Source organism: Schistocerca cancellata, chromosome 8, assembly GCF_023864275.1.
Source record: "Schistocerca cancellata isolate TAMUIC-IGC-003103 chromosome 8, iqSchCanc2.1, whole genome shotgun sequence".
Classification (NCBI taxonomy): domain Eukaryota; kingdom Metazoa; phylum Arthropoda; class Insecta; order Orthoptera; family Acrididae; genus Schistocerca; species Schistocerca cancellata.
This window is the reverse complement of record NC_064633.1, coordinates 576,146,320-576,251,938: the sequence shown is the minus strand read 5'-3', so window position 1 is coordinate 576,251,938 and position 105,619 is coordinate 576,146,320. Positions and strand designations below refer to the sequence as shown.

The following is a 105,619-nucleotide window of genomic DNA, read 5'->3' as shown; positions in this document are numbered from 1 at the left end:
GGTGGATTGGCGAAGACCAGTTGCTGTCTGAAGGTTGCAGAACACCTGCCGCCAAAAGACCAGTTGCTGTCTGAAGGTTGCAGAACACCTGCCGCCAAAAGTTCATTAATCTACTGCCGGGCCGCAATGCTACTTGATAGGGTTGAGGTGTCAGACCTTATGCCTAATAGGTGGGCTGGCAGTGATAACTATCTTGTGTGTCATTCCATCAGTGATGGAAGAAACAGAGAACTGCACATAAGATTAGTTAACGTCCTGGCACCGAGTCTTCGGACGAGTAGGGCGCGATGAGGTGTACCTGTTAGTGCGAGTGGGGAAAGGTAGCACGAAAGTCACATGTCTCTTATGGGAGCACAGCGTGTGCTTGTATGGAGGGGGTGGGTGGACATGCAATGCCGAGCGAAGGGGAATGGATGGCGACTGTCCGCTGTTAACCTTCCACTGGACAACCAGCACTGGCGAGAACAGCACTGGCGTCACACGTGGAGCCACCACGGCCATTGGGTCATGCGGCCGGTGAGTGAGAGAGGAGGAATGTTTATCAACATGCACGGTAGCAGTCCGAGAGGTGGGCATGGTTGCAACGCACTAGCTACTGCCATTAGCAGCACTGTGCGAAACACACGACACTGGATGAGGCGAGCACGATGGGGGGGTTGGAACATCACACGCAAGTAAAGTTTGTGGACTAACCTGGTGAGAGTTCGAGCTAGGCTCAGCTGAGCAATCTTGTTTAGGTGGCGGTGTTTTGGACTGCAGTTGCAGAAGCGCGGTGCGAGAACAGATGGATCTATAGATGGCAGGTAGTTTCGCAGACCACACAGCCCATAGCGTGGCGTTGGGTATGATATGCTCGTTCATGAGCAATCAGAGGTGGCGCCAAAGTTGTGAAGGGGTGCGTTCCCTCAGGTGCTCCTCGTAGAGAATCTTGATTATTAACTCTTGTGGTGAGCAGGCAAGTCGTTCCATTATAGTCTTCTTTGCAAACTTGTATTTTGGTGCAGGTGGCGGCGAAAGGAGCAGGTCACAAATCAAATACGAGTGGTCGTGGAGGTGTGTGATGAGGCAGAGAAACTTTGAATTGTCATCAGACACATGATGTAACTCGAACAGACACTCGATGAGCACGAACCACGATGCCAGGTTGTCCTCGTATAAGGGCAGTATCTTTGGCAGGCGGCCAGGAGGGGGTGACGATGGTGGCTTTGGTGTCTCCTGGGGTAACGGCTGAACTGAGGTTAAGTCAGTGTCCGGCGCAGTAGGCCCAGATTTAAACCAGGTGAGTGAATCTGTAGTAGCGGCAGCTGGCATAGTTTACTGTGTGTCACAAAAACATGGCGCGGCAGGCACGGTCGGTACCGTGGAAAAGGGCAGATGGACAGCACACGAGGGGGGCCCAGAAACTCGACCGTGAGTGATGAGTGCTGGACGGAAACGACCCGGTTCTGGAACAGGGCGAGAGACCGGCGTGGCAGACATAGGTAGTGCTGTGGGAGCAGAGAACCCCACAAGCGAGGGGGGCGGGGGGTTGAGAACGGCACCCGCATGGAAACTATCTGATGCATAACATAGCTGTAGTGCATGCGGTGGGCCACTGAGGCGAGGTAAGGAGTCCATGTTACGCGAAACACTGAATTGTGCATGTAAATTGGACACAACTGGAACACCACATGCGTGGAACGGATCCGGCACAGTTTGTAGTAATGGTGGCATTGCATGCGGCCCGACAGTAACTGATGTAGCATGCTGATGGGTGGCTAAACATGTGTTTGAATGGAGATCACTTTGTTCTTGAAACACTCGATTTAAAGAGACACAATTCAAAATATTGTTCAGTTCACATTTCACTGTCATATGGGCATAATTCGGTGATGCGAAGTCTGAGTCCATTGTTCACTCTAACGGCATAGTTGTCGACCATTTAAAACTAATGAGTTTAGCAGACGGCATTGGTTGAGAATGCAAATCACTGTGCGTAAATGATGAATACGCCATTGGCGAAGAAACGATGAAACTCGGTGAGCGGAATTGTGCTTCCACATCTTTGAACAAGGCATTGTTTGGCGTGGTCATTGCATAGTGCATATAATCTGTTGCATAAACACTGGCATGGAAGACGTGAAACGCGAACGAACTGTGGGGTCACCACTATGAGAACGGGATTGGTAATTGGGATATAGAAAACTTAATTCCCATATATGTTGTAGCTCATATATATTTACACTTGACACTGTGTCCATACAGAATGAAGTATAACAAAGAACTGTCTAAAGTAAAGTTAAGATGGAGGCTCGACAGAGCGCTTAGAGTTCACAGATATTAAGTTTCATGGTCGATACGAACTATCGATGCCACAACATCTACTTATCCAATTACTGTAAAATTGGGTAAAATTTCAATGGACAGCATAGTGTTGAACCTTGTTTGATAGGCTGAGGATGTGACATTGATCCAGTATTGATCTTTCCAGATTATGAGAAGAAGTTTGTACTGTCATGTGGCGCTTCCAACCAGGCATTGGGATATATTTTGAATCAGGTAAAACATGGCGAAGAACATACTGTAGCTCATGCCTCATGACAACTGAATAATGCTGAGAGGAATTTCTGCACAGTAGAGAATACAATATTGAACCTGATGTATGGGGTTACATATCTTAGATGTTATCTGTATGGTAAACAATTCAAGGTGGTAACTGGTCACTGGCATTAAAGTGATTGTTAGGGCTGAAGGCTCCATCAAGCAGACTCACGAAGTGGGTGTTGAGACTAAGCGAGTTTGAGTTTGAAGTATTCCATAAACTAGGCAGGAAGCATGGAAATATAGATGGATTGAGCAGGAATGCTACAGTAGGATGGTCACTAGGTCACAGTTTAGTAGAGTGACAGGCAGCACAGGCTGCTGATGCAGACTGCAAGACGTTTATAACACAGACACACTTCATTGTGCATGATGGGTTGTTACGTAGGCCAGTGAGACTGGAACCGTGCACCATGCTACCTGCTAAGCTAAAGGAAGAGTATTGCAGAAAGCCTGGGGGACATATGATGATGGGTCAAGAGTGGCAGAACGTTTCAGATGGAGGACAAGGTAAAGGGATGTAGACCAGTATGTGTAGAACTGAGTACCATATTCAAAGTGAGCGTATCAGAGCCATTAAGCCCCTATTACATGATGCATCTAAACTGTGCACCTATGCACCAGCACCCCAGTCGTGCGAATCTGTAACTGGTTTCCGTCGACCTATTACACCGTCCACGTGGAATATACCTGACACATATGCACCGTAGACAGTAGTAATGTGCAAAACACAAATAGAACAGTCTGATCTCTTGTAAAGTCATTCGTTCTACCACACGAAACACTACGGGAACATGTGATATATTGTAACGTCTTTTGTTCAAATTATTTATGTAAGCTCAAGGTTCCCATTTAATAAGAAGTTGTTTTTATTATTATTTATTAAGTAACTGTTATTCTCTTATGTAGGTTACTACTGTTCTGAATTACAGACTCGACAGTTAGTTTTATACTACGACACTTGGTTACAGGGGTATGTGTATATCTAAATTATATGTATACAGCGTTTTGCACATGGAGGACCCACTTGTTTTTGGAGCTATTGACCCGGTAGCGACAGTAAATCTTTGGATTAGGGCAGAACAATGACAAAAATGAAAAGCCAGATGTTGTTGGGTTCTAACCTGGCTGAAAAGAAAGGATGAGGGCTGGGGCATATATTCATCAATGGTGAAAGAACTAAGGCCCAAAGATCAGCAAGGATTTCAGAATTTTGAGAGGATGTACAGGGCCTGTTTCAAGAAGCTGCTGTCTATGATAAAAGATATAATTAGCAAGTGTGACATAGTCATGAGTGAGGCTTTCTTGCCTTCTCGAAAGTAAGAATTAAATCATATGTTTATATGTGTTGTGATCATACCAGCCTAGATCACTGATAAAATACTGGTAAACACCCTGTTATCCTGGTGACTGGGGAATCTTTTACGAGACTGGCTTTTAGCCACAGAATAGCACAGCCCACCATTTCAAAAGCTTTTGTGGATGTATGCATTGCAATTTTCAACACTTTAAACGACCAGTACTCATTACAGGTGCTATTTTTCCGAGTTTGGAATATACAGGGGATAGGCAAAGTAATGTGAACAGTGGTATTAAGGGGATGGTTGTGTTTGATGGTCAACAACACAGGTAAGGCACGTGTTGCACTGGACTGTGCGTGTTCAGTAGAGACTAGGCATCATTACAGATTGTTTATGAGTAGAGTACACTTCGTATTTGCATTCAGAGGCCAAGGTTGGCATGCAATGAAAGACCTAAACGAGTTACAAAGAGAGCAGATTGTGGGGGCCTGATAAGCTGGAGAATCAGTAACCAAGACAGTCAATTTACTGAATATTACAAAAGCAACTGTTTTGACAGTTGTGACAGCCTACACAAAGCATGGAAAGACATCATTATGTAAATGTAATAGTGGGTGCATATCAAAACTAAATGACAGACATTGTTGTACACTAACACGAATTGTGTCAAAACAACACAAAACTATGGCAGCTAAAGTGACTTCAGAGCTCAATAGCTATCTTCAAGACCCCATATCTATCGACACTGTCCACTGAGAACTCCATAAAGCAAATATTCTTGGACAAGCTGCTATAATGAAACCATTAGTGATGACAACCAATGCAAAGCAGTGTAAAACATGGTGTCAGGAGCATAAATCCTTGATGACTGATCAGTGGAAACACATCATAGGTCCGACGAGTCAACGTTTTTGTTATTTCCAACATTGGGCTGGGCTTATGTCTGGAGAACGCCAAAAGAAGCCTACAATCCTGACTGCCTTATTCCAACTGTGAAGCATGGAGATGAAAGTGTGATGGTGTGGGCAGCCATATCATGGTATTCTGCTGGTCCTATCATTACTCTCTATGGCCATGTTGCAGGCAATGATTATGTGAACTTTTTAGGGATCAGGTGCACTCTATGATTCAAATGTTGTTCCCCAACAATGATGCCACATTTCAGTACGATTATGCACACAGCCATGACAGTATAATCATGGTGTGAAGAGCATGCAACTGAACTGCAGAATCTTCCCTGGCGAGCACAGTCCCCGGACTTCAACATTATTGAACCCATGTGGGCGGTTTTGGCGTACAGACAAAAACAACGTTTATGCATCATTCTATGAAGCAGAGCATCAATAGCTATTCTCTCATACCTGAGTGAATGCGCTAGACAGAACAGTGTGCTATGAATAGCATCAGTCCTGGCGCACGCTGCACATGTGGACTACTCGGCTCCGCGTAATCACATAAAAAAAAAAAAAACAAGCAACAAACTGGTTTGATTTTACTTGATTTTCGCATCAAAAAGCGAAAATTACCATAAGATTAACATTGGAGAAACTTGATTTTCCAGCAACACGGGTCAAGTAAATATACTGGACGATCAAAATTTAAAGTCCAACAATAGCAACAATTTTTATAAGCTTGAATGGTAATTGAGAGCATCCCAGAGTCACCCAGAGAGCAACCCAGAGTGCCCCTGAGAGCTACAACACTAAGAAGAATCGCTTCTCGGCTTTTGGCAAGATCAATGTGTAGTTGTTATTTAATAATAATAAACAATATTCTATTGAGGCTATACTCCTATAACCTAAATCAGTAACTTTAAGTCAAATTAAAAAAAAAACTCTCACGGAGCGGTCTGGCGTGACCACTAACCACCTCTACCAATAACCACCTAACACAATGCATTAATAGATAGAGAACAAGAACATTAAGCCAGCGCCTACTCTAAAGTTATAAAACTTGACTCTAAGCAGCACAGAAGACCACAGCTGCACCTAATTAAATACAGGAAGTGCGCCGAGCGGAAGTGCTATCAACCGCTATCAGACCTGTTTGAATAGGTATGAGGGAATAGCTATTGATGCTCTGCTTCATAGAATGATGCGTAAACGTTGTTTTCGTCGTCGCCGGCGAATGCTGGTTTACACCTTACTTGTGAATGTGGACGGCACCCTTGGTACTTCTCTTTTGGCGCGCTATTCAAACTGGTCTGGAGGCAACACGCTTCAAGGTCACCCGCCTAGCGAGCAACCAAGAGAGGCACAGCCTTCTACTTTCAAATGAATAGTGTTTTTGGTCTTTTTTAAAAAAAAAATCTCACGGAGATAGGTAAGGATGGTTCTCGGGTAGGTGGATCAATCTTTATTGTCTATAATACAACATACAATCACCATTTATTTTTATTTTACAATTTCCATTGCCAACTTTAGCCCATATAAACAGGTACTCGTCAGCATTCGATTTCTTCTTTCTTCTGGTAGTCAATACAAATGGCATACTCGGAACAAGCGTGCCATATGGAACCTTAGCTAAAAGTCCTGTTGTCTCTGCTATACTCCATGTTTTCCAGGCTAAAATATTAGCATCTGGAAATGCTTCAAGGCCACCGTAGTCACAGTGATTGCCCCACACTACAGCAAGTGTGAGCCACGTACTACCTCCAAAAAGAGCCTGTACATCACACGTGTATTGCAATCGGAGGCCTCGAAACACATTCGGACCTCCTATAAGCTGTTGTTTATTGAACTGTCCAGACAAATCAATGTCTATAGCCTTCAGTGCACGATACACTGGAACGCTGTGCCGCAAGCGACGTCGCCAAGCACGTCGCCGAGGCATTGCTGTGGCACGTTAATACAAGTGAGAAGCAGTGCCTCAGTGGCTATTCACTCAAACCGAGTGAATGCGCTAGACAGAACAGTGTGCTATTTATAGCATCAGTCCTGGCGCACGCAGCGGATGTGGGCTCTTATCAGCTCCCGCTATTACACAATCTTGATTTTCGAGCAACACACTCCTAGTAATACTAGAGAGCGTGTTGCTCAAATCATGGCGGACCAGCGCGCAATTCAAATGCGCGCGGGAATTCAAATGCTGGCAACACGGGCCTTGATTTTTCTTGATTGTTGCGACAACAAGAGAAAACTACCATAAGAATAACATTACACAAACTTGATTTTCGAGCAACACGGATCAAGTAAATATACTGGACGATCAAAACTTATTGTGGCCCTGAAAAGGGCCGTTTGTTGAGAACACTACTTTCAATGATTATATAACGTACACACACACACCTACCTTTCCCGCTGTATGCCTGAATTAGATGCTTGACACCTCTTTGTTCCATCCATTTTTTTATAGAATATGAAGCAATCAGTAGAAAAAATGCTTTCACAAACAGTTTCTATAACAGAAAGTCTACTGGCAAAAAAATATTGCTTTTCTCACTACTTTTATGAAAATCTACTTACTGAAGAAATTCGGAAAATCCCCAACCCAAAAATCTGAAATTAGCCATTAGTCACCTAACAATAAGCAAATAACAAGAAGAAAGCACTGTGGTACCCTCTTCTGTGCATGTGCAGATTATTGCTGCCTAGTGCAGATTGACAGCAGTTTAGAACTGCTGTCTATTCTGGTGCATGGATAATGTGTGTGCTAATTTTCATAGTTTCACACGTTCAAGCGCTAGATGGCTGTTGCGCTAGACCAATATTGTCCTCGTGGATTATTGTGTAATACCCCCTTTAGGAAGCACTGCTACAGAGGTTACCAGAGGCAGCCAAGCCTTTTGAGACAATAGGGATGGATATTTTATGATCTTTTTTGCCAGACACTAGTGGGAAATTGTAACACTCTAACTGCTATTGATCATTTCTTATGATACACTGCTATGACTGACATTTCAAATCAACAAGCAACAACAGTGGCAGAGCCATGGTGAATAATTAGTTGTTGAAGTATGGTGTCCCTGAAATGGTAATCACAGACCGAGGTATTAAATTCATGCCACACTTGATGAAGCGATTATGTCATTTCCTATGAGTTCAGAAACTAAGTAATGGCTCATTGCAATCACAAGCTAATGGTAGAATGGAATATGTGCACTGTACTATTCATAGGGTATTGGGTTACTATGTCAGCAACAACCTTAATGACTGGGATGTTTACTCACCACTTGTTGTTGCAACATATAATTCCAAAACGCACACTAGCACTGGGCTTTCTCCATTTGAGGCAGTGTATGGGGGAAGATGCCTTCACAATTCAGTATAACCAAACCAAAGATCAGACTGTTTGGAATTTCATAAAGATATTAAGGGACGTATGGAAACGTGTAGAGAGCAAAAGTCAGAGCCCTGGAATCTTAGGAAGAAGTGGGGAAACATACAGGAAAGTTAGCAAGTATAGAGTATGACAATGGGTGATGCTATCAAGTCCATATACCCCAAAGGGTAATATCAAGAAGTTTATTTCGTGGTACCAGGGGCCATACCAAGTGGCTGAGGTTATGCACTAGTAAATATCTAGTTACATTTGCCAACTTGAATGTTTCAAGGCCTCCAGAATCATTGCCACAGGAGACAGTGCCAATAGCTAAGAAAGAGCAAGAAAACATAGGGAGAATGAAAACCAAAAGATCTTGCACCATCTACTAGTGTGATACTGTAAGGATTGATATCTCAGAAGTAAGAAAGAGAGATGTGGAGTGCCATGAAATTTAGTTTAACGTAAGTAGTGAGTAAGATTATTTTGGGCTGAAACATTAATTAAGGTGCACTTATGGAAGAGTTGGGAAGGACAGCAAGTAATGGTTGCACAGCATGGTTCCTTTGTTAGAAAGACTATGGAGGAAATCAGTAAAAATTGTTGATTTGCATCAGGGGTTCCGGCCTTGCCCCCCCCCCCCCCCCCTCCATGCAAGAAGTGGTGTGGAGGATGTCAGGTCTTCTCAAGGGGGGGGGGGGGGGGGGGGATAAGAATGGCTTATTTTTCCCAGGTTGCTGCATGCTAGAGGTTGGATCTCATGGGCATCCTAATCCCAACAGTGCTACACCTTTTCACGGAGGGTGGAGTAGGAGCACTGCAAAACCAGCATTAGAAAGTGGAGCGCTGTTCACCAGGCAAAAGTATATCCTCTTATTATACTCACCAGTCACTGATGGGCTCTTAGGGTGACATACGGGAAATGAGGAATGAGGTGTAGAAGTTGGAGGAAATATTTTTTAAATTATAATGGGAAGCAAAGATAAAGGAATATTTGGAGAAATATAGGGGGAATATAGCAGGGTGTGCATGTCCTATGAGTGGTTACAGGGGCAATTGCAGCAAGTAATACATGTAGTACCACAAAACTTGCAACGGTGCAAAACGAGATGTTTGGAAGGTGTTGAGAAAATATTAAAAACAGTAATTGGGTGTGCAAACAACAATGATGTCAGAGTACTGAATGGCACCATGAAAGAATAAGAGAAGTGGCATATAGTATCAAAGCGCTACTAGAATACATAACTGATTGGTCAATTCATACTGTATAACAGTGTGTACCTACAGCTTTAAACTATTAAAGTTTGTCAGTACCCCGATGGCAGCCATTTCACGTGCTGTAATAACACACTGAACACCTCGTAGCTTTAGTTGCCTTATGCTATGTTTATGATTATGTTGGTGACCAATATACATAAGCTGTCAGCTTCCAGACTCAATATTTTCGTGGGTAACATTTATGAGGGGCATTGTCTGTTGCTTGACACAGTCTTGCAGGAACATATTTTAATCAGTAAACTGATGGCAGTTCATGACTGTAACACAGACTGGACATTCATCATTGATGATGGTTTTTATCAATTGAAGAATGCTGAGAACTTTGCCTAGCCACATCAAGTGTTACTCGTGGTGTTCTGTAACAACACCCTCTACAAATGACATGGCATTTATCCATGCCAGAACATGTAACTTAAAAGTTATGAAGCTGGTTGTGTGGATCTTTTTTTTGCCTTAAATAAATATAGCTACAGTGGACTATTGCATTTTTCATTCAGTTTTATATTTCAATAGTTTTAACACTTATGTGTAAATACCTGTTATACTGTATGAACTGGTCAGTCAATTATGTATAACTACTTTAACTGTGGGTGCCATAGTTTTAAAATTATCAGTAATACTAGAAGGGCACATTATGCAACTGTTGAACTTGAAGCAGGTTGTGGTAAACAACATACACACTTTGTGAAAGCTGACCATAGAGCTAACGGAATATGTAAGACAACTGTAGATATGGTGAACAAGGATACTGGGGTTATACAGACATGATTTTATTTATATGGGGGTAATGGCTGCAAGGTTTTCCAGTTACTAACTGACAACATAAGGGCTGCTCATATGAAATTGATGAAATTATTGGAAGCCATACACCATGTCAAGCACAGACAGTTGACTCTGGTGCTACTGGCACTGGAACAGTACCTGGCTGGCTTAAGAAAGGTTCAGAGGGCATTACTTCCAGAAATGGAGCTCTTCATCAAGACAAGCAAACAGTATCTACTGTATACTACCATGTGGCAACAGTGGAAATCAGGACAAACCGAACACAGCTCTATGTGCTGGTTCAGTTCCTGGCAGCAGATGTCCACACATGGTATAAGTATTTTACCATCGACCCTTACTCAGTGAAGTGGAGAGCTCTAGTGAAGTATGTGCAATTAAAGACCAGGGAGGTAATGCTAATCTCAGAGGGTAGGGGAAGGCATGTTGTAATGTCAAAGGAAGAATTCTGAACAGACAGAAGGAACAAGTGGTCCCTTTGTTCCAGACTGGCAACAAAACATGCGAAAGTCAGTTATTCTTAGGCAAGACAGTCAAATAGGGATGCAAATGGGATGTTCTGGAACTGCAATTCTATTTTCAGTGAGCAGGCTTGCACTGGATCTACTCCACGAACATGCCATAGTAGCAGTAGCATGAATTGTTATGAGCAAGGAAGACTTAGAGGGGTGATGCAATTGGATCTGCATGGCAGCAGGTCACTGAGCGATGAAACAGGACAGCTTGTGCCATAGTGGAGCTGATGTACCCACTCCTGGCCACTTTTACAAGAACCACCAGGATGAACAAAAATCTGCCACTGTTGTACTGGCTGGATAAACTGTTACGGGTATTCCCAGCACAAAACCTGACCTGTCACTATAGTACTCTAGAACCTAAAATCATGCTCACACTGAACCAACTCATAGCAACCCAGGAGTGGCATATTTGTGCAGAACAGATGCCACAACACTTATAGCAATACTGTGTAACCAATATCATGTGGTTGTGTCCTTGAGCGTCATGATATCCGGTACATTAATAGCTTTGGCTCTGTGCTGTGCAGCCTTTATTTACTTTAGGCAAAGAGCCACACCCATGTACACCAGATACCAGTAGGTTGGACTAACTGACAAGTGCAGGATGCAATTAAGTGAGAAACACAAGAGATTGTTCAGAGGGAAAAACTTATTCCAGTGTTCTACTCATTTGTTCTATATTTATTGCTGCACAATCATTTCATTTCATTTTTGTGATGAATGATAGGAATATTTGATCCATGATTAACAATATTTTACAGATGATGTTGGAGATTTTTTGACTGTTTTGTGTGATTGGATCTTGAGCTATAATGCACTAAGGAGACTGATGACATGATGCTTTAAGAATTTTTTATATTATGGGTAGTAAGAGATGTAAGCAGTTAATGACATGTTGAAGAATTACCAGTGCTATGTGTATTAGAGCGAATTAGTGTAACTATTGTACTTTGTTTTGTGTAATTTTGCAAGGGATCTATTAAGCCGATTCTCTGTTAAACCGATATTAAGGGATATCCAATGGGGGAGAAGAATTTGTTAACATTACTCTGTTAGTTGATAAGTAATCACCTAAAGAAATTGCAGAACACATGTTAATAAAATGGCAGTGAGCTAGTGTAGTAGGCTTAATATACACTTGATGAACTTGTGAGTCAAACTATCCACACTTACGAAAATGTATGGTATACTATTATTAGTGTGGAAATGTATGTTGAGTCTTTGCAGAATGACCCTGAGCTAAGAACAAGAGACTGGATTTACTGGGGTGAGGAGGGGGGGGGGGCGATTTATGTAGTGCTGCCACTATTTTTCAGCACTATGGTGTTAAGTAGCAATGCTGCCACTGCTGTTGGAAATGGAGGATGGAAACAAGTGAGAGCAAAGCTGACCACAACACCATTACATCAGATGCAGCAATACCATTACCCTGTTAACACTTTGTGAGCCAGAGCCATCGGCCACAATACCAATGACACTGTAGAAAGGTAGGGTGACCAAGGCAACAGCAGCAAAGTCACTTGCTACACCTTCTGGCTGCCACCTTGTTTTGGTGTACATGGTTGGATGCCATGCCTTGGCGCAACAAGTAGGTACAGAGCCTTTGTAAATACCCATCATTTTTAGCCAAAGGCATCTCATTCTGGCAGCACCATCTATGAAGGAAGAAATATGCCAGGCAATATGGTGACATGATTCTGGAAGCAGCCACTATGAGACACGGGCTCCATCACTGATGAGCCTACTACTAGTTCAAGTCAACTCCTATGGACCTGGTACCTTCCAGCTGGTGGGCCATCTGAGTGATCATCCATTAGCAGCCATCCTTCTGCCCATGAGGGCCTCCATTTGTGACTGGGGCAGTGAGGACATTCCACCACTTGAACTTTTGCAGGCAAATTGATGCTGTACGCCTTGCTCACAAGGGTGGACAACAGTGCTGGAGGCTGCAATCCTCTACAAGAATCACGGCAGGCTTCTGCATCTGCTGGTGTGCCCTTCCCTGAGGTGCAGAGTAGCACCAAGATGGTGCACTTGCTGCCATAGACATCATGTGTCAGCGTTCCAGCCTAGCCACCAGCAGGGTGCTGGCTGCCTGCTGCACCAATACGCTGCTGTCAGCACAATCCAAGTGGGTGTTGCCACTGCTGAACAATGCTACAAGTGCTGTAGCTTGCTTTCTAATTTTTTAAAAAAAATGTGACTTGCTTGCTTTCTAATTTTAAAAAAATGTGACTGTTAATGATGTTTTATTAGGCCATGATCTGTCAACATCCTGTGTCCGACCCCGGTAGCTGAGTGGTCAGCGTGACAGACTGTCAATCCTAAGGTCCCGGGTTCGATTCCCGGCTGGGTCGGAGATTTTCTCCACTCAGGGACTGGGTGTTGTGTTGTCCTAATCATCATCATTTCATCCCCATCGACACGCAGGTTGCCGAAGTGGCGTCAACTCGAAAGACCTGCACCAGGCGAATGGTCTACATGACGGGAGGCCCTAGCCACACGACATTTCAGTCAACATCCTCATGACAACCCACCATCTCAACTCATCCCAGACTTCTACAGTTAACACATTGGAGTTTTCTCTAGATTGAGGACATTTTACTCTTAAATTTATCTATTATACCAGTGGTGGACAGTAGCAGCACTGTATAAGGTACATAGTTATCTATAGTGTGTGTTGTGATTTGGGAAGCTTTTCTTACAGTTTGATTGCTATATTACTAAAGTAATTGTTTACAAAGTTGACCAGGTCCTTAGGGTTACCTATTAAACTGTCTGTATTTCTGATTTTTATGTTTATCGTTTTTTGGTTTGTGCGACCAGTTAATTGTTTTACTATATTACAAATTGCTTTTCTTGTATTGTTTGAGTTCTGTATGGTTAGATCATTTTAGATTCTTTTTGCCTACTGCAGCAGTCTCTTACGCACACGTTTGTACCTGAGAAAAAACTGTAAGATGGCTGTCAGCCCCATGATCTTTGATAGAGTTGAGATATTTGAGCATTTCAGAGGATTTTCTGACACCTTTTGTTGCCAAGTTCTTTGTATAGATTCTCAAACAAAATGTACTCTTTTTAGGAAATGTCTCCCCAAATTTTAATTTTAATGTAGTCATGAATTTGTTAATTTTTTCATTTAAATGTTCCTGGATATACTTCTGACCATATCTGGCTGGTCATCTGCACCGCAAGTTCACTGCTTTTTGATATGGAGTACACCTTTCTGTAGCTACACACATTTGTCTTTCCTTTGCAGATATTTTAAGTTTTGCAATTCGAAAAAAATGGTCTGACAACGCAAGGTTTTTAATGGCAACCTCACAGTATTTTTTGTTGATAACTATTAGGATGTGATCAATAACTGATAATGAGTGTTTGGTTATTCTTGTTGCACTTGTTACCCATTGTGAGATAGCTACAATAACTGTACAAGATATTCAAAAACCTGTTGGTGACTTAATCCACTTTAATCATATTGCAATTACAGGTTCAACTGATTTACAATCCCTCTTTGCAGTTAGTCTACAGGTAAACATGAATGGAGACAAAGGTTTTAATTAAGTCACATTTGGCTCTGTCATGCTTAAAGACTTTTAAAGCTGAATTTTATGGGAGTTGGTATTCAGCACAAATGCTATGCATAAACAGATGCGAGTGCAAGAATTTTAAAAATGGATAAAATAAGAGAGACAAATTGTCATTATTTTAGTGGTTAATCGTAAAGTATGTTCAGAACTACAAATATCTTTTATGTAGTTGTTTACTATGGTTGCAATGACATAAAGGTGGAGATATGTGTTGTGATATATAACTTTTTTGGTAAAGTGATTTGTTACCCAATGTTTACATTGCCAATGAATGATAATCACCACAGCGAAAACATTTATTATTAGTTCATTTGTTTACAATTGTAAACTGTCTGGAAGTTGTGTTGTATTTTCATGTACACTGGCCCTGATGGATGCTATATGTCTCCAAGGCAGGGCTTAGCAGTTTTTCAGTGTGTTCTGGTACTTACTGGATGGAAAGTTATTCCATCTATGATGTCCCAGCTCAGAAAAGCAGGGCACACGATTGAGAAAACTGACATCGCATGACAGCTGTGTGTATGCCAGACAAGGAAAAGGAAAGAAAATTCATTATATTGTGAAGAATGTATAAAACTGTACTTCATGAACATTATAAGGGGTTAATGTCAGATCAATATGTGCTCACGAATTGTAAATGAAATGTTACCTTACTTATGATATCATAACAGCAGATGCAATACAACTGTATTGAATGGAAGAGCTTTCTATTATTTTGATAGAGAAGATTGAGAATAGATTGGAGCTTCCAGATTCCAGCATGGGAACAGTTGCAACAGTTAAGAAATTTGTATCAAGAATAGCTACGCAGTTGTCTGAACAGTATTTCAGGAGGCTACAGTTCAGTTTTTAAGAATAACAGCACTCACAGTGTGAACATATGCACTATTTCAGACATACGGAACCCTTCAGAAACTTCAGTACACCTTTCACAACCACATTTAAATTTATTAGGTTTGGAGAAATCGTCACTGAAATATCCAAATACACAATTATCTTTCTTGAAGGAGTTGAAATTTTCTAATAGTTCTTCAATATAACTATAAAAATTATTTTTAGATGTAGCAGAGGCACCTTCTGGATGATAGGTAAACTACAAGAACATCACGGTTCATATACAATTGAGGAGTGAGTTCGGGTTGGTTACACCAAACAACACCCATATAGCAGTAGTTCATTTATTCACCTAAAAACATGCAAGGCTCACAAAGAACTGACATGGCGGAAAAAAACCCAAAGACAATGCTCAGAGTCCAAAGATGATGCTCAGAGTTCAAAGACGAATGCATATCGATGCTGGTGTCGATCTCATCGGTGCCACATAGCACCCCTCCCCCCCCCCCCTCTTGAGAGGCCGGAGGGGCGGCGGGGGGGGGTCCACGGGAGCCGGACCACGGTCAGCTCTACAGTGTCGTTGGGGAGCTGTGTGGGTAGATGTCCGAAGGAAGGTTCGGCCACCGAACCTGGAAGTCGTTGAAGTGAGCTGGGCGTCGTACTGGGCATGCAGTGACAGGTAGGCTGGTGGTTTGCGGGTGGAATGGAGCGACGACGATGATGTCTCCGGTGGGCGTGGCGAACACACGAAGCATGTCCATGTCAACGTCAGGCAGGAGGGGAACGCATTTCACCAGGTGGCAGGGAATGGCGGAGGTTGTGTCACAAGCACTGAATGAAGAGAAACACATGGCGAGCAGTGTATAATCACACAGTATTATTGAGATGTCGTGGACTTCATCCGGGGGCACAGGCACAAACACCTCGAGCGAGGGCACATTCAAGATTGGGGGGGGGGGCGTGAGAAACCTCGACAGGGCAGGCAATGGTGGAGAGGTCGAAGGGACCGGCAAAGGGCCTGGCAGCGAGGGCATGATCATAGGTAAGCTCAACGTGGGAAGCGTGTGGTCACTCGACAGAGTGCGTGAGCCCGGTGTAGAGGGTGAGGTCGGAGGAGAGCTCGACGATTGGAGCTGGAAGTCACTCGATTGTGTGTGTAAGTCCGATGTGGAGGGAGTGGTCGGAGTGTTGTGAGCCACGACAGTGAGTGGTATGGTCGTGGCCTGAAGGGGGGTAGAAGAAGGCTCGACATGGGCAGGCTTAAGTCTGTTGAGAGAGACTGTAACAGCTGAATCTTTCATCTGGATGTCATAGGTGTTGGCTGAGTGCCGGAGAACTCGGTACGGGCTGGTATATGGAGGCCGGAGGGGAGCACGGACAGTGTCATCTCAGAGCATCACATACTTGCAATTGTCCAGAGATTTCGGGACGTGAACCTTAAGGATGGGAATGGCTGGTGGGTGGGGGGATATGGAGGTTGATGAAGTGGCGTTTGACGCGGTCCACGAAGGAAGGTAAGTCAGACTGAGGGAGAGAAGTGGAAGGGCTCACAAGTACGCCAGGGAGAACAATGTTCTGGCCATATACGAACTCAGCTATTGTGCCTTTGAGGTCTTCCTTATAGATCGCATGAATGCCGAGTAGCACAAGGGGAAGGGCCTCAGTCCATAGAGTGTCTTGGCATCCAAGAGCCGCCTTGAAAGTGCGGTGCCAGCACTCGACTAGCCCGTTACTTTGTGGGTGTTATGCTGTGGTATGGATGCGCCGGATGCCGCAAATGTTACAAATCCCGTTGAACAGGGCCGACTCAAATTGACTGCCCTGGTCAGTCGTGATGATAGCTGGACATCCAAAACACGATACCCATGACTCGACGAAAGCTCGAGCAACAGTTTCTGCTGTAATATTGGGGAGGGGGACACCCTCGACCCAGCGAGTTGTTCGGTCGATAGACGAGAGAACATAACGAAAGCCATTAGAGGGGGAGAGAGGGCCGACAATGTCAATATGAATATGCTGGAAATGCCCAGTAGGGATCAAAAAGGTGCCAAGCAGGGAGTGACTGTGTACTTTGCAGCGTTGGCACACGACACAGGAGCGTGCCCATTGCTGGCAGTCCTTGTCGACATTTCTCCACACAAAGCACTCCATTACGAGGCGGGCGGGCAGACGCACAAACGCCGGGGTGGGCTAAATTATGCAATGCGTTGAAGACAGTTTGACGGAGTGTGGTTGGGATGAGTGGGTGTAACGTGCCTGTACTGTCGTCGCACCAGATCTCACCAGAAATGCCAAGGAAGGTTGTGTGGATGAAGTGTAGTGAAGAAGTAGAGTCTGAAATCAGGTTTTGTGTTTCCTAGTCGGTGGGTTGGAGGTTAGGTAGTTCAGAGAGGTCTAACAGCGAATGGACGGCATCGACTCGTGAAAGGAAATCAGCAACTATATTGTCAGCACCCTTTATGTGTCTGACATCGGTGGTGAACTGAGATATGAAGTCCATGTATCTGAAGCGACGAAGAGGCAGGTCAGCTGGCAGGTTTGTAATGGCGGCAGCCAGAATTTGTGGTCCGTTAAAACATAGAAAGGGCATCCCTCAACGTCAGTCTTAAAATGCTTGATCGCTTCGTAGAATGCGAGTAGCTCCCTGTCAAACGCGGAATATTTCCGTTGTGCATTGGTGAGCTTGCGCGAGAACTGCACAGGCAAAGTTTGGCCATTGATTGTCTGGCTAAGGACAGCGCCGATGGCAGTATTGCTTGCATCTGTGGTGATGAAAAGCTGTGCATTGGGATGAGGATGCGCGATGGTGCAGGCCTCGGCAAGAAGATTTCTGAGGGCAGTGAAAGAGTTAGCCATAGCAGGGGTCCATGGAACGGGCCGAGATCCAGAAGTGTTGGTGCCTGCCAAGGTGTCCGTTAGTGGAGCCTGAATCTCTGCAGCCCGAGGTAGATGTCAGCAATAATAATTAACCGTCCCCAGAAAGCGCCAGAGCTCTTTGAATGATGAAAGGTCTGGGTAAGTTTAGTATTGTTTGTACTTTCTCGGGGGGCGGTGAAATGCCGTCGGCAGAGACCCGAAAACCAAGAAAAGTGACTGCGGGTTGATGTAGCTGCAATTTGTCCTGGTTGGTTTCGATGCCTACTGCCGCGAGAGTGTTCATAACAGTTTGCACATGTCGAATGTTGTCCTCGACGGAGGAGCTGAACACAAGAATGTCATCAAGATATGCCAAGCAGAATTTTAGGCCGAATAGCACTTCGTTGATGAAGCATTGCCAGGTCTGGGTTGCGTTTTTCAGACTGAAGGGCATGAATCGAAACTGAAATAACCCAATCGGGGTGGTGATTGCTGTCTTCTCGATGTCTTCAGGTGCCATGGGGATCTGGTGGTAGGCCCGTTTGCAATCAATGACAGAGAACCTGGTCGCACCTGCAAGGAACCTGGTCAGCAATGTTGGGTATGGAGTAGGTGTCTATAATTGTTCATGCATTTAGTCGACGGTAGTCCCCGCACATGCGCCACGACCCGTCTTTCTTGGGTGTCATGTGTATGGGCAGAGACCAGCTACTGGCAGAGGGTTCAATGACGCCTGAGCTTAGTAGTTCAGAAATCTGATTTTTAACGTCGGAGATGTGCTCGGGACAAAGTCGACGTGGTTTACTGGAGATCGGGGGACCTGGCATGAGGCGAAACTTGTGAACCGTGCCGTTGGTGATGATGGAAATGTTGCCGGCGGCATGGGAGGCGGTTTGTTTACAATGTGTGGCTGGCGGGGCAGGCGAGGCATGGTCGTGGTGTTTGGAGCCACTCGGCGGATCCGACGGGAGCCAAGGTGGCGAAGTGTACCAGGAGTCAACGCGACAAGAAGCCAGCCCGAAGCAGTGGCATCATGGTTGGGTGAGCTCGGTAGAGCTCGTGAGCCATTAGTGAGTCCATTGCCCGAGGGTGCGGCCTGTGGCAGCACGGTCACGGGCGAAACACTTGGCGCGAGTGCACTGTTTGTGTTGTCAGTGGTGGTTGCACGGCGGCACACAGGAGCCAAAGTTGCATAGTTTGAGGTGCTGTCCGCGAGGGGCGGGGTAGGAGCCGTCAGTTCAGGAACACGTGACGCTCATCACGCATGCGCACTTGTGTGTGTGTCAAATGCTGCCGTGTTAGGAGGGTGTGGCCCTGCGGAACTGTCAGTACATGTTATGGCAGTCTTTACAGTCTTTATAGCACAGTCGTGAGGGGTAACGGGAGGTAAACACATGGGGGCTCGATTGCTGGGATTGCAACCAGATTCGGCGCACTTACTGACCTTGCTGTAGTGTCTGTAATTCCTTTGCTGCGTTGGAGAGCTGGAGCTGTGTTTCGTGGAGCTGGAGGGAGAGCTTGAAGTTTTCCTTGTGTAGGCGAGCGACATGTTCAAGCCCAACAAGGCAATTGTGTGTGGTTTCTTGTAACGTCGTCGACAGAGACGAGCATGTACGGATGAGATGATCCCGGACCAATGTGTCACAGGGGGGTTTGCTCGATGGAGCACAGGGGAAGTGAATCTTGGACAGATGATGAAACACGGTGTTTCGCACTAGGTCCGGCGAAAGTTTGTGGTGTCGCAAGAAGTCAATGCCTATTATAGGTTCATCAATTTCGCACACTAAAGAAGTCCGCTCAAGTTTGCGGAGAGATAGACGACGTGGGAAGTTGAACCCGAGCATTGTAGTTTAGTTGAATTCACGGCTTGCAGTGAAGTATGATGAGGGTGGATGTTCGACAACGCTAAGGACGTAGGCAGCAGCGTTACATCGGCGCCTGTGTCCACTAGGAAATGGTATCCCGACAAAATGTCTTTAATGTAAAGTTGTCCACAATTATCCGGTCGTTTCCGGACAGAATGGAGCATTGGGGGGTTCCTGTCATGTTGTGCACAGGAGGCAGCACCTGGACCTACCTGCGATTGGCATTTGGGAAGTAGCAGGGTGGTCTGCAGTTTGGTGCTGCCTCACCAAACCGTGTGTGGAAGTAACAGTACAGGTAGTGCGGTTGCATTTCCTGTGGAAGGTTCATTGCCAGTTGTGGTGGCCGAGGTTTGGTGGCCGCAGCAGGTTCGGTTGCAGGAAGGGGCGTGACCGTGGGCGGAGCCGGTGACATCCCAGTTGCTTGTTTACTGCTTCCCGGAGCGAGCGGAATGGTCGGCACAGTACGGCCCCGGCCGCGTCCGGACATAGTGCGATGAGCCTGAACCTGAGACTTGTCAGGTAAGCAGTGGCTGGCGAAATAGAGCAGTGATGCATCGTGTAGCTTGTCAGCAATTTCATTCTTTGCTCGAGAGGTTCAGGAGACCTTTGAGCCAGAGCAAAGCAGATGTGAGGAGATAGTTTATCTGACCAGATGGCGAGGAGAGCTGTGTCAGAGAGTACATCGGCACTGACCAGGGCGCGTAGCCGTCTCCAGAGCTGGTAAGGTTTGTTGTTGCCTAGTTGCTCAACATGGAGCACTTGCTGTATTACTGCCTCAGATGAGCGTGCAAGCTGACGTAGAACTGTCTTTTTGGCTAGAGTGTACCGGGTAGATGAGTCTGGGGTGACGACCAGGTCAGCAATCAAGTCCTCCTGGTCATGCAGGTGGGTGATGAGGCACAGAAACCTGGTTGACTCATTGAGTTTGTAATGGTCGAACACTTTGTCCACAATTTTGAACCAGGTTGTTGCTCTGTCGGGATTAAATGGCGGCAGCGTCGGTAAGCGTTGTAGAATGTTTGGAAGAACAGATTGAGTTGAGTTTGTCGGGGCACTGCCTGAATCGAGCTGTTGTTGCTGTAGTATTCCAGGAGAGTGTGCTTCCAGGGGATGTGGCAACGATGGCTGTTCGGGTGGCAGCATGAAGGTGACACGTTGTGGTTGAGCGCGATCTGTCGTGACGCGGAAGGCCGACGTGGGTGAGACACCGTAATGTGTCGATTGTGGTTGCGGAAGCTCAACACATTGCGGGTGTGTTCAGATTGATGCGTCGCAGAAGACCGACGCAGATGAGGCACTGATATGTGCTGAGAACCGTAGTGGAAGCTCAACTTGAGCCGGCGCGGGGGCGACAGGTGAGAAAAAGTTCAAAGTTTGAGAACGCATGTTAGTCCGCGGAAAGCTCGACATATGATCAGAGCCATGGCCACCTGTGTTGCAGGGAGGCTGCGGAGGTGCCGGCTGTCCAGAAGCACAGTATGGGAAATGATGTCGAACGTGGAACGGAATGTGTGAATGTTCACTGTTCATAGTCACTCCATTCAGAACGTTGTGCGGATAAGGTGAATGTCGTGGCACAAAACATTGAGGCGTAGCAGTGGGACGAAGGTGGAGGTCGGACACAGATAACAAGTTATTGTTCCTGTTGCAGGCCGAGGTATCGAAGTCGGAAGGCATGTGCTGATGCTGAACCGAGGCAGGCGCGGGCGTGGTCGGATGCTGAGGAGGTTGACCTGTAAACGAAGCAGTTCCGGCCACGTGGCAGGTATGCGTGTGGTACTGCACAGATTTTGGCGTGGCAAGTCGTTGTCCTGGCGGTAGTAGGTTGTCCGACGAAGCAGTTGCAGAAATCGGCATTGGTCCCGCACTGCACGGAGATCCGTAAGAGGTAACTGCACTGTCAATGAGGGAGGGCACATGTGGCGGGAACAAAGGCGTGTGATAGCCAGAGCCATGCACACTCCTAACCTCACTTATTGTTGCAGGCTCGAAAACGTCCAGCGAAATCGGCGGAATCATCGAGTGAGAGGCATCGTGTTGCAATCCTGGCAGGTGTACATCGCCCACAACACGATGCATGTCGATCACAAAATCTGGCGTTAGGCGCTGGGCCGAAGTCATTGTTCGAATGCTGTGTCGATGTAATGCACGCGAAAATAACCGACGCGGAGGTCGCGGACACAGTAAAACAGCGAAAACGCAAGACGTTACAACTCAGGTTCACCAGTGAGGAGTGAGTTCAGGTTGATTACACCAAACAACACCCATTTAGCAGTAGTTCATTTATTCACCCAAGGCTCACAAAGAACTGACATCGTGGAAAAATCCCAAAGACAATGCTCAGACCAAAGACAATGCTCAGAGTCCAAAGACGAATGCATATTGATGCTGGTGTCGACCTCATCGGCGCCACACAATTTTGTAACCATACCTTCATCACTGCCCACAAAGACCAGATGACCCTATATCAAAATGCACAGTGCTACAGCCACTATTTCATTTCAGCTTTGTGTGATTTTAAGGAAACATCCTGTATATTTCTGTATATAGTCAATGCCATAGTCATATATTACTGGCCAGAGGCATCAAGGGGCATTTTCAGCAACTTAGTTGGAAATTATTTGGCAAACTGAGGGGAGTTGCCTCTTATCCATATACAATGATCTTCCACAACTTTATGACCACCAAATGCTATCAATATAAATTCGTCCAGTTAGATAAATACATGGTGCATGTAGTATCAGTGAGCATGCTGTCCGTGTGCTGAATGGGGAAAGTATGCAATCAATCTGAGTTTGACCATGGGCAAATTGTGTTGCTCGGAGGTAGGGCATGAGCATTTCAGAAACTGCATGACTTGCAGGGCGTTCAAGGAGTGTTGTGGTGAGTGTCTTAATTATGTGGTGAAACCAAGGTGAAACCACATCCAGACATCGACAATTTGGGCTGCCACCCCTCATTACAGGTGTTGGACATCATAGGCTGGGCAGACCGATAAAACAGGACAGGTGGAACTAACATCAGACTTTAATGCTGGGCAGAGTACAAGTGTTTCTGAACACATAGTGCTCCGAACACTCCTAGCAATAGCTCTCCGCAGCCGATGACCCATGTATGTTGCAGTGGTAAAACCACGACATCGGCAACTACGACTGAAATGGGCACCTGACCATCGGCACTGGATTTTGGCGTAGTGTGCAAAGGACTGCATGGTCTGATGGATCTCAATACCTTCATCATCATGCCATTGGAAGGGCATGAATCAATAATCTTCCCAGGGAACAGCTCCTTGAAGCCTGTACTGCAGGAAGGAGACAAACTGGTGGCTGCTCCATTATGCACTGGGAAATATTCACTTGAACATCTGTGTGTCCAGTGGAGCTCATGCAAGGCAAGGAGTATCATACACCCTTTCATGACGATTTTCCCCAACAGCAGTGTCTCTTTCTACAAGATAGTGCACCATGTCACAAGGCCAGGAGTATGACGGAGTGGTTCAAAGAACACAGTGACAATTCCAGTTGATGTGCTGGCCCACCAACTCTCAAGATCTGAACCTGATCGAACACATCTGGGATCTGATAGAACATGCGCCAGACCTGATCGCCCCCTCCCCAGAATTTACAGGAATTCGGTAACTACACCGGCTATTACGTAGGAGGTCATCATTTTTGGCTGATCAGTGTATTCCGTATGTGTTTACAGCAGGTGGCTGAAATGAGTGCATGTGGAGTTATAGTGTCATGTTTGTTTTGGTACTCATTGTTTAACAGAAGGGAATCCTGCTGCTGGCACATAGCATACTTCTGTTGAACAGAAGTAATGGAGCCAATGAGCTCAACATCCCCTTCTGACAAATCACATAAACTCTCACTGTGAGAAATTGAACACAGTTGTAGGATTTAAACCAGGACATAATGTCTAGTGCCCAGGAACTTCACTTCTCAGCCTCACCTCCCTTGGCCAGCCATGTAGGCCTGCTGCAGAGGAAAACTGTTTCAACCTCTGATTCCGAGAATTTACACAGCAAATCACAATAAGAATTAGCAGCTGTCAGTGACAATTTTTATTAACACCACTATCACCAATTTATGTTTATTCCTGTTCTTTATCTCTTCAAATTTTAAAAAGGCAATTTGTTACAAGCAGTTGCACTTATATTTTTTCAAGAAATCTTTTTTTTCTCAATTCTAAATATGAATTTGCTGTGACGGAAAATATTTCTAGCATTTTCTACCCGAATTTTTAAAAAAGTAATGTTCAACCCAAATGGATGATTGTAATTTTTTTTATTTTTTACACGTCACTTCCCCCTAGTTCAGTTATCCCACATATATTTACTTGAAACAGATGTTTTTTAATTCTTTACCGAATACGTTACATTTTATCATTTTTTCTTACGCTAATTTTTATTCGTGTCTCCAAATTTTTATGCCGTATTTAACCTAAGTTCTTTCCACAAAACCTAGTCTGTGCAAATCTGATTCTGGTTTCTTTAATAATTATTATTGCGATACACACTAAACTCTTCGCGATGCGTTGTCAGATATAAAACATAAAAGTAAAAAATTTATTTACACTTTTACAGTTTACACGCCCATATCAACCACTCTCCAGATTGTGTTTTGTTAAACGTAAGCAGAAACAAGTGACAGCTGCGGCTGTACATTTTTTTGGGAATAGACTGCAAGTATGGCTGCTGTTAATTTGAGGGGCGTGAAATGGAAAAAGTAATTGAGAGAACGTTACCGCGAAATGAATCGTCTTATTTCGCCAGTGCACTATGAATCTCGATTTGGCTGTGCCTTGCTTTTATAAGGAAATCAAACTATCCGTGACATTCCTATTATGAAATGCTGTTTCCCTAAATGTTTTGGTTTCTTTGTGTAATACTGTCGCGTAAAAAATGGTTTGATACATCTAGATTTTATAAATGCAGCTTTTTAGAAATAGTTTCATAGTTAGAGTTTGGCGAGAGTGCTAGTCCCCGAATTCTGCTATAAAGGGGCGCGTTAAAACAATGTTTTCGAGGGGACGAAAGCAGGGAAACGATACGATTGACGTTGCAAATAAGAGCTGTTTTATATACTTCGACACGTTAGCATGCGTTCGTACATGCCTTTTAGTGATATTTGCCATACTTACTTTGCTGTTGATACTCCTGAAACTTATAAAGTACCATGTACTCAGACATCCTCAAATTCACCACTTTGCAATATTCTATATATCAGCAGGAGAAATCGTATTATGGTGAGTTTTTACGCCGTATTTTTCTCTTCACTGCACTGGGAAGGTCTTTGCGTCAGAAATACCATGTTAATACAAATTATTTTCCATATAATTTACTGTACACTATGTAAACATGCATGTTTTCACAGTATTTGGGGAACAGGATGCAGTGTCATTAATTTTAGTAAAGACAAATGTAATTGCTCGGTTTGTCTGCAGTGTAACATAGATGTAGATGTAGAAAGTAACAACCAATGTGTTAAGCAGAGCAGGCTAACTATGTTACTTACGTAAGTTAAGAATAATTAGGCTATTTATTTATTCATTCATTCCTACATACATAATATCCATCTATCCATCCATTGATCACTTCTTAGAGCGGTATTTCACTAAAATATATGTACAGTTACAGTGAAAAATACAATTTGAGCACTTCTAATATTTGACAAAACCACACAATAAATGAGAATAAAGAAAAAAAACTTTATTATTAATTTAACTTACTAGATACAGACACCCAATATCACTTTCTGCTGAAAGCCTGAGTGTTTATCAAACATAAAAAAATGGAATATATGCACTGCTCACTGACACAGTTTCGGTGTAGGCTAGTCTCGGAATATTCCTTATCACTGTAGGGACATGCTGTGTTCAAGTACTCTCTTGTTTTGAAGACTGGTAGTGTGTTTACTTTTTTTAAAAAGACTGCGTTGTAGTCTGTTCTATGTTAAGCAACCACCTTTAGTAGGATATTTTACAGTGAGAAACTGTTGAGGCAATATCATCTCTAACTCTTGTGCTGTAATTGTGTAGTTCTCTGTTTAGTATTAGTGCACAGTTTATTTGAAATATGACCTGTCACAATTTTTGAATTTTACGTTGCAAGATAGTTTTTGTGATAGTACTGCAGTACATCTGATGGCTTCCCTTTTTTAGCTTCACCAGTCTGCTTATCTGTTCATTTGCTACCTTACCTCATATTATTACACAGTATGTTAAATGTGGATGACTTCTGTCAATTGGGCTTAACATGTAGTCACTTTTAACTTTTTTTATATTAGTGTTCTAAGATCATGACATGGACACCTATGACCTCAGACTACTTAGTATTATTTTGGTGATATTTCAATTCCCGAAACAGTCAGTTCTGAATTATTCATCATTATAGTCTCATGGAAGTGTTAGCTCCAATACATTTTTCAGTATACCTAATACAGGTTGAATTAATGCCTTGTTTTGCATAGATTGTTAGTATAGATTTTGTTAAAATTGAGACAAAGGGTTTCTCCAAATCTACAAGGGATGGTCATAAACTTTTAATTATCATCTTATAAACTAAAGTTACATACTAATTTGTTTATTTGAAAGTACAACCTGCAGTCCATGTGTACATTGAAATACCCGTGCAGCAGCAGTGTAACACACAGCTAGAGTAGCCAAAACAGTATGCTGCAACTTATTGATAAAATGGAGTGTCATGTGATAATTTGTGTTAAGCAGCAGCAGAAATGTTGCAGCTATGTCAGGCCAACTTATTCATCATTGAAGTCAACTAGATAGGTCTGACACATCTGTAATATTTCTGCTGCTGCTGAAAACAAATTATGCCACAATACTCAGGTCAACAGGACTGTCAACACCAGTTGTAAGATTCACCCTGAAATTTAATGATGATGTGACATGTGACTTCATACATGCACAAACAGAAAGAGAACGGAATCTTGACATAAGTTGTGGTGACAGACTGGTCAGTAGGATAGCGCGAGGTCTAGTTAGGTTTGTGAGCTGCTGTATTTACTGAATGTGAATACAAAATTTTAGTTGTGGTGACATACTGATCTATAGTGCAGCTCGAAGTCTAAGTTAGATTGAGATTTGACTGTTTTATTGTGGGTTATTAACCTTATCTCGAGTGCTTTGGGTGATCCACATACTCCATTTTATTATATGATCTGCAACATTTGGTTTTGGCTCCTCTAGTTGTGTGCAGTAGTACTGTGGCATGGTGTTGTCCTTCACCCAGCCTTTTCATATTTGAGCTTGTTCTCTGTCTGCAAAGACTTGTTAGTGCAGTGTTAAAAATTGATTTTCTTTCCTTCCTTCCTTCCTTCCTTCCATGTAGCTGATGCCATGTTATAGACTTGCATTTCAGATTTCTTTAATTGTAACTGTCCTGGTAGGTAGGTGACTGTGATGAGAGTGTATGGAGTATAATTGTTCGTTTGTGTTCTTGATGAGGGAGAGCAGCATGTGATCTATACAGTTGTGAAATATCATCAAACAGCCAAGCTTAACATCCATCCCTAACAGATAGAGAATTATCAATATTGTAACTTACCTTCACTCTGTCAGAAAGTACAGAGAGGTTTAGAAATTAATACAGGATATTGGTGCAAACATAGAATTTCATCTCCTTAGTCTGCCCACCATCAGTTTGTCTCACTGTATTAGTTTTGTAACATTCAGTATTACTTCCTCAATTCCTGTCTTTTCTTTTATTCAGTTATTTTTCTTACTGCCCACTCTTGTCATTCCTTAAGTGCTGTTTTCAATTTTTATTTGTCAACCCTTATTTTTTATATCTTGCACCTTTAATGTCTTTGGTTTTCACTTCCATAAGTTAGTACTGGCAGCATAAAGGTTTTCCCTTTTAAGAAACGTAGGGAATTTATTTCTAAATTCAGCTTTCTGTTTCCCACATGAACTCCAATGCATTTTTACACCACTGTTTCTTTCTTTAAGTGTCCAAAGGCTTGTTGTTTTTATGTATCATAAGTATACAAATTTGTTAACTGTTTGTTTAATTTAATCATTAATTTTTGGTATATAATTATCAGAACATTGACTGTACATTACACTATCTTATCAAAGCATCTGGATACGTATTAGTGGACATTAGTATTGCAGTTGTCCACCCTTTGATGGCTTGAACTTTGCTGGAGACACATTCAGTGAGTTGTCTGAATTATCTGCTGTAGAATGGCAGCCCATTCTTCCTCAAGAGCTGAAACTAGTGAACATTGGATGCAGCGGTCTGGGGCAGAGTCAAGTTACTAACTTATCCTAAAGATGTTCCACTGGATTCAGACATGGACTCTGGGTAGGTCAGTCAATTATGGAAATGATATTGTCCACAAACCATTGCCTCACAAATGCTGCATTGTGACATGATGCATTGTGTTGCTATGCAGTCAGTTATCATCTCTGAAATGGTCTCTACTGCACTCAGTACATAGTGCCGTAAAATGTCTTCATATCCTTCTTCATTTAGCATTTTCTTAAGCACCATAAAGAGACTACACCCTAACTATGAGAAACATCTCAATACTGAACATGACCTCCTCTGTCCTTAACTGTTGTCACTATACATGAGTGGCAGGTAACATTCTCCAGCCAAGTTCAATCCTTTCCATCAGATTGCCACAGGTGTAGCACAATTCATCACTTTAAATCAATCCTTTCCAATCACCCACTTTCCACATCACTCTTTACTCCACATTAAGCATCACTTAGCATTGACTACAGAAATGTGTGGCTTATGAGGAGCTGCTTGATAATTATATCCCATTCTTTCTAACTCTCTATACACAGTTATATGCTAGTTGGACTGCTGGTATTGCTTAGGAACTCACAAGTGATTCCACTGATTTAATGAGATTTTTTACAACCCCTTTCACATTGCTCAACAGTCCCCGTCTGTCAGTACATGAGGTCTGCCTGACTTTGATTTAGCTGTGGTTGTTCCTTCGGTTTCCAGTTCACAATCACATCACCAACAGTCCCTGATGGATTTGTTGCTCTGATGGCATCCAATGACTAGTTCATGTTTGATGTCACTGAGCTCCCCTGACTGACTCATTCTGCTGTTTCTGATTTTCTACTGAGAGCATGATACTCTTTGTCCTCTTTTACAGTTGCGGGTGTGCCTCTCATGACAACTAGTGGACAGTTGCATTTTACAAAGGGATGTCTGGATAGTTATGATCAGATAATGTGTTTTGGTCTTACTGTAATTAATTTTCAGTTCCATTGTCGTTCTTGCGCTGTTCAGTTCCTCTGTCCTTTGTTGCTGGATTTGAAACCAACAAAACAGTGGTGGTTTAGGTAAGATTAATTTGCATGTATTCCTCCTCCATTGCAGCTTAATCATTTGAAAACCTCTTTCTCAGGTGGGAGAAAGTAGTTTCGGTGAATTGCAATCAACTTACCTAATTCCTCTCCCAGTTCAGAAAATTTCCTCTGTTGATTCAGTTGAATGGCACCTGAAGCATTGTTGTACATGTTCCTCAGCGAACTTATGTTGCTTCTCAAGTGATGTCAGCACTGATGTTATTGCGACAAAGTCAAATGCTTTCCAGTCGTCTGTAAATATCTTACAAATCCATATTCAGTTATTCTTGTCTGTCTCCCTTATAATATTCTCTCACCACACATGACTCCTGAGAAATCCTTGTCTGATTCTGACCTGCAGACCCACCCAAACCATATACTTTTACCTCTCATTCAATAACTTCTCATCTCTGGCATCAATATAGCTTTCAGTATCCTGAGTTTACTGCTCCTACATTACAATTTGATCAAATTTCTGGCTGATGTTACTAACTCCAGATGGACTATCCCTTGAATGAGGGACTGATGACATCACTATTTAGCATAATGGGTGTGAGACTGGTCTGAGTGGTGTATAAGAACAGTCAGGTGCACTGACACAATCCACAGGCACATGAAGAGGCGTTCTCTTCATATCAAAGTAATAGACTTTCCCCTGATCAATGTAAGAATTTTGTATTCTGTGTGTAGGCCATCATGTCTTGTATGAGCTATTCCTGTTTCCCCGTGCCAAAGCTCCTTTCATGGTCTTGAAAGATTTTTTTTTTCTGTTAGCAGTGAAGCTTCTTCTCCCATATTTTTAATCTAGTTCATCCAGAAGATTTGTGCCAAACAATGGAAAATCCAGGATGGAATGTTAACAACATTATGAAAAGGATAGTTGCTACTCACCATATAGTGGAGATTCTGAGTGGCAGGTAGCCACTACAAAAAGCCTGTTGGAAAGTGAGCTTTTGGCCAATGTGACCTTTGTTGAAAATAGGTAAAGTGCTGCTAGTGGGAGCATGAAGGGACAAGGTGGAGAGAGGGTAGAGCAGTTGGGTGTAGTTGGGAGGTTAGATAGAGGGTGGGAGGGGGGAGAGGGTGGGGTAGCGGAAAAGGAGAGAAGTAAAAAGACCGGGTGTGTTGGTGGAATAGAGGACTTGAGTAATGCTGGAATGGGAACAGGGAAGGGGCTAGATGGGTAAGGACAGTGACTAACGAAGGTTGAGGCCAGAAGGGTTACGGGAACATAGGGTATATTGCAGGGAGAGTTCCCACTTGCACAGTTCAGAAAATCTGGTTTTGATGGGAAGGATCCAGATGGCACAGGTTTGAACCAGTCATTGAAATGAATAACTTCATATTGGGTGGCGTGCTCAGCAACAGGGTGCTCCAGTAGTCTCTTGGCCACAATTTGTTGGTGGCCATTCTTGCGGACAGACAGCTTGTTGGTTGTCATGTCTACATAAAATGTAGCACAGTCGTTGCAGCTTAGTTTGTGGATCACATGACTGGTTTCACAAGTACACCTACCTTTGATGGGATAAGTGATGTTTGTGACTGGACTGGGGTAGGTGGTGGTGTGAGGATGTATAGAACAGGTCTTGCATCTACATCTATTAAAGGGATATGAGCACTGAGGCTTGTGTGGGGATTGGTGAGGACATTGTGTAGGTTTGGCGGGCAGGGGAATTCCACGGTGGGAGGGATGGAAAGAATAGTGGGTAGGACATTTCTCATTTCAGGACACAATGAGAGGTAGTTGAAACCCTGTCAGAGAATGTAGTTCAGTTGCTCCAGTCCTGGGTGGTATTGAGTCATGAGGGGAATGCTCTCTGTGGCCAAATGGTGGGAGTTTGGGAAGTGGTAAGTGACTCGAAAGATAAGACACAGGAGATCTGTTATTTTACAAGGTAGGGAGGGTAATTACAGTCTGTGAAGGCCTCAGTGAGACCCTCGGTATATTTCAAGAGGGACTACTCATCACTGCAGACGTTAAAGCTACGGATGGCTTGGCTATGTGGGAGTGACTTCTTGGTATGGAATGGGTGGCAGCTGTCTTGGAGAAATTGCTGGTGGTTGGTAGGTTTGATGTGGACAGAAGTACTGATGTAGCCAGTATTCATGACCTACTGTTATCCTTTGTGAGCTAGTCAAAGAGGATAATTCCTTTTGCATTACAGAAAACATTGGCCATGTTTTCTGTATGATAAATAGACTTTGTGTGATTTATCATGTGTTTGTAAACTTCCACCACTGTTTTGGTTGTTGTTTAATTTATGATGTGAAGTAGTGGATCCGTATCTCTTGAGACATCGACCAATAGGCACATAATCAATTGCATTATTCTTAAAAGTAGTGTAGAAATTTGCTTTTATATTTTGTCAACCTTTTGTAAATATGGAATCCGTTTTGCAAAAAGCTTTCTTATACTTCACTCACCTGGTGTTTGGTTACGCATGCTGCCATCTCTTACATCTCATTAGTGAAGCTTTTCATTCTACCCAAACCCCAGCTTGCAGTCCTCAGGCTTCCAAGGCTCCTTGTACATTTTTACTACATTTCAATCAAGGCTGTCTTCTTTTTATCCGCTGGGGATGTCAATTCTATTTTTCTCTTGGGCTACAGTTAATCCTTCATGTATTGTTCTGTTCCTTCCGACACATCTGCAGTGTTCGCTTGTAATTGCTGATTGTCAGATATTGTACATTCTGACTGTTTTTTATTTGTGGTTCCAGCTTTGTGATGTCTTTCATAAGTCTTCTACAAGAGAAGTATGGTCTCATTGATTTCAGTTTTCTCATTTTTAACTGTTGAAAATGAAGCCGCAGTGTAGCTGTAAACCATCACATATTTAGAAGTATTTCTTTTGGTAATAAATTGTCCTAAACAGAGAATTATGTCACATGATTGTATTTCAGATTAACATTTTTAAGAAATATGCATTGGATTACGATTTTTAAAAGTCGCATATCCCTATTTTTCAGGTCAAGTTGACACATCATGTTATAGCACAACTTGTACCACGACACAGAATAATTTGTGGGAATGAGTTAGCCAGTCAGTGTCCTGTGCCTACGTGTGCCTTTATATCATGGCTGAGATGGTCCACAACATGTCGGGGGGGGGGGGGGGGGGGGCTGTCCATGATGGAAAATAAATTGTATCAGTAAAGTGGACTATAAGAGTGTGTGCATCTCCTTCCACCAATTAGAAGTATGAAATCTGCTTATCATGTCTTTGAATAGGACACAGCCTCCTAAAACATGGCTTCCTTCTCAGACATGAAGAACCACACATTTGTGATGCTTATCATGTAATGGATTGGGGTGGGGTTTGTGTTGGTTGAGGTGAAGTAGAGAGAGAAAGAGGCGGCAACAGGAGGAGAGATTGGAGACAGGTAGCTAGTGTCTCGAAGGGCAGGGTGGCAGGTGCACAGGCTGAGCTTGTGACACTTAGGTACCATATCCAGTGAGGTGCAGCATACCATGAATGCAACATGGAGGTGTGGATTGGGAGGTGTGACAGACAGAGAAAGGGGAAACTGTTGTTTAGAGGGTGTGAGGACAGTGAGTGAGTGGAGATTGAGGTCAGGAGAATTATGCGAGCGAAGGGTGTGTTGCAAGAATAACTCCAGTCTACATAGGTCAGAAAAGCTAATGCTGGAGAGAAGGATCCAGAGAGTACAGTTTGTGAAGCAGCCACTAAACTTGAGCAAACTGTGTTCAGCAGTGTGTTGTGCCACTGGGTGTCAACCCCACATGAGGCTCGCTGCTTTCTGGTGGGTTCGTGCTTGGCTACCACGAGGCCCCAGCTTTTGTGGCATCTTTTCCCTTTCGTGCTTCGTGTCTATCCTCTTGCTATTACTTTTCCCCTCCCTTGGGGAACATGTCTGGGCTGTTTTTGGGAATGTGTTCTGCATTTTCCATAGCTGACATTAGAACAGTCTCACCACTGTTTTTCCCACCTTTTTTCTTTCTTCGTTCACCTCCTTCTACCCTTACTCTGCTTCGGAGTTTGAGTTTCCTCTTTTTCTTCTTCCTCCCTGTGCACTCCTGAAGGCCAGCCCGTGCATCTGACGCATAACAGGTGACTGGGTAATGCCTAACTAACAGTCCTAGGTCAACAGCTAGGGATTGCCAAGCCCAGGGAGGGGTGATTGCCTGAGCTGCTACCTTTCCAAATTGCTGATTATTCCCCGTCAGGTGTTCAGGAGGTGTGACCTAAGGCAGGTGCGCTCTCTTTTGAAGGGGATCACCAGTTGGAAGGAGCACGCCGTTGGAGATGCTGGCAATCGTGGGGATTTTCTCGCAATGCACCAGTCATCATCTTCATAGTCAATGTCTACCAAACATAAATGGAATGAAGCTCCCAATTCAAACACCCTCCCAGCTGCACCACAGTTCCTCATGGCTTCACATACTGAAGACGGTCAGTCTTTTGCAATGGTAAATCTGTTTCTTATTCAGAAAGGTGTTGATGCAATGGCAGCCCTTGTGAAATCCTGCTGTCATTTACACAATGCCACTTTGCTTTCAGAAACTACTTCTGATTCTCAAACACAACAACAGCTTGCCACTTCGCTTCTCCGTGGCTATTCTGTATGTGTTGAGGTCCAAAGAACTCTGAATTCTTCCTGTGGTGTTATTTACACTAGGCTGCTTGATGGTCTGACGGAGGCAGAAATCCAAATGTAACTCTCTGATCAGATTGTCATTGTTGTCCATTGGATGATGAGAAAGGTAGATGCATCCTCAGTGCCCACACACATACTTTTTCTCGCTTTTGGTAGAGTGGTGCCACCATCCAAGATCCAAGAAGATTATGAAGTTATCGCAGTCCTACAGTACATTCTGAACCCAATGCGCTGCTACCTGTGTTATTGTTTCAACCACACTTGAATGTCCTGTCTACACCCAGCCAAATGTGTAACCTGTGATACGGATGCTCACGATGGTGATTGTCTGCCTCCTTCTTCTTGCTGTATCATCTAAAATGGCAACCATGCTGCCTCCTCTTGAGATTGTTCCATGTATCTCGCTAAGCAGGCTGTCCCGGAGATCTGGGTAAAGGAAAAAGTGCCTCATCTGGTCGCTCACAAGTTATTGGCTAGTTGCAAACTCTGTGTTCTACCATCTGGCACTTACAGTACTATTCTCGCCACATCTTGCTCCATGAAGGACGTGGCCACACAGACATGCGACCTCAAATTCAGCACTGTGGTTGTGAAATCACCCAGTGTCATGGTAACATCATCGTCTCCTCGTTCAGCTGTGCAACAATCCACCAAACTTTCGCTCACGGGGGAAAATCACCTGCTACACAAATGGCAGGCTGGAAAAGAGACAAGGACTACTCCCACAAAGACTTCCTATGTTCATCCAGCCAACAAACATCTTAGTCTTCTGCTGCCAACCGTAAAGGCTCCAAGAAGTCAAAGGCAAATGGTCGTCTCCTTCACTGACTTGGGGAGCCTCTTTGACAATTTTGCCATGTGATACCCTCGCCTGGCTGACCTCTATGTTGCTGATGTGCATTGCTAACCGATTTTTTGTCCTGGACTCCACAGATCAACAGAGAGAGAGAATGCCGATGGCTCTGTAGATCTCATGGGGCAGGATCCTCCAGCTGCTGCACCCTGTAGTAGTGTGCTTTTGAAGGCTGGCACTAGGCAGCTGCCAAGGTGACAACCCTTTTTTTCCCTTCTCCCCTTTCCTCGTTATAATTCTTCTTCAATGAAATGTTTATGGCCTTCAATCAAACAAAGAGGATTTACGGCTGCTCTTAGAATAGCAGTGTCCTTGTTCTCTGCCTCCAGGAAACAATATTGCATCCTCACCACTGCTTTCCGCTCTCGCATTTCTTCCTGGTCTGTTTTGACCTTCCTCCCAAGGAAGGCATTCTGTGTCATGGGGGAGTCATGCTGCTCGTACAAAATGACGTTCATAGTCACACCTTCTCCCTCTTTACCAGTACATCCGTCCATCATTCAATGTCACCAGGGCAGACTTCCTCCAGCTTATTGAGCAGTTATGTCTCCCCTTTCTGCTTCCCTTAATGTGCACCATCCCCTTTGGCTGACCTTAACACAGGAGCACCCACTTTCCTTTCAGACTCCACACACACCTATTCCCATTTGGACCTTTCCTTCTGCATTGCCCATTGTCTCGAGTGGTCCGTTCTCTCCGACACATATATGAGCGACCATTTCCCGTGTGCCATCCATTTGCTGACTCCTACCCCACCTATGTGCACATCCAAATGGCAATTTTCCAAGGCCAACTGGAGGCTATACCCCTCCCTGGCGACCTTCAACAAACAGCACTTCCCCAATTGTGATGACCATTTAGAATATCTTAAAACATAATCCTTACTGCTACAGAATGTTTTGTTTCCCGCACTTCCTCTCCACCATGCTGTGTCCATATCCCTTGGTGGACTGAGGCATTCCACGTCGTAGTTTGTACGCGGGTACGTGCTATCTGCATTTTTAGTTGTCATCCTACTATAGTAAACTGAATTCTTTATAAACATGCACAATGTCATCGTGTTCTTCAGGATAGCAAACAAGCTGGCAGGATTTCATTCACTCGTTCTTTTAACAGCTGCGCTCCCTCTTCTGTCATGTGGGCAAACCTCCGTCGGCTCTCTGGGACCAATATCCATTCCCCAATTTCCGGCCTGACAGTAGCAGACGATGTCATAGTGGACTCTATTGCTATCTCTGACATCTTGGATCACCGTTTAGCGGAGATTTTGAGCCTCTCCCACTATCACCCTGCCTTCCTCCCTCAGAAACAAGCAGAAGGGGCTTGGTTGATACCCTTGTCTTCTCTGAATCATGAGTGCTAAAATGCCACCTTTACTATGAGGGAGCTGGAGCATGCTCTCAATTCATCCTGATCCGCTGCCCCAGAGCCAGATAAAGTTCAAATTCTGATGTTGCAGTGCCTTTCTCTTGCAGGCAAGCACTTTCTGCTTCATACGTACAACCGCATCTGGGCGGAGGGCACATTTCCCAGATGCTGGCGTAAAGCCACAGTCTTACCCATACCCAAGCCCGGCAAGGACAAATACCTTCCTTCTAGCTGCTGCCCCAGTTCTCTTACCAGCTGTGTTTGCAGGGTGATCGGACATATGATTCATGCCCGGCTGATATGGTGGCTCAAGTCTCACAATTTACCAACCACTGCACAGTGTGGATTTTGAGCACGCTGTTCTGCAGTTGACCATCTTGTCACTTTGTCCACCCATGTCATGAATGGTTGTCTGCGGAAATTCCAGATTGTGGCCATGTTTTTCAATTTGGCGAAAGCCTAAACCACCTGCTGGAGAACTGGGATGTACATGTGGGGCTTCTGTGGCCGCATGCCCTGTTTCCTTCAGATATTTTTAAAAGATCGAGGTTTCAAGGTACATGTGGGTTCTGTCTTATCAGTGACCTTTATCCAAGAAAACGGTGTACCTCAGAGCTCCGTCTGAGCATCGTCCTCATTGCTATTGCCCATAACTGTATAATGGTCTGTCTCCCACTGGGCATCTCCGGCTCCCTTGTTTTGCAATCTATTTAAGTTCTCCAAGGACTTGTCTCATAGGTGGCGTGTTCAGTGATATCTTGATTGTCTTTACTCATGGAGCATTGACAATGGTTTTCATTTTTTTCGCTGACAAAAACGTTTGTATGAATTTCTGGTAGTACAGTTGATTTCATCCACCGTCTTTACATCTTGGGCCTGTTGCTCTTCTGTTCATTGAAACTACGAAAGTCTTGGGGCTCATGCTCGATAAGAAATTTTCTTGGTCCTCCCACATGTCTTACCTGGCACTCCCTGCTGTAAGAGGTCGCTCAATGTCCTGTGTGCCCGCAGTGGTACTTCCTGGGGAGCAGATCGAACTACTCTCCTTCGTTTGTCCCGGTCCCTTGTCTGTTCAAAACTAGACTATGGGTGTTTGGTTTATGCATCCACATATCCATCCCTCTTATGCCGTCTTAATACTATCCACTATCATGGCCGTGGCATCCGTTTGACCACTGGCGCCTTTTGCACCATCTCAGTTGAGACTCTGTATGCAGAAGCTGCCAAACTACTGCTGTCCTACGGCCGTGACTTTCTCCTCAGCAGCAGATATGCATGTCGTTTGTCTGCCATGCTTGGCCATGCGTCCCGTACCTCCTTCTTCGATGAGTCATTTGATTGCCAGTATGAGGTGCGTTATTCTTCTCCATTACGTCCTGGAGTTAGTTTTTGGCTCTTGCTCCTGCAGCTTCACTTCACACTTGTTCGCCTTTGCCTTCATTCGCTTCCTAAGACACTACTTCAGCCTCACTCTATTGCCTTCAGTTTCACAATCTTCCCACGGAACTTTGCGATAATACCTTTGTGTACGCTGATGGCTCTCAGTCGGACCATGGTGTCAGGTGTGCCTTCGTCATTGACACCGACATTTTTTCAGTATCGGCTTCCGGAACACTGCTCAGTATTTACAACAGAGCTCTTCACCTTCTATCAGGCCATGCAGTGCATCCTGCGTCACAGGCTCTTCAATTGCATTGTCTGCTCCGACTCTCAGTGCCCTCTGAAGCCTCTGTGTGCTGTACACCATCCATCCCTTAGTGCAATGGGTCCTGGAAAGCTGTCATTTGCTCACTTTTTATGGAGCCATGCTGATGTTTATGTGGGTTCTTGGTCACATCAGTCTGACAGGAAACGAGGCCACTGATGCTGTCAAGGCTGCAGTCCTTACACCTCTGATGATCTTTGTGTTGCCGTCTGTCAGCAGGTGTTGTCACTTTGGCATCACCACTGGTCCTCCATTCATGGGAACCAACTACGGGTTAGTAAGCCTCTCCTGGACAACCTCCTCTCAGCCCTCTCACCCTGAGGAGATCATTTTAGTTAGGCTTTGTATTGGGCACTGTCTTTTTAGCCATCGCCATTTGCAAAGTAGTGCTCCCTCACCACTTTGTGCTCAACCTTTGACAGTCCACCATTTCTTGACAGAATGTCCTTTATGTAACCACTTACATTCTTGTTTGTGTTTGCCATCTGAGTTATCGGCCGTTCTAGCGAACGACGCGTGGGTTGTCAACTGCATTTTACTTCTTATCTGTCGTAGCAATATGGCAAAGGACATTTAATTTTTAGTTCAGGACCTCCGTTTCTCTATGGCATATTTTGTAGCTCTTTCTCTCCATGTCCCTGTTTTCAGCTGTCTTCTCTTCTGTCGATTGGGATTAACGTGTAGTTGTTTTTAACTCCTCTCTTTGCCTTCTTGTTATACAGTTCTGACATAGTCGTGTGTGACCCTAGTTGTTTTTGTGCCATAAAATAAAACAAAACAAAACTGGATGGTTAACTTTGTTAGTCACAGTTTGGTGGTGGCCAGAATGGCGGCTTTAACTCTGGTGGACAGTTTGTTTGTGGTCCTTGCCACATAAAATCCTGCACATTAATTGCAGCTCAGTTACCTAAATTGTTAGGCAGGCTATGATAACAACAGTGCTGAGTACCCTGCACAAAAAACAACAACATTACAGAACAAAATTTTGTGGATGTTGACCCAGTTTCTGACCCAGGCCAAGAACTTTCATGTATGGCCCTAGTGGTGTTACAAGGTAATTCGTTCCTACTTCACATAACTACCATTAATATTTTACCCTGATTACTAAACTACTAGCACTACTATTGGTAAATCTGCCACAACCGTATGTGGATTTATGCCTCTTAAACACTAGATGATGTGGACACATCATGCTGCACTAACGTATTAGTTTCTCAAATGCCTTATCCAGAACATTTAAGAGACAAATGGAGTCATCATGCTCTTTACTGGTGATAGTTACCAAAGCTTTCATCCGAGGTACTGAAATCCTCCCTTGTAGGGAGCACTCATTTTACAGTTAATATATCTACAGCTACATCATACTCCACAAGCCACCTAATGGTATGTGGCGGAGGGTACTTTCGGTACCACTAGCTGATCCCTCCAACCCTGTTCCACTCATGAGTAGTACGTGGGAAGAATGATTGTCGGGATGTGTCTTATTTGTTGTGTTTCAGTTGGCATCCCTTCCTGCTATGGAGGTTTCTTACCTTTAAAACTATCTTCTGAATTTTCCATGTGCAAACAAATACAAACTTATTAGTTCTGTCGTTTCCCATAGTTTTTAGGGTTCTGTAACAATGGAACACTTATAGGATCACTTTGTTGTATGTCTGTCTGACTGTGAAGATGCCTTTTTGTCAGGAACGGGACGAGGTATAAAGCTGAAGTTTGTCAGATAGTAAGATCTACGGTTCTTGGCAAAGTAAATGATTTAAGCTTCTAAGGCAATGCAATTAAAAGGTGCGGCCATCTGTAAAGACTCCTTTTAAGCAGGAATGGGTTTATGTATAAATTTGAAATTTATGGCAGATGCTAAGAAGATCTGTAAGTGATTTTGGTCCCTTGCCAGTGTAAGTGATTTAAACTCCTAACTCAGTGCAATCAAAAGATATGACCATGCATGTCACATTTTGATACTTGCAAACTCATAGAAAGACTTGCACCAGGCCATTGGGCTACACGACACTATTATTATTATTATTATCATTATTGTCTACATACATAATTAAGTCTATATGGAACCCTAACAGTGTGAGTTCTGGCTGCACTTGCCCTTTTTTTCTTTTGCTCAGTAGATAAGTGCCAGGCTACAAGTCCAAAAAGTCAGAAATTCAATCTCCAGTAAGTCCTAGAATTTTTTTCCTGGCACTTAAGGATTATTTCACATCTGGCTATAATTTATCCATGTGGAATATGGCAAGTTGCATCACAGTTGGGAGTCCGCACTAACTTTGGACCCCCTTATATCTGATGTAGTAAGTTAGTTCAAAGATTTGAGGAAGGCAAGGACACACCATCTCCAATAAGAGCATGAGTAGTAAAGCACTGTGGTATTTAATCCAACCTTTCTATCCGAACACAGCTTTGCTTTATTTTTTTGTGTGGTTGTAGTATGTTCAGTTCTTTATTGGCAGCCACACACAGATATGAACATTGGTGGTCAACCAAGCACTGGAAATATGCAAGCATGAGAGAAAATTAACCAAAAGTGTAGGTCAAGTCAGATTGCACGCAATGTTTGCCCAAAAACACCACAGAACTGTTTTAAGTCTGTGAGTGGAACATCTACGTAGCACTGCTGAAGCACAAGAGAATGAGGCTTTGCTTGCTGTGTGCCACTGGGAACACATGTCCAGCAGTGGCACTGCCATCAAATGAAGCAGGCACCCTCATATTACCTTCTTGTGGGTGATGCTGAATATAAATGTTGTGGTCGTTGTGGCAGCATATGTGAGCACACTACCACACCTCTTCCCTCCTCTGGGGAGGTAACACGGCAGGCATATAAGTGAACAAAGGCAGAGAACAAAACGTGCAGAGCCACCAGCAAAATCCAGGCATAGCCAAGGAGGCCATGGGGTCTGCCAAGGTGACCCGCTGGTGGTGGCCAGAGGTGCACCAATTACGCCTGCCCCTGAGGTGGGGTAGCACTCACAGGTGAGCTGGCGTATGTGGACGAGGTGGTTCAGGACCCCACCGAGTGCGCAGCTGGTTCTGATGGCGGTAGAGGGTCACCCTGCTGGCATCCACCATGGACATCCACTGATTGCGCCTGGAGCCGACTCAGACCACAATCAGAAAGTGCCCATCCAAACAGTATCACACAGATTGTAAAGTGAAGGACACAAACACACCTCAGGTTGTGGTGCACAGTAGAGCAGATGAAGCAGAGTTCAGGGCTGATAACCATGGAAGATTTCTGCCAGGAGGCCTAGTTCAGTGGAGTGGTCCTGTACATGCTGAGAAACGGACAACGCTGAGTCTGCTGACAAATCTGCCAAGCACTGTTTTAACTCATTCTTAAATATGTGCACCAAATGCTCTGCCACCTCATTTGACTGCGTGTGAAATGGAGCAGAAGTGAGGTGGGTAAAGCGTGGTAGGTGCAAAAAAGTCTGGAACAAAGCCGAAGCAAACTATGGGCCATTATCAGAGACGATTGTCCAGGGCACACCTTTGTTTGTGAAAACCTGGGTTAGTGCCTACATAGTAGCTTCTACTGTGGTACACATGCATATAGCATATGGATGATCAGACAGTGCATCAGTTACTATCAACTATTACAAGGAATTACAGAAGGGGCCTGCAAGTTGATGTGGACGTGGTATCATGGCCGATTGGGAGTGGGTCATGGAACATAAGTCTATGGTGGAGCCCTCTGCTGCTCGACTCACTGTTTGCACTCACTGAAGACCTTTTCAGTATCTTGAGTCAATGCCATGTCAGTAGACAAAGCACTGTGCCAGTACCTGAATGTAGGTTGTGCCCCACTGGCCACATTGAAGGAGAACAGTATGTGAGCTCTCGGGACTGGAGGGATGATGACGTGGGTGTCATCTGAAATGGTGCTAAGCAGGAGTGCACCGTTCAGACTCCTTGGTGAGCAAACACTTGGGCCTACCATTGCACAAAAACTGAACTGCTTGATGCAACACAGGATCCTGACAGGTGGTGTGGGCTGTATGATGGGCTGTTAACTGGAAGTCAATCCAGTGTTTGCTGTAAATGATCATTGATCTGAAAACAAACAATCTGAGCATTGTCAATATCTGGGTCAGGTGCCATGGGCAAGTGTTAACAGTGCGTCCATATTTGCATGCTATGATTTCAATCTGTGGTGAATCTCATAGTGATAAACACTTGAATACAAAGCACAAAGGTTCTGTGGAGAAGTTGCGAACAAGGGCTGAGGAGTGCTACAAGCAGCTTATGATTGGTGAAGAGATGGCATTTGTTGCGGTCGTCTTGACACCACATGTGAGTTTGCTGGCACACACCTCCTTTTTGATTTGAGAATAATTGTATTGCTATCCATATCTTGGAGGCATAAGCGATAGGCTGTTTAGAACCTCAGCAGTTTTGTGAGCCAAGACTGCTCTAACCTAGCACACTGGACTCGCATTTGGGAGGACGACGGTTCAATCCTGTCTCCGGCCATCCTGATTTAGGTTTTCCGTGATTTCCCTAAATCGCTTCAGGCAAATGCCGGGATGGTTCCTTTGAAAGGGCACAGCCGATTTCCTTCCCCATCCTTCCCTCACCCGAGCTTGCGCTCCGTCTCTAATGACCTCATTGTCGACGGGACGTTAAAACACTAATCTCCTCCTCCTCCTGCTCTAACCGTGTGGGGGGAAGCATCTGTGGGAAGGAGTTCCTTCAGTTTCTGTGGTGGAGGTAGGTTGGGAATCATTGTCACATGCTGTTCCATAGGTTTGACACCATACTTCAAAAGCAGGTGGCTCAGATACCCTATTTACATCTGGAAAACTTTGACTTTTGCAAATTGCACTTAAGACCCACCTCTTGCAGTTTAGTGAACAGGATATGAAGGTTAGTGAGATGTTCCTGTTGTGAAGGACTAGTGACAATGATATCATCAGGATAGTTGGTGCAGCACAGTACATCCTGCAATAACTATTCTAAAAATCTCTGAAAAACTGTGAAAGCACTCACGATGTTGAATGGCATGCATGTATATATATTGTTATGACCAGAAGGGAGTTTTAATGACCTGCAGGTACATATCTGCCAATTCAATTTTTGAAAAACACTCACTGACTTCCACTTCCTGAGAATTTTTTCAGTGCATGGAATGCGATAGCAAATGACTATTGACACATTAATGGTGGACTTAAAATTCCTGCACAAATGAAGTGCCCCCTGAGGCTTACACATAACCATCAGAGGCATAACTTACTGGGAAGAGTGAACTGGTTCAATAATGCTCAGGTTCTGCAACCTAAGTCATCCTTGACAGCTGGTCACAGAGCAAAAAGAATAGTTTGAGCGTATTAAAACTTGGTAATGGCCATAGGGTTAATGGTGATGGAAGCTTCATAATCCATCGTGGCACTCAGGCCACATGAAAACAGATACCTGAATGCCTGACAGTGGCTGGAACAGAATGCAGTTGGAAACAAGATGCGCTGAATCCTGAACATGAAATTAAAAAATTGTGAATGTGTCAAGACTGAAAATGTTTTCTGAAATTGCAATGTTGATTGCCAAAAAATGTGATTGCCCTTGTGACGTTGTTGTGGTCTTCAGTCAGAGACTGGTTTGATGCAGCTCTCCATGCTACTCTGTCCTGTGCAGAACTTTTCATCTCCAGATAGCTACTGCAGCCTACATCTTTCTGAATCTACTTAATGCATTCATCTCTTGGTCTCCCTCTACAATTTTTATCCTCCACGGTCCCCTCCAATACTAAATTGGTGATTCCTTGATGCCTCAGAATGTGTCCTTCCAACCAATCCCCTCTTTTAGTCAGGTTGTACCACAAATATCTCTTCTCCTCAATTCTATTCAGTACCTCCTTATTAGTTATGTGATCTATCCATCTAATCTTCATCATTCTTCAGTAGCACCACATTTCAAAAACTTCAATTCTCTTCTTGTCTAAACTGTTTATAATCCATGTGTCATTTCCATGCATAGCTACACTCCACGCACATATATTCAGAAAAGACTTCCTGACCTTTCATGTATACTCAATATTAATTTCTCTTCTTCAAAAACGCTTTTCATGCAATTGCCTGTCTACATTTTATATCCTCTCTACTTCGACCATCATCATTTCTTTTGCTCCCCAAATAGCAAAACCCATCTACAACTTTAAATGTCTCATTTTCTAATATAATTCCCTCAGCATCACTTGAATTAATTTGACTACATTCCATTACCCTCATTTTGCTTTTGTTGATGTTCATTTTATATCCTCTTTTCCATTCAGCTGCTCTTGCAGATCCCTTGCTATCTCTGACAGAATTACAGTGTCGTCGACAAACCTCAAAGTTTTTATTTCTTCTTCTTGGATTTTAGTTCCCACTCCAAATTTTCTTTCATTTCCTTTACTGCTTGCTCAATATACAGATTGAATAACATCAGGGATAGGCTGCAGTCCTGTTTCACCCCCTTCTCAACCACTGCTTCCCTTTCATGCCCATCAGTTCTCAAGAGTGCCATCTGGTATCTGTACAAATTGTAAATGGTCTTTTGCTCCTTGTGTTTTACTGCTGCCACTTTCAGAATTTGAGAGTATTCCAATCAACTTTGTCAAAAGCCTTCTTTAAGTCCACAAAAGCAATAAATGTAGTTTCCCTTTCCTTAACCGATCTTCCAAAATAAGTTGTAAGTTCAGTATTGCCTAGTGTGTTTCAACATTCTATGGAATCCAAACTGATCTTCCCCAAGGTCAGCTTCTCCCAGTTTTACCATTAATCTGTAAAGAATTCGTGTTAGTATTTGGCACCCATGACTTATTAATCTGATAGTTTGTAATTTTCTCTCTAAAACCTCTGAATGTTTCAGTTTATCAAAGTCCCATCTACTTGAATTCCCACCTCTTTGCAGTTTCTTCAGTTTTACTCTGCAGTTCATAACCAATAGATTGTGGTCAGAGTCCACATCTGCCCCTGGAAATGTCTTACAATTTAATACCTGGTTCCTAAATCTCTGTGTTACCATTATATAAACTGTCTGAAACCTTCCAGTGTCTCCAGGCCTCTTCCTCGTATTCAACCTTCTTTCATGATTCTTAAACCAAGTATTAGCTATGATTAAGTAATGCTCTGTGCAAAATTCTACCAGGTGGCTTCCTCTTTCATTCCTTACCCCCATTCCATGTTCACCTTCTACATTTCCTTCTCTTCCTTTTCTTACTATCAAATTCCAGTCCCACATGTCTGTTACATTTTTGTCTCCCTTAACTGTCTGAATAATTTCTTTTACCATATCATACATTTCTTCAACCTCTTCATCGTTTGAGGAGCTAGTTGGCTTATAAACTTGTGCTGCTGTGGTACTTGTGGGCTTCGTGTCTACCTTGGCTACAATAATGTGTTCACTATGCTGTTCATAGTATCTTATCTGCGTTCCTATTTTTTTTATTCATTTTTAAGCCTACACCTGCATTACCCTTATTTGTTTTTGTATTTATAACCCTGTATTCATCTAACCAGAAGTCTTGCTCCTCCTGCCAGCAAAATTCACAAATTCTCCCTATATCTAACTTTAACCTATCCATTTCCCTTCTTAAATTTTCTAACCTACGTGCTCGATTAAGGAATCTGACATTCCACGCTCCAGTCCTTAGAATGCCAGTTTTGTTTCTCGTGATAACTAAGTCGTCCTGAGTAGTCCCTGCCCAGAGATCTGAATGGGGGCTATATTATCTCTGGAATATTTGGTGATAGGTAATGTCAATTGTAAACTAGCCATGATCAGGAATTTGCTGCTCACCATAACTGACCAAACGACAATCTGTTGACGAAGAGTGGGGCGACCCAAGTGATAACAGGTTTCAAGATTCATGAGAGATGTAGTGGCCCTCAATATTGACCTGGAGATGGAATTACTGTAGCTGAATGTGCAGCGTAATATAGATCTTACTGCACTGAGCTCCTGTAAGGGCACTGTGATAACACTGTGGACTCCATGTCTGTGACCAGGATTGGCTGTTCGGGGAGCCACAGCAAATAGCTGCTGTGTGCCCTTGTTTATGACAAGGCATGCACGATGCCTACTGGTGCGGGCAGCATATTCATTTGTCAGGAGGGAGCACCATCCGTCAGCAAACAGCATCGCAGACCCAATGAGCATGACGAGGGTGTCAGTGATCAACACCTTTGCTGTGGAAATGCATGCACCAACATGACTTCCAAGATGTTCTCAAATGGTTACATCACAGCCCAGGGCACCTCAAATGCCTGTGTAATAGTCAGAATCACCTCTACTGTAGGATCTTCTTAACGCAAAGCCTTGCGACATACTTCCCTGCCCAGATCACAGTGGATGGCAATGTCACGTATCAAAGAGTTAGCATAGGACTGAGTGCAATGAGTACAAACAAATATGCACTTCCTAGTTAAGTTAAACCACGAAGGTAGAGCAATCATTATGGGAAGCACTGAGTGGGTTTCTTTAAGATAGTACGCACTGAGCAACTCGCACAGTTCAACAATAAAAAAAGCCTCTAGATCGTTCAATGGAGCAAGTTTTGGGAACAAATTGAAATGTTTTGGACTCAGTCCAAGACAAGTCCTCTACCTGAAACAATGTGAAATGTTGCTGCACACATTGCACGTATTAATCTCAATCTTTATTCGCTTGGAGGAGTGGTTGGACATGTAGAGGATGATGTCTGATGGGCATCAGCACTGCGAGAACTGATAACTGACTGACAGAGCAAATCTGACTGCTGCTGTTGCTGCCCAAACTGCTGCTGCTGTCACCCAAAGTCCTGTTGCTGTCACTCAAACTGCTGTTGTTGCTGATATTGCTGTTGCAGCAGATGCTGCTGTTCTTGTAATTACTGAACCAACATTGAATCCATCATAATTGTGGAACGAATGCGGAAACAAAACCACCTCATCATCAAAATACTGTAGTATCTACAGTTCTTTATTGAGAACCACAACACACAAATACACTATGTGATCGAAAGTATCCAGACATCCCCAAAAACATTTTTTTCATATTAGGTTTATTGTCCTGCCACCTACTGCCAGGTCCTCCATATCAGTGACCTCAGAAGTCATTAGAAATTGTGAGAGAGCAGAATGGGGTGCTCCGCGGAACTCACGGACTTCCAATGTGGTCAGGTGATTGGGTGTCACTTGTGTCATACATCTGTATGTGAGATTTCCACACTCCTAAACATCCCTAGGTCTGATAGTAAAGTGTTAATGTGAAGGGACACGTACAGCACAAAAGTGTACAGGCCGACCTTGTTTGTTGACTGACAGAGACCGCAAGCAGTTGAAGAGGGCCGTAATGTGTAACAGGCAGATATCTATCCAGACCATCACACAGGAATTCCAAACTAAATCAGGATCCACTGCAATCACTATGACAGTTAGGTGGGAGGTTAGAAAACTTGGATTTCATGGTTGAGCAGCTGGTCTTAAGCCACACATCGTGCTGGTAAATGCCAAACGACACTTCGCTTGGTGTAAGAAACATGAACATTGGACGATTGAACAGTGGAAAAACATTGGGTGGAGTGACGAATCACGGTGCACAATGTGGCGATCCGATGGCAGGGTGTGGGTATGGCGAATGCCCGGTGAACATCATCTGCCAGCAGGTGTAGTACCAACAGTAAAATTTGGAGGCGGTGGTGTTATGTTGTGGTCATGGTTTTCATGGAGGAGGCTTACTCCCCTTGTTGTTTTGCATGGCACTATCACAGCACAGACCTACATTGATGTTTTAAGCACCTTCTTGTTTCCAACTGTTGAAGAGCAATTTGGGGATGACGATTGCATGTTTCAACATGATCAGCACCTGTTCATAATGCACTTCCTGTGATGGCGTGGTTACACGACAATAACATCCCTATAATGCACTGGTCTGTACAGAGTCCTGACCTGAATCCTATAGAACACCTTTGGGATGTTTTGAAATGGCAACTTTGTGCCAGGCCTCATCAACTGACATCGATACCTCTCCTCAGTGTGGCACTCCGTGAAGAATGGGCTGCCATTCCGCAAAAAACCTTCTAGCACCTGATTGAATATATGCCTGCGAGAGTGGAAGCTGTCATCGAGGCTAAGGGTGTCCCAACACCATATTGAATTCCAGCATTACCGATGGGGGGCACCACAAACTTGTAAGTTATTTTCAGTCAGGTGTCCGGATACTTTTGATCACATAGTTTATATACAATGATCTTGTCTTGCATATCAGTGTGTTGTTGTATGCTACATGATATTACCATCACTTGATGCTATTTTGCTATCAACCTGTTGCAGTCAGTTGCTTGACTTACGAATTTAATATGTATACTGAGTTTTAATACAGTGGGGATGGATATGAAATGTAGTGCAGTATCTTGAGATGGTGTTTTATTCAGAACAGTCATGCATGTTCATGTGTAGAACAATTATAACAGATCACAGAGAAACTGTTGCGTAACTAGTTAACATACAAGCACATACCATCAGGTTTATTCGTTAACCAAGTGAGAATTAAAACACAGCAATTAATATTCGCAGAACTTCACACTGTGGCAAGGAGGAACCATTCACAGCATTCCTGGCAGTTCGTGTGTGACCCTGTTGACAGCTCCTCAATCCACTGTCCATCTGAAGCCTTTGTGTGTCACTACACTAGCCCTCTTGGGGAAAGCGGAGAATCGTTCTTTATTTGCATTAGGAGTGTCATCCAAGAACTACACTGTAAAGAGTATGTACTGCTTGGAACACGTGTGGCATGGTTGTTGAGCAGATTATCATTCTGATGGAGGTTATTGAATTTCGGGTGTAAGCTGGGACTGGTTGCGTTGAGCAGCATTTGGTTATGATGGTTCTTGCAAATGGAGTAACCCTATCAATTGAGACAGAGTTGGGCTTGGTACTGATGGGAATGTCTAGGTTTTACACCATCTTTGTGCAACATTACATATCCATAGGATTGCAGCTCTTGATGCACAAAGGTTTGTGGACTTCCATGGCCGGTTTTGTGACATTCATTGTCTTTAAGTGAGTAATGAAATGTAATTCATTTAAGGTATTGATTTTGGCTGCACATGGGTCAACAAATTCATCAAGTAGCCATAGAACTCCATATACTAACTCAGCCAGTGAAGAGTCCAGGTTAGGCTTGCATATGTTATGTAAGCCAAATAAGACTGACAGTAAAGCAGATGTCCATTTTGACTCGTGGCACATTAGTGTGGCTTTTAACGACCGATAGCAGTGTTCAACCCTACCATTACCTGCAGGGTGGTAGCTTGTTATTTTTGTAGAAAGAGCTGATTGGTTCTGGTAGCCATCTCTAAGTAGGAGTTTGACGCTCACAGGCCACCGCAGCATATTGCATGAAGCTGCTGCTTGTAGCTGGAAAGTTGCATATCCAGATGTCGTTTGCTGACAGTCGCTTATGTCGCTTATGTAGGACATGGCCTTATGGAAACACCACCTAGCATACCAATCACAAAGTAGTTAACTGATCTGTTTACTCAGTGCATTGACCTTGTTTGTGAAGCTGTTGTAATCTTCATGAGTCACTATTGGTGTGCTGTGACCTGTCGTCAGGTTTCCAGTGCAGGAGGCCGGCACAATTGCATGCTGAATCCTGTCTGTCAAGTAAGTTACAATGTGTAGCAACATTTCCATTTGGTAAGCTATAATGGCTTCTACCTGTGATGTGAGTTGGTAACTCCATAATGTGCATAACAATGTATCTGGCACCATGCATGCGTCAACTTTGCTTCATAAATGGACTAGTTACTGGAATGGTTTTCTCTGTCCAGTGGCCTCCTGCTTCAGTACCTGTCTCACTCATTCTTCTTGCGAAGCAGACACTCTACAAATTAACTCAACCTTGAGTTTTGCATGTGCTTCTGTATCTGGAGGCAAGGTTATCATGCCTTACACCTCTTCTGCTTAACGATGCTGTGATTGGCTTACTGTCAGCACGAATTTGGTGGAGTCCATGGTGACTCCAGCGTGGAGAAAACTTGCCTCTGCCTGCACGATCCATAACTCTGGGTTTTGCGGCCAAAACGGAGTTATTGCTCCTGATAAACCTTTCGGGGTATAAGGTCGTGGTCCATAAAACTCTTCTGTTCATAATGTTTCATCCAGAACTGCACTGGACTTCTTCAGAGGCATTGCTCCTCCATTGAGTCTTGCCATCTGACAGGTGTATTCACACTTCTCTTCGTTGTTCAGCATGTATGTGGTATGTTATATATGCCACATGCCGACAGAGGAAGACATTTATCCTTCACAGATTAGAGTGCTTGACATATTTTCTTTGTTGGTCTAAAAACCGTTCTAATGTGATGTTTCTGTAAAATCTTTACAATCTGATCTTTTACCTTGTTTATTAAAAGGAATAAAAACTGTAATCTCCCATCATTGTTTTTCATGGTTGTCCTTTGGCCTTTCATTGTTTGGTCTTAGAATTCTGTTTATGTCTTTCCTTGAAAGCATGCTTTAGATGTTTTAATTTGGCATGCAGGTATTCCGGTGTGCAAATCCTTCTGGCTCTATCGGCAAGGATTGTACTGACACCTCAATTTTGTTGTGGATGGTGATTCAGAGTTCTTTGTACTGTCATCAACATGGGGGTAGCCGGATATTACTGGTGCGCTTTCTGTCTGGAAGTTCCCTGTTTGTTGAAAATTTGGTGTGATGCTTCTGTATTGCTGACTTTATTTCCTGTAGTTGTATCACATTAGGATCATCACTGTCACAGTCTGTTGATAGACTTATGAACTTAATACGTATGCTGAGTTGTAATACAGTGAGGACACACATATTAAATGTAATGCGGTATCTTGAGACAGTGTTTTATTCAGAACAGTCATGCATGTTCATGTGTAGAACAATTGGAACAGTTCACAGAGAAGCTGTTGTATAACTAATTTAACATACAAATGAATAGCATCAGATTTGTGTGGTTACCAAATGAGAATTAAAACACAGAAATAAATAGTCACAGAACTTCACACTGTGGCAAGGAGAAACTCTAGTGAATCAGCTTTCCACCTGACACCACTGTGGTGTGCTGCATTCCCTACAAACCTTTCTGCCCATTAAATGGCCTGTCACTGCCATATTAACTGGAGCGAAGTCTGTATTTAATATTACTTTAATTGTCCTATCATTGGTTGACAGTTTCTTAGGTTTATGAGTTATTTACACAGCCATAATACTCTTTTAACTGCTTCTTAAAGATGCTGACAGAAGAAATTTTAAAGTAAAACAAATCTAGAACTAAATGAGTATAAAATATATAAGTACAATGAACTTTTGTATTTGATCTTCATGCAACTGTATATTTGCTGAAAATATGTGTATTACAATAAATCAATCGACAAATTTGAAGTTTGCAAGTCTATAGTTTGTGGAATGCGTAAATAACTAAACTACTAACATTTTAGTAAGCTGGAGGATACAGTCAACAACTGGGCAATATGTAGTCCTTCTGTACTCTTTCTTCAAGTCACATCTTGTCATTTTGATACACAATAGAGCTAATGCAACAAGTGCATGTGTTGAAGAGTATGTTCGCATTTGTATGTTATTTGCAGTGCTGCTGCAGCTGCTGCCAACCTTCTTGTCCCACAACTGGAATTTGCCGCCTACTTTTTACGGTTGCTGCAGCTAGCTGCAGTCTGTCATCTCCACTGGTCACTGTATGCAAGGACTCCTGTGCTAGTGCAGAATGTTGTCAATCCAGTCCTTTGCCTATATATTCTTTACTGCACTACAGTTGCACTCATGGGTATGGTTGACATATCTGACACATGGACACAATGCATGCGTAAGTATTTTTACAGATTTCTCTGTACATGAGCTTGACAAATATGCTTTTAATTAAGTTAAATTTGCCATAAATTGCTGGAGACCCTTGAGTCATCATGGCAACAGAAGACATTGTGTACTCTGTACTGTTTTAGAAAATAATACTGTATCTGCATAAGAAATTAAATGCCACAAGAAATGTTTGCTCCCATCTAAAGATAGACTTAAATTAGAAAAAAAGCTATCAGTAAATAAATAGTTCCATTAAAGAAATCATGCTTGTTGCACTACTTTCTTTCTATTAAAGAAATTGTGCTTGTTGCACTATTTCTCTCATTTATATATATGTAAATGGTGAAAAGATCAATCATGGACCAAACTGCTAATGCAAAAAGAATATCCCGTTTAGTTCTTCAAGAGGAATGTTTAGAGGGTAGAGTGATAGGTTTGGAAAATTTTAATGAAGAAATGGGAATTGTTATTAAACTGCCATCTCATAGAAAACATTAATTTAATAACATTTTTGATGAAATTTTCAAGTGGATATGATGTGCATTTGGTAGTTGGCAGACATCTGCAGTGTGATGTATAGATTCAAATATTAAAAAAGTGAATTGTCCATTGTTATTAAACATAGAAAACCATCTAGTTAATACTGTAGATGTCTCAATTGAATGAGCACATTGCATTCATCATGAAAAGTGAACAGGAGAGAATCCTGTGTTGGGTACCTAACTAGCAGACTTTTGACCAGAAAGAGATGCAGAGAAACATTTATGTGCAGAATTTAGCAATTTTTAGGTCCATTCATTGAGACTTCATTCATGCAACAGTGGCAGCAATTAAAGTTTGGACCTACCATTGTATTTTTTGGATGAAACAGAAACCAAAATTGTGAACAAAGTCTTGTGAGATTTCATCAAAGCAATTGGAAACTATTTCGTCAGTGATGGACATTGTATTTTTGAATTCCCAGTGTGCAATGCTGTTAGCTTACTCAGTGATAGGCAAGACTATAATTTGATCCTGCTGTGCTTCATTATTCAGATGTTTGAAACTGAAGTTAACTGAAAACCTCCGAGATTGGCGCACTAGAAAAATGCTCATGTCAGCATAACAGTAATGAAGAAGCATAAGTTGGAATTTGAATTGGTTTTTCACATATCTTGTTCTTCTGATTTGGCCTGAAGTGATTTATTCATATTCCCTGTTTTGGAAAATGTATGAATTAGTGGAAATAAATTTTCATAAAGTAAGAAAATGAATGTGTTCTTAACATAGTATTTAGTGTGACAGACCCCACTTACACAGTTGGTCCAGTAACCAGGTAATGTATTGAGAATAATAGAAGAATTCTAAACTATTGTTTTGGGCAACATTTAGTGGGGTACTTTCCTGTCCTCTTTGTATGGCCTGTTGGAAAATGTCAAGTGTGTTATCTGTCTTGGGCTGCACTGTGATGAGTGCTTGTGCAGTACAGTATTATTTCTGTGTTCTTATGGATGAGTACACAATCAAAGGATGGACCAGGGTGAAATTATCAGCCAGCAAACACTGTGCATCTCATTTAGTGTCAGATAAGGCACTAAGATCACTCTCTCACTGAAAAAAAGTTGCCACCAACAGTCTCATTTTTTTCACACCTTGAAACACTGCATGGAGATTTGAAATTTAATCTAGAACCTTGGTGTGATGTTTGATGATTAGGAGCTTTGAGGTTTGATAATTAGGAGCTTTCTGCTACCAGTTCTCCTTTTGCTACTGCAAATGTTGGTGACAGGAAGTTTCTTCCACTACCAGGATTCAAATTAGCTACCTCTGTGTTGAGTTCCATCTTGGTAGTGTATATTTGTGTCCTCAGCTATGGATTCAGGTACTTCTTCAATGAGGTGAAAAGTAAAGCGATTTTATATTGGCTTTTTACGAGGCTTGTTAATACACTCTTGTAAACTCTTTGTCACTCGGCCCACACTTCATAAGGGCTCTCACTTCTGAGAGAAATAAGTCATTGCTGTATGTGACGGTAGTGAAATTTTACCTCACCTGTTTTAGTCACCACAGATTTGCAAGCAGTAACAGTCACTGTCATTCATTTGCACATCAGGTTCCATAAATATGTCATGATGGAGAGCCTTTAGGTATGTGGAACAAATCTTGTTATATGTCAGCTGGCAGAAGCATCATTACTGGCTTACAACTGTAAAGTAGACAATGAGCCAGTTACAACTAGTGGTAATGTAGTCACATAGATACATGGTCCAATCACATTGTACATTAATGTGACCACTGTCTATGTTCAGCATCAGTGTACAGCAACCACTCACAGCTGGCAGGTGGCAGCACTATGAGTGGAGGGTGTATAAAGCGTGCCAGGAGGACACTGGAAACAGTGCAGTTGTTGTATTGCAGAAATGGAGCAATTTATCTGACATCCAAAAGGGCATGATCATTGGCTTTTGGCCCAAGGGTGGAAGCATTTCGGAAACAGCTATGTTTGTATACTGTTCACATGCCACCGTGATTAAAGTATACCTTGCATGGCAAAATGGCACTATCCAAAACTAGTGCCAAGGCAACTGTGGCGCAGCATGTGCCATAGATATGAGAGGTGACAGTTAAGATGATGTGTATAGGCGAATAGACATGCAGCTGTTGAGCAACTGACTGCCCAGATGAACCAAGGCTTTACCAACAGTGTCTCTTCAACAACCGTTTAGTGAACATTGCTGCGTATAGGCCTCCACAACAGTTACCTGGTTCATGCACCCATGTTGACTGCTGTTCATCAGTGATGGAAGGCTGGAATTTGTATGCCAGTACCGCAACTGGGTGTCCACCAAGTGGCAACAGGTGGCCTATTCAGATGAATCCCTTTCTGTGCTCCATCTGACAATGGATGTCTGAAGGCAAAAGTTGTGCAGCAATCATTGGAAGGGCTCAGGATGGAGGGGAGGAGGGAGTGTTATGGTCTGGGGAATGTTTTGTGGCATTCCCTGGGCGATTTCATTATTCTGGTGTGCACAGTGGATCAATATAAGTTTGCACCTATCCTTGGGGACTATGTCCACCCCTACATGCAGTTTTTTTTTCCCTTGGCATGATGGCATCTACCAGCAGAACAGTGCAATGTGTCACACTGTTTACAATGTATGTGTGTGGTTTGAAGAGCGCCAGGATGAATTTACTGTACTTGCTGGACCACCAAACTCCCCAGATTTAAACACAGTTGACAAACTGTGGGACCACCTTGGGTGCCACGGATCCTCAGCTGAGAAATCTAGCATAGCTGGCCACTGCACTGGGGTTGGCTCCACATCCCTATCGGTATCTTTCAGGACAGAAAAGGTGGTTATTCTGGATTTTGACAGGTGGTCACATTAATGTGACTGGATAGCACAGTTATGGTATACTTTTAGATTACTTTTATAGATGTATATTGACAGAATCATAACAGATTTAGAAGAAAAAAATTGTCCGTACACTATTCAGTGATGTTTATGTATAATAATTCAAATTATGTTTTTATATAAATGCTCCACATAAAATTATCAGCTCTCTGTGCACTGGGGCATTTGTTGTTGTTGTTGTTGTTGTTGTTGTTGTTGTCTTCAGTCCTGAGACTGGTTTGATGCAGCTCTCCATGCTACTCTATCCTGTGCAAGCTGCTTCATCTCCCAGTAACTACTGCAACCTACATCCTTCTGAATCTGCTTAGTGTATTCATCTCTTGGTCTCCCTCTACGATTTTTACCCTCCACGCTGACCTCCAATACTAAATTGGCGATCCCTCGATGTCTCAGAACATGTCCTACCAACTGATCCCTTCTTCTAGTCAAGTTGTACCACAAGCTCCTCTTCTCCCCAATTCTATTCAATACCTCCTCATTAGTTATGTGATCTACCCATCTAATCTTCGGCATTCTTCTGCAGCACCACATTTCAAAAGCTTCTATTCTCTTCTTGTCCAAACTAATTATCGTCCATGTTTCACTTCCATACATGGCTACACTCCATACAAATACTTTCATAAACGACTTCCTGACACGTAAATCTATTCTTGATGTTAACAAATTTCTTTTCTTTAGAAATGCATTCCTTGCCATTGCCAGTCCACATTTTATGTCCTCTCTACTTCGACCATCATCAGTTATTTTGCTCTCCGAATAGCAAAACTCCTTTACTACTTTAAGTGTCTCATTTCCTAATCTAATTCCCTCAGCATCACCCAACTTAATTCGATTACATTCCATTATCCTCATTTTGCTTTTGTTGATGTTCATCTTATATCCTCCTTTCAAGACACTATCCATTCCGTTCAACTGCTCTTCCAAGTCCTTTGCTGTCTCTGACAGAATTACAATGTCATCGGCAAACCTCAAAGTTTTTAGTTCTTCTCCATGGATTTTAATACCTACTCCGAATTTTTCTTTTGTTTCCTTCACTGCTTGCTCAATATACAGATTGAATAACATCGGGGAGAGGCTACAACCCTATCTCACTCCCTTCCCAACCACTGCTTCCCTTTCATACCCCTCGACTCTAATAAATGCCATCTGGTTTTTGTACAAATTGTAAATAGCCTTTCGCTCCCTGTATTTTACCGCTGCCACCTTCAGAATTTGAAAGAGAGTATTCCAGTCAACATTGTAGAAAGCTTTCTCTAAGTCCACAAATGCTAGAAACGTAGGTTTGCCTTTCCTCAATTAGCTTCTAAGATAAGTCGTAGGGTCAGTATTGCCTCACGTGTTCCAATATTTCTACAGAATCCAAACTGATCTTCCCCCAGGTCGGCTTCTACTAGCTTTTCCATTCATCTGTGAAGAATTCGCGTTAGTATTTTGTAGCCGTGACTTATTAAACTGATAGTTCGGTAATTTTCACATCTGTCAACACCTGCTTTCTTTGGGATTGGAATTATTATATTCTTCTTGAAGTCTGAGGGTATTTCACCTGTCCCATATATCTTGCTCACCAGATGGTAGAGTTTTGTCAGGACTGGGGTATTTAAGGCCTGTTTAATGTGGGCATCGGTGTTGACCCTAGTCTATATATTCTGATAAACCATAGAGAGAATGACTCATTGATATTTGATGGCAACCTGTTAGACTTTTCACAAGAATATAAAACTCATCTCTGAACTCTAGATAGGGATATTCTGTATGGAAATTAATTTTACTTCTTCTATCGTGATCGTGGCCAATGGCCTTGCCACAGTGGTAACACTGGTTCCCGTCAGGTTAATCACTGTCGGGCTGGGCTAGTACTTGAATGGATGACCATCCGTTCTGCCGAGCGCTGTTGGCAAGCGGGGTGCATTCAGCCCTTGTGAGGCAAACTGAGGAGCTACTTGATTGAAAAGTAGTGGCTCCGGTCTCGGAAACTAATATGTGGCCGGGAGAGTTGTGTGCTGACCACATGCCCCTCCATATCCGCATCCATTGATGCCTATGGGCTGAGGGTTGTTTGGCGGCCGATCAGTACTGTTGGGCCTTCGTGGCCTGTTTGTGAGGAGTTTAATTTATTGTGATCCTGAATTTTTTCGGTTCATACTAAATTCATTTTTATTATTAACCACAAACCCGATTAGGGAGTAATTGTATTGGTATGTGTGTGCAAGAATCTCAAGCTTCTTGAGGAGGCTTCTCAAAGATGTTCATTTAACAATTTTAAAGAATATTCTTTCTGCATGTGTCTGTAGAATAAAGGCTTTATTGACCTTACCTGCCATACAGCAGAAGATTATGACAGAGAACATTAGTGACTGGAAATATACAAAGTAGTGATGATCGTGGAGTGGTTTTTCATGCCATTTTAGTTGGAACCTACAGGTTGATCTAGTTCAGTAGGACAAAGGACTTTCAAACAGCTAGCCTCCATGATTGTATGTTAACCAGGCTTCATTGAATCGTGTATACAAGGTGTTGTTGGAGGAATAGGAAGTGTTTTAGGAGGTGATAATACCAACTAATACAAATAAAACATTCCGCATATTGTGTGTCCAAGCTTTATTGATTACAGAGATACAGCTGTTAGAATGTAACCCAAGTAATCACTGGAGGTGTTGAACAAAGGCATATCATTTAAGTTCAAAGATGATTTTAATAAATTCCTATTCCATCTTCAGTGCACTTTCAAATTCTCTTAACAACATGACATGTCTTCTGAAGCCATGTTGAAATTCTTTTATGAGTGTAACATTATTCATAATCTGAATGCTCACTTTGTCTATTGTGTTTACTTTTGCTTTGTAGGCTTTGGCATTCAACCATCCCCTCAGACAAAAACTTAAATTGATAAGGTCCAGTGACCTTGGTGGCAAAGAAAAGGTAACCATTTCTGTCGGTTCGTCTTCAGGGAAATATTAAATTTAGATGATACATCACTCATCCTTGTACCAAAGGAACCTCTTTCAGTAATGCTTGGAAGCTCATTTCCAAGGCAGTCTGGACAAGAGGGCCCTGTATGACAACACAGTAACACAACAGGGCCAATCAGTACCACTCCACACACCACCACACCACACATTTACTGAGAAGTATTCTTGAAAACGTCTGTCCACAAAGGCTTGGGAGGTATTTGTCAGACCACTACTGTGAGTTATGAATGTTATTGATACCATCAAGCGTGTGAGTGTCTTCATCACTACACATTATTAGTGAGATTACTCCTTGACGTGCCATTACTCAATGACAAAATTCTGATTATCTACCTTCATCACCTTATTGAAGGTATTGACTCCACTGTAAGTGATAAGGATAGAGGCTGTTCATTAATAATGTTCACCATATTCTTCTGTGTGGAACATGTATACATGTAGAAATTCTGTGAGTGCTTGTTGAAGAACTAATTCCAACACCTGAATAATGTCATCATCTTCATCCCTACATTCAGATGAAATGTGTCTGCTGGGCACTGTACCAGTTCACACACTTGATTGAAAATGTGAGTAAACTCTCTTGAATCTGGTACTCAGTGATTAGGAAATTGTCTTCTGTATTCTCTACAGGCGGCAGCGGCGGCAGCAGCATCAGCACACAATCCTACACAAATACCATATTTTAAGTCCAAAGACTGGTTTGATGCAACTCCCCATGCTACTCTATCCTGTGCAAGGCTTTTCATCTCCAAGTAACTACTGCAACCTACAGCCCTCTGAATCTGCTTACTGTATTCATCTCATGGTCTCTCTCTGTGGTTTTTACCCCACGCACTTCCCTCCAGTACTAAAGTAGTGATCCCTTGATGCCTCAGAATGTGTCCTACCAACCGATCTCTTCTTTTAGTCAGGCTGTGCCACAAATTTCTCTTCTCCCCAATTCTATAAGTACCTCCTCATTAGTTATGTGATCTATCCATCTAATCTTCAGCATTCTTTTGTAGCACCACATTTCAAAAGCTATTCTCTTCTTGTTTAAACTGTTTATCATCCATGTTTCAGTTCCATACATGGCTACACTCCACACAAATACTTTCAGAAAGGACTCTGTGACAATTAAATCTGTACTCAATTTTAACAAATTTCTCTTCTTCAGAATTGTTTCTCTTGCCATTGCCAGTCTACATTTTATACCCTCTCTACTTTGACCAACATCAGTTATTTTGCTTCCCAAATAGGAAAACTCTCTTACTATTTTAAGCTTCTCATTTCCTAATCTAATCCCCTCAGCATCATCTGATTTAATTCGACTACATTCCGTTATCCTTGTTTTGCTTTTGTTGATGTTCATCTTATATCCTCCTTTCCAGATACTGTCCATTCCATTCAACTGCTCTTCCAAGTCCTTTGCTGCCTCTGACAGAATTAAATGATGTTGGCAAACCTCAAAGCTTTTATTTCTTCTCCGTGGTCTTCAATTCCTACACCAAAATTTTTGTTTATTTCCTTTACTGCTTGCTCAGTACACAGATTGAATAACATCAAGAGTAGGCTACAACCCTACCTCACTCCCTTCTCAACCACTGCTTCCCTTTCGTGCACCTTGACCCTTATAACTGCCATCTGGTTTCTGTACAAATTGTAAATTGTCTTTTGCTCCCTGTATTTTACCCCTGCCACCTTCAGAATTTGAAAGAGAGAACATTCCAGTCAACATTATCAAAGTTTTCTCTAAGACTACAAATGCTATAAATGTAGGTTTGCCTGCACTCAACCTATCTCCTATGGGAAGTCGTTAGCGTCAGTATTGCCTCGCGTGTTCCTACATTTCTCCGGTATCCAAACTGATCTTCCCCAAGCTCAGATTCTGCCAGTTTTTCCATTCTTCTATAAAGGATTCATGTTACTGTTTTGCAGCCATGACTTATTAAACTGACAGTTCATTAATTTCTACACCTGTCAGCACCTGCTTTCTTTGGAATTGAGATTATTATAACTGATTTACTTATACACATGAAATCAAAAGTCATAACTGTAAACTGCTCTATCTCTCAAACCAATAAGAATTGGTTACTAGGAAAATTTTATTCAAATTTTCTTGTACTAACATGCTAAAATACTAAAATTCCTCCCAAAAACACTACACCTGGTGAAGAAAAAAATGCTGCACTGGGAGGTTAGCATGTGAATCCTCATCCAGATTCATGACAAAAGTTTATCTAGCAAAATCAGACCAGCTGCATTTTGAAAACGTGTGTATGAAAAGAAGGAGCTGGCAACACTGTCACATCATGCAGTGCATCAGAATGTACAGAGGAACATGTATCTCCCTGAACTAATGTACCAGCTGTCATAGCTCACTGAGTGACCCTGAATATCAAACCCACATCCATCATGTAGCTATGGTTTAAATCCTTGTAAGGTCCCTTTTTTATTTTTTAGATGTCTGATCCCTACTTCCTGTCATTAATAAGCAGGACATGATTTTGTCACATGACATAGCCTATCACATGACAGTAGGATCCATGAAATTGCGTGCATGTGTGTCTAACCAAGTAGTGCACAACCATAACTGATCCTGTCAAGTTCATGCAGGATGGCTTCCTGATGGTGTATACAAATGATGAATAAGTCAGTATGCTTTGGTGCTGGTGCTGCTCATGCCTATGCTGCATGATACACTCAATAAGATTCTCAATAAGAATGTTTTTCATTGCCTTGAGCAATGCCTTTGAGAAACCGGTAATCTTCATCCACTAGTAATGGGCAGAGGTCATCCAAGGACTAGATGTATTCTGCAAAAAGAGAATATTATTCTTGAAACTGTTCACTAATCACCTTGCTGACATACCAGCAATATTTCAAGGCAGTTCCAGATATCTCAGAGACTGGCTGTTGAAGTGTTGCATGATGAAGAACTGCATCCATATCATTACAGGTTAACTCAACACCAGTGGCCTGAAGAGTGCATTTGTGAATGGCTTTTGCACTGAGCGGAAGATAACAAACATTTTATAAATAACATGAAATGGTCTAATGAATATAGCATCACTGATGATATTATTTTCAACCACCACAACAGCTGTTACTGATGGGAACACAACCTCTGTCAGCCATGAATGTGGCTTTCAGGCACACTTTGGCATAAACCTGTGGGCTGTAATTGTGGGGGGAGGTGGGGGGGGGGGGGGTTGTGGGTCCTTACCTATTGCCAGACAAGTTGAATGCACCCCTTTATTGTACGTTTTTGTGCAGTACTTTCACTGATGCATTGGAAAACATTCCACTTGTTGTTCGGGGGCAGCTATGTTTTCAGTAATTTAGTGCAGTGCCAGGCTTTGAAATGAATGTGCATAACTATTTAAATGAAGTGTTTCCAGGAAATGGATTGGTCATGGAGTTCCAATGTTCTGGCCCCCAAGTTCCACAGACCTTAACTCACCAGATTTTTATTTGTTAATAAAAGTGAATAGTACACCACACCTGGATGAACATGGTCTAATAGCTCATGTGCGGCCACTTCGGCAATGGTGGATGCATGTATATTGCATAGGGTTCAGCAAAGTGTGATGAGTGTTTGCAAATTGTACTGGCTCTGTGAAGATAAACTTGGATGTCAAATGTACAAGATGAAATTATTATCTGTATTGTAATGTGCAATCTAGTGTAGCCTATGTATTGTTGTTGTTTTTTTTTACCATGAATAATCATTACTCTTCTGGCTGTGCTTGGAATCAGTCTATTTGAGACCTTCATCAGTATTACTGTTTTATTAGCAAAAATCACAGTTTATGAAGAACCTTCAGTATTTTCATGGCCACAGCTTGATGTTTTTCAGGTAATGAGTAAAACTTTATGACTGCTTCTCATACTTTGATTCCAGACGGTAGCCACACTGTCTCAGCTTCCATTGTAATTTCCTGACTGACTTTAAATGATTCTCATTTATATCTGTGTAGGTGCATCTGTTCAATTCCTGTGCTTTAAAAATTATTTTATGTTGTACATAACCCATCCGTAGAAATATCTTCAGATTTTTCCAATTTTCTGTTGTGATACGAGAAGCTGACCTTGACAGATTGTTTAAATTTTTTAATGGATAAGTTCATTGTTACCCTTACACTGACCAAGTTGCCATTGTTTTTATTAACTGTTTAACCATGTTTGTAATATAGTTCTTTACTGTTCTCTTTCTTATTCTAAAATTTACCCGAAAATTCATGCCTAAAAGAAGGTAACTGCATGTTTGCTGTACCTTCTATGGGCTGTGGGTTGGCATACATCTGATTCCCAGCCACCTACAGATATGGAAAGCTGCTCATAAGCTCATGTGAATTAAAAGATAATGGTTTATTAAATGAAAATTACTAGGGGTGGCCCAATTAAAAATGAGAGTATGGGTATCATACCTCACATGGACATACTGATCCATCAAACTATGAAAGGAAACTATTTGTCACTGTAACAATCTGGGATATTGACAAAAGACATAGAAAATGTTAATACAAACAATAAGTTGACAAGGGAATGAAGATGGGCTTGGAACAGGTGGGAGGATGTACATGAAACAAGTTGATAACCATACAACTTGTAGAAGTCATTTTAAGGGTCTTGGAATTCATACACTCTCACCCCAATACATTGACTCCATAATGGTTTCTGTTGCTGAAAGCAAAACATCAGTTTCAACTGAACTGTGAGATTCACAGTCACAACACAAAACACAGAAATAATATTATGAAAAGGAAAGTTGCCACCCACCAAATAGTGGAGATGCTAAGTCACAGATAGACACAACAAAAAGACTTGTTAGAAATAAAGCTTTTGGCCCATAAGGTCTTCATCAAAAATAGGCGACACACACACACACACACACACACACACACACACACACACACACACACAACCTTAGCCACACTGCGAGCAGCAGCACCAGTGCATGACCAGAGTGGCAACTGGGTGGAGTAAGGAGGAGCCTGAAGTGGAGAGGGGGAGGGATAGTGGGTAGGGGTGGCGGACACTGCAGTGCTGCTGGGGAGCGTGCAAGGACGAGGTGGAGAGGATATGGCAGCTATGTGCAATCCGGAGGGTAGATGGAGGGCAGGGCAGAGATGGGGAGAGGGGTTAGTGGAAAAGGAGAGAAGTAAAAAAGACTGGGTGTGATGGTGGAATTGAGGGCTATATAGTGCTGGAATGGGAACAAGGAGGCTGGGTGGATGAGAACAATGACTAACAAAGGTTGAGGCCAGGAGGGTTATGGGAACGTAGGATATAGCAGGGAAAGTTCCCACCTGCACAATTCAGAAAAGCTAGAGTCAGTGGGAAGGATCCATATGGAACAGGCTGTGAAGCTGTCATTAAAATGAAGGATGTCATGTTTGGCAGCATGCTTGGCAACAGGGTGATCAACTTCTTTCTTGGCCACAGTTTGTTAGTGGCCATTCATGCGGACAGACAACTTGTTAGTTGCCGTGCCCACACATAGAATGTAGCACAGTAGTTGACTGGTTTCACCAGTAGCCTTGCCTTTGATGGGATAGGTGATGTTTGTGATCAGACTGAAGTATGTGGTGGTGGTGGAAGGATGTACGGGGCAGATCTTTCATCTAGGCCTATTACAGGGGTATGAGCCATGAGGTAAGGAATTGGGAGCAGGGTTGTGTAGGGATGGACAAGTATATTGTGTAGGTTTGGTGGATGGCAGAATACCACTGTGCGAGGGATAGGAAGGATAGTGGGCAGGATATTTCTCATTTCAGGGCATGATGAGAGGTAGATGAAACCCTGGCAGAGAATGTAATTCAGTTGTATCAGTCTGGGGTGGTACTTAGTTACGTTGAGAATGCTCCTCTGTGGCCGGACGGTGGGACTTGGGGAGGTGGTGGGTGACTGGAAAGATAAAGCATGGGAGATTTGTTTTTGTACAAGGTTGGGAGGATAATTATGGTCTGTGAAGGCTTCAGTGAGACCCCGCGGTAATTTTCGAGAGGGATTGCTTGTCACTGCAGATGCGACAACCACGGGTGAGTAGGCTGTATTGAAGGGACTTCTTGGTATGGAACAAGTGGCAGCTGTTGAAGTGGAGTTATTGCTGGTGGTTAGTAGGTTTGATATGGACAGAGGTACTGATGTAGCCATCTTTGAGGTGGAAGTCAACATCTAAGAAGGTTGCTTGTTGGGCTGAATAGGACCAGGTGCAGCAAATGGGGGAGAAGTTATTGAGGTTCTGGAGGAATGTGGATAAGGTGTCCTCACCTTCAATCCAGATCGCAAAAATGTCGGCAGTGAATCTGAACCAGGTGAGAGGTTTAGGATTCTGGGTGTATAGGAAGGATTCCTCTAGATGACCGACAAATAGGTTGGCATAGGGTGGTGCCATGCGGGTGCCCATAGCCATACCTCAGATTTGTTTGTAGATAATGCCTTCAAAGGAGAAGTAATTGTGGTGAGGATATTGTTGGTCATGGTGATTAGGAAGGAGGTTGTTGGTTTGGAATCCGTCAGGCATTGGGAAAGGTAATGTTCAATAGTGGTAAAGCCATGGGCATTAGGGATGTTAATGTGAAGGGAGGTGGCGTCAATAGTGATGAGCAGGGCACCATGTGGTAAAGGGACAGGAACTGTGGAGAGTATTTTATATAGGAGGGTAGGTTCCGGGTAATAGGTTGAAGGTGTTGGTCTATGAGAGCAGAGATTCTCTCATTGGGGGCACAGTAACCGGTCACAATGGGGTGTCCTGGGTGTTTGGGTTTATGGACTTTAGAAAGCATGTAGAAAGTAGGAGTGTGGGGAATGGTAGGGGTGAGCAGAAAGATGGAGTCTGGACAGAGGTTCTGGGATGGGCCTAAGGATTTGAGGAGTGGCTGAGATCCTGCTGGATTTCTGGAATGAGGTCACTGTGGCAAGGCTTGTAGGTGGATGTGTCTGACAGCTGATGGAGTCCTTCTGCCAGGTAATCCTTGTGATTCAAAACAACAGTGGTGGAGCCTTTTGTATGGAGGTAGGATTATAAGGTCAGGATCAGTTTTTAGATGGTGGACTGTGGCTCTTTCTGTGGATGTAAGGTTAGTTTGGATGTTGAGGGATTTGGGGAATGATAGTGAGGCAAAGTTCGAGATTAAGAAATTCTGGAAAGATAACAGGGGGTGATTTGGGAACAGTGGGGGTGGATCACAGTTGGATGGAGGAGTGAACTGAGTTAGTCAGAGTTCAGCATTGGTCTTTGGTTGAGTCTGATTGGTAGGGTTGGTGGCGAACAAGTGTTTCCCCTATATGGAGTGGGAGAAGGAGAGAAGGTCTTTAACAAGTCCTGCATGATTGGCTTTGGGAGTGGGACAAAAGGTAAGGCCTTTGGAAAGGACTGATATTTCTATGGCGCTAAAGCTTCTGGAGAAAAGATTCATGACAGTGTTTCAGGTCTGTTTAGGTTCTCGATTCTGTGTGTTAGTGTGAGGGAGTTTTGGAGGTTGGGGTAAATGTAGTAGGTCTGCGAGACAGGGTTTGTCAGCTATGACGGGACAAAGAGGAGGTTTGGAGGTTTTTGTAGAGGTGGTGGACAGTGGTACATTGAGGCGGGAATAGCAAGTGATCAGGGTGGAGAGCTTGTTGAGGTGGCATTGTGCATGTTGCTCTAGCGTGTGGAGGGCAAGAGTTTCAATGTGTGTTATGGGCTCCAGGGATTTGAGATTACATAGCAGGAGAATTTTGCGGATGGAGTGAAGGTACTGCAAGGAGGTTTGAGCTTGGTTGATATGGTTTTGGGGGACTATGTTGGTGAGGGCTAAGGATTGCCTGAATCTGAACAGGTGAATGTCAATGTGGAAGGAGGGGTGACAGCCTGAGAGGGGTAATTTGTTGGTAAGGCCATTTTGGGGGAATTCCATGAGCCAAGCAACAACACAGGAACAGTATGTGGGACTGGATTCTGGCTAGGGCAAGGAAACTTTTCCATATTGATGCAGGTGGAAGGAGCAAGGATCCATGCTGGTGGAAAAAAAAAGAGAATACATACAAAAAAATTCACAAAAATACACCCAGATACATGGGAAAAATCATGAGAAAGATGAAACAGATGCAAAAGGGGGAAACAAGATTAAATACATCCTGGATTTCCCATTGTTTGAAAACACAGAAATAATTTTCTCTTAGACTTTTGTCTCCTTGTCCAGGGTTCAGGATGAAGTTATGTACTGTGGTGTTAATATGTTCCCATCAAACATTAAGCAAGAAATTGAGAATTTCTACCAATTCATATAACAATTGAAACATATGTTATTAGCCACATTTTCTACAAATTATCTGAATTATCTATCATTATTATCTAGATTCATGGATTCAATAGTTTTGTTACCTACATGGTAAGTAGCAATGTTTGTTATAGAGCTATATGAGAAGTAATAATAATGTATTATAAATAGGACTCAGTATTTATAGATATAAAAATATTTTCTTCAAGAAATACCATTGTGATCAAGTAAATATGAAACTAGTAATGGCAGATAAACAGCAGCGATATAGTAAAATTTAGGCGGCAGCAACTTCTTTTGAAGTAAGGGTCAATCCATATGAAGTGGTCCAGTGATGGTTGCTTGACCATTTTTAAATATTTTAATTTTTTATATGTGATTGCCATATATTTGAGAAGTTCAAAACAGTTTTTTAAAATAATTTATCTTGCACCTTTACTGGATGGTGGCCATTTTTACTTGTAGGCGTGCGACTATTTTTCAGTCTGGAGACATTAGCGAAATTTGAATATTTCTGTACAAAGTTAAGTTACAACATTGCAATTGACATGATTGTTTTTAGAAAAGTCTTCTCTACAACATTGTCTATTATACAAAATAACCTAAATTCAAAAATAATCAGTCAAAATGACCTACAATGTTTGGTATCCAAATTTTCAAAAATCCACTGTTTAGGCCCAAAAATAACAAACAAGGAGTGATTTATGAGAGTCTATTTTTTCCTGTAGTTAGATATACACTACTAGCCTCATATAGAGCAAGAACACTTATACAAATGTTTCCTTAATTTTTTTTATGAATTTTTGAAATTTGAAAATTTTCATTTTTTGTTAAGTTTGGGTTTATGTATCTCAGATGGGACTGAATATAAAAATATGATTTTTGCACAATTTGTACACCTATATGATATCAATGTACTGTAAAAATTTTAACATTGATATCTGACTGTGAGCAAAGATATGAATTTTTAAAAATGAGTAAATAATTCACATTACTCTACAACTGATCTTATGGCTGTTGCCTATTTAAATGGTTTATTGTTTCATTGTAATAAAATTTAATTGTGACATACATTTAGTTAACACTATCAGCCAATATTCATTTAGTTTATTTATTTTTAATAATGCAATATTAAACAATAGGAGCTTTTGCTTTTGTTCTACAATACTAAAAATGCCCATTTACATTTAGGTTTATTGCCAATAAAGAAGTACATTATTGCTGGGTGTGGCATTGTTGTAGTCAGTCAGTTCTGAAACCTCTGTTAGAGTGTATGTACATACTTCATCGAGAGTGTAGAATATGTTATGTGCTTTGTTCTGTGTGTAATTTGTAATTAATTCTGAGACATTAACTGGAATGCAATAACGTGGATGAACAGTGCTCTGTTGGACAGATAGCAAGTGAAGTGTGTCATAAAACAGTACAGTTAAGTTTCAAAAAACTTGAAAAATGTCAATGACTTTGATGAAGTTAGACAAACTTTGTTTAAATTTCAAGTAAGTTCTTCTGTAATATCACTGTGTGAGTATCATGAGAAGAAATATATTCTGAAGTACAACCACATTTTTTGAAGAAAGTGCTGTGATCCACTTAAAGTTCATAAAAAGCCTATTACTAAAGATTTGAGGGAAATAAAACTTGAACATTTGTCCTTGTTATGTGAGAGTGAAACAGCTTCCCAATTGAAAAATAATGTGATTCCTGGAAATTCCCTGTGCCCAAATTGTTACTGGGTCAATGACCAGGCAAAAAAAAAAAAAAAAAAGGGGGGGGGGGGGGGAGAGAGAGAGAGAGAGAGAGAGAGAGAGAGAGAGAGAGAGAGAGAGAGAGAGAGAGAGATGAAGTTTGCAGTTCTTCATTTTACATTCTGAGTGACTACTTGGAGCACAACATTTTTCTGTACGTGTATTTCAAAAGTATGTAATAAATTACATAAAAGAAATTTTTCCCAAGGTTGAGAAGCTAATATACTTTTCAGAAGAAATTAGTCAGTAGAAGAACAAAAAGAATTTTTCAAATCTGTGCAACCACAAAGTAGACTTTGGGTTGGAGGCTGACTGGCACTTTTTTGCATCTTGCCATGGTAAAAATGCATGTGACAGAGTGCGACGTACAAAAAAAAAAAAAAAAAAAAAAAAAAAACATGAAGTAAGTAAAGCTAGCCTACAAAGACCAATTACAGACCAAATTCTCACAGTACAGGACATGAATGTCTTTTGCAAGGATAGTATTAAAGGCATTACCTATTTTCTGATCAAGAAAGAAGAAATTATTCTGCATATGAAAACAACACTTCAAACCAGATTTGAAAACTGTATAGCAATAAAAGGAACAAGGCATTCCCACCAATTCCTTGGCATTGCAGAAAACTTAGTTTGATGCTATGTAACATCAGAAACCGAAATTTATGAGGATCATTGTGTCAGTAAAATTACATCGCTGTCTTTAACGTTGAATGACATAGTGGCATGTGTGTATGATGAACAGTGGTGGCTTGCAGAGGTTGAAAGAATAAGTTTGGAAAACAATGATGTTTTTGTGCATTTTTACCACCCTGCTAGCCCAAGAACATCATTCAAGAAATCTACTAGTGACAAAGTTTGGATACCAATGAGAAATGTTTTAAGGAAACTTTAAGTGCTTGAACTTACCACAGCAACTGGAAGGTCTTATTCTACATCACAGAAACTGTGTGAAGAGAATAACTGTTATTAACATTCACCACCAGGTTTAGGAACAGTCGCATCTCGAAGGATGTTAATTGGAAATATTTATTTTAAGTATTTCAAAATAATATAAATGTTAATTTCAGTGATGTTTCCACTTTTTGTATATAATTCAGTACCTTACTTCAATAATAATTTATTATATCCTGCCAATATCACACATGAATAGGCAACAGCCATAAGATTAGTTGTAATGTGAATTATCTCCTAATTTTCAAAAACTCATATATTTGTTCACAGTCAGATATCAATGTTGAAATTCTTACAGTTCGTTGCTATCATATAGGTGTACAAACTGTGCACAAATCAAATTTTTATATTCAATCCCACCTGAGATAACTAACCCCAAACTTTACAGAAAATGAAAATTTTCAAATTTCAAAAATTCATAAAAAAAATTAAGGAAACATTTGTAAATGTTCTTGCTCCATATGAGGCTAGGAGTGTATGATATCTAACTATAAGCAAAAATAGACTCTCATAAATCACTCCTTGTTTGTTATTTTCGGGCCTAAAAAGTGGATTTTTGAAAATTTGCATACCATACTTCAGAGGTAATAATTCGGAGTAGGTATTAAAATTCATGGAGAAGAAGTAAAAACTTTGAGGTTCGCCGATGACATTGTATTTCTGTCAGAGACAGCAAAGGACTTGGAAGAGCAGTTGAACGGAATGGACAGTGTCTTGAAAGGAGGATATAAGATGAACATCAACAAAAGCAAAACGAGGATAATGGAATGTAGTCAAATTAAGTCGGGTGATGCTGAGGGAATTAGATTAGGAAATGAGACACTTAAAGTAGTAAAGGAGTTTTGCTATTTAGGGAGTAAAATAACCGATGATGGTCGAAGTAGAGAGGATATAAAATGTATACTGGTAATGGCAAGGAAAGCGTTTCTCAAGAAGAGGAATTTGTTAACATCGAGTATAGATTTAAGTGTCAGGAAATCGTTTCTGAAAGTATTTGTATGGAGTGTAGCCATGTATGGAAGTGAAACATGGACGATAACTAGTTTGGACAAGAAGAGAATAGAAGCTTTCGAAATGTGGTGCTACAGAAGAATGCTGAAGATAAGGTGGGTAGATCACGTAACTAATGAGGAGGTATTGAATAGGATTGGGGAGAAGAGAAGTTTGTGGCACAACTTAACTAGAAGAAGGGATCGGTTGGTAGGACATGTTTTGAGGCATCAAGGGATCACAAATTTAGCATTGGAGGGCAGTGGGGAGGGTAAAAATCGTAGAGGGAGACCAAGAGATGAATACACTAAGCAGATTCAGAAGGATGTAGGTTGCAGTAGATACTGGGAGATGAAGAAGCTTGCACAGGATAGAGTAGCATGGAGAGCTGCATCAAACCAGTCTCAGGACTGAAGACCACAACAACAACAACAACTTCAGAGGTCATTTTAACTGGTTATTTTTTAATTTAGGGTATTTTGTGTAATAGACAATGTTGTAGAGGACACTTTTCTAAAAAGAATCATGTCAATTGCAATGTTGTAACTTAAACCAGTGTAGAGATATTCATATTTTTCTAAGTCTCTAAAGTGAAAAATCGTCACATGCCTACAAATAAAAATGGCCACCATTCAGTAAAGGTGGAAGGTAATAATAAAAAAAAAAACTGTTTTGAACTTCTCAATTGTACTGTAATCACATATAAAAAAAAATATTTAAAAATGGTCAAGCAACCAACTTTTTTTTTTTTTTTTTGGCCATTTCATTTGGATTGACCCAGTAGCTTCCTCACTGATGTACTTGATTAAATTTATACAGCATAAGCATGAATAACATTACGCAGTATAGTGATAGTTTATTGTTAATATAGTATACAGATTAAGTTTCTATGAGTTCTTTGACTCTTGTTAATGTGTACATTGAGTCGGCCGGTGTGGCTAAGTGGTTCTAGGCGCTACAGTCTGGAACCACGTGACCGCTACGGTTGCAGGTTTGAATCCTCACTCGGGCATGGATGTGTGTGATGTCCTTAGGTTAGTTAAGTTAGTTAGGTTTAAGTAGTTCTAAGTTCTAGGGGACTGATGACCTCAGAAGTTAAGTCCTATAGTGCTCAGAGCCATTTGAACATATTTGAATGTGTACATTGACTTGTTCAACACTGCTGAAGGTTCTCCTCCTTGATGAGATCTACAGTAGATGATGAATGAATGAATTAATGCATTGGCGTTTAAGGCAATGTTCTATAATGCAAGGGATCTTCCCACATAAGAAACTGCCCTTGTGAAGTTCTTGTGGCATATATATTTCAGTAGGCCTATGTCACACTTTAAATCATTGTGTTTTATATCATGATGAGAAACCAGAATCTTGTTTACTAACTATTCAACACCCTATTGTAAGTGACAAAAGAAAAAAAGTGATATGTGTTTTGGGGCTCTGTGTTGTGTTCATCTTTCTATAGCTCAAATAAAATCACAGATTACAGAGGCGAGGTGGGGGGAGGCAGTGTTGCTGGTTTACAGCCTACCAGGCTGCCTTGCTTGACAAGGCCCTGAATGTACAGAAAAGACGGGAAACACACACACTCAAGAAAGTGTCTAGCTGCTGGGCTCTACCACACAACTTGCCGAAACATCAGTACAAAGTTCTTTTAATCAAAGTTCACCTGAACTGTTAGGATATTTTATTGTGTTCTCAGGGTGCCTATCTCATCTGTGTTTTTGTGTAAGTGATAAGTCATCCACAGTATCTTGACTAGCTGTTTTAGTTTCTTCCATGTTTGTACAGTGGAAGACTGATATACCATGGTCTGGTACACCACAGATTCAGATATAATTTGGTATAAAGTATGTCCCCCAAGATAAAATATCATTTATTAATGATTTTTGCACTCTAGTATATTTTATAAACTTGGAAAAAAAAAAAAAAATCTTATTACCGTCTGTATGAACCTACAGCCTCCAAGCTTTCTAAACAATAATGAGAATAGCTGGGTGTAATTGAACTCAACCTTCGGTTCGTCTTATCAGCATATCAGGACTGTTGCTTTAAAGAAGCTTTGAATACACATCTCATAGTTAACATTGTGATGTGGCCAGCAAAGTGACTATGCAGCAGTGCTTGGCAATAATTGAAATGGCAGGTTGTGGATCATATGTTATGTATTCAGTGGCTAGATTTCTGTGTGCTTGTTGCATCGCAGGAATGGAAAGCGTTTTCTGTGAATGATAAGCTAAAAATTATTGATCTTGTGGAGAGCTGTGAAACAAAAGTAAGTTTATCATGCAAGTGGGGTGTATCAAAAGTAACTATCAGAGGATGGGCAAAAGAAGAGGGTAAACTTAGAAGTTTTGTAAACACAGTTGAAAGTGATGTGGGAATTGACAGAAAAAGGACTAAACTAGGGGAAGACAGTGAACTTGACAAATGTCTTTAGTTAGGTGGTATTTAACAAAGAGAAGTGAAGGTGTGCGACTTTTGAGGCCAATGATTAAAGCCCAAGCTGATGAACTTAACTTTGATTTACATGGAAATAAAGGTTTTATAGCTTCCAATGGATGGTTTCCCAGATGGAAACATCACCATAGAATTCACCCAAATGACCATTGAAGGAGATGCATGGTCTTGTAACAGTGAATCTGTTTCACTGGTCTTGTGACGGTGAATCTGTTTCACAGTTTCCTGAAATTATGGACATAGTAATAGTAGATGAAAATTTAATGATAATTAAGGTTATAATTGTGATGAAGTGGTGCTTTATTACCAGTTGCTTCCAACGAGACCTCTCGATATAGAAACAATCCGGAAACAAAATGGGTCTGAAGATGAATAAAGACAGAATAACCCTCTTCTTTTCCACCACAAATAAACTGGGCTGACATAAGCTGAAACATCTTTGTATAGGTAAATGTAAAAGCCCGAAATGTTTCAGGCATGTAAACATGTCATCTTTACAATTCACTTACAGGCATTCAAAGAATGCTTGGATGACGTGACATTTTTACCAGTTGTTTTCAAGAAGAGTTTGTTCCATCAATGAGTAAGCACCTGATCACTGTCCATCTATCCACCTTCTGATGTGCTGCAATTGGAAGATAAAAAGAGAGAGAGAAAAAAAACTTTGTTTTTACTAAAACAACATGATGGCATTAATTCAGCCACTGGATCAGGGCATCATGTGAGCATTTAAGGTTCATTATTGCAGTGAATTGTTCTCATTGATAGTAAATTCAGATGAGGAAGTGGAGATCTTCTTGAAACTTGTAATCTAAAGAGAGTTCTGTATTCAGTAGGCCTGGCATCGCAGCAAAGCATTGGCCCAACCACTATTAGGAATTACTGGAACAAGTTTCTCATTGAAGGACATGCAACATATGAATGCTATAGTGATGTAGATCTCAACTGCTGTGACATCCAGTCTACATTTGATGTTATACAGTGCAATATTGATCTTGAAGACTAACCGTTGGGTAGTCGTCAACAACGAAGAACCGAATGTGGAGATCATAGGTGTCAAGGACATTATTGATTCTGGTCTAAGTGAGAGTAGTGAAACACTTGAGGATGAGGATGACGAAACTGAAGAAGAAAGTATAGATGATGATCCCAGTACATGTCAGATTATGTGGACGGAGCGACAAATTGGACCAAACTAAATTGAGCCATTGTACCTGATAAACAAAAAACAATATGCGCTACAAAAACCATGTGAAATGATGCACAAAGAAAGCTGACTGACTTATTTATAGCAGTAGAATAATTACTTGCTGTATCTTGCAGGCTGTGTTATAAATTACCATACTGTATTTGATAGTATACTTTACAAATCGTGTCAGAACTCATGTTACTATTTGGACAAAGTTTGAGTGAAGTTTGTCTAATTGTTACACACTGGTAACTTTCTGAGATGTTTTACTTCTAATGTTCTTTAAATTTAAATACAGTATAGTACGGTATGTACAACTTTTGCTTTATATGTTCTCCCTAACTTTCCATGTGTAGTTTGTCATTACATGGCTCACTCTCATTATCCCGCAGGTATGCTAGAATGTGGGAGTAAAGTATGTCCCCCGACAACCATGTTATATCGAGCTTCTACTGTATTTGTATTTGACAAGTGCATTGGGGGGGGGGGGGGGGGAGGAGGGGAAAAAAAAAACACTTATAGCAGATTCGTATGCAAGAGGGTGGGTGTATACATGTATTTGAGAGTAAATTTTTTTAATATCTATTTTAAAGTTTTAAATTCTTATAAATACACTTATCTTTCTACATTTTTGTAAGAGTGCTGGTGGTAGTGGGTGCTGAAAATCCACAACCATCTTTCAGAAGAAAAAGAAAATACTGTCTGTGATTTTGTGACTTTGGAGTTGTGTTTGCACTCAGAAGAACAGTACCAGATAAAAGGCATTAAAATAATAGAATTTTTGTGCTCTTAAAATAAGTTATTATTGTAACTTGAGACTACTCAGGATGAGAGGCATTTCCCTATTATATTACTAACAGTGGTTCGCAGTCCCCAAATTTATACCACCTAACAGTTACCAGAAAAAAAACAAGATTTTATATCCTTTGCTGTGTTTCAGGTATGTATCTTCATAAATTAATCTTTAATTATTAGAGGGCAGTGACAAATGGTCCATTCCAGCAATAAATGAAACAGCATTACTGGAATTCACTCTCACATGGGAGAAATTTCTGTGGTCAACCTATAGCCTGCAATCCTGATACTTTAGAGAGCAATAGCTTTACTGATGGCAATGTATGAAGAAAATTATGGCAACCAAACCTGTAGCATGCAATATAAAGAGTGACTATGATTGTTATTGCCTGTTTTGTAGGTAATACAACAGATTACATGTCACAGTGTTACCTCATTATGTTCTACTATAGCTGAAGCAACTGAAGAGGTTCATTGAAGTTTTTGTGCCAATTTAGTGATAGTCTCACCTCTTTCATATTTAAATATATGCTTCTACATGAATTGTATTACTTATAGTTTAGTATATACAGTTATAATATAAATTCAATATCCCATTCTCCATGATTCTAACTAAACAGTTATTTGTTTTTTGCAGGACCTTACTATGTAATGTTGTCATCTGCGGACTTACTAATGGTGCAACTATTTGTTGGTGTAGCACTATATGTTACCAGACGTGCTGATGGAATATCTTCTCTTGCCTCATTCAAGGGCACACAAAAGCGAGATTTATGGAGTATAATTGTTGTGTATGAATTTTCTGCTCTGCTTACTGTTACCCATGATGCTGTTATGCGATTTGGTAAGTATCAGGTCACAGATGTAGTCATAAAGATAAAGTCAGTGTCACACGCTAGGTTATATTACAATGGTCTGAAATCTGTAAGACATTAAAGGTAAGATTGATTAAGTTTACTTGAATTATTTGCTAAATAAATTGAAACACATGTTGAAATATATTAAAAATATATTTTATTATTAATACAACAAAATTTATTAAGAATGCTATTACAAGTACTTTTCTTGTTCTTCTTTCTGTTTCAGTTGGTACCGAAGCTGAAGGCTGCAGTGCATTGTTTGCTCACAGACAGATATTCTATTCAATGGTTGCATCACTTTTAATGCTTGTAAAGTTCCTGGTTCCTACATGGACTTTATTGTGTGTGTTTCAACCTGTGGAAGGAGATACTCATAACTCGGAGGTTGCCCTTGCAAGCCGTTATAACACAGCGGTGAGAAAGCTCAGGCAAATTAAATGTGCTATTAGTGTGAACTGTACAGCGGTGTTAATTGCTTATTGAACCCAGCAAAGATAAATGTTACTTCTGACAGGAAAGGAAGTTTGTGACTGTCTGTTTTAATTTTTAGGGCATGTGTGTGTCACTTTCTCTATGAAACTGAATAATCTCATTATATGTTAACACTATTTAAAAGATCACCACTGCTTGTTACTGCTTAACAGATATTGAATGTATGATATAGAAGGAAGAGCTGCTCAAGAGAATACATCATCTTTAATTACCAATGACAAGATACCTTAATTTGGCAATTACTAAATTATCAGTTCACATGAGTAGCTGTTGAGACTACACAAAAAATAATTTCATTTATTAATTTATTTACATTTATGTAGCTTTATATATGTTCTCCCTTTGTAGCAGGAACTGTACTACACTGTATGCAGTCACTGATATTATGATAGCACCACATAACATTGATAAACGAATTACATAGGTAACAGAAGGCTATTAAGTATTCATTATAATACTGCTTCCTAACTGTTATTAATTGATTTGAAACACAAATGTACCTTATTCTATCCATCTACGCTTGTTCCCTTCATATGTAGTAAATATGAATCTCAACTGCTATAGTATGGAAGTGTCAGGTAGAGCTAACAGTCAGTCTTTGCATTTTGGTACTAAGTCCACTGGTCTTCACAGAATCTCCCATTTAGAATTTTCTATATTTCCCTTATAAACTCATAAACTGTAACTTATTTTCTGATTTTGTCCATCATCTTGCACATTTCCTGCCAACTAACATTTAATCAAGTACTGATTTTCTCAAGCAACACACTATTGACTTAACTACATTAAAATCACAAATCTAGTCTTAACATTTTAAATTGTGTTCTCACTGTAATCTTCATGTACTCAGGTGTTTTGAATCTAATTCTTGCATTCTTCGCATATTTCATAAAATGAGTTCTGCCTTATGGCTTGACTTGCCTGAACTTTACTGGTGATCTCCTCATAGTAACATTTTCTATGTGCAACAATTATTATATATAAAATTTTATTATTAGATGTTAATAGTGGACAATATCAGGTAAAAACAGACCCAAGTGAGACAAGGGGCTGACTAGGGTGTCAAGCAGAGAGGGGCACCATAGGTGCCCCTAATGCAGAATTTGCACACAGTGTGTATCATAATTAGTGGTGAAAACAATGTGTTTCCAGGCTCACTAGATTTAGATTTTTTAAATGTCTTACCAAGAGCCCAAGGAAAGGCAACTAATGTATGAGGGAGGGGAGGGATGGAGGGGTGGGGGTGCCCAATGTGTTGCTTATGTGATAAAATGAATTTTTTGGGGGATGTGGGGTATCACCAACTGATGTGTCGCTTCTGAGGAAAAATGTCCTCATCCCTGGGTAAAATAATATAGGTAGATTCTTATAGCATAGTTGTTCAGAATTTGTGTATGTGTGATGGAAAAGAATTGAGTGGTATGGCATCACATAATTTCACAACTGATCGTATGCCGTACTTTAAATCCCATGTTATAATAAGCTGGACAGTCCATCATCATCATCATCATCATCATCATCATCCATTATAGTGATTAAGTATCTACTTGTTCCAATAAAATTTTTTTTAATGGTATGTGTGAAAAATTGCAGGACGGTACATCAGAGCCTGGATTTCATCAGTATCAGAGAATGACATCGCCTCTGAGCCCACATCTGCTACCATTTGTATCAGACTTTACATCATTAGGGAATGGTGAACAACCACACACGGTAGTGGCTTCCCTTGGTCACAAGAAACTACCTCCAAAGGATCGCAAGGCATTGTCTACCATAAGTGAGGAGTCGTATCCTGCATCTGCCCTTGATAGCCCATGTAGTCAGCGTGATACTCTCAGCTGAATTTGAGTATAGCCATTGTTGCAAAAGGTATGTGCCTATCAAAGTGTACTTTACAGTTTCTTAGCATAATGATTCACATACTCACGAATTATATGAAAGAATTGGTCATATTATTCCCCCCTTTTTTTCCCCATTAGTAAAAATAAACTGGAAACTTGATTTTATCTAGTGCTATACTTGCATTAGTAATTTGTAATAAATGTAAAAGGATATTTTTTACTCTTGTAGTAAATTATGTTGAAAATGTTTAAATGTTAAAAATACTAATTGCATCATATTAAGAAAAATGTCATATTTTGTGGAAATGAAGTGGCATATTAATCTATATCACATCTTAACAACTGACTTTTACATTAATCTGCTCAAATAATGAGGTTTTGTGGTTAACTGCAGAAGTGCTAGATTGCTAATTCAGAGATTTGAGCCAATCCTCAGTTGATCCAGGGATTTTTTGTCATTGCTTTTTTTCTCACCTCTCATGATGATCTGATGTATTAAACATAAGTTGTGTAATGGTTCAGAGTCCATATTAAGCTGTAGGTGTCCTTATAATTGATACAAAGTCAGCTTCAAATGTCTGTGAAAGGTCTCACCATGTCCAATAGGACCATGCATTATGCACTCTGGTGTTCAAACCAACTTACATGTGGAATACAGATTTATGTTTTATTTAAGGATGCCTCCCCTAGTGACAGCCAGTATCTTTCTATATTATCAGCTGTTATTCTTGAATAAAAAGTTCTCTATTTACTTGCCATATCAGCTGTACAGTATGTGTATTGCGATTGTTGAGTGTCAGAAGGGAGGTGGCAAAATAAAAGGAGTTAATTAATGAAAACTTGGGATATATTGTCAGTAATGGAATATAGGAGGGACATGCACTGGAGGCAGAGACAGAGGTAGAGGTTGACTGCCAGTCCTGGAGTTTGATCAAAAATATTAGTAATAGGGAATGGGAGAGGCGGTGGTTAATGTTTGCGTGGCTGGTGGCAAGTTCTGGTGCACCCAGCCAAGGACAGACAGTGGGAGCCATTTTTCCTGCTGAAGTCTGTAGCATGAGAGAGTGTTTGCTTTGAATAAAAGTCGGGAAGTAGGACAGAGATGCAGCTGTTATCTGCACCCCAAGACCTCCCAGCAACCACACACTTTATGCACCTCTCATGTTCTGTGTTGGTTAAAGCAGTGGTGAGTGTACTGTGCATATGCCAGCTTATTCAGAAGAGTCACAGGAACAGTGGCATGATGTTGCGTGCAGTAACATGGTGAAGTACTTGAAAAGCTCTACAAAAAATGAAGTTTGAAATAAAATTATGTATAAATTCCTAAAAATCCCTAAGTTGTTGGGCCACCCTGCACATGCTTCCCTCTTCAATAAGAAGTGATGCCTTATTTTGGTTACAGAGGGTGTAACACACTTCATCGGGAAGGCAGGTTGCCCAGATGGGATCTTAAAACTCTGGGAGGGCTCTATTACAATTGCTTGCATTTAGTGTATGTGGGAGGGACTTAAACGTAGCTGTAGTGTCGAGGTTTGTCAAAAAGACTGTTACCAGGATTTTATTTTTATGTGTGAAAATTCAGAACTAGAATAATCTGTCAAATATATGCTTTACACAAAGTCCCTGTTACACAATAACAACAATGTAGCATTTCATCCTCTATGAAAATGTCAAGACAAATAAAGAGAGAAAAAAACAATAAGTGGAAACATAACAAGTTAGTATTCCGCAAAACTCCAAACAGACATCATATGGAAGAAAAGGAAATAATATACCTACTCACTGTAAAAAGTATTGAATTATCTCATCTTCAAATTGATCAGTCCATGTCGTTAATTCAGGGGTTACATAGGTACTAATGGACAACCACAGTAATTTATCCTCTACTTTACTTGGGTGCATCATTAACCACAAGCAATTTCTCACTTAAATTGATACAGAATGGAGTTGTAAATAATTAAACCTATAAAATAGTGCAATATTTATGACAGAGATAATCATCAAATGTGGTTTGTAAAATACTAATCAGTTCTGAAAGTTCCTTTGTATACAATTAGTGTAAAGTAAGAAACCTCAACATGAATTCCTAGAATCTTTAACCTGCATGAGACCCATCCATTAATTCAATACCACTCTAAGTTCCTTTTGCCACTAAAGCACATGAAAAATTGCTAATTCCAATTAGGCAAAAGAAGGAAAATGTGCAGTTATACGAGTGAAAAGTTATTCTACTTAAGTGTTGCTATAGACAAGGCAGAGGCAGAGGCCGAGTAGTGGGATCCCTCCTTTCAGAATTGGACATCTGCCTACCCAACAATGCAGCTGCAGCACGTATCAGTGTGACCCACGGAGCATAATCAACTACTGATCTCTCATGAGTTTGCTCCCTGCCGCCGTTGGATAAGCAGCTGCAGCAGCAAGTCGTATACTCCTAGCTCACTCATTTGTTACATAGTTTAATTCTTAATTTCTTTGCGTGTTTTTGGTACTTGCATTGTTTAATTCATAAATTTCGGGCGTATTATAGTATTTGAGAGTTGTAGCATCGCGTTTTAGTACCTGAATAGTGTAAAATCGCGTAGTCTCCTTCCGCCGCCGAGCAGTGCGTCAGCAGTGCACAAGTGGCAGCATTACTGCATTTACTAGGCAATCTCGTATTTTAATAACCGTTTAAATTTTGTGTCGATTTGTTTGCGCTCTCTGTAGATTAGTTCAGATGTTCATTGCACAACAGTTTTTAGCATGGATAGGGACTGCAACTGCTGTGTTCGGATGCAGGCTGAGTTGGCATCCCTTCGCTCCCAGCTTCAGGCAGTGTTGGCTTCGGTCACACAGCTTGAGGCTGTTGCCAATGGGCATCACTGTGAGGGTCCGGATGGGGGTTTGTCGGGGACGGCCAGCTCGTCCCACACATCCCCCGATCGGGCTACAACTGTGGTTGCCCGGGATACTGGCCGCATTGAGGCTGATCCCTCACCTGTGGTAGAGTGGGAGGTCGTCTCAAGGTGTGGCAGGGGTGAAAGACATTCCGGAGGGCTGAACGGAAGGCCTCTCCAGTTTGTCTGACGAACCGGTTTCAGGCTCTGTCTCAGGCTGATACTGATCTTCGGCCTGACATGGCTGCTTGTCCTGTTCCGGAGGTTGCCCCTCAGTCTGCAAGATCCGGGCGGTCGCAGAGGGTGGGCTTAGTGGTAGTTGGGAGCTCCAACGTCAGGCGCGTAATGGGGCCCCTTAGGGATATGGCAGCAAGGGAGGGGAAGAAGACCAAAGTGCACTCCGTGTGCATACCGGGGGGAGTCATTCCAGATGTGGAAAGGGTCCTTCCGGATGCCATGAAGGGTACAGGGTGCACCCGTCTGCAGGTGGTCGCTCATGTCGGCACCAATGATGTGTGTCGCTATGGATCGGAGGAAATCCTCTCTGGCTTCTGGCGGCTATCTGATTTGGTGAAGACTGCCAGTCTCGCTAGCGGGATGAAAGCAGAGCTCACCATCTGCAGCATCGTCGACAGGACTGACTGCGGACCTTTGGTACAGAGCCGAGTGGAGGGTCTGAATCAGAGGCTGAGACGGTTCTGCGACCGTGTGGGCTGCAGATTCCTCGACTTGCGCCATAGGGTGGTGGGGTTTTGGGTTCTGCTGGATAGGTCAGGAGTCCACTACACGCAACAAGCGGCTACACGGGTAGCAGAGGTTGTGTGGCGTGGGCTGGGCGGTTTTTTAGGTTAGATGGCCTCAGGCAAGTACAGAAAGGGCAACAGCCTCAACGGGTGCGGGGCAAAGTCAGAACATGTGGGGACCAAGCAGCAATCGGTATTGTAATTGTAAACTGTCGAAGCTGCGTTGGTAAAGTACCGGAACTTCAAGCGCTGATAGAAAGCACTGAAGCTGAAATCGTTATAGGTACAGAAAGCTGGCTGAAGCCAGAGATAAATTCTGCCATAATTTTTACAAAGGTACAGACGATGTTTAGAAAGGATAGATTGCATGCAACCGGTGGTGGAGTGTTCGTCGCTGTTAGTAGTAGTTTATCCTGTAGTGAAGTAGAAGTGGATAGTTCCTGTGAATTATTATGGGTGGAGGTTACACTCAGCAACCGAGCTAGGTTAATAATTGGCTCCTTTTACCGACCCCCCGACTCAGCAGCATTAGTGGCAGAACAACTGAGAGAAAATTTGGAATACATTTCACATAAATTTTCTCAGCATGTTATAGTCTTAGGTGGAGATTTCAATTTACCAGATATAGACTGGGACACTCAGATGTTTAGGACGGGTGGTAGGGACAGAGCATCGAGTGACGTTATACTGAGTGCACTATCCGAAAATTACCTCGAGCAATTAAACAGAGAACCGACTCGTGGAGATAACATCTTGGACCTACTGGTAACAAACAGACCCGAACTTTTCGACTCTGTAAGTGCAGAACAGGGAATCAGTGATCATAAGGCCGTTGCAGCATCCCTGAATATGGAAGTTAATAGGAATATAAAAAAAGGGCGGAAGGTTTATCTGTTTAGCAAGAGTAATAGAAGGCAGATTTCAGACTACCTAACAGATCAAAATGAAAATTTCTGTTCTGACACTGACAATGTTGAATGTTTATGGAAAAAGTTCAAGGCAATCGTAAAATGCGTTTTAGACAGGTACGTGCCGAGTAAAACTGTGAGCGACGGGAAAATCCCACCGTGGTACAAAACAAAGTTAGGAAACTACTGCGAAAGCAAAGAGAGCTTCACTGCAAGTTTAAACGCAGCCAAAACCTCTCAGACAAACAGAAGCTAAACGATGTCAAAGTTAGCGTAAGGAGGGCTATGCGTGAAGCGTTCAGTGAATTCGAAAGTAAAATTCTATGTACCGACTTGACAGAAAATCCTAGGAAGTTCTGGTCTTACGTTAAATCAGTAAGTGGCTCGAAACAGCATATCCAGACACTCCGGGATGATGATGGCTTTGAAACAGAGGATGACAAGCGTAAAGCTGAAATACTAAACACCTTTTTCCAAAGCTGTTTCACAGAGGAAGACTGCACTGCAGTTCCTTCTCTAAATCCTCGCACAAACGAAAAAATGGCTGACATCCAAATAAGTGTCTAAGGAATAGAAAAGCAACTGGAATCACTCAACAGAGGAAAGTCCACTGGACCTGACGGGATACCAATTCGATTCTACACAGAGTACGCGAAAGAACTTGCCCCCCTTCTAACATCCGTGTACCGCAAGTCTCTAGAGGAACGGAAGGTTCCAAATGATTGGAAAAGAGCACAGGTAGTCCCAGTCTTCAAGAAGGGTCGTCGAGCAGATGCGCAAAACTATAGACCTATATCTCTGACGTCGATCTGTTGTAGAATTTTAGAACATGTTTTTTGCTCGAGTATCATGTCGTTTTTGGAAACTCAGAATCTACTATGTAGGAATCAACATGGATTCCGGAAACAGCGATCGTGTGAGACCCAACTCACTTTATTTGTTCATGAGACCCAGAAAATATTAGATACAGGCTCCCAGGTAGATGCTATTTTTCTTGACTTCCGGAAGGCGTTCGATACAGTTCCGCACTGTCGCCTGATAAACAAAGTAAGAGCCTACGGAATATCAGACCAGCTGTGTGGCTGGATTGAAGAGTTTTTAGCAAACAGAACACAGCATGTTGTTATCAACGGAGAGACGTCTACAGACGTTAAAGTAACCTCTGGTGTGCCACAGGGGAGTGTTATGGGACCATTGCTTTTCACAATATATATAAATGACCTAGTTGATAGTGTCGGAAGTTTCATGCGGCTTTTCACGGATGATGCTGTAGTATACAGAGAAGTTGCAGCATTAGAAAATTGTAGCGAAATGCAGGAAGATCTACAGCGGATAGGCACTTGGTGCCGGGAGTGGCAACTGACCCTTAACATAGACAAATGTAATGTATTGCGAATACATAGAAAGAAGGATCCTTTATTGTATGATTATATGATAGCGGAACAAACACTGGTAGCAGTTACTTCTGTAAAATATCTGGGAGTATGCGTGCGGAACGAATTGAAGTGGAATGATCATATAAAATTAATTGTTGGTAAGGCGGGTACCAGGTTGAGATTCATTGGGAGAGTCCTTAGGAAATGTAGTCCATCAACAAAGGAGGTGGCTTACAAAACACTCGTTCGACCTATACTTGAGTATTGCTCATCAGTGTGGGATCCGTACCAGATCGGGTTGACGGAGGAGATAGAGAAGATCCAAAGAAGAGCGGCGCGTTTCGTCACAGGGTTATTTGGTAACCGTGATAGCGTTACGGAGATGTTTAACAAACTCAAGTGGCAGACCCTGCAAGAGAGGCGCTCTGCATCGCGGTGTAGCTTGCTCGCCAGGTTTCGAGAGGGTGCGTTTCTGGATGAGATACCGAATATATTGCTTCCCCCTACTTATACCTCCCGAGGAGATCACGAATGTAAAATTAGAGAGATTAGGGCGCGCACAGAGGCCTTCAGACAGTCGTTCTTCCCGCGAACCATACGCGACTGGAACAGGAAAGGGAGGTAATGACAGTGGCACGTAAAGTGCCCTCCGCCACACACCGTTGGGTGGCTTGCGGAGTATAAATGTAGATGTAGAAATGTAGATGTAGATGAATGGGCTGTGTAACTTATTCGAAGGAATGGTGAACCACTGGTGGAATCTGCAGCACACAATGCTTTCACGTGTCATTGACATCTGATTACTGCGTGCTTTGACCTACAGAAAGCATACAATACCACCTGGCAATGTCACATCCTGTCTAAACTGCATGAATGGGGTTTCTGGGGCAATTTACCCATTTTTATCCAGAATTTTCTATCTCTCCAACTTTTTGGGTTCAGATAGGTTTGACTTGGAGCGACCAATATGTGCAGGAAACTGGAGTCCCTCAGCGATCGATTCTGAGTGTAACACTGTTCGCTGTGGTATCATAAATGCAATGGGCCTCATAGTAGTCTCTGTCACTGTATGTGGATGATCTTTGCCTCTACTATGCCTCTGCATCACTGCACACTGCTAAACGCCATCTTCAGGGGGCTGACTGGAGAGTCCATGACCAGGCCCTGAATCACGGCTACCAATTTTCTCCTGCAAAATCATGAGTTATGCATTTTTGTTGACTCCTGACAGTGCACCCACACCCAGAAATTCATTTTGATGACCAGTTACTCAAAGACCTTGAAACTTTTCAATTCTTAGGTATTTTATTTGACAACACGCTAACTTGGCTGCCTTATGTCTGCCAGCTCGAGGCAACTTGCATGAAGAAGCTGAATGCTCTTGTTTTCTTAGTCACTCCTAGTGGGGCACAGACCACATAGTTCTTCCTACCCTTCTCTGTCACCTGTTTCAATGCTCCGTGATGCTCTATGATTATCCTAATTTGGCATGCATTTACACAGACAGATCGAAAGTCATTGCATTGGTTACACTTTAGTACATGCAAGGGGACACGAGAAGTGTTCTCTGCTGAATGCCTGCAGTATATACACTAGAGTTGGTTGCCATATCTCTGGCTTTGCGGTATGTCAAATCCCTGGCGATGGCAAACTTTTTCAGATCTGTAACGTTTCTATGAGTTGCTTAAAAGACATATGCCTGTGCTACCCCAAACATCTTTTGGTTGCCAGCATCCAGGACCTATTAGTTGACACGTACAACTCTGAAAAGATAGTGAAGTTCGCCGGCCGGAGTGGCCAAGCAGTTCTAGGCACTTCAGTCTGGAACCGCGCGACTGCTACGGTCGCAGGTTCGATTCCTGTTTCGAGCATGGATGTGTGTTATGTCCTTAGGTTCATTGGGTTTAAGTAGTTCTACGGTCTAGGGGACTGATGACCTAAGATGTTGAGTCCCATAGTGCTCAGAGCCATTTTTGAGCAGTGAAGTTCATGTGGGCACCGAGCCACGTAGGCATCTAGCTAAAGATGCAATGGCAGGAGATAAATTTGACGTTAGAATTCCAGGTGGTGACATATGATTAGAACTTATTGAGGTTCTGGAGACTGGAATGGCAGGCTACTATGACCCAAAACAAATTGAGAGTGATTAAAAGTTCTACTAAGGTGTGGCATACATCCTTCCAGGCCTCTCAGAAAGATGCCATTATGTTGTGCCGACAACGCAGCAGCCGCATGAGACTCACTCATGAGTTCCTTCTGCGTCAGAAGGGTTCTCTTCAGTGCAACTGCAGTAGTCAACTGACAAAAGCACATGTTCTTGTTGAGTGGGCCCTTCTGGCCGATCCGGGCGCGCTCACAGCTTGTCAACATCACTACCTTCGATGCCTGCAGATGATGAGTCAGCCACTACCAAAGTGTTGCATTTCCTGTGGGAGAGTGGACTTTACACTAAACTATAATACTCCTCTACTTTCAATGTTGGGGGTGGTTTGGGGGGGGGGGGGGAGGGGGGGCAGATCGTCCCCCAGCAGCCAGTACCCTCCATGAGACTGCATGTTACTTTCTTCCCCCCTCACCTCGTTGTGCCTTGAGACCCCTCTTGTGCAAAATGCTGCCTGGGTTATCTCTATTTTCTTTTACCTATCATGTTACAACTACTGTCACACCCTTTTTCTAACTCTTTGACTTACTTGTATAGTTGCAGCATCCAAGTACCCACTTTTTTTGCTTTTTACCTTTTTACATATTTCTCTCATGAAATGGAGGGACTTTTGACCAAGTAGTTTAGTCCCTATAAATACACCATCATCATCATTATGTGTTCTTAACTTGCTATATCAGCATGAAAAGTGATCACAAAAAATGATCATAGGAAATACCTTTGCATGAAGCCATGACAACTTGCTGTTAGCATAATTAGTGTTACTGACAATGAGAACAAAAAAAAATGGAATAGTGTTGGACAGAGGAGGCAATGGTAGGTGCAAACAAATGTTTACAAGCAGAAGTTGAGTCAATCATGTGAAAATTATGGAAGGAAGGGTATGAAGCCAAGTGGAGGAGGATTCAGGTATCTGCTCCAAAGTAGAAGTTAAATGCACACAATAAACAATCCATTAATGATACAGATAATGTATCATTAGACAGCAATTTTTGCTATATTATGAACAATGCAGAGAAAATTGTCTCAGCAAAAATATCACGGCCTTTGTCACACAAAACTATATTCCCAGGCTAGCAAACAAATTCAAGAAGAAACTGATCCATCTATGGGATTTGATTTTAGAAGGTACCTGAATAAATGAATTATTATTTGTTTTTCGTACACACTGCACTGTGAATAAATGTTGAGCAGTGTTCGACGAGTAATGCCAAACAATAATGCCAGGTAACATTTCATTGTTGTGAATGCAGAGTTTTGTTTCGTGGTCATTTAAATTTCTGTTGACTGTAACAGGAAATCTAACTGACATATAGAAATGGACAGAAAACAATTAAAATATTTGGAGACTGGGAAAGCTGAACTTTTAGCATTAATTAAGGAGCACACACAATCTCCTCTTTATTCCCCTGACAATATTCTGCAACAAAATGGTTCCCTACCTACAGCCACCATATCATCTAGGCCTAAGTTCTATAGAACTGGTCTGAAATCTTGCAAATAATAAGATTCATAGTACATCAGGCATCTCACACACTAACCTGAAAACATAATGGCTGATGCTTTTGCAGTTACTGAATGAAGATCGTGAGTCATCTTGCCTGTTGCAAGCCTGGTGTAAGTCTGCTTCGGTGATTTGCACACCAGCTTTGCTGTTTTTATGTTCAAGTAGCTTTTCAGTTGGCCTCACAATCCTTGGTGGGCCTGCATCCAGAACTTCCCCACCCTCCCCTCACCCTTCCTAAAATATATATACATCGAAGTGATCAATGGGAATTTATCCTGATCCCTGGTGTTAGCCAAACACGCTAACTGCTAGCTCATATGGTCAGTTTGCTTTTGCAGATGTGAAGTTAACTTTGACTGATGTGACAGAAGACTTAAAAGGCCATGGATCACACCAGAAAGTGTTGATGACTGCTGTAGGAGAAATATATGGCAGATGAGAAACTTAAAACATAATAAAATCAATAGGCATAGATTCAAGCAAAGAGTCGATATTTTCATCCACAGCTGAAGTAGCAGACAGTGAATTACAATCACCACTGCGGAAAATAGAAACATCATCAGTGAGGGTAATTTTATGGATACTGTCAGTGAAGCATCATGAGTGGCTAATGTGAGAAATATTGTATGTTCTGTTTCTGTTCTTGTTCTAAATGGGCACTTCATACAGTGTTGCTTAAAGACATGTAGACTCTCACAGTGCTCCATTTGTAAGAGTACTAGATTGTACACTTTTGCTACCTTCCCTCCCTGCTTATCAGGCATAAACATTACAGTGCTGCCAGATGGCCATGTTACCAGTTTGGTTTGCCATGCAGTACATCTCAAGTGCTGTGAATGTTACAGTGTTAACTCTGTAAGGCTGATTATTTGGATGTACTCTCTAAGGAGTAGTCTTTGGATGTTAGAGAAGGTATTAAAACTTAAAACTCTAATTTTGTCAGGTCAAATACAAAAATATATTTTAATGAAATGGAACTGTGTAATAGTCAACATTTTCTTTTCTAATAATGTAGTTTATAGATTAGCATTTGGCTGCTAATTTAAAATTGCACTTTGAAATGTAGTCAAGTGGTAACTTTGTTGTTTCTTATTGTGCCTGCAGCTGAGATGATCAGAAAACCAATTGTTCAGCTCTTCCTTGAGGAGACATCTGGTCAAGTTTAATTATTTTTGGAATAAGAGGAGCAGCAGCTGTAAGGAAAAACCCAAGCATCAGCTGCATTGCTGGGAGACATGGAAGTAATGTGTGTTATCACCAAAACAAACAGAATTCTTCATTTACATACACATGATGTTGTGTTAGTGCTTTATGCTGACAGCAACAATAGACCAGCAATCTACCAACAATCAGAGAAAGGAATTGTACAAATCTTTCCTTGTGCATTGAGATAAATTTGATGTGATCACAACCTGGTTCACTGAATTATTGTGAAGGAGCAATGACATGACTTATGCAGAGAACTTATTTTGATACACTATACTGTAATAATATGCTGTTTGTTATCATCATGCTGTGATTTATCATATGCAAAAATTGTGATAGTCATTCTCATATATTCAGGATTTAAGTAAATGCAAACAGTGAGGAGGTTGCCTGTATGGATTGAAACTGTAGTTCATTTGCCTTTAATCTTTCTGCATATTTTCTTTAACCATTTATTTTGATACTTTTTGTAGGTTTGTGTGTCTTCCCTGTGTTCACCAGTGTACTCAAAACTTTATTTTTGCATTTCATTCTTTTTTATTAAATTCTGTTTTTTATTAGTGGGACCACAGTCGTGAATTTATTGAATTACTTCAACATTTTTCCTCTTATGCTGCATATTTAGTAAGATCTCTTCTTAGTTACACAACTAGTTTGGGTTTAAAGAGCCATTTTAGAGTATTTACCGAGAGTAAGCTGACATACTCATGAAAATAGCAAACTCATTATGTGTTAAACTATAAAAAACAGTGTAATTTGTAAAACATTACAAATGATAACACATTATATGAGTTCACTGCTTTGGGTAAGCCTAAAAAATAACATTTTAATTAGAAACAACTTCTGTAACTAAGAATAGGTCTTAATAAATGTGTATCCAATGTGCAGAAACGACATCTTCATTGTATAACTCTAAATACGTATGAATGTTTTGTACTGACAATTCCCAGCATAAATCACATTGATGTCTGTTTTCGTTGAAATTCAACTATCCAGCCATATTAATTGCTACTAACATGAAAATTGCTGCCATTAATCCTTGTTCAGTTAATATATTACTTCTTTGTGCAAGTTGTCCCCCTCTGTGGATTCATTGGTCCTTTTCATAATGTGTTTTCCCTCCTCAATGTTTAAACATCATTTTAGATATATATCTCCACGAGAGGTCTAATGGATGTCTCAGCATTATTTACCTTTCTTTTTCATCCCAACTTCATTTTTTGTAATGCTTCACATTTCTTTGATGTTTCTCAATTCTGTTTCATCAACTTCCCTTTGCCTTTTTCTTAGTGATACAATAAGTGTTCACATTGTAACCTTTATTGCTGCCACCTGTATGAATTTAACATTGGGAAGCTTCTTATGTCCAATCCAGCTTCTGTTTGTAGCTTGTTTTTACATGATGCACAGGTCTTGGTGTACAACTCAAAGCTTGAACCACTATCATAAATTTGACTGCTTTGGTTCTTTTGCTAGTTCTTCTTGCTGTGTTCACGTTTATCCTGCTAAAAGAAATTTTAATTATTTAACTCTGTTAACTTGCCCTCCTCATAATTTTCCCTCATGCAGTGTTTAAGCAGTTAAACTGTGAAATTTCCATTTAATGAGGTGCTGTTTTGTAGCAGCAAATTGCCAACAAAACACTGTTGATACAATAGCTTACAATTTACACAGGAGACATATTTTTGGTGCATTTGAGCAGTGCTGGTTAGTGTTGCTCCCAGTAGCCCAGCCTTCCTATTCTTCTTCTCCCTCATTATTTTCTCATTGCTGTTGCTCTTTGTGTTGCTTGGCCTATACATTCCACCTGTATTTTCTACATTTAAAGAATAATCATAGTTTTTTTTCATTGCTCACTGTTTCTGTTCTACTATTTTGTCTCGTGAGGCTAAAATTTCTTGTCGGTAAGCTCTTGTTAAGTGTGTTTATATATGTCTATGATTCTCCTGATAACTGATCTATCAAATATAAACTTTTGATTTGTGATTTACATATTAGTTAGATATGCATCAGGTCTTCTTCATATTTCTACTTAAGGCTGTCTTGCTCTTTTATCACTGGTACCCCCATTTGACTATTACTTCACTTCCTCCTCGTTTTCCTCCATATCCATATTTACATCACTTATTTTTGAAAACATTTTTGCACTGTTTCTGATATTGACATTTGTGTGGACAGAAATCAATCTCTCTATTCTGTTGAGGATTGCATGGGAAATACCAGATCTCCTAGACCAGTGTTAAAGTTTTCACAGTGTTCAGTTTGCTGACTCGAAGTTTTCAGGCAGACATCTCACATGAATACTTCAGACTAAAAAGCACATTTGTACTCCTTTGAGACACATTTTGTTAGAGTTGACAGTCAGCATTGGGTTAACACATTAAACAGGGAAGTTTGAGATATGTAGACAGATTTTACATCTTTACTATTTCAGTAGATTTTTGGTGTCAAGCAATAGTACTGACATTATTAGTAAGTATCTTCGCAATTTTTAGTTCATAAATGCAAAGTATCCCTCTTTCCAATTATTAAAGATTAATTGAATTTATTTTATTTATTTTCAAGTTCCACGGATCCTTGACACAAGTGCATCGCTAGGATGTAGAATGTGTCAGATTGTTACAATAATAACCATACGTAAATGGCCATGACACAAACTTCTTATTTTCCAAACAAATAGTGGAAAGAACAAAAAACTTTTTTTTTTTAAGTTGTGGAATTTTCATACTCATATGCATCCACATTTACTACTAAAATGAGTATTTGTTTCGTCAGTTTTTACCTTTCGATACTGAAAAGTTTATTGACACTTTCATGTAGAAGAGCCCAGTTTTGTGAATTCTTGCATTTAATACACATATTTTTGATGAAAGTGTTCAAATATTTAGAATTATTTGCAGTTTTTTACTCATTGATAACTTTTTCACAAAAGTTTACAACACAGTGTATGCAATCTCTTTCGTAAAATACACAAAATATCTTTATATTACTCATAACTCTCATCACTAAGATAGGTAACTACCAAGTTGCCCTAAAATGACTAGTATTTTTGCAAATTCTTTATGGCTATTAATCTGTTTATTTGTCGTTCATAAATGAAATGTGACAGATATATTCCCATTTCGAGGTTATATGTTGACTTAAGTTTTTCCTGTGATGTCCTTTATTTCATAATAATTGTAGGATCCTTGTCTCTAATCCACATGTCTTATTTTCTAATAATAATACTCTCATTTCTTTAGTGGTGTGTGCATTTATGCACATTCCATGGGCAACTACTTATATTAAAACATCTGAAAAATAATTCTAAAGTCTAATGCCAGGTGCCAGAAATCACATATACATACCAGTTCCTAGTAGTTTCTCTTTGCTACATTTTAGCTTTCAGGACATATGGTTGATTTTTCTTTTGGTGCCTTTAAAAATACTTTTGTTCATGAATTTGAGTGCTCTGCTACTGCAGTGTAAATTGTCTTTCCTTTTTAGTAGTGTAATGTGGGACTTTATGTTTCCATATAATATATTTTGTCATTTCTTTTTGTCATTCTTATGCAAAAGATTTGACATGTTAGGTATGCATCTATATATTTCCATTGCAGGCAGCTCTTTCCTGTTATGTTTGAATTTTTTTAAATATTCAAAGCATTGTGTTTAATTTATTCTCTCTTCTTAAATCACAGTCATGTGATTGTGTTACACTTAGGTGTGTGTATGTTATATACACTGAAATATCCACTACTGTGTGGTGTAATTTGTGCAGTCAGTTCATGAAATGAGATCTGTTTTTAGTGCCAAAACAGATTTTTCAAATACGGTGGTTAATGGAAGTTTAGGAAAATGGACAAGTTTCACTAACCTTATAGCATCTGCCTGTGAAGTCACTTCTCTTCCCCACAACCTAGCCAGGTTTTTGAGAACTTACAGTTTTGCAGGCATACAGTCAAATGGCAGGTGTGTTAATCTCGACACAAATTTATTAAAAGATCTTAAGATATGGCCTACAATTTGTTTGTGGTCCATATAAATTATGATAAATTGTGAAATTGACTGCCAATCTGTTACAACAGTCATGTTATCTACACCTGTTACACTTAAAAAGGAAAATATAAACTAAATAAAAACAAAACTGAGATTCAGTAGTCAATGGGACACCATTTTGAGACACCAAAGATATGGTAAATTTTTAAATATTTATATATTTGTGGAGTAATTGTGTTGCGAAATTTAAAAGTGAATGTTAAACAAATAATGTAACAGACAGACAAAGTTTAGCTGTCTTGTTATTGTGATCATGAATTTGAATAACTTCTTCACGATGCTGTGTTTTAATCATTTTAATCAGTGTGTTGTCCACAGTAGAAAAAAAGAAAGGGAAAAATATCACATGCATTTCTAGTCCATTAGAAAAACTACCATGCCCTGCCCCTTCCTGCCTTGAAGCTGCTTTTTTTCTCTCAAAACTCACTGCGGGTAGTCTCAGTTGTCTAGTTTTTCTAATTATGAAGATTTTAAATACCATTAGCAGTAGCAGGAAATGAGGAGAGTGAGTTTTTATGTCCGAAATGTGGTAGAACTCTTCTTGAGCCTTTTAATATATGCATCTGATATTCTGCAAAGTTTCAGTAGATGTTCTAAAATGTGATATTGTCTTTGACTTTATTCCGATGTATGTCCAAGAATAATATTGTAGATCTTCTTTTGATGTGTACATATTTGAATTTTTATACAGTAGATCTTAGAGACTGATAGTCTGCAATTTATTTAATGCAGCATCGGTTGTGTAATCAGCTCAGTTGTTTAAATATTTTGTCTTCCATGTTTTCTATAGAAATTTTGAAAGTACATTGTCTTAATTTTGATTTTGTGTGTCGTAGGTAAGTACTCATCTGAATTATATATTACCATCTCAGTCTTCCTTGGAAATGAATTGCAAAACCTTGTGATTTTGATATCCAATGTTCACATGATTCAAAATATGTAGGTGAATTATTTTAAACACATAATTTTTTTTTGTTATGAATTTTCTTGAAGGTCTTGCTGCAGAATTTCCAAACCCATTTTTTTGTTAATTACTGATTAAATTTATTTGTAGAGTTTCAGAAATAAATGTATTGGATGCTTCACTAAATACCTTGGGATTTAACTTTGAAGATGATATTGTGAGAGTCATGTGTTAAAAAAAAGACAGGTTTTAAAAAATAGTGGTCACAGATATATAATTTACATTGTATACCTGATGTGCATTTTGTGTAGAATACTTACTGGTGTATTTGATGTGTCTATAGTACAAATACTATATATTAGGTTGTGACAGATCTTAACGTGTAAATGAGCTTGATTTATTGTATTTTGAAACTATAATCAATGCATGTGATATAAAGCAATATGTTTCTTCTTTTTTTAAGATTACATGAAATGCTCATTCTCTGTTTTAAAATGTGATAAAGAAGACTAATTTTTTGTATCAATGATTAGTGTGATTTGATTGGTTATTAAGAAATATAAAGCATTTAATATTAGACTCAATGTTTATTCTTGAGAATTCAATCCCAATAAATAATAATATAATGTCAGCCAACTTTCCTGTCAGAGCCTTACTGGATCCTTTATTGGATTAATGTCTAAAGTTGAAGACAGCCACCACATTTACCTGTGGGACATCTTGCAGAAGACAAAAACCAAATTCTGGAAATGATTTTTCACCATCACATATTAGGGTTGAATCTATTTTGTTTGCCTGATCAAATAGAAGTTTTCCAGGTTCAATTGTTTTGCACAGATGGTACAAAACAGCTGTTCCAATTTCATCAGCATAGTAAAGTGAATTTGTCTATATTTTTGTCATATTTTCAATAAAGAGAGTACAGTTTCCTTATGAAGTCAGTCTACTCTTCAGGAGGAACTGTATGCCATTTAATGAGTTCAAAACTGTTTTCTTATACCCAACTAGAATACAAGCATCATGAGGAGGGGAGTGCAAAGTAATCAGTGATGGAAGACAGACTTGTAATCCCTGAAAAACTTCTCAGTGAGAAAGACACATTCCTATTTCTGCATTAATAGCCACACATAGATCACTGTAAAATATAATGACTGTCCCTCATTAGTATTTCATTATAGGCAGCAAATTTTACCATGAGTGAAAAGTGTGGGCTCTGTTGTAGGTTTGTGAGTAGTGGATTACTGTGTGGGATTTATTCAAAATATTTTCATTTGGGGGGGGGGGGGGGGATGCAGTGGGGGAAGCCAGTGGGCATTCTAGCAAGATCTTCTCCTGGGAACACAGAATCTGTAGTAGAAATAAGCTGGTAGAGAAGCAGGAGTGCAAGATCTGTGCCCTTCAGGTGCAGTTACAAAGTGCAAAGGAGGAACTAAATAGGCTGAGGAGGGTGAAGGGTGGTGGGGAATGGGAACTGGCAGTTGGCAAGAAGGCAGCTAGGAGGAAGAGGTATTCAGGCAGTTATACTTTGCATATATGCAACAGATTTGACCAACTGTCAGAGTTGAGTGGAGAGGAGCCTCTTGTAGCTGTAGATGTACGGAACTTGCAGCAGTCCTCAGCAGTTAGGAGGCCTAGGTTAGTTGCAAAGTCAAACAGAAAGGAGGAGGTTCTGCTGCTAGGTAGTTCACACGGTAGAGGTGTGGGCCAGCAGTTGCAGGAAGTGTTGAGGAGTGAGTACCAGGTCACCAGCATTGTGAAGCCTAGTGCTGGGTTGGCTCAGGTGACTGACAGCCATAGGGGAGCTATGTAGGAGTTTTACAAAGGAGGACCAGGTAGTGATAGTGGGTGGAGCAGGGAACGTCTTGCTAGAGATGGGGAATATGACGTAGGTGGTGATCTGGTAAAGATAGCTACTTATAACTGGTGGCACTAATCAATTCGTGCAACTGTTTCAACGTCATGATCGGCCTCATCTTAATGCAGCTGTTAGGCGTGTTAACAAGGGGCTTGAGGGGGCACTGATGGCAGAGGGCGTGGGTCACATTTCAGTGGTGCCAATTGGGTCTATCAGCAGATCAGGTTTCACTAGGCATGGCCTGCACCTCAATAGGTATGGGAAGGAGAGGCTGGCAAAGCTTATGGTGACAGTGTAGTGGGTGGTGGTGGGATCACTCATGGAAAAATTCCTGTAGTAGTTGGTGTTAGAGCTGCACCTTTTTTAGATTGAAGTCAGCTGATAGGTATACCTGTTTAAAGGAAGTCCCTCCTACTAAGGGCTCACCTTCAGAGGACGTCGTGTTTCCAAGCAGAGAAGGAATTAGGATACTTCATCAAAATATAAGTGTTATTAGAGATAAAGTTAGTGAACTGCTTATAGATGTTGATTCTGAAATTATTGGTATGTCGGAGAACCACTTAAATAATTTGAAAATTCAGAGACTTCCTTTATCAGGATACAGATTAGCTGGCTGTTTTTCAAGGAGTTCCTTGTGGGGCGGGGGAGTACCTATGTACACAAAAAACAGTATTCCCGAGAAGGAAAGTTGCTACTCACTATATAGCAGAGATGCTGAGTCGCAATAGGCACGACAAAAAGATTCACGCAATTGAAGCTTTCAACAGGTGCAGGTGGTGCCTGTGTCATATTAAGTAGCATAAGATCTTTGCTTTCAATGTGTGCAACAATTAAAGTCATTCGCCATCTATCGGCTGTGTTGTACATTACAGTATCAGGTGACCTCTCAGAAGGAAGTGTCTACCTGTGTCCCAGTGTTCTCTAGTGAGGTACACAGATGGCAGTTGTGATTTGTGGAAATTGTATTCAACCAAGCACATGCAATGCGACGTCTTAATGCAGTGCAGATTGCAAGGGCAGTCAGTTTGACCCAAGAAGGATGCACTTACCATTGTGTTGCTGCAGATGCCAGTGTCTCTCCATCTGTCATCCATAGGTTGAGGACACACTACAAGGAGACAGATCAGTCCACAAGACGAGTTGGACAAGGTCATTGATGCATTGCAACCCCATGTGATACCAATATCTGCCCATCTCTGCATTGTGGCATTGTACAACTACTGCCAAGGCATTGCATGATGATATCAGAAGGGCCACTAGAGCCACTGAGTACGATCAGATTAAGGAACATGTTATAAGAAAGAACCTTACAACCCAGATGTCCTGTTCAAGTACCCCTCTTGACACAACATCATGTCGTGGCTTTCCTCCAGTTGTTTCATTCCCAAGTCAACTGGCAACTTTGTCACTGGCAGAACATGTTATTCTATTCACAGATGAGTCCAGATTTCCTCTCGCAAGGTGATGGCCATCTTTGTGTGTGGAGATGTCATGGTGAGCAGTACCTGCCATATGGTGTTCAGGAAATTGACAGGTTCAGCCAAGGTTTTGTGATGGTGTGGGGAGGCATCTTGTTGTCGTCCATGGTCATCTTACCACCAGGCAGTACTTCGAACAGATCCAGTTGGACCATGTGGTTGCTGTGACATATGGTGGTGACACTGAATTCCTTCTCATGCACAATAATGCCAGGATCCATGTGGCAGGTGTGTGGACCTTGAGTCCCAACTTAAACTCCATCGATCATGTGCAGGGCATGCTTGACAGACGCATTCATTCCTGGTCCACCACATACTCTCCCAAGAACTCTTAAGGGCACTCATTGAAGAGAGAGAATGGATACCTCAAGGTGACTTCCATAGATTTATGCACACCATGCCACATAGGCGTCAGCCGGTGATAAAAGCTTACAGAGAGCATAAACATTATTGAAGCTCTCCAAGTCGAGAGGAAAGTACTCATGATGATGGGACGAGTGATTGTTTTTACTTTGTTTTCAACACCTGTCAGACAGTTCTTTTCTTGGTCTGTAAATGAATGAAGATGTAATGATTTTTTGTTGTGTACTTTATTTGTGGAGGATTAAGGTATAATTTGGTAACATACCCAGTCATCAATTACTGCTCAGTGGAGTATGACAAGCACTCAAATTTATGTTCCCCTAATTCTTCTGAGCAGCGTATATTTTGCCTTTGTCTTTACCTCTTATAGAATGCATTACATATTTGCTTCATTTTCTTAGGTTGAGATTATTTACTCTCATATTTACTCATTTCTTCTCTGTTTATGTATTTCATTTACTAGGCAGTCTTATTAATCGATTGGTACAATGTTTTATCATTCTTTTCTTGGAATGACATGTTACAGAGTATGAGACGATTAAGTTCCTCTGACCACTTTTTACCTATGCTGCATTCTGGCAGCAACACCACCAGAAGGCACTAATTGCTTACTGCAGTCTATTCTATCATTTATTTGGCTTCTTTCTGTATTTATTTTATCATTTTTATATTCTGTTTGCTCAAAAACTTTGTTCTTATGTATGTCATTACATTTATATCTAAAATTGCCACAAGAGTATACCAGGATTATTATCACTTAAACATTTCCTTCACAGCTGTCTAAATTTAACTTTGGTTATGCTTTTAAATTGTTGCATTTTATCACTGTAATAACTTCTACACCTGGTAAGCGTCTGCAGCTCGTGGATTAAGGACAATTCTGGAAATGCAGGTTTGATTGCAGATTTAAGCTTCTACAGTATATTTTGGCTCTATGTAGATGTTCAACCACATTTCAGTTGTGACTATGTTCTCAGGTTACTACCTGTGTTTTAAAAAGTTGGTCAATGTGGACAAAGTGATTTTATGTGGAGTGAAGGAAAAAAAACAGTATTTGACTCAACAAGGAGTTATTAATTTCCTTTGTTTAACTGAAGAGGAGGGTTTTTATGTTTACTAGTTGGAAACAGTTAGATAATAAATAAATTGTTGAGCTGGAAACTCAAACATCCCTGTAAACTGCATATCTGGCTAATTTCTAAACTCCTATACTTGCCCTCACTTTTAGTGACAAATACTGTCGTAAAAATGGCTGGTGACAAAACATTTGCAGGAATAAGGTGGTGATGATGATAATCATAATGATAATGATTGTACATATAAAGGGACTCAACTATGTGGTTATTAGAATAAATTTCTTTTATTTCCGTCTATGATAACAAAGTTGTTAGGTCCTTAGACTTCCGGTTTTGGCCAGAGATGACTATCTTCAGATCTGCAGCAAAATGTGGAAAAAAACGCAAATACAACTAGTGGATTGTTTACATCATAAAACAATTACATAGGCCATAATGAAAAACATTACTAACACTCATGTGGAAAACATACACTTTAAATATGACGAGGTATACCTGTTTTACAGTATGTCCTAATATAATGAAACCAGCTCAGCTCAGCTCAGCTCGGCATCATCTCACATATTTAAAATATGCTATATACTAGGCCACAGTGTCAACAGTCATCTTGTTAACAGCACTACTGTTCATAACAAATTGCTGTACCATAGTTACAAAATGCTTGTCGTACGTTCATTAGGTATCGCTACTGTAGGCCTATAGATTTCTCAGTTATGTAATAAAGCACGATATGGAGTACAAAAAAGAATGTGATAAGTAAAGTCTATAGTGGGCTTACCAGGAGATGATGATGATGATTGGTTTGTGAGGCACTCAACTATGTGGTAATCAGCACCTGTACAAAGTTCCACTTTATTCGCAGTCCAATTTTTTTCACAGTCCATTCTAGCCACTGCCACAAATGACGACAATGAGGATGAAATGATGATGACAACACAAACACCCAGTCCCCGGACAGAGAAAATCCCCATCCTGGCTAGGAATTGAACCTGGGACCCCGTGACCCAGAGGTAGAAACCCCCATCGTGCACATCTTGTGAATGAATTCCTTCAGTATAACGACATTGCTCGACTAGAGTGGCCAGAATGATCTCCAGACATGAACCCCATTGAACAAGCCTGGGATAGATTGAACAGGGCTGTTTGTGGACAACGTTACCCACCAACCACTCCTAGGGATCTACGCCGAATCGCTGTGGAGTGGGACAATCTGGACCAACAGTGCCTTGATGAATTTGTGGATAGTATGCCACAAAGAATACAGGCATGCATCAATGCAAGAAGATGTGCTACTGGGTATTACAGGTACCGGTGTGTACAGCAATCTGGGCAACCACCTCCGAAGGTCTCACTGTATGGTGGTACAACATGCAATATGTGGTTTTCATGAGCAATAAAAAGGAAAAAAATGATGTTTATGTTGATATTTCTTCCAATTTTCTGTACAGGTTCCAGAACTCGCGGAACCAAGGTGATGCAAAACTTTTTTTGATGTGTGTATATATGCTCTTTAATGTACATTAGGTGATGCTTATCAAGCTGGTATAATGAGAAAATAAATAGTGTGTTTAGTACAGTTTGCGAGGTTAGTATATGTATATATGCTAATTGTTGATTAGATGCTGCAGAGCAAGCTGGTGTAATGTATAAGTGTTGGATTCCATAGGAAGTAGACATGTTGATATTCCAATCCTGCAATTGAGGTTCACAGTCTGTTGAGGCACATGACACGCAAATCTTTTCAATTTTCCCATCCCATTCCAAAATGCCCATATCAGTGAACTCACTATTGACTTTCTTTAAATTCAATTTGAAGGGAAGTTTGATGACAAGGTGTAGGTTTGAAAAGTTTTCTGTTCTTGCTGTCTCCCCGCAAATAAAAAAGCTCTGAAAATAGTAATATATGGTTAGTCAATAACAGGAATTTAGAGCAAAAAGAAACACACAGTTATCTGTAATGCTTTGGTCTGATTGGATCAGAATCAGAATGATTGGATCAGAATCAGAATGATTGGCTGTTAATAATATGAAAATACAGAAAAAGGTGGTGCCAAATGGTATGTGAAGATCCAGTACAGACACAAGGGAGGCAGAAAAGAAAGCGGACTTGCTAGTCTTGAGACTGAGACTGTGAGAGTAGTGGGAGGGGGCGGGGGCAGATGATGATGTGAAAAATTCAGACAGTTTTTCACGAAATGAATTTTTTTTTTTGTGAAAGGCTGAGCTGATGAACTGCAGCTAGGTAAGTAAGAAGTCTATAACAAAACTGTTATGCTGTTATGCATACAACAACTTTGGCACTATGGTACACCACAGATGTAAAACAAGTTCTGCACCCACCAAAAGTAAGTAGTGAAGGAAAGTTTGGACTACATGAACAAAAAAATTGTCAACCTGAGGGAATTCAAATTGGCTGATTACTTAATCGAAAACTTGTCCAAAGTCTTGTGCATTAGTTGCTTTTGAAGGCAAGAAGGCCAAAATATTACAATAAAAACAATACATTGCAACTCATACACTTCAATGGTACCTGTAGACAGAAAAGAAATCATCATTATCGCAAAACTTGACATAAGTATTGAATAACTGCAGTCAGGAGGAAATATTGTGCTCAGAATAAATGAATACCTGATCCTGTAGAGCTCAGTACTGTGCCACACATGCTGTGAAGCAGATGACTGGAAACTGGGATATTTATATTACTGGTAGAAAGTTGAAATTTATGAGAGTGAAATGCTATAGTTGTCGAGACAGCTTTGACATAAAGTTACAAGTCCACCACTGAGAGCCTATCAAAGTATTATTTAACATGATTCTAAACAACTTGGGCAGAGAGTGAAGGGCACAGATCCATGGGAATGAAGGTTTGCAGAATGAATGCAATATTAAGCAAAGCACCATGACAGATGCTTGTAGACTCTGAATGTTACAATACTGCTAAATGAGAAAGAGTAATATGCTAATATATTGGCAACAGAAATGATCTGAAAAGTAAGAAGCCATATGGTACAAAGGGTTAACAGCATCTGATACTTATGGCAAACCCAGCATGTAATTTACGGAACTAGAGCACAACTGAAAGACACAACTATTTTAAAAACTGTAATACAAAGTAGATGCTAAATTACAACACTCTGTGGCAACTATCAGAAGTGCCACATTGTATGTGACAGAGCCACTAATAATGTGTGAGAGAGTTTGGATATGAGTGGAGCAGAAGAAGGAGGAATTAAAGATCTTGAGATATACATGGGGAACAAAAAAAAAAAAAAAGGTAAAATCTTAAACATGGAAAAACCAGGATGGAATATCAACAACATTATGAAAAGAATAGATTGCTACTCACTATAAATATGACACACTGAATTGCAGACAGGCACATTGTAAGAACCATTGCACACTGAGCTTTCGGATAAAGCCTTACTCAGGAATGAAAATACACAATTTACACAAGCAAGCACACATGACCACTATCTCTGGCTGCTCTGGCCAAAATGTAACTGTTGTGTTGAAAGAAAGCAGCAATCAGAAGAGGGGGAGAGATAGCAGGGTCTGGGTGGGGGGAGAGAGGAGAGTGATATTTGCTGTAATGTGCAGGGACTAGAAGGTGGCAGGACAAGGCTGCCAGGTGTACAGTGTGGAGAGGCCATGGGAGAGGAGGGAGGGGGAGAGCAAAAAGGAGAGAAGCAGAGAAGGGGAAGAGACCAGTGTATGCAATGGAAAAGAGTGGCACACACTGAGGGTGATGGGATGAGAATTGGGAGGATTGAATAAGACAGAGGGGGTGGAAAATGTTGGGTGGAGGGTGTGGCAATGATAGGCTAACCTAAGTTGTAGGCCACAATAATTTCAGGAACAGAGAATTATTTGTGGAGTTAACTCCCATCTGCGCAGTTCAGAAAAGCTGTTGGTGGAGGGGAGAATCCAGATGGTCCAGGTAGTGAAATAGCCATTGTGGTCAAGCATGTTACGTTTAGGTGCATGTTGTGCCACAGGTTGTTCATTTTGCTCTTGGCCAGAATGGCAAAAGTTTTGGACTGGGAGTGACACTGGAATGGTTTAGGATGTTGTGGAGGTTGGGTGGGTGATTGAACACTACTTTAGGGAGGGTGGGAATGATATCTGTAATTTCAGAGCATGATGATAGATAGTCCAATCCGTGACAGAGGATGTGGTTCAGTTGTTCCAGTCTGTGAAGGTATTGGGTGATGAAGGGGGCACTCCTTTGTAGCTGGTACTTAGGGGTGGTGGAAGGACTGGAGCTGTGTGGGGGTACAATGAAGGAAATTGTTTCTAGCCCAGGTCTGAGGGATTTTTTTGGTTCGGAAAGTATAGTAGCTGTCAAAATGCAGGTACTGTTGGAGGTTGGTGGGTTTAATGGGGACAGAGGTGTTGATGAAGCCATAAGAGAGGAGGAGTTCAACGTCCAGGAAAATGGCATGTTGGTTTGAGGAGGACCAGGTAAAGTGAATGGGAGAGGCAGAATTTGGATGCTTGAATTAAATGAGGAAGTGTACAGGACCAAAGAACCAACTATAAGGATCAAGCAAGGTGTTTCAGTGGTCAGATACTGGGCTCATTTTTGGGATGATGATAGTACAAATCTCCATCCAGATTTATATTTTCCATGATTCCAACAAAGCAAAAAAAGGCAAATGCTAGGATAGTTTCAGAAAAAGTACATAGCTGATTTCCTTCCCCATCCTTTCCTAATTCAAGCTCCTGCTCCATCTTGTCATGATCTCATCACCAATGATACAGTGAACCCTAATCATCCTTCCAAATTTTCAATGTGATACAGATAAGATAATTGAGATTGTTTTACATCTTTGAAATGCACATATACTGATGTGAAAAAATGTTTCAGTAAGCGCAACCTTTTGCTAGCAATGTATAATAAAAGTGCATTCACTTGAGAATTGTACATGAATAAGTGTTAATTACACCCCAGACATAAATTTGGTACTGTACACCTCAAACAAGTTTTTCAAGACTCACACAAGCTGAACACCCAGTATAGTATACCTTTTCAAGTGATGAACATTTTAAATAGTGTTGAATCTTTGCAAACTGAGTATGAAGATTTATAGAGAAATACATCATGGAGAATTTATATTGATATTGTAATAGACACTTCTGGTGGAATGTTAATATTTAAAGAGTAAAGATAACAGTTCATATAATAGTAGACTTGTTGAATAGTGGAGTGGGCGAAGTGAGAAAGGAAGAGGGAGCAAAAGGGAAGGTTGATAAAGGGTGGAGGATAGCTGGGAAGCAGAGCCAGCAGGTTCTAACATACTCTTGTGTCCACAGTAAAACATACAGCTGAACAGTGCTATTAATTGAGGAAAGTTATTTTAGCACATCATGTTGTACGAGGAGCAGGTAGAATTTTTTAAGGTACTTAGCTGTCATACATGGCATGTTTCATGTCATCAAAAGGTATGGGTAATTATGTAAACTATGGAATGAAACACTAACTGTTGTGTTATACTTTTGTGTATTTTCAAAATTAGGTGGCATGTACTGTGCACCAAAAGCATCAAAGACAAATTGCTTTTTGAACAAGCCTGGGTCTTAAATGAACAATATTACAGGTTATTATACACATTATTGTCATTAATACAAATGCAACTAAGCATTAAATATTCACAAGGTTTTAAGTGTGTAAACAAATTCTGTATAAAAAATAAAACATTTGAAACAATACTTATTGTTGGACATTAACTTTCATATAGAAAATTTTGAGTCTAAACAATGACTTTTGACATATTCAAATTACAAACACAATATTTAAATAGTCGAGCTGCCTTCACTTACAAACATTTAATGCTGAAGTACAAGGTGTTCCATTTATCTAATGACTGCGTGCCTGGGGTATTGCTGGCCGGCCACGAAAGCTGCGCCTGTCGGTCGAATGGGTCCCATGCGACTGCACTATGCTGCCCCCCGCCCCCCCCCCCCCCCTCTTTTTTTTGTGGGTGGTGTGGACATAAGCATTTTGTCGGCCAGTGTCATTCGAGCAGTGAAACAGGCATCACGAGTGTAAAAGTGAAGTTTGCGAATGCAACAGTGGCAAGAGTAAATCATTCAATTCCACAATGAGTGTTTATTTACAATTTGTATGTGTGTATAGAGTCTGCTCGTACTGTTTGGAGATTGTCTGAACAGAAAGTTCCAGGTGTTTGAGTTCTGAGTTGTGATGCAGTTCACAAATTAGTGAATAAATTTCATGAAACGGGAAGTGTTTAAGACAAGAAGCATAAACAATGACGTACAGCGCTCAAGAAGCTCATCTTGATGACATGCATACTTCTTGGAAAATTTCCCTAAAAAGCCTCTTACACATCTTTCGCAGCGAACCCAAAGATCGTGCACCTCTGTACACAGATGTGCTAAGCTGCTTGGGCTAAGGCCCTATAAAGTATCAGTAGTACAAGAACTTTGACCTGCTGATCCTGTGCACAGGGTTAAGTTTTGTGAATGGGTTTTAAAAGAAGTGCATGATGGTGAAATGGATCCTTACCTTATTCTGTTTTCAGATGAGGTTTGGTTCCATTTACACGGGTATGTTAATTTCCAAAACTATCAACAATGGAGCACAGATAGACCTGTTGTGCTTCATGAGGAACCCATTTATGATCAGAAAATATGGGTGTGGTGCACAGTTAGTGGTGACAGAATAATAGGCCCAGTTTTTTTTAATGACTCAGTTACAAGTGACAGACATGTGCAATACATTTTGTGACTGTTTTTTAATGAACTGAGTGAAAGAGAACAAAGCTTCACATTTTTTCAACAGGATCCAGCAAGGGCTTATACAGCCAATGTTTCTTTGTACGCAATTCACAATGTGTTCAATGAAAGAGTGATTAGTAACAATAACTGGCCCGAGTTAACTCCATCCAATTTTTATTTGTGGGGTACACTGAAGGGCAAAGTGTACACAACAAATCCTCACATGATAAAGAAACTCAAGGATAATATCTGTGAATCAATTAATTCAATATCTCAGAGAGAATTACATTGTGTGATTAATAATTTCTCGATTAGATGTCAGAAAATGATGACAGACAGTTCCAGCATCTCCTTGCGTGACATGAGTGAGTACAAAATTTATTTGCTTATATTTGAAATGTAGTCATGTAATACCACGGCAGTAGACAGGCAACACGGCATCTGGTCACCAGGCAATGGAGCACTTGCTGCTCGGCATCTACTGCGCCACATAGGTGGTCATCAGGTAAATGGAACAGCCTGTATTGTTAATTCATATACATGGATGTTTTAAAAATCATGTTAAAGGTTAGGAATGTTTGAAATGTTTATATTTTGAGTGACCAGTTACCTACTCATACATTGTGTTCTAGAATCTTGTACAGTATAAATTTGTGTATTTTATGCTGAAATTGTATTCCATAAACAAGTTACTGTCTTCCTTTATTTATTTGAAGCTTTTGAATTGATTGGACTGAACTATATATATGGAGAACTTTTGGTCTTTATGAGTTTGTAATTTAATATCTGAAATGAGATGGCGAATTTTGCAGCCTACAGATCCTTAAATTACTTTAAACTGTATTGAACAATGATTTACATGTATGACAGTGTGAAAAATAATAGCAAATGTAGGTCA

The 105,619-nt window shown here is 41.2% G+C and overlaps 1 protein-coding gene across 1 annotated transcript; it reads left to right on the top strand.

Annotated features, from left to right (window-relative positions):
* The first annotated feature begins 24,510 nt into the window (after positions 1-24,510).
* On the top strand, positions 24,511-93,807 carry LOC126094457 (uncharacterized). The gene is made up of 6 exons (XM_049908837.1): positions 24,511-25,112; positions 51,334-51,566; positions 74,937-75,143; positions 75,386-75,573; positions 77,245-77,520; positions 88,168-93,807. Exons 1-5 carry the CDS (start codon positions 24,883-24,885, stop codon positions 77,491-77,493), a joined length of 1,107 nt encoding a protein of 368 aa, XP_049764794.1. The 5' UTR covers positions 24,511-24,882; the 3' UTR covers positions 77,494-77,520; positions 88,168-93,807.
* The last annotated feature ends 11,812 nt before the right edge of the window (positions 93,808-105,619 follow it).

Excerpts from the sequence above, each read along its gene's own strand:
- LOC126094457 (XM_049908837.1), top strand. The coding sequence starts at position 24,883 with ATGTTTTCGAGGGGACGAAAGCAGGGAAACGATACGATTGACGTTGCA. Across the intron at positions 51,567-74,936 it reads CACATGGACACAATGCATGC|GACCTTACTATGTAATGTTG; the intron begins GTAAGTATTTTT and ends TGTTTTTTGCAG. Across the intron at positions 75,574-77,244 it reads CAAGCCGTTATAACACAGCG|GACGGTACATCAGAGCCTGG; the intron begins GTGAGAAAGCTC and ends GAAAAATTGCAG.